The sequence below is a fragment of the Rhinolophus sinicus genome, chromosome 15 (assembly GCF_057876585.1).
Source record: "Rhinolophus sinicus isolate RSI-liver-muscle chromosome 15, RSI-T2T, whole genome shotgun sequence".
Taxonomy (NCBI): Eukaryota; Metazoa; Chordata; class Mammalia; order Chiroptera; family Rhinolophidae; genus Rhinolophus; species Rhinolophus sinicus.
This window is the reverse complement of record NC_142515.1, coordinates 18,273,612-18,417,790: the sequence shown is the minus strand read 5'-3', so window position 1 is coordinate 18,417,790 and position 144,179 is coordinate 18,273,612. Positions and strand designations below refer to the sequence as shown.

Below are 144,179 nucleotides of genomic sequence, written 5' to 3'. Positions count from 1 at the left end.
TTGTTGAGTTAGGAACGTGGTGTACCCTGCGCCTTAAGGTCCAGGGACTGAAACTCAGGAGCGATCAGTAGGAGCATCACATCATCCCAGGCTATGTTTTTGTTTTTCTGGGGTAGATACAATCCAGGCTTATGACAATGGTATGGGATCCAATTCCAAGCTTTTTGGAGGAATTGCTGGGAAAGAAGACACATCTTTCTGATGAACTTGAAACTATTTGCTCTATGGCTGTAGCTGCAAGGGGCAACCGTGCGCTGGGAACCCACTTCAAAACGAACCTACCACAGAAAAGAAGCAGACCAAAAAGATGCAGCAGGGCCAATTACTAATAAAATGATCAGAGTCCCTGGATCCCGACCTGCCTAGATTTAACAGCTAATTTGGCTAATGAGTCACACTGTGTTTACACCAGTTTCAGTTCAATTTCTGTCACTTGCAAGCAAGAGTTCCGATTTGCACAAAATATTAAGGCATCGGTTTTAGGCTAGATTCACCCCTACACCCTGTAAATCATAGCCTGAAACAAGGCTTGTGTGCAGATAGTTTATTCTGGGTGAAACAGGGAAGGATGGAAGGGAGGCAAATCCAATAGTATGTCATCAAGCTTATCATCACTAGGGGCAAATGGGGCTGGATTTCGTAAATGATTTTGTGAGAATCCATGTAGAATAAGCCTCAGTATTTTAGGTGCAAGAAATGGGAAAGGGGAATTGGCTCCTGTCCCCATGGGTCACAGTTGTCCCTTGGGGCTTTAACTTCTTTCCACTTCCAGACTTGCACAGGTATTAGAAACGGCTACATAGGGTCCTTCCTGCGGGTGTCCTGTTAAGCAGGGCACAGGATAAAGTCATGATATAGTCTTTTCAAATCCACTAGTGTTCACATTAAGTCCGATGCATAAAAGGGCTCTTAGGCTATGACAAACCATTCATCTCTTCAAAGATCAAATGCCAGGGTTAGTGTCACAAGCTATAGTAAGAATTGCCTCTTGAAGGCACCAGATTCAGTTGACATTCTCTGAGTGTTGGGCAATATTTTTAAACCAACAGTCATTACATGGTATTGTGGTTCCAATAGGTAGACCATATGGGTAGAGCATTTGAGGGGTGAAGACAGGAGTGGGTCTTCTTTCCAACCCTCCGAGTGAACCACTTGGGGCATTTGTGTATTGTGTTCTCATGGATATAGACATGCTTCTTCCTAATCGGGGAACACCTTGACCAAAGATGGGGTGACCACCTTGTCCTGGTTGGTCTAGAACTATCCAGGTTTTAAAACGGAAAGTCTTGCCTTCCAGGATCCTCCTTAAAAATCAGACAAACTGAGATATTGGTCACCATAACCAAGCAATATAATATGAGTTCCACTGACCTTAAAAACTGCAGCTGCACTTGGTCATGTTTGCCTTTCCAGCAGACAAATAAAGAAGTTTCAATATAGGCTTTGATAATTGACCCTGATCCTCAAGGTAGGATGCCGCTTCATTAAGGGGACATGGAAGGCTCTGTGTTGGCACTCGAATAATCCTGGGACATTGCTACTCCCACTCCCAGGATTAACTGTAAATCAACAATTTCAGTAACCAAGTGCATGTCACCATGGGCTCAGATCGCTCAGAAATAAGAGCCCAAGTTGCTTAGAGGTGACAGAAATGTAACCCAAACTGACTTGAGCACATTGGCCAAATTCACTATTAAATCTAAGCAACTCTGGGTCCATGGTCAAATAGTTTCATTTGTAATTTTTCCCCATGTTTCTGTTCTGCTTTTATGCTGTGAAGGCTTTATTTCAGAGCAGGTTCCCATGCATGGTTGTCCTTTTCAGGTACAGATGTAGAGAAAATATTGCCAAGTGTAGCAACAAGTGGTGTTCTCTTTCCCCATAGTTCCAACAGAAGATCTAGAAATGAGTTCTGACTTATACAGTGTCTGAGGAATTGATCTTAGACTAGATTTCTCTCAAACGTCATAACCCGAAATAGGGCTTGTGTGTGGGTAGTTTTGGTTGGGGAGTGATCTCATGCAGCAGGAGCAGGGGACTGTGTCTTACTCCACAGGTGAAGAAACCAATGACAGGGTTTTGACAATTGCTACCTCCCAATGATGTACTCAGCTTCTAGGGTGTGTCATTAACTCCACTGAACCTACCATGAGACTAACTTGGACCAGTACTCTGTTTACGACCTGTTGTCCACAAGCCCACACTCTATCCGGAATTCTCCTATGGCTGTACTGGAGCACTAGAATTAATATTAATTCAGACCCTTTACAACAACCATTTGTAATGATGGGCATGATTCTTTCTCTAGAATAGAGTTTTTCTGGTAAATAACTGCAAGTCCCTATGGGGAAAGAATGGACTATCATATATCCTATGTACAAGCAGTGCTGTTACAAAGTCCTTCCTAAAGGGGGCCCCACCTTCCTTTCAATGAATGAGAGCTAGCTTACCGTTGAAAACTCAGCCAGAGGTCATCATTGTTCATTGTGGACCTGCAGTCAGCCTTCTGTTCACCAACTCTGTGTCTATCTCCTACCCAGCATTTTGTTCAGCCTAAATGGTCCAACACCCTCGAAGTCCATTCTGTCACATGCTCCTCTAGTGTCTTCCAGTAAACAATAGCCAGACATTGCAATATGGGGGTGGAGGGCACACACTATTTTCTCCTACAATACGCACTGTAATTTTCTATTCAGATTGTGCTGAAATATGACTACAGTTATTAGTGTGGATGCAATTAGGGAAGGTAGGGCCAATACTGACAAGAGCAGGCTTTTTTCTTTCTTTGTTTCTTTCTTTTTTTTTTTAATGCATCTGACTCAGGAACTATTGGCCATATCTCAAGGCCACTTGTTATATGGAGAAGATTTCTGCTCCTGGTCATATGTATTTAGGGGAATATGGGCATTTACTTATGTTGATTTGTTTAACTGTCTTTTTCTCAGATCTCAGGGTCCCACTGCTTCCTCCCATAATCCTGATTATATCATATCAAACTTATTGTTACTGAGACTTTGCACTCACTCTACTTGGTAGCTCTACTAATGTTACAGTTGAATCCTGAGCTTAATATTCAGCGCACTCACCCTGATGCTGTCCTGGAGTTGAGAGCCTATTTAAACACTGCCGTGGAGCCGCTCTGACTCACATAGTATGCCTTAAGTTGATAGTTGACTAAATTTGAGCATGTTATACTTCAAGGCTTCAAAAGTTGCCAATCAACTTTAAAACATTTATAATTTAATTGCCCATATATTGTTTAAATATCGCCATTCAATATAAGTTAGTACTTCACCTTCATAGCTCGTCTAATTCCCGTTCACCACCAGTGAGAATCCTGGTTACCACAATGCTTTCATACGCCAGGAGCTGTCACCATTACACTCACTGTCAGCACTGGGAGCTTCATTACTGTGAGTGGGGTAGTTTAAGAATTCTGTCCTAAGGTCTGCTTTCCAGGGTACTTCTCATTCACACTATCTGAAATTGGGTCCAACTTAAAAAAGAGCCTAAGATAAAGACATACGTACAATTAGTTTGTTTTTGGAAGTGACCCCAGGAATTGGAGATTGGGTCTTCCAAGAGTGAAAGGTGAAGGAAAGAAAACCAATTAAAGGATGACTTGTTGAGTTTATCACAACTGTGACTGAACTTGCTATGCATCTTCTGAGGTATCTTCTGAAGTAGAATAAGCATAGGAATTTTCCACCAAAGGGACAGAAAGGACTATTATCTACTGGCCCTTTTCCCTATTTATCATAAAATTTTCACTGGGCTGTTAAATACCTTCTGTGTCTGGGTTTGCACATGCATCAAAATGGCCGAGTGGGTTTCTAAGGTATCAAACTCAGAGTCAGCAGAGATGTATTGGGGTAGAAACAGGCAGCACAGGGGAAGTGCTGCCAGGTTACACCTGCATGCAACTGATTGCCACAGCAGTGATTAGAATGTGGACCGAGAAGTGGTGAGTTTGGGTGAAAGTGATAGCCCACAGAACTTACCAACCCACCCATATGTAGGGCAATGGGACGAGTGCTTTTCCCTTCCTGTTCTTTGTAAATGAAATTCCCAGGACCCACTGCAGGAGTTCATAGTTGCCTATATAACTTAAGGTCAGGGAGCCACTTTCTTCTCTGTTGCCTGAAATTCTTCATTTCACTTGGTCAGGATGTCCATATCCTTCGTGATTATTGACTTTTCTCCAGTCAATATTGATTTACTCATTAATAATTTCTTTCGACAGTTACTTATGGTAAATCTTTAATGTGCACTGATGTTGAGGATATAACAATTAGCCAGAGATACACTTCACCTCCACATTGCTTTGAAATAACTATGGAAAAAACCGGTATCAGAACTTCCACTGTCATAGTCTTCTCATTCTTAGTTCTGGAAACAAGTTTTGCATCCTTGAGTCATAGGACACTGTTCCAGGGTCTCAGAGATGAGATAAGAAAACAAATTGGAATCAAGATATGAAGACATGGTTTAGCATCTCAGAGGTCTAGTTTGGTAAAACAGGGACTGAAAATTTTGGGATATTAAGTTAGTAAGTTGTAGAAAAATAATCTGGTATGAAAAACAAATAAAATACTAGAACTCAAAAATGCAGGTTCCTTGGGAGAACTTAAGAGCAAAGGTCAGGGAACAAATATTTCTGGGTAATGTTTTTAAATTGTAGAAACATGCTCTTTTCAGAATTTACATTAAAGTTTTAACTATTATCAAGGGCTCTGAAAATCCAATGGTATTGATCACTTATGAGACAGAAAATTGAATCCAAAATGTCACCGGCTGACATGTAAGAAAGAAAACTGAGCTAAGGAGTTCTCTAGCCCATTGCCCAGCATTCACAGTGAAACGTGAAAGGACAGCATGGTGAGTGACAGGCCTTCTATGCACTTATCCAGAAAGAGAGATGGGTGCCGTGCAGATGCTGGATCCCCTCTGGAGCAGAGGTAGAGATCCTAAGGCAAGGAAAGTTAGTGTATGCGAAATTAAGCAAATGAACAGTCTAACTGAGCCTTCTGCTGAAAGGGTTTGTGAGGCCATTCCCTGGCTGAGTACAGAAAAGTTCCATGATCCATTAGTGGTGGGTAAGAGAATTGAGAACATCAGCATAAGTGACATAATTAACAACTGTGAAGAAAGATAAAAGATATGTTGTCTTTGTATGGGTTCCTCTTAAAGCTAAGCATGAGAAAAAGCTTCTGAGGAGATAGTTTATTTTTTAATGCAATCAATCTTATACAGCAGGTATGAGGGACAGAGGACATAAAATAAAGCCAAAAGAAGGTTATGGATTTGGCCACTGTTAAGGGTGACCAATCCCAGGGAACCTTCTGGGGAGATTTTGAAACAGCTCTATACGTTTCTTGGCCAGGAAATGCAAGGTGAAAGTGTGTATTCCTCAGCCCCTGGCCCTTGACCCATTGATCATGGGCAGCTCCATGGTCATGAATTGACTGAACTTCCACATTGTGCATGTATAAGGGCCAAATAAGTTCCTATCAGTTTCTGAGGTCGTGACTTTATTAAGCAAGGGGTAGGTGGCCCAGGGCCTGAGGTTGAATTTGAACAGAGCTGGTCAAGGTCTGTGTTGAAATGGGGACCACAACTGTTTTTGAACTCAGATAAAGGACTGAGGAGAAAAAGTGTTGCACGGGGGATACTTGGTACATATATTCTGGCATCACCCTTGATATTTCTAGTTTCCTCAAGCTTATACTGACTCTATAAACAAAACTCAACCAAATCTGAGGGGCTATGCACACAAGCTGTGGCCTTCTCAGGAATGTTATTGCTTGGATTTTGCCCAAGTTGAGATTTAATCTTTGAGTAGTAAATCAGGCTTTTCAAGCTTAGGACAAAGCTGCTACAAGGGTAATAGTGTCAATGAAATAAAATTAACAGTGTGGCATGCTAATAAATGGGGAAAATCCCAGTATTCCCTCTTTTTATAAAAGATATTAGCCTGGACCATATTTATTATTCTATTTTTGCAAAAATTAGTTTTCTCAGAATCTTTTGGGAAGCACACCGACAGCAATGAAGCAGAAAAATGATGTATGTTAAGAAATTAAGGTGCTCCAAAAAGGGTTATAAACTTTTACCTCTTTGTTGCCCATGCACTTTTGATGAGCTTGCAAAGTTTTAGACCTTTTTAATTTAAGATGGAGCAGTTTTATTTCTTTCAGCTACGGTGGAAATGATTTTCTTATCTATCATTAGCATGGTTTAATACTTTCATTAATCCACACATCATAAAGCAGGAAGTGATTTCTATACATCCTCCAATCAGTTATCATTCCTGCTTCAGAATGGAAAAAAATGGTAGTGTTCGGCTCAATCCAAAGATAGACTTAAGGCCAGTATCTTCACGAGCCATCACAATTATCGGGGCAAGACCAAGCCATAGAAATTCTGTTAACACCACCTGGCCCTTGGCATAATTTGGATTATTGCTATGAGCAGCAGAAGGCTTACAAATATATCAGAGACCCTTGACTTTATGGCTGTATGTAGAGGTAGGACAGCACGAGGTACCAAAGCTGCTTCTGGGTGCAGGGAATTTGTTTCCTTATCACATCTATAGGAAGCCTGTGGGGCTGTGTATCACATCCTCCTGCTCCATCTCTCAATGGTCAAGAAGGTGGATCCACTTTGAAAATAGATGAACGCATCATAGCACAGGAAGTTATAGCCACTGTCACCACATCAGCCCAACCTACATTCTCATTTCACTCATCTACTGAACATATTCAGGAAACTCTCCCTCTCCCTACACAGAACATTTGGTTTTCCATTTAAAATGTGCTAAAAAGAGGGAAGAAGTACTTGCAATGTCATCATAGTGAATTTGTCAGTCCCCAGTGATATGGGTCCCAAGGGAATTTTATTACACTTGCGGACGATTTAGTCTAATGTAGTTTCAAGACAGTGTGCTATGGAGAAAAGACACTGAGTAACTGCCAGACTGGTCAGAAGTCACAACAGCGAGGCTCTGACTACGGAGACACAGTTTGTGCTAATGGAATCCTGAGTGTGGGATTCCCAGCCTCACGGGGTACTTGTGAATTATGTGACTTCTGTGTACGGAGGGACATGATGGGTCCCAATACTGAGGAGTAAGAATGGAGAACTTGGAAAAGAGGAGAGGGGAGAAAGAAGAAAAGCTAGGGCAGGGTTGACAAATACACAGCACATCCCTTTACTGCACCTGACAAAAAGCATGCACTCTTATCCCCAGAGGCTGGAGGTGCTAAATCCTAATCCTTGGGAAAGAAAGAATGTCCAGAAAAAGGTCATTACATAAACTACCAAGGATACTTCGTGCTTTCTATTTCTACAATTCTCCTGGTTTATAACCAAATTGATTACTTTAAAAATGTGCCAACTTGTGTGCTTTCATTGTCATGCCCTAATAATACCTTAGCTACATATGACATTTTAAGGTATTTTCACATAAATTACCTGTTTCGTTCTTACAACCACCCTATGAAGTAAGGCAGGTATTATTATTTCCATTCAAAGAGTAAAAATAAGTGAAGCACAGAGAAGTTAGATGACTTTTCAGTTTCACATTTTTAGGCACTGGAGGAGATAAGATGAAAATTTGGATCTCTAATTAGAGCGCTTGGCTTCTCTGTATTATTTGTGTTGAATTAACTGTCCAAGATTAATATAGAAAGAAAAAAACGTCAGCAGCTAAAAGAAGGTTGAAAACCATACAAATAAACAATTTTGAGTTCCTTTCCAGAGAGAGATTGGAGAGACTATAGAAGTGCTTCCCAGGTTTCCTGAAGTCTTAGGTGTAACCTACTTGGATTTGAAAGAAGCTTTATATGATGTAGCACTCCTGTCCCCTAGACTGAACAATGTCTCAGAAAATTATATAATAATGCACCATGGGAGAAGAGAATACTTTCTGATCATCCAAGGCAATATTTTTATTCACTGAAATGGATTACACTTTTAGGTGATTTAAATGGGATAGCTACAAGTGATATTAGGTACCAGCATAATACCAGACTTTGTCAAAATTATGGAAGCAGTTCCACATACCCATATGTACGTATGCCCTTTGTATCACTCGAATGCACCATGCGTTGGAGGGCACACGGTTGGGTTTTAGTCTCAGGAAGTAACATATCAAAATTCATGACTTACTCTCTGTCTTCAGAATCACGCTTGACTCTTAAAATTGATGTTCCATTTTTATTTTTATTTTTGGTAGAATGAACTGACACTATATGTTTTCCTTACAGGAGGAAACAAACAAAAAAAAATCAGAGGAAAACAAATCCTTAAATGTAACGGGAGTGCATTGCTCAATGAAGTCTTCCTCTGATGAAGAACTTGAATCCTCTTAGTTTGTCACAATGGGAACAGAGTTAAAGTGAGACACACCGTTGCCTGGCATAGTCTTCTGAGACAGTCATTCCCATCTATGTACAGAGCGCCTGTAAATAGATGCTCTGGGTACTCTTGTGTACCTCGTCTCCTGAGATGGGCAACATATCGTGATACTGTGGCCTTAGATTGCTCAGGTGATTCCTTCCACAAGACAAATGTTTTGAGACATTGCAATTATTTTGGCTGTTTTTGACTTAATGAGGGAAAGACTACTTTGTCTCCACATTATACAAAGTAAAGTTGGAATCTATCGTATTATGAAAAGTGTCCTGGCCTTAGAATAGGAAGACTGGGCTAACGAGGTAGAATTAGGAAGGAAGACCTAGGAATACCTAAAATTAATAACGAAGTTGAAAAAAATGAAAGCCAATAAATTTATGGCATAAAGTTTTAAGATCGGTTGTTAGGGCATGTCCTGGCTATATCTATCTCTAAAGTTATAGACTACCTAAAACCAGTCAGATCATTCACCTGGCATTTAAGAACTAGTGCTAGATTGAGAGGAGTTTGGGTTCTGTACACACACACACACACACACACACACACACACACAGAGTTTTTTTCCCCCCTCTCTGAACTGAAACTTGATATACAAGGCCTCTCACCATAAGCCTTGTCCTCTGTGACTTCTTTCATTTTCCTCCCTATGTTTCAGCCCAAAAGGGCCTCCTGGGAAACTGGTTGCCTGGGACACTAATCTATAAAGAGCACTAAAATATGCTCAAATAGTTATAATACATATATATATATATATTTCACTGACCATATTTAATTTTGAAGTAATTTTACAATAGTTGTAAGTAGTGTTTTTGCTGGACTGCTTTGAGTCTAAAGAGAGACGTCTAAAATGCAAGCCTGAATTTCATCATCAGGTCTCTGTAATTCCATGTAAGACAAGTGTCACCATGGAATATAAGTTGGACTAGAGGGGTAGGGTAGAGGTGAACTTCTTACTATTATAGAAGTCAGGCAGTTTCCCAATAGATCTTTTTCTTGGGCTTTGTTCTAACTGACAATAAGCCACACCTTTTAAAATAAATGAATATTTGTGTGTGTGTGTGTGTGTGTGTGTGAGTGAGTGTGTGTAAGTATGTATTTGTATTGTGTGTGTATTTATATTGATATCTATTTCCTTATAATGGTCTAAATGGACAACTAGATATGAGCCTGCTCACATCCCTACCTGTGTTTTTCTGGCCCTATTCCAGTTACACTGAATACTCACCTGTTCCCTCAATATACTGGGAACTTTATGCTCTTGATGGTTCTCTTCTCTGAGACTGGACCACATTTAAATGCCCCTCTGCTTCTCCCGACCCATCATTTTCATCCTCAGTTACTTAGCTTAAAGCACACCAGGTTTTCCTTTTGTCTCTATGTTATTTGCTGTAATAACTTAGGTAATAACTGTTATTTGCTGTACTAATCACATTGTACTTGGTTCACGTCTTGGTTTCATCACTTACCATACTGACTGCAAAGTCTCTTTTCTGTAGCAAGCATTCAGTCCTCATGAATAAGGAGAATAGCTTATTAGTCTTTCTAACCCCAGCGCCTAATGCAGAACCTGGCACTGGACAGGGCCTCAATACGTGTTTGTTAAATTCTATGCTGTGGGTTCTAATCCTGAATGAGTTACTAACCAGCTATTTAATCTTGAAACAGCTCCTATTTCTGATGCTCAGTGCTTCAGGAAAATAAGAAAAATGCCACTATCAAACTTACCTTGAGGCAATTCATTCTAAATTGAAAGGAAAACATGTTTGGGGTGGGAGGAGGGGAGGGGTAAAAAGCACTCTGCAACCTATACACTGACATGGAGTAAAATGGAATTCAGTGAACCAGTAGTTGATTAAGGTCCAGGCTGTTGCAGAAAACATTACTGCAAAAATTCTAGGTTTAATTACAGGCCCTGTTTCCTGACTGAAGAACATAAGAGATCCATAAGCACCACAATATGGAAGATTAATTCTTCCAAGGACATCTCCAAATCATGGCATCCATAGTGGGTGAGTGTGTAAATCCTTAAAAGGCCGAGCAATGGTTTTGTGGCTAAGTATTCTTTGAGACATTCTGGAAAGTGGAACAAAATCTTGGGTACTAGATTTTAAAATTAAGGCTCAATATGGAAAAATCTGCTAAGAGGAACAGAAAGAGAAAGAGTATTAAGAGAGTATCTTTGCATATCCTTTTTCAAAATAGTACATGAAATGAAATTCTGCTCAAAGGACATCTCCTTTTGAACCAACATTTCTAGGTTTATTTATTACTTAAATTTTCTATCTATCTCTACCACCCCTGAAAACAACTTAGGAAACAACAACAAAAAAACACATCTGTTTCACTCAAATTGTTTGTATGCCTTGTCCACTGGCAGTAGACATACATTATTATATTTGTTCCAAATTGCAAATCACAAATTTGTTTTCTAATTCAAATTGCTGTGTAACAAATGATCCCCTGACTCATTTGCTTAAAATGATCTTTTTTTTTTTTAATTCTTGTGGATTCTGTAAATTGAGAATTTGGTTATTGTTCAATGGGGTACCTTGTTTTTTTTGTTTATGATGTCTGGTGCCTCTGGAAGTGACTCTAGCTGGAGGCTAGCCTCGTCAAAGGGATGATTTACATGCATTCACAAGGCTGAAATGACTCCAGGATTAGTACTGCCAACCCTAAAGTTTACATGTGATGATTCTGTGCTTCTTCAAAGCATGGATGCTTCAGGGTAGTTAAACTTCTTATGTGGCAGCTCAAGGCTCCAGGTAAGATGTTCCAGAAAATGAGGCGGAAGCTGCCATTGACCTAAGAGTCCTGCAGTGTCCCTTCAGCTGCACTTCACTGATTATACACAAGTTATATGCCCATCTAGATTCAAAGGAGAGTGGGCTTCTCAGTGTAAACAGTGTCAGCACAATTTCTTGGGGGAAATCAATGAGTTTGTCCTTAAGAGGATATAGGTCCAGAAATCTGACACTGCGTTTTTATCTTTCATATACCAAAACTAACCCCTTTCCTCATCCATGGCCAACTTCTTCAAAATGAAGGCATTGAAAGTGAGAATTTGCCTTGCATATGAAAATTAGGAAAATGGCATTTTTTTTTAATCAGCAGGTCACATATCCTCCAATGTTCTGTATGTAAATTACAATTTCTTTTATTTCCCATCTCACAATCCCACTTTCTTGTCTTTGATTAAATTTGCCTTAACCTGCAGAAGTTTTCGGTCTCCCAGCTGTTCATGAGGTAGCTTCCTGAATGCCTCTGTTATTGATAAACTCTCTTATTCTTCTGATAATGTGCCTGGAAATGGGAGCTAGAAAGTTCTCATCACATCACTACTGAAAAACCTCTGTATAATTACAATGTAATTGAATACATTTAAAAAGAAAAATACAAGTAGAATATTTAAAGACCTCAATTAATGATATATTGAATGAATTTTTTAAATATGCCATTACTTTAGGAATTAATGTACTTAGGTTAGTTTGTGAGATGAGTTTCATAAGCTATGTTTAAGAATACATTTAAATTAAAATACACTTATAAAACCTAAAGAGTCTTACCCAACTGAAAACACCTAATGGAAATAATTTCTTCTGCCTACTTAGACATGGTTTATGGCATCTATATTGTGCTAGAGGGACAATGACAAAGTTTGCAACTCAATGAGAACATTAAAATTGATTTATGTTCCTTTTCATTGGTGTATGCATTTATTTCAACCACCATAAAAAAATGTAAGGACTTAAACTTTCTAAATTAAAAAAATTTTTGAAGCATTCAAAGAACTTTTTGTCTTCTCCTCCAAGAAAACTTCCTAGTAATTTGCAACTGTGTAACATTTTTCCTTGGGAAATTTAAAAGTAACTAGTATGGTTTATCTGGGAGACAAGATGATGGAGGAAGATTTTAAGTGAAAGTAATTGAAAACAATATTAAATTCTCTACAAAACTAAAGTTCTAATCTATTATGATTATTATCAACATTAACATTATTAGTCTTTGTGCTGTTTAAATCACTTGAAGTCTTTTGACAAGAAAGGGAGAGAGAGAGAGAGAGAGAGAGAGAGAGAGAGAGAGAGAGAGAGAGAGAGAGAGAGAGAGAGAGAGAGAGAACCAAAGGTACTTAAGTAGAAGAGATTAAGAAAAGCTAATCACTTTGCTGTCCCTCATGACTATGGTCATGAAAGTAATTTGGTGCTAAGGTGTTCAAGTGTGAGGCATTGACAACAGGATTCAGTAGACCATGAAGACATGAACACTAGAATTCTCAGAGGCCTTTCTATGGCACATGGGACACGGCCCAGTCTCCTGACTAACAGAATTTGAATGAGTAGAGAGAGAAGGGAGAGGGCTTGAAAACAGCACAGTTTGATTTCAGTGTGGTATGGAAGTGAGGCATGAGTTTAGAAATCATCATGACTATGCCAAACAATGTCTCCAGAGGCACAAATAAGCAAAAAGCATGTGAATAAATGTGAATTAGTTCCCAGTGAACATAATGGGAATCAATACTTTTACCACATTTTCCACATTTCTGAACACTAAGTGACACGAATTTCTAGACTGAAATAGTTTGCTGTTAGCTCAGCACAATAAATGAAATTAGATCCAATGCTAGAAATATATTTTGGAATTTCAGAATGTGAGGGATAAAGAGAAGACCCCAAAAAGTCCCATAGTGGCTAAAAAGTATGGAGATGAGAATGTCATCAGACTTCATAAGAGCAGCCCTCAATGTCAAAGACATTGGATTTATAATTTCAATAATATTATGAGGGAAAATAAATTTAAACTAAAATTATACATTCAGCCAAATGTCAAGCAAGTAGGAGGATAGAATAAATCATTTTGAGATATGCAATGAGTCATTTATTTTTTCTTCCAGAATCCTTTCTGAGAAAGCCACCGAGGATGTTCCCCAACAAAACATGGGCAATAAATCCAATAAAAGAAAGGGACAAGGTTCAAGAAACAAGAGCTCTGCAGCAGGACAAACGAGCTGCCCAATACAATGGAGGATGTAAACTCCAGGAGGGAAGGCTCTGAAAAAACAAGGAAAAGACATGGATGGATTCTCTGAATGGTAAAACCATGTCAAGGGGAACAAAACAGAACAAACAGCAACAAAGATCCTCATTGAAACTAAGATTTGGGTTTATTCACTGATCTCTACTGCATTTAAAGAGCTTGCCCAGGTCACGCCCATATGTTTGTGCTGTCTGCTGGAGACCTGCCCAGCCCAAGCCTGCTTGGAAATTCTTGTTCCCCAGACTCCCCTGAGACAAAATGAGTCTTTCTGAGGTTTACTTTCCTGGGTTGTCTGCTCACTTTTGTGCCACTGTTCCTACTGGATGACCCTTTGGTGTACTTATAGGACCTGAGGTATTCTAAGGAGGTAATATCATTTAAATCATTCTTCATTGAGAAGCACACATTTTATTAGTATCTAATATTCTCAGCTTCACTGAGGTATAATTGACAAAATCGCATGTATTTATAAAGTGTACAATACAATAATTTGATATGCGTGTGACTTGTGACATGTTTACCACAATCAGGTTAATTAACAAATCCCATCACCTCACCGACTGGTGAGAACGCTTAAGGCTGGCTCTCAGCGTATTTTAAATATACAACATAGTATTATTAACTATGGTCAACTTGCTCTACATTAGATCCTCAGAGCTTCTTCATTTTATAACTGAAGGTCGGTATACTTTGACCATGGTAGTTCTAGTTCTAATTTTTTGAGGAAGTTCCATATGGTTTTTTTATATATATATATATAATGGCTGTACCAATTTACATTCAGTGTAAGGGGTTCCCTTTTCTCTATCTGCCTGAAATTATCTTTTATACTTCTTTCTACACATGGATGCCTATCTTGTACTTGAGATACAGATAACTGGCATACAATGTTTCTTTTTCTTTTCTTCTTCTTTTTTTTTTTTTAAATGGGGCCACTACATACAATTGTTTAAGTTATAACCCCAATAACCTAAACAATTCTATGCTTACTATGAGTTACCCAGAAAAAAGCCTGAAAATTTGAGAATACTACAAAATGAAGCAAAAGTTAAGAAACTTTTGTTACATATTTCATACCAAACTTTATTCTTAACAGTGAGAAATAAATATTTTATTTGAACCATAATAAGCCTAATGCAAATATAATTTAATATTAAGTAAAAGTCATTTCATTCTTTGCCCAGGCTGCTGGCTAGAGAACTTAGAGGTTGACAGCCCCTTCCCTTTTCTGCCACAAACATAAATGATTTTGTAAAAGGGAACTAGATTAATAATTTAACAAAGATGAGCTGAATACTTTCTTCTGCTAGTTTGCCAAACAGGCAACCATGCTGTTTTACTTTAAAATGAATCTTAACTATATTTTTTATTATGTACTTTCTGTTGTTCCAAATAAGACTAATTTATTTTATGCAAGTCACTGAGCAGTCACCACAAAAATGAGATTGATTCTGAATCTCTCTCAAGCAACCCTTCCTTCTTTTTATATTTTTTAAAATCAGTTAAGAAAACCACAGAGACTTGGAAAATTCAATTTAAGATTATTTTTCACCTAGAGATCTTTAGACTCCTTAAAAAATTGTTCATTTGTAGAACATAAAAGTCAAAGTGAGGATTTTTTTTCTAAAATAATTTTATAAAATGAAAAATCTAAAAGTCATTTTGAAAAACAAGAAGCATTTCTCTGTAGGCATGTATATCCTCCTTGAGGAATAGATAATACTCATTATTTTTTAAGAATTTCACAGTGATTATGTGTTCAGCCTTACTCTAAAATGAAACAAACCACTGGAAATATTTTTACATTATTTCTGAAAATTAGTATTTCAGTATATGATTCAATTGCAGGATTGTTTTTTCTTTGTTTTCCTCAGAATGACACATCTTTTCAGATACTACTTCTTAAATAAAATCTCAAGATTATGACATTTTGCCAAGGCCTGATGAAATTTTGTACCATAGTAAATATGAGGTCAGACAATTAAGTTGGCGAACTCATCCTAGAAAAAATATTGCATACCTCATTGCTGAATATCACTACAGTCACCTTCAAAGTGCTCCCCTTGGGAAACTATACACTAACACCAGCACCTAGTCCACCCTTCAAAGCAATTTGGAACTCTTTTTCTGGAATGGCCATCAGAGCTGTTGTTGTATTACCCTTGATGTCCTGAATGTCATCAAAACGTCTTCCTTTCAATATTTTCTTTATCTTTATATAAAGGAAGAAGTTATTGGGGGCCAGATCAGGTGAGTAGGGAGGGTGTTCCAATACAGTTATTTGTTTACTGGCTAAAAACTCCCTCACAGGCAGTGCTGTGTGAACTGGTGCATTGTTGTGATGCAAGAGCCATGAATTGTTGATGAAAAGTTCAGGTTGTCTAACTTTTTCACGCAGCCTTTTCATCACTTCCAAATAATAAACTTGGTTAACTGTTTGTCCAGTTGGTACAAATTCATAATGAATAATCCTTCTGACATCAAAAATGTTAGCAACATCATTGCAACAAGTTTGTGAACTTAATTGTCAGAACTTATATTTACATAGTATAAAAACAATAGTTTAATTCATTGCCACTGTCATATAATATAAACATTCATCAAATGTTTACTTAGCATCTACTATGTGCTAGATACTCTTCTAAGTCCTATTTATTTTTACTGTCATGTTTACTTTTACAATTCTCCATTTCAAACCTAATGTAATTTACTCAACTTCTAAAACAGCTTTATAGTATTTTTATATAATACTTGAAAAAATAAAAATAAGATTATATTGTTCTGGATGTTTGCATTTCAAAAATCCTTCAGTTAAGCATGATACATTTCCTGCTAACCATATACATCCCAAAACTCAAATGGGAAATGAGGCCACTGTATATTATAAAGTGTATATCTAAAATAGTTTCTTACACTTATGAAGTAAAGTATAAAGCAAAGTAAGTATTTTAAAGCAAATATTAGTAGGTTTCTGCTCTGGTCCTGGTGGATTTCTTTGATTAGTTTCTAGTGCATCTCAATTTGAGCACAGGACGTACATCATAACTTTGCTTTCAATTTGGAACCTACAGACATATCTCATAATTGTTCTTTGTCACCAAAACTTTCCAGAAGTGGGTGGGAGAAGGTTAATGGACTCACTAGCCTTGACCCTCATGAATTTATTCCATTCAAATGCACTTCTTTCTGTGTTCCTTCCCCACGATTAGCGTCAGTGCTACAGCGATCTTCCTTGCGCTGCCAGTGTGCATGAGAGTATGTGCATGAGTGTGTGTGTGCCTGCACACACACATTTCGTTGAATAGAGCTTAGCTGCGGAAGAATAAAATAAACCTCTATCTGAATCCTGGTTCAATAACTTCCAGAGCATGACTTGTAAACTTTTTGCTACTCATTTTCCATGGCTGTAAAATGGGCATTTTTATAACTTCTTAGGGATTGCTTTGAGTATTATAGGCTTTACACATTGGACTTCAGTGTCCTCAGTAAATGGCAAGTGTTTGTATTTGTGAATAGGTAACTATGTGTAAATTCAATTTTGTAACTAAATGGCTGGATGAGGGTGGGCACAGGAGGGATGGTTGCCATAAACACAGTAAAGACCTAATAAATATTTATTGAATTGAATTCCTTGATTCAATATTCTACATAAAGATTCTCAGCATTCCCAATATCAGAAATATCTCCAGTGATCACCCAATTACTGATAAATATATAAAATATGTTCCCATTCAACCCTGACATTTCATCTTTCATAATTCTTCCTGGGGAAAGACACCCCAACTGTATGAATAGTTGCCAAATGATTTCAGCATCTAGACCTTATTTTCCATAGTTCATTAATGATCATATAAGGATTATGTCCATATAAAAAGTTAATATTTATAACAGCCAGTTCAGCAAAATTGTAAAAATCATTTGAATATCTCATGAAAAAAAAAAAAAAAAGATTGTTCAAGGACACATACTTTTATTCCAGGCTTTTATAAAGTTGTTCTTCTTAACATTTTAAGAAAAATATTTTTGAGTTCTGACTTGGCTTAAGATGGAAGCAAATTACTCTGTCATAATTAATTTAAGAGAAGACATTTTGAAACACACTGTTTGTTTTTCAACCTTAGTCTGACATGCTGATGAAAGCAATTAAGCAATGAAGTCTGTCACCGAGAACAGCAGCCGAGCCCAGGGGACACGGTGCACTTGCGGAGAACAATTCACTAACTATATTCCCCTCATTGTCATTGAACCAGGCCATGTTCTCAGAAATAAATACAATTTTTAATCTTATTTCAATAATAAAACTATCTCCATTTTTTTTTAATATTAATAATCTAGAGCAGTATATTCAACATGATCAGCCACAGCTGATGGAGAAATCACAGTAAGATTCCCAGAGATCAGTGAGTATGAGGCAAAAGTCAACTTCAAAAAGAATCAAACAAATGAAAAATGTTCTCCAGTGAACAAAACATTAACACGTGGTAACAAGTGGTCCATTTTTTAGTTCCCCCAAATTCTCAGATAGTATTGGAGCTAGACGTGATGTTATTCTGAGGAAGGTACCTGTTTATTACAGGATTCTGGGGAAAGTAACTACCATCTTTCAGTGAATTCCAATGCTATTGGCAAAGGATGATTTGGAGGCACACAGATAACCAAATCAAGACAAAGGCCACAGTTTAGATATGTGGTTATTATTGCTTTAATAAAGTTCCCTAGACCTTTGGAGTGCCGCTGACAAGAGGCAGGAGATGATGAATACTGCCATTCGATTTCGCCACATCTACATGACCCTCAGCCTACCCATGACCGACTTCAGGAGTCATAATCTGCCTGACTCAAATATCAGAGCTGAATGAGCCTTGGATGTCACTAGCTTTGGTTCTAAACTGTTATTTTGTAATAAAGTATGTTTATATCCCTTAGTCCTGGGGCATGGACTTTCCTTTTGAACCTCTCCTAGTGCTCAAATTTCCCTTGATAGTATATGCACCTTAATCAAAAATGTGTTTTTATATAATCGCATAATAAATAATTCTGACTTATGTTTCAAAAATGTAGCCATTCCATGTAGTTTTCCCAGTTCATTTCTGTCTATTACATCTAAAATTTCCTCCACCTGTTAGAAATTAAGGAGAATGTATCACCTCCCCTCTAGCATGGCTGTGAATTAAAACATGATACAAAGGCAGTGGGATAAAGAAACCCAGAGAGTATCTATTGGACTTGAATCAAAACTGTTTCATCTATAATTAATGGAATACCCCAATTTAAAATGGCTTAGAACAAGTGCATTTGTTTTGTTAGTAAGCAAGATATGGAAGGTCCTAGGGTTTATTCATCAAGCATCACAATGGCATGAGCAATAACCCAAGGGCTTCCATCTATCTTCTTAGCTATCTTCAACTTGCTGGCCTCAGTCCTCAGATCTATGCCCTGCAGGTTACAAGCTGGTTGTCACTGCTACAGGCATGCTCCCACATGACCATTCTCAAGGGGAAGAAAGGAAATATGTGCTCATGTATCTCTTCCACAAATTCTCTGCCTACCTCTCCCATCTAACCTCCAACCACCCTTGATTTCTCTTGGCGTATACTCTCTTACCTCTTCTAGGTCCCATTTGACCTACTTCAGGTGTCAACTAACCTTAAAGTAGGCTAGTAAATCAAACATATTATCTGCATTTTCAATCTTTATAAGCATTAAAGGGAGCACAGAGGGAATCGAAAGCCATGAAACCACTTCAGTTCAAGTGGTTCCATCTCTGAGCCTTAACCATTCAAATTCCAGCAGTCTACATATGTAGAAGATCCTGTACAAATATGCTGAAGTTGGAAGAGTGAGGGGAAGGGACTGAAATATAGAATGGGGGAGACATGGTGAGATCTTTAGGATGGGCTTTCTCTATAATGCAATTTTACCAATGGGCATCCATGAACTTCTTGTCATGTTCTGCTGAATCAGCTCAGACGCCTGGTGACCTATGAAAGAGTCATGTCCACCATGTCCTGTCCTCAACAGCCCTGCTCAGTCCTGTAGACTCCTGCCTATGGCTTCTTTTATGGTGTCAGTCCATCTCATATTTGGTCTTCCTCTTTTCCTGCTGCCTTCTATTTTTCCCAGAATTATTGTCATTTTCCAAAGAACCCTGAATTCTCATGATGTGCCAAAAGTAGGACAGCTTTAGTTTTGTCTTTTCTGACTCCAGCCATGAACTAGCCAGGGGCCAAATGACAAAGTATCTCATTTGCTTGGGAAATCATCTGGGAAACTGCATTGAAGGATGCTCAAAAATGCAGTTCAGAAGCTTCATGACTGCTTGGCAGGCAAGTGTTTTAAAAACCTGTATGATTGCACTGTGGGTGTCACATATAGGACAGCCAAAAAACGTCTCCTTGCTCTGGTGCTTAGATGGACAGATTTCAGAATGGAAAGCTGTAGCCTTTAGAAACAGATATATTTTTTATGGAAGATTACCATAGTTCATTTCTTTCAAAGTCAAAAGTTTTGTTTCCAAAATTTTATAGTTTCATTCTTATTACTTCAAATTAAAAACTTTCTTTGCTGAGAGGCATCTTGGAGTCTGAGAGCTATTCTTTTCAGATTATTCATAAGTGTTTCTCCGCAAGAACTCACAGAATCATAGCATATAATCTAAGAAAGAAAAACAGTATGGAAATTGAACCCTTCTATTTCCCAGAGGAGGAAACTTAGGCCCAGAGAAATGCAGTCATTTGCCAAATGTTGCCTGGAGTAGAACGTTGGGGTCTTCAACCTTGTGGGTTCAGATATCTTCGTGCCATGAGAAAACAAACACTAGATTGGAAGATGCAGCACTAATTCTCAGGATGCATATAGTCTACTTGGAGACATTAGAATCACACAGGAAACAGTTTAGTGACAACCATACAAAACTCTTTGTGCAATAGCCCAAAGAAGGATCACTGATATAAAGGGAAAGGTGTCCACCTCTGGGAGGTCTCCATGGGAAAGGAGAACATAAGTAATACAAAAGGCAATGGCATCCTGTATGAGAATCATAGACAATGAGAGAGCTAATTTTTTATGTGTAAATTTTTTATTCTTTTTTCCCATAGGCTGAGTGTATAACAAATAACATAATGGATATCTGTATACCTACTTCCCAGCTAAAGAAATAGAACATTGTCAATAGAGTTTAAGCCATCTATAAATTCTCAATATCTCATGTGGTTATTTCCAGTACACACGTAGTTGTGACCATCCAATATACTGGTAACAAACTATAGAAATGAGCCCTGAAAGTATACTCATAGTCTTCCAATATACTCCAGGTGTCAATGTCATTAAAGACAGGATTTCCCAATTGCTTAGAGGATATGAATAGCTAATCACACGTGAACATGTATTGTATTGCAGCAAAGTAGCCACACATGAGCAAAAATTATGTCCTTCTGCCTCACTTCAGGTACAACTCTAAAGTTCAAGTTAAGTAATGTTTCCCTACCAGGTAATATACTATGCACTTTTCACAAAGGTTTTTTCCCCTCTTCCAGGATAAGGAAACTATACCTTAGAGGGTTTTACCTCTGAGTAACTGGGAGGGTTGAGTAAGAGGGACACATGGAAAGTGGGGTGATTGGGACTTAAATTCAGTCTTCCAAGCCTCCAAATCCAGGCTTGTTTCTCTGTTACCATCTTTTTCATAGATATTTCTCACTTTATGCTCTGTGGTCACCCTGAAATGGCTTCTAATGCTGATTTTATTGCACATATGTGTGTTTGGGCAGGCTGAGTAACCTATGTAAGCCTCAATTTGCTTCCACGAAAAGTATAGATAATATTATAATATGTACCTTTGTTATACAGTTGCTCTAGATAGGAAATGAAATTATTGTAAAGTGCTTAGCCCAGTGTCTGACACCAGTAACTACTCAATACATGATAGCTATGGTTGCCCTTTCTCTTGAAGAAATGCATTTGAAAATTCAAAAGCAAAGAATACTCACATTTGAAATGTTGTTGTTGTTTTTTTTGTGAGAAAGTCTGCCCATGGTGTGATGATGTGCACGTCAGGTGGGAGTGACCATTTATGAATTCCAGGTTCCTGGAATTCTCCTGGAATTCTTTCCAGAATTCCCCTTTCCTTTCTTCCCTCCCCACATGGGTTGATGTAATTATAACTATGTTTAGACTATAGTTTTTATATCTGTAAAGACTCTATGTAATTTATATATGATTTTATTTATATAGAAATTACATACACACACATGCATGTGAGCGCACATATGCATATTTTGTTAATAAAGGATGAATCTTGGTTCTTGCTTATTCTTACATTAGCTCAGAATTAATCCAGGCTCATTCAGTGTCATGGCAGAAGACAAGTTTGTTTCCTCAAAGAAAAAATGCTCCCAGTGGTGAACCTGCAAACTCTATTTAAAAATGAGATTTTAAAGTCCATTCTAAAGGGTGTTTTGGATGCAAAACCTTTCACTCCCAGGCAGGCTGAGAAGATTGTCCTGTCCCCAGATAATGAGTTGCTTGCCAAGAAGTCTGGGAAGAACAACCTCAAGCTACAGATACTAATAGTTGTATTTAGTTTTCTCTGGAGGGGACTCTAAAGAATTAGCATATGTAAAGTCCCTTGTTCATTCACAGTTCAGGTGACCAGCAAAAGTAAATTCCAATCAACACTGAGTGGCAAAAATGCCACTGCGCATTTTTACATGGAGTTTTAGAAATTGGATGTTGTGAATGTCAGCTTCCCCAAACCCCACTGGCCTTTCTTTCAGCCAAACCCAATTATTAAAGTGAACAACAGCATCTGAAGAGAAATAGTCTGGAATATTATTTCATATGAGAAGCAAAAGATTTATAAGCAAACAGCTGGCCTTTTCCGAGATAGTTTTGAATTTAATCCGTTTCGCATTTTGCTTTACCAAGGGACTGGAAAATTTCTTCAGTATGGATGACAATAACTGATGAAATTTATTGGAACTGTGGAGGTCAAAAAGATAACTTTCCTCCCACCTTTCTAAGTTCTCTAGACTGGGCTAATAATCAGGTTAATGTGAGGCAGATTGACAGGAGAAAATGTCCAAAATTTGTTACAGATGTTCATGTGGGGGTACCGTAAAAATATGAGACCCAAGGAAGCACTGGGTAGTTGAGGCTTACATGCCATTCTGGACGTGGAGAGAGAAGCAGTGGTCTGGGGATTTAAAGGAAAAACAGGCAATTTACAGGTAGACAAGAAAGAGCAAATATGGGGTAAACGAATTCTTGTTGAGCCACCCAGAAACAATAGGATCCAGAGGGAAGTCTAACAGTCTTTCCTAGATTTCTCCCCTTATTACACATTTAGTTTATATAATGATGCTAAGGTGATTCTCCGTTCCTTTAAGCAGGTTTTTCTGTCTGAATTTCTTTAGACAGGTAGGAGGGAGGGTCAAAGGTTCTTTCTGAGTCCTTTATTTCTTAATAACCAGCTTAACGGCAATAAACCCAAAGGTATGTTTTGGAGTGCCAAACTTTGGTCCCATTCAGGACCACAAACCATGGCTGGGCTTTATGTTGCCTCAAAAAGAAAACATGCATAAGAGAAGCTCAAGCTTGCTCACCCTGTCACAGGAAGATGCTTCTATAGAAACATCAAGACTCAAGCTCCATTCTACATAAAAACCCTGCCTGCCTCCCCTACTTAACTTTAACCACACTTACTTTTTCTTGGCACATACTCTAATCACATCTGTCTTTCTTTCTTTCTTTCTTTCTTTCTTTCTTTCTTTCTTTCTTTCTTTCTTTCTTTCTTTCTTTCTTTCTTTCTTCTTTCTTTCTTTCTTTCTTCTTTCTTTCTTTTCTCTCTCTCTCTCTCTCTCTCTCTCTCTCTCTCTCTCTCTCTCTCTCTCTCTCTCTCTCTCTCTCTCTCTCTCTCTCTCATGAACCTGTATCCTAACATTGTAATTTTTTTATTTTAAGATTTTTATTAAAATATAGCTAACATACTACATTAGTTTCAGTTGTAGACCATAGTTATCCAACATTTATATACCTAAAGAAGTGGTCACCATGATAAATCCAGCAACCATCTGACACTGTACCACGCTATCACAATATTATTGACTATATTCCCCGTGCTGTATATTACATCCTCATGGCTTATTTGTTTTATACCTGAAAATGTGGACCTCTTATTCCCCTTCACTTTTCCCTCCTTGTTTAAATTTTCAATTACAGTTGACATGCAATATTATTTTTATATTAATTTCAGGTGTACAGCATAGTGGTTAGACATTTATATAATTTAAGAAATGATCCCTCTGACTAGTCTAGTACTCAGATGGCACTTATACATAGTTATTACTGTATAATTGACTATATTCCCTTTACATCTCTATGACTATTTTGTATCTACCAGTTTGTACTTCTTAACCCCTTCACCTTTTTCACCCTGCCCCCAACCTCTCCCCTCTATCACCTCAACAAATCCAGTACCCATCTGACATCATATATAGTTATTAAAATATCATTGACTATATTCCAGATATTATACCCTACATCCCCATGACTACTTTGTAATAACCAATTTGTATTTCTTAATCTTTTCCCCCTTCTCCCCTTTGCCAACCTTCCTCCCATCTGGCAACCATCAATATATTCGCTCTCTATATGAGTTTGTTTCTGTTTCATGTGTTTATTTTGTTCGTTAGGTTCCACATATAGGTGAAATCACATTGCTCTGTCTTTCTCTGTCTTACACTCCATTCAGCACAGTACGCTCCATACCCCTGCAGATGGCAAGAACCCATTCCCTCCATGGCCAAACAATATTCCATTGTATATGTGTACCACCTCCTCTTTATCCATTCATCTATTGATGGACACCCAGGTTACCTCCACATCTTGGCCGTTGTAAACAATGCTGCAATGAACATATGGATGCACACATCCCCTTGAAGCAGCATTTGGCTTTCTTCAGGTAAATACCCTGAAGTGGGATTAGTGGGAGCACTTCTTTGTCTCTTGTTATAGCCTTTGTTTTAAAGTCTACTTTGTCTGGTATAAGTATTGCTACCCCAGATTTTTTTGCTTCCATTTTCATGAAATATCGTTTTTCATCCCTTCACTTTCCATCTGTGTGTTTTCATCCCTTTGTTTTCAATCTGAAGTGATTCTCTTGTAGGCAGCATATGCAAGCATTTTGTTTTCTTAGCCACGCAGTCCTCCTATTATCTATGAGTGGAGCATTTTGTCAATTTACATTGAAAGTAATTGTTGACAGATATAGCTATTGCCATCTTATTATTCATAATTTTGATTTCTTTTTTTTTCATCTCAAAGAAGCCCCTTTAACATTCCTGGTAATACTGGTTTGGTGATAATGAACTCCTTTAGCTTTTTCTTTGTCTGGGAAGTTCTTCATTTGTCCTTCAATTTTAAATGAATGCTTCGCAGGGTACAATAATCTTGGTCATATATCCTTGTTTTTCGTCACATTAAAGATTTTGTGCCAATCTCTTATGGCTTGCAAAGTTTTTGTTGAGAAATCAGCTGACGATCTTATGAGAGTTCCCTTATAAGTTACTAGTGACCTTCCTGTTGCTGCTTTTAGGATTCTCTCCTTGCCTTGAACCTTTGCCATTCTAATTATAATGTGTCTTAGTGTGGTCCTGCTTGGGTTCATCTTGTTTGGAACTCTCGGCACTTCCTGGACTTGTATGTCTATTTTCTTTGCCAGGTTAGGAAAGTTTTCAGTCATTATTCCTTCAAATATGTTCTCAGTCCCTTGTTTTCTCTCTTATCCTTCTGGTAACCCTATGATGTGAATGTTGTTATGTTGATGTTGTCTCTGGTTTGGTGCCAATGGTGAGCCTGGAGCTACTCAGCAGAAGTCTCACAGCACACCAAGACCAGCTGCCGACCACCTGGGCCCTGTGAAGTCTGATAGTTTTTCAAAAAGAGTGTAATGTGGGCAGGGCTGGCTGCTTGCAGAGAAAGTGCATCAGGTGTTGGGTGAGTTGGGTGGAGTGGGATTGTCAGTGACTCAGCAGGGTGGAGCAGCAGAGCTTACCAGGCCAATCAGATTCAGATTTGGCCATTGTGGGGGTGGGCTCAACACAGGACAGATGGTGCCCACCTGCTGGCTGCACAGGAGAAGGACTCTTCACTGGAGAAATGCCAACTGTCCTCCAGTCCTCCCCCTAAAGTCACACACCTCAGTCTGACCCCGCATATCTCCAAGTCCCCCCGAGTCACCGTCCCTCCGCTGGAGCCCAAGGTGAGTGCCTACAAGTGAGTGAGTCTGTGCACGGGCTGTTTAAGAGGATGCCTAAGTTTCCCAAAGCCTTTCATCCCACCTGGATTGTTGGAATCCCGACTGTTTTTTCACAGCCAGATGTTGTGGGGCTCCTGTTTCTGACACCAGTACTCTGAGCTGGGAAGGCCAGTGTGAGCCTGAGGTCTCTTGCTCCTCTGGAGGGGAACCTCTGGGGCCAAGATAGCCCTCCAGGTTCTCAAATACCAAACAGAGGTTTGGGTCTAGCCCGTTTCACGTCTCCCCCCCTCCTACCAAGCTTCTTTATACCCTTAGTTATAAAACTTCTGTTCAGCCCAACTTCCGATGGTTCTCCAGGTTGATCTGTAAATTAGTTGTAATTTTAATGTGTTCATGGAAGAAAGCAGACATAGTGTTTATCTACTCTGCCATCTTGGATCTCCCTCCTTCCTGTTTCTTAAATGTACCAAGGTCATTTCTCCCTTTGGTTCAAGTTCTATCTCCTTTACTGAATTCTCCTTTCCTTTCTCCCCTCCCAACTTTATTTACTCCCGTTGTTCAGAATAAAATTCACATCTCCAGTGAGGGTGTTTTGGGCGTTCAATATAAATTAAGTTCCCATGTTTTTCTCCTTTATCGTAGTCTTGACTAGTCCGTCATTAAGATTTTGATACTGCATTATTTCTTTGATTGCTTATTTAATGTTTGTGCTGCATTACATTGGCAGTTTAAGGAAAGCAAGAGTCTTGTGAGTTTTACTCATTAATGTAGCCAAAGGACCTAGTACAGCAGCCAGGTTAGAGTCATCATTAATGGTGGTTGAATCAATACATGGCTAGGTACTGTTACTCTTACTTCTTAGTTCTCCATTTGGTAGAGCCAGGTTCTTATGATTGTCCTATTGCCCTCTGTATTCTGCAAGCTCCATGATAGCAGAGATGCTATTTTAAAGCCTTCTGGAGACTAATCTTATGTCTTTCTCATACAAGAGACCATCAGACTTTGTTGATTGACACATGAAGGGTTGTTCTGGATATAAACCTTAAAAATCTTATAGAGTAAGCTTATAAACATTACAAAGTGTTCTGGTTCCACTTAGGTTGTTAAAAGCTGATGGAAATGCAATACAGTATAGCCACATTCAGACACAGTGAATGGAAGCTCGCTGACTTTATATGTGGAACTCTAGGACTCAGTGAATGGAAGCTTGATGACTTTATATGTGAAACTCTAGGATATAGTAATAAAACCTGAATTTACAGCAACTGGTATAGCTAGCTGCTTGTCTGATCTATGTGTATGATGGTGATTGTAGGGATGCTACAGGTATGAAACAACAAGAATTTGTTTCTTCAATGAACTATAATTCATTGTTATTATAAGAAATTGAAATAGAGAAACATTTGGGTAAGCTGTAGAGGTCACTAGAGGTTGAGGGGCAGATCTGAAAAAGTGGAGACCAAAAACAGAGCCAAGGTTTGCCACTGAGCCAACTTCCACACCAATGGCAAAGAATCCCAGCCTCCCGCCATTCCCTGCACCTGATCTTTGCTATTGAGGCAGCTTCTAACTCTGGATTACATGGGTTTAACAAAGTGCAGGTCAGTGATTCTGCTGTCTCCCTTAGCAGTCCTCTGTTGTGAATAGTAATGCATCTGCTGAACAATGTATCCAGGCATTTGCATGCCAATTGCAAGTCAAAAATGCTCTGATGGAACTGTCAGTGTTGAAGTGAGATTTTTTTCCCCCTCATAAATATATTAAAAATACAATAGGGGAAATGCTGTGTCTATTCATATGAAGCTGAGATTTTTATTCAGTGATTTTAAATGAACGTGTGTACTTCCTTTAACTCCCCCTTTGACATTGACTGCCAAATAAGATCACTTCCAAGTCTCTCCAGTATCCAGTTCTCCAATTACACACACTAAAAAGGATTCCATTTTCACTTCTATTTTATTGGTATGACATTCCAATGCTTCATTAAGAAAACACAAAAGTTGTATACTTACAAACACATCCTGACATCCTCAGGGTTATCTTTTCACAAAATAATTTTCTGTTGAAGAGACACTGTGCTTGGCAGTCTTCCAAATGAATAAATATGAACTTTAAAATAGTAGAAGGTCCAGAAGAAAAGCGTAAAATTAAGTACCATCTAAGAACACTTCTGACCTGATCATATATCAGAGGCTTCTGTATTTCTCTTCTTGCTTCATTTCAATGAAATTGACATAAAACAGGCTTTGTTTCTCAAACATCTATGGACACTGGGAAAACATGTTTGGAAATAAAATTATGCCAATTAAAGGCAAGACCAAGCAAGGGGTCCACCCCCTTTCTCTGGGATGTAATTGGTTTATTCTCTGCAGTCGTCTGCAGAGAATAAAGTTTCAGCTAGTGCTAGAGCCTTGTTCATGTCAAAGAATTAGCATAATTACAGATCCCTAGTTGTCCAAAGCAACAGAATATATGTGCTTCCCAAAAGACTCCTCTGTCTACTTTGTTTCTTAGCATCAAACCACTTTTGGCCTTAGGCATGTCTGTGGACATGTTACCTATTTTAAATCAGTTCTTCAAGAAGATTGATAAGTTGGTCATCTGTATTTAAAAAATACCTGTAACCTAACAATCTTACAAATTAGGCCATGAGGTGCCTCTTCCCATAGTGAGTCAAAGGACAAACTCCTGTGATTTTTAAAATCGGTAAAACACATTAAAATCTGCCTTCAGTTCATTTTATTATGCAGGAAGAGCCACTTCCTTTTATTATGCAATAAGAACTCTGTCATACATCCTATTTCATATTTTCACCTTGGTTCTCAGGAAGATTATTACTGAGTTTTATATCTCATGATCTTACAGTTCTTAAATTTAGATTTTCTGATTTTATCATTAATACTCATTATTACTTAATTCTTTATTTCCCTTTAGCTTTGGTTGAGTTTTGTTGTTGATTTGGAATTTTTGGTTAGTGAGTTTTACCCTGTTTTGATATTTGTATATTTTATTAAATACTGCTTCAACTCTTTTTTGAAAAGCCCTTGAGATAAGAAGAATAACATATTTATAATTACATGAGACATTCACAGAAAGCAAAGTACTTTTACATGCAAATCAAAGTTCCATTAAAGAGAGAATGATGTATAGAGCATTTTTTGTACTCATAGTGCTTCTAACCCAGGAGGTATCTCATTATTGTTTGAATCAGATCCCTTAGATGTGACGTGAAGGGAGAGAAAGGCCAAATTGCCCTAGTGTGACTCTCTGTGGAACTGACACATTTTCTTCACAGACACTGTGTGAACGTTAAAATACACAGTGTAATCTATATTACACTCTTGGACGTTTTGTAAATCACAAGGTTGAAGTGAGAAAGGTATGAAGCAGGTGGGTTTTAAAGTCAGATGTCCTGGGTTAGGAACTTCAGCTCTTTCACTCACTGCTGTGAGACTCTTAACAAGGTCCACCACCTCTCTGACCTGCATTGTCCTTAGCCGTGACATGGAGATAGTGGTAGACTCTGCATTCAATCTTGTGTTCAATAAACACTGATTTATTATTTACTGATGCAAGGTGTCTTATTTATTATTGGCTCATTTGATCTATATATTAGTCCTATGACTTTGGTGAAAACAGGAAAGGGAAACTGAGGCTCAGAAAGATTAAGCAGTTTGGCCAAGATCACATAGTAAGTGGCACATCTGCTCTGAAATATTCCATCTTTTGATTGACACAATATTCAAGGCCAGCCTTCTAAAATTTAAGATGTGTTTCTTTAGAGAGTACCTCATCTAGGAAGTCTTCACTTCCCTCTTTCCTGGGGGCCCAGCTGCCCTTCCTTTGTGTTCCCTTAGCTGCACCATAGCTCTCCTCTCACAGCAGGTACCACATTGCAGGGAACTCATGTACGTGTCTCCTTTCACTGGACCATGATATGCTTGAGGAAAGGGATTGCATGTAACCTTTATACCTTTCAGCACCACTAGCGTAATAACTCAATCAACATTTGCTTAACGAATAAATGAGTGTATAAATGACTTAATAGCATTTGTCCCATGGCTTAGATTCCTCCATGGCAGAAGCTCATCTTCTGTGGAAGGATACTGGGCAGGATACTGGTTGTCTTCCCAGTATCCTTCTACTTTTCTATAACCTTTATTTTCTTTTGGTCAGTGATATGTGCAACTCAAATATTAAATTTCCCTGTATTCCTTGAAGCCAAGAGAGGCCAAATGACAAAGGACTCACCAAGAAAATCTAAGCAAATACTAATTGGGAATTTCTGAAAATATTTTGCTTCTCTCACGCAAGCATTACCACTTCTTGCTTCTTTTTTTTCTTCTGCCTGGAATGTTGACATGAGACAAGAGAGAGAGAAACCTTCTTACAAGTTGAGAAGGAAAACCATGGCTTAAGGTATGGGGGAATAGAAGGTGGTTGGTTCTTAGAGCAGCAGCAGGAGCCTGGGATCACCCAGCCCTGGATTCTTGATACATGATGAGCAGCAATCTCCATTTGGTTAAGCCATTGTCATAGAGGTTCTGTTATATACGGTCTAATAAAACTCGTAACTGACATCATCTCAAAGATTGTGTAAACGAATTGCTTTGTAGAGAACAAATGAAGAGATGTAGTGAACAGGGACTTTTCTATTTTGCTTCCAAAACTGAATTAGGACTCAGGATCTAGTTCTAGGAAGAGATGATAAACGTTGTCATGCAGTGTGTTGTGATTAAGTCCTCATTTGTGTGAAACTGGATAATGCAGGAATGCCCGTGGATGGCTGGCTATACCATGTACTTCTAATACTCTAAGATTTTAAAATTTTAAACATGCACAAATTCATGTCTGATCCTTGCTCTAGCTTTAGATAGAGATGGCTTGTGTGGAAGAAGGTAACATTGGTCTAAAAACTAGAAGTCATCTGTTCCAGCCTTAGTTTTTTGCCCCTTGATGGCCAAGTTATGTAATTTTTAAATGAGTTTAAAATCACTGTAGGGAAGCAGCCACCACCTGTCACCCATTTTCTACTGCAATTGTGACCTAAGCCTGCAATTAAAACTCCTGTGTTTCCCCATTTATCCTTCTAACTGCTGCCTACGGAGACCCATGGAGCTGCATCTTAAAGGAACCCACACATCCCTTCACACTCCTGAAATCCACTGCCTACCACCCCTGCTTTCTCACAATGATTCCCCAGGACTCCTTGTCTTTAGCTGTCACCATTATTCACACAACACCCCCACACAGCAGGGATCAAGAGAGTGATTGTCTGAGCTTGGTCATGAGTAAGTTGAGCTATAAACTCAGGAAGACTGAGCTTCATGAGGAGAGAGCCCACAATTTTACAGACTGTACTTCTGAGAAGTCTTGGCGTGCAGCGCATTCTCTTTGCTCACCATTTGGTGAAGATAAAAACATCCTCTGTGAAGGTGACTCCACAGGGGCAGTAGCTATGGTAGCCATCCTCCAGATCATCGTCTGTAGAGTCCGTGCTTTAAAAACATGGCATGTCTAAGCAACAAGCTCTCAGTGGTAAATGTCTTGAAAATTGTAACATTATAACTGAAAACCAGATGGTTGCCAACGATTCTGACCCTAAAGATGTCGGCAAATGTGCCTTATGCAGGACAAACACAATTTCATGGCCATGGGGGTCCACAACTCCTCAAAAGATTCCTGTGAATTTTGTGAGGGGCTCAGTTACATTGCCCTCTCCTGCTTCTTAGGGTGGATGTCCTTATTGGCTCTTTGGACCCAGATCCAGACTTAAAACTCATCCCTGCAGTGCTTTCCCCATCAGTGGCACAATTGCAGACTTAATTCACTCACTTTTACTTTACCAAAGATGTAGGGGTTATGAAGAAGGCATCAATCACATGACAAACCATATAGTTATCGAAATGTCAGTTTTCATTAGACGTTTTTCCTCCTGAAGGCCTGTTTTAGTACTCTACAGCTTTGGATCTAGACCCAACCCTCTTGTTTCTGTTAACTTCTCCTCTCTTTTCTCTAGTCAGCCTTTCTCTTTGTTCTAGACTCACCATCAGATACTCACCTGGGAGTATTCTGGGATGAGAACACTGCAATCACATATCACCAGATCTTCGAAAATGCACAGATCCCGAAATTCTAGGTGTGTGTGTTTGTGTGTATTAGGTGTGTGTCAGTAAGTATCTCTCCATTCAGAAATTATGATTGAAAAGGTGCCTGATATTCTAATATGCTGGATCCAAACAACATTTTTTCTGGATTGACTTTTACTTCTTAAATTAGCATCAAATCTATCATCAGACCAAAGTCTTAACACTAGTCCAAACACTGGCAATACTATGAAGACCGAGTGTTTGTATAGTGCCCCACCCCAGCATAAAGTAGAGATGAAAAAGATTTAAAGTAATGTCTTATTGGGTAAGCATGCATTATTGGAATGAGTCATTTTTTCATATCCTAAACTGCTGTACAAGTAGTCTGCTTTAAGAAAATTTCCAACCAAATCCCCAAGCTTACATCTTGAGGAAGAAGATACATAACACATGTAATACTTCTCCTCTTTACAGGAGTACTTGATGTATTTTTACCGTATAGCTAAGATTATAACAATATGCAATAGGAACAAATAATAATGTAGCTATATATTTTCTAATATAAAACAATAGTTTTAGCACCTACTCTGTGCCAGGCATTTCACTAAGCTTTTATGGTAATTGTCTTATTATTGAATGTCACAATCCAATGAAATAGATCACTCCTATGTTTCAATTGAGAAAACTGATACCCAATGATATTAGGTCAGTGATCTCAGGTCTAAGGTCATAAAACTAAAATGTGTAAAAGTGAGATTCGAATGTAGATCAATATGAATCTCTAGGCCTGAATTTGATTTCCAAGGACTTTTCATGGATACAGCTATTAAATAAAGTTGGACCACGTGGTCGGATAACAAAGGATATAATAGTCATGAGAATTAATGAATGGGACCAATAGATGGGTTATAGGTTCAAACAAAGTCAAGGAGAATGTCCCAGTAGCTTGTGCATTTCTGTAATGCTTGCCAACACTGAATACTCATGGACCACATGAACTCCGAACCCAAAGTGAAGAAATAGTAGGAGATCAATACTTACACACTTCTTGATTATTAGACCCAATCTTTAGCAACCACCCCACCCACAACCCTCCCACCAACTGCACGACTCTAATGGGGAAGCTGTTAGAATGTGACAGTACATCTGTTCTCTTGAGAATAAAGGACCTCTCCGCCTCCTAATTCATCCCGTGTTGCTTTTATAACTTTAAATGAAGCCCAGAGGCAGGTTCTGATATTTCCCCAGTCTTTCTGGTATTTCTAGTTGAAGAGGAGATCCTAAATGGAGTACAATAATCTCTATTATCCATCTGCATCTTATATTCAGTGCACATTAACTAGGAAATGCACAGGGATTTCCAAGTGTGACTCCATCTGATGGTGTGGCTACATGAGAAGGAAATTGCCCAATGACCTATAGATCATATCTAAAAGGTAAAAGGTTACACTCTGCCTTGATCACATCTTATTTTCAAAAGCCTTTACTTCACACAGGTCTTACAACTCTGCTGTATTCAGAAACCCTTTTTGTGTTCTCTTTGAAGCATAAGCATTGTGTGTGGATGTGTGTGTTTTTTTTTGGCATAGAGATTATTCAGTGTTCCATTAATGAGATAATGTATTTATTTGTTATGACAGTAAACACAGCTGCAAAATGGACCATAAAGAAATAGATGACTTGCAGATTTCTGTGCCTGATGTGTCAACTATAATTGAGAAATAAATTAAATGATCCATCTGCTTCCCATCATCTACTCCTTAGTTTTTTGTCAGTATCCATGGTTTTTTGAAGCAGCCAAAATTATTTACACTAATTACTCACTGGGAAAAAAAAAAATCCATATAGAAATTAAATGACTTTGTAATGCAATTCTGCCAACCCCCAACATACTATGCTTCTTTCCAACACTCAAATGTAATGACTGTGATGAACTTTTTTTCCTTATTAATAGTTTTCACTTTATCATGCCAATACTATTGAATTTTCTCTTTATTACTGTCTTATAGGCACTGCTAAAATAATATATCACATAATAGTCTTAATCTAATCTATTACCCTGGTAGTGTTTGCCAAGGGAAAGGAAAACAAACAAGGGGTAAAAACAAAATAAGCAAGTGAACAAAAAACTGCTTTATGCAGGTTACAACACAAGACACAATCTGCCTGCTAATAATATTCATAGGTGAAGGTTAAAATAGCCAACAGCCACTGGAACTAATTAAATATAATTGTACCATTTTTCTCCCTACTTCATTTTTGTAATTATCCCACTGAGAAATCACAAGTCAGTGCTGGGGGAAGCAGTAAAAACTTCTTTATATTCTCAGTTTCACATTCATGCTTCTTTGTTCTGGAAAGTTCCTCTGTTTTCTTGAGCCCCCAGGGCCATCCCTGAGATAATCCTATAAAACCTTTGCAGCCTTTGTGGTGGGTGGAGGGGATGCAGGAATTTAAGGCACTTTCCATTCACTGTGCCCTGCCCTTACAGTCCTGTTACCCCAACCTGGCATGCCCTGAAGCAGAGCTTTTCCACCCATGAGTGGAAAACTGTGTGATTTGGGGCAAACAGCTTAACCTGTCTCTATTGCCTTTAGTCATTTGTTATAATGGACAAATAGTTGTTCCTATCTTATGAGACATTTATGACAAATAAAGGAATTCATGAGGCACTTACCAAAATGCCCTGACTCTTAGAAAGTACTCAAAACGTGTCAGTTCTCATCACTCCAGCCCCAAATATTCCCACCCTTCAAATTCCAGCTCAACCAACTCCTGGAAAACTTTTCTGTGCCCTCAGCTGGATATGAGCATTTTCTCTTGGGACCTCACATTTCCCTGGCATTTCTCTCTTGGCATTTATTTTTATAAAGCATTGTAATTAAATATATTAATTTCCCTTCCCAGACTGTATCATCCTTAAGAAGCAAGCTAGCTCCTTCTTTCCGTTTGTGGCCAGCTGAATAGTCCCCCCCCCCACACACACACACACCATATCCACTTTCTAATCCCCAAAAGCTATCAACATTACTTCATATGGAAAAATGGATTCAGTGGATGTGATTAAGATGAGGAACTTGAGATGGGAGAGTTTACTGGATTATCCAGGTGGGTCTGATAGAATCACAAGCATCCTTACAAGGGAGGCAGGAGATGAGTGAGTAACAGGAGACTGATGGCAGAGCAAGAGATCACAGCAATGCAGTAATGAACCACGGCATGCCAGCAGACACTAAAAGTAGAAGAGGCAAGACATACATTCTCCCTTGGGGTCTCCAGGAGGACTCAACGTTGTTGACAACTTGGTTATAGCTCCATCAAAGTCATGTCAGACTTTTGATCTCCAGAATTGTAAGAAAATACATGTGTGTTGTTTTATGCTACTGAGTTTGTGGTAGTTTGTTACAGCAGTGATAGGAAATGAATGCACCACTCAATAGGATGCTTAGTGTATTGTAGGAGTTCAATAAATAGTTAATGAATCAATCAAGTACAAATGCAACACAAATGATAAAAAGATAGGATCCATTCAGTCATGTCAATTGAAAAGGTCTTAATCAGCTCACGAGAAAAGACAATACCAATTTCAGAGCTACATTTTTCTCCCAGGAAATAAAACACATTTTAAAACGGTGAAAGTTAAATTACAATTCGGCTTCATCTGCCCATCATTTAGAGGTCAGATTGGATTCTACTGTGATGCTTCATTTATAAAACATGAAAAGTAAATCATGACAAATGAGAAGACGCTAACTAGTTTTTTTTTGTTTTATGGTACCTCAAATCCCTAGGAAAATGTGACAATTGAGGCTCTGCTGTTTATGAAACATACCTCAGCTCTACGGAGCCAAAACGTGCTCAAAGAAACATTATTGTAATCCAACCACACGTCTCTCCTCCCTCCCTTTTCTGCTTCCCAACTTAAATATGTGTTCAGGGAACACACACAGAATGATCACCATGTTAAGATGGCAATTTGGAAAGAGTTGCATAGAACATCTTCTCCTTTATAATGTATAAAAGATGTTCTTCACTCACCCACGTAGAAACTCAGAGCTCTGAGTGCAAATCATTGCCAATTTCTGAGACTAGGCCTGACAGTATTTCAAAGTAAAAATTAGAATGATATTTACACCAAAGAAATGGAATTGGCCAAATTTTTCTTCTCGTCTCGCATTTCCCCTCCTCCCTCTCTGCTTCTTGGTATTTATTCTCGCTGGAGTCACACAATCAGCCAATCAACTTGTACATATCAAGTGACTATGGCACATACCTATTACTTACCTCCTATCTGGCAGTACTGTGATAAGAAACAGAAAAATCTATGATGTACGCAAAAGGAGTCCGGGTGGGTCCATTCTCAGGTGTATGGTAAGAATGAAAGATACGTAAGGACAGAAACCATGTTTTGAATGCTGTTCTGTTGTTCCCAGAATATGTAAAACTCTAGTGTGTCCTAAACATTAAATCTACAAAGTGGCTGTCCCGGTGAACAGTGTTCTCCGTCAGCTTAGGCCACACCCACAGTGTGCTGCTCCCATGTTCCAGGTGGAGTTCTTCTTTCTCACTAAATGTAAAGATCCCTTGGAAAAATCCTTGGGCTGGGAATCAATAAACTCATATTCTGTTCCTGATTCTGGTCATCAATAAAGATGCTCTTGGCTATGAATAATGGAAAACCTGACACTGACTGGCTTAAACAATGAACACATTTATCATGTGAAGCGTCTGGCAGTTCAAGGATTATTAAGACAGAAGTTTAACAGCATCATCATAGCTTGTGCTCTTGCCATCTTTGCTGGTCCAGCCTCATTGTGTTTGCCTCATCCATTAAGCCAGCTCCTCTAATGGGCCACAGATTAGCTTCTACAGTTCCATTTGTCCTACAGATATGAAAACATCACCCCAACAGCTTATTGGAACTGAATTTGTTACGTGGAAGTGGGGTGCTGCTGTAACAAAGCTTATAAAACATGGCATTGAAATTGGACTGGGCATCAGACAAGCTGGAAAAACCCCGGCACACTGATGATGAAGACTGGAAGAGCAGGGAGGAGAAGCTTTAGATGCTTATTGAGAGAGGAATAACAAGACCTATCTTGTGGAATTGTCAGTACTAAATAAGATACTGCCCATGTATGTGCCTACGTAGCATGTCACTTGGTACATACATAGTAGGTATTCAACAAATATTATCTTGAATCAGGAATGGAAATAGTGATTCCCCAAGTCAGACTCTACTAAATCTTGACCAACATAGATATCTATTTGGATTTCCATCACTCTTTCTCTTCTTTATGGGATTTAAGAACCAATGCAAATGCTTTTGTGGTTAATAAACCATGATAGTGAATCTTAGTGACTCACTCTTCCCTTTACTTAGATTAGAATGATTGAAGAAATCTTGCCTGTTGCTGAGAATCTTAGTTTTAACAAACTACTAAATCTATAGGAGAGGAAAGACTATGAGAGGATAGGCAGGTCTTGCCATTACCATAAACACAACTTTCCTTGGATGGGCAACTTTCATTGGCACAAGAAGATATGTGGCCTTCCAAGGATTGTTGCTGGAATTTATGTGTTGCTCACTGGTACTTTTTTTTTTTTAAAAAAGATTTTATTGGTGAAGGGGAACAGGACTTTATTGGGGGAACAGTCTGTACTTCCAGGACTTTTTTTTTTTTCCAAGTCAAGTTTTTGTCCTTTCAATCTTAGTTGTGGAGGGTGCCGTTCAGCTTCAAGTTGTTGTCCTTTGAGTCTTAGTTGTGGAGGGCGCAGCTCAGCTCCAGGTCCAGTTGCTAGTTGCAGGGGGCACAGCCCACATTTCCTTGCGGGAGTCGAACGGGCAACCTTGTGGTTGAGAACCCACTGGCCCATATGGGAATTGAACTGGAAGCCTTTGGAGTTAGGAGCACAGAGCTCTAACCGCCTGAGCCACCGGGCCTGCCTCACTGGTACTTTTTGATAAAACAAGCTGAATGCTGTCCATAGAACTATGGCTATGAATAAGAATGGTCCAGTGAAAGACTTTAAAAATAGGCTTTCTTGGGTTAAATAACTTTAGGAATCTGTGCATATATTAGACTCCTTGAAGAACCACAATGAGCACAAACACTAAATGCAACGAGAAGCCTTCTTATATATGCATGTTTCGTTATCTTAGAGAGAATCTGAAAACTACTGAGCTAGAAATCTTTTTCTCAAGTAATATCTATTAATACTCTGAGGAATTAGTACATATAATACATATTAGCAAAACACTGATAGCACACAGTAAACCTCAGATATAAGAGCAATGTTCTGTAATTGATTATGACAAATGTTTTCCTTTCAACTGGGTTGTCACTGGAAAAAAAAACACAGTTTAAAAAAAGATAGGAGGATATCATGTGCTTTGCCATCCTACTACCTTAGTTTTCATAGGAGCAGTGCCTTTTAGCTGTAGGAAGGGACTAAGCATCATCTATTTAATTCAATGTGAGAAAACAAAAGCCAAGGAAGGGTCAGGGATTGGCCTGAAGTTCACAGCCTGTCCTGAAAGAGCCAGAACTAGAAGTCAGACCTGACTCCAAACAAGGGGAATGTGACGTAGTGATTAGGCTGTTCAAATTTAGATCCCAAGGTCTATGATCTTACACATGTAATTCGTTCTGTACAAGCCTCAGTTAACTCATTTGTAGGTTGAGGATGATAATACCAGTACCTTGATCATACGGCCATTACATGGAATAAATGACCCCATAACTTGTGACAGCACTTCCCCTCAATGTCTGTCTTATAATAGGTACATTTATAAATAGTTATTATTTTATTAGCAAGCCTCATGTTTTCTACCACATAATATTTCATAAAACATTTTAGCGATCTATTTTCCTATTTTTTAAACAATTCATTTCTCATGTATCAGTCTGATGTCCTTTCTCTTTGCCACCTAGAGGGATAAGTTGAATTTGTTAATGATGTGGTTTGGCAGACTGGTGGAAACCAGAAGTCCTGGGTTCCCCTTTCAACTCCACCCTTTCTAAGCTCTACAACTTGGGCAAACACTTAATTGTGTGAGACATAAATGTCTCATAAAGGAGAATTAAAATGTTTCCCTTGTTTAATATGACACTGCTTATGATTGTGCCTAGCATGGGGGGCCAAATTTTGGGGCATGCAATCTATGCCATCACACAGGACCCCATGCTTAGAAGGTTCTCACACTAGGTTTGAGCTCTGCTGTTGCTGTCTCCAAATTCCTGATAATTTTGAATAAAAGAGCTCACATTTTATTCTTTACCACTTAAATTATGTAGCAAGTGCTACTAGCACATTGCCTGTCACAGAGTCGGTGTTCAATACATATAAGCCTAAATCAGATAGAAGATGAGCATGTCCTAATTATCCTTTGGTGACGCAGATAATTCTTTGAATGTTTATCATTGCCATCGCCTTTAAGAGATTTAAGACCCTTTTAGAAGTGTTTGTAATTTATTACACAGTTAGTGATTTTTAGGGATTTACGTGTCGTTCTAATTAGTTGGGGAGATTAGAGAAAGCTTTCCTATCACTGTGAGATTTGATTTTTAACCAACTACTAAAGCCATAGGAGGCGGATTGAGAAGGCCATTGGACCTTTTGTTAAGACAAACCCATCCCCTAGGGAAATGTCGGGACCCTTGAAGTTGGCATGTAGAAATCCAGGGTATGTTGAGAGGGGAGCTAAAATTTTTGTGTGGTTATTTAGTAACTCGTGGCTCACTTAACTATAAGTGCCTAGTGAAAGTAGCCAACTCTGCCTATCCCAGCATGTCCCCTAGCATTACATATTCTGTAAAGAATTCATCCCAGAAACAAACAAGCAAACCTTCCAAATAAAAAGTACATGTAGTCGAGTAATTGGGGGACGATTTCCTTATACCAGGCTCTACGTGGAAAATCTCATTGTATGTGAATATATGAAAGACAATAGTATGAGCCATATCTACTTAACTTTGATGACATACATGTTAACTATATTTATTTAGTTCTAGATTTTATTCAGTTAAAAACTGTTAGTATGAGAAACATGCAACATAATGGAGTAAAGATTGCCGAAAATCTGCCTGCATGCCCCAGTTTCTTCACACAGGGTGAAGGAATCCAAAAGTAGCAACAACTGAAGCTACAAGGCATCATAAAGCCTAGGTCACCCACGCACAAGGTCACCTCTGCCACAGGCAGGTCAAAATACCACAGCACAGCAGAAAGCACTGGGGACTCAAACCCCATCTTTTAATCAGAGCTGCTGCAAAGGAATGTGACCATTTTTACAATCAACCACAGTCTCCTTTGCCGGTTTTTCATCACTCTGCCACCTTTATTTATTCCTAATTGTTATATCTATTTGCTCTGAAAAGATGATAATATGTTTAAATGAAGAAAAAATGAAAACAGTAAATTATGTTTCTGTTGAGAAATATGCACACGAGAGATGAAATAAACAGGCAAATACCCAAATGGCATGCAATCATTTCCAGGCAGATTAAGAAATCCTCAGCAGGTGCTATTTTTAAAACGCAGATTCTCTTCTGTGGCAACAGACAATGCTGCTCTGGGGATGTCTGCCAATAACAGAATATTTCCAGTGGTGTGATTTTTTCCCCAGAAAAAGGTGCTCCAGGAGCTACAAGGCCCTAAGACACTGCTGTTATCGCCCTCTGTTTACTCTGTTAATGCGTCCACAGGAAGGAAGTGCACACACAGCACAACATGTAACATTTGTATGGTACTTCGGAGCAACACTCTAAGAATATTTAACAACATAAGTTTTACTGATGAGGATGGACTGGATCCCGTGGTGTATTAATCCCTGACAGAAACCCCATAGGCAGCCACCATTTAGGAAGGAAATTGTGTTCAGTTAGGATCTCGTAAGGGGGGCTCTACTACAGGTCTGAGAAACAAAAAAAATCTGAAATGTATGTAATAGGGAGAGATTATCTGGAAGGAGAATAAAGGCAGTGGCTTTTCAGTGTCGTCTCATGGCTCCAGGATAAACGATCCAGCTCTCTTATCTCACATGATCCAAGGAGTTTCGTTCTCATAGGATGCATTACGGATGGTGGGACAGGTTTTCCTGGCAAGTGTATAGATAAATTAGGTGCATACATTTAATAGAATTCTAAAGTATCATGGTCAGAGTAGGCAAATTGTTTTACATAGCATAGAGTTCAATCTCTAACTGATGCCTGCATCCTTGTGTGCTCATTGGGGAAGTGCCAAAATAACTCCAATAGTGTGGAACTCACTGCTTTTATATTTGAAAAGTTCTAAACTTTTTCACTTATGAATGGATGTAATTTTTTTTTAATGCCTACTATTTAGCAGTTACTCTGCCAGCAAGGGAAACACAACAGTGATCAAGGGATATGTGATTCCTACTCTAGAGAAGCAAGAATATATTGAGAGATAAAATTGAATCAGGAAAGATAACAGCATTTTTCCTTATTGGGAACTGTTCTCTCCTGTCTCAAATTACACTCGCTCTTCTGGGATAACACCCCTCACATCAAACACAATAAGTCTAATTTTCGCTCACTGAAAACATTCATGAGGAATTTGAAGACAACTCTCAAGTCCCATTTGCAAGCTGAAGATTTTCATTAATGTCCATCTGTTTACTCTTTCATCCGTAAGTCAATTTCTGATCTTGACTATGTGCTAAGCCCTGGGGACACAATATATAAAAGCTGTAGACGAGGAAGCAGCCTTCTTTGACCCTCTTATGGTCTCTGCCTGGGTCTGAAAATTAAACAGAAAAACACAAAGTAGCAGAAAAGCACACACATTTATGTACTATAAGTTTCATGTGACATGGGAGCCTTCATAAGGAAATGAAGACCTGAATAAATAGTTAAACTTGAGTGTTTTCGTGTTAGGTTTGATGAAGAGTGTCTCGTCGTGGAGAAATATAATAGGACAAAGAGTAGGAGCTAAGTGTAGTAAAGTAGGGAGGCTTCACAAGGCCTGTTCTGCAGATTCTTCTCGGTGATCCTCTGTCCTGGAGATGACGATGTTCCTTTCCTCGGGGTTGGGGGGGTACCACTCACATGAGGTCTTATGACCTGCTTCAGGGGAGAAAGGCAGAGAGGGGATGGTCAGAGGGATCTACCTGCCGTTTTCTCAAATGCCTTTGGCTTAAAATATTCAGTATGATAAGGTGTCATATTTTGGGGTAGCATGCCCTGAGCCCCATCAGTCCCTAAGCACAGCTTCCACCTTCCAAAGCTGTCCTGCCGACCATTCCTGCATACACCATTCCTCTAAGTGGAAGAACGCTCATTCAAATACTTCTCCATTTTCTGTTTGAAATACTGACCATACCACTATGCAAAATATTTATTTACATCAGTGTTTCTTAACTGAGGGATAATTTTATTTTTTTCCTCAGGGGATATTTGGTAATGTCTGAAGACATTCTTGGTTGTCACACCTGTGGAGGGAAGATGCTGCTGGCATCTATTGCTTAGAAACCAAGGATGCTGCCAAAGTGGACAAGACAGCCCCCCATAACCAAGAATTATAGGTCCCCAAATGACAATAATGCCATAATTAAGAAACCCTGATTTGCATAAAAAACACATAACATGAATTTCTCTACTTTGAGAAATCTCTATTCTGGGTATGGAATCAAATATCTATGCTATTTGTAATTAACTTACCAAGATAATGTGTTATATAAAATATATCAAGTTTATATATTTTCATTTACCAAAACTACAGATAATATCTGAAAATATGGGCAAAAAATTTTTTATGATGAGATTTAATTGACATAAAAATCAGTGCAACACATTTGTCTAATATTCAACATTTACTGTACACTGTGTCAAAAGGAAGTTTCCTTGAAAAAACTCAGTTTGTATAGCCTATCACTACTAAAAATAGGTGTAGCTTTATTCTTTTTCCTGTTTCTTTTTAAGATAAAGTCTTAGAGTGCAATTTATTCTGTAAGAGTCCACCTCATTTTCCTGAGATTCTGTTGCAGACATTAAGCTTGTGATCACCAGGAAAACCCTCTCAACAATTTCCTGACCAAGTCACTTGCCAACCTCTCCAATGTTGGCTGGAACTCAGGTTGGTTATTCCAACCTAGATTTAGATGTCTTCATGTTGAACCTTTAGGAAACCAAAAATCGTAATTCATATTTTGCTGCCTCTTTTCCATCCCGGGTACCATATACCGTAGAAGTCTTTGAAAATACACCCAGGGGGCAGGTAGAATAGTCTATCTTGTTTTCCTTCTTTCCCTCTCTGTCACCTTGATGTTGGCATCAATGACTGACTGCTTTCATTCAGTTTAAGATCTTCCTGATTCTTGGCACGATGAGTGATTTTCAATCGAAATCTAGACATTTGGTTATTATGAGAATCTAGACCTTATTTCATCCTGAGTTTGAGTTGGCTTCCTCTGACCATGTTTCAGCAAGGGGCAGGGGGTGTAGTGCTTATTACTGCAAGGTGGAGGTAGCTGCGATTGGCATCTGAGTGTGGTGGGCTCTCATTACTGGCTGCTAGTGGGGGTGGGAGGTCTAGCTTCTACTAGCCTCTGCTGGTACTACCCTCCCTGAAAGAGGTAAGAATGCCTTGGTACTGCTCCACACGTGGCCACCACTGACATCACGTCTGGCTTACTACTGAGCAGTAGTAAAGGTCATAGTAAAGGTTAAAGTCCTGACCCTCCACTAAGCCTCCTCTATGCCATCTCAGCTTGGAGGAGAGGGGTGCCTTATTATTTCCAAGTGGGTATAGAAGTCAGGCTTCCCATGTGTTTTCACCCACAGCATAAAAGCGAAGGCATTTGTTATCACCCAGTAGGCATGGAGTCCTCGATCCCTGTTCATCTTTCTCTCACACCACACTGACATTTGGATTGTGAGCCTGGGGAGAGTGGAAGTCTCAGATGTCCTCTCAGCCTTTCCTGGCCTGGAAATGAGGCCACACATTTACTGTAGTGTTTTTGGCAGCAGTGAAGTGGTTAGCAACTAAAAGCTTTCTGTCTTACTAGGCTTTCTCTTTCATGGTTCTTTAGCTAGAGAGAGCAAGGTTTTCTTAAGCCTTATATAGTCTGCATCCGTTAACATCTGCGGGTTGCCAGGTTTTCTTGGCTCCAAGTATGTGATACATGAAGGAAAAAGACAATCCAGGGAATTCACCACTGTCATTTCCTGGATCCCACGGTGCCTAACCAGTCTGCCTTCTTACCACCTTTTAGACACTTCTTATGTTTTACGTATAATTGATTTATGTATAATTGTTTTATATATAATATATAATTTGCTTATATGTAATTGCCAGGCTTTTAGCTGTATTCAGTGGGGAGAATAGGGGAAGTGTATCTACTCCATCTTCCCAGAAATAAGAGTCTAAAATATTTCAGTGATGACCATTTTCATATAAAGATATATGGATATGATCTAATAATAAACAATTACAATTTCAATTGTTTTTAAAAATGTAATGATCTTTTTAAAAGGTACTCATTATTCCTTCTCTGAATGAATATCCTGCACTGCCATTCCTGGACCAAAGGTTAGAGATAGTTGAGTGGGAGATCAGGGATCTTCTGGCTGGTAATGAAAACCACACAGGGTATTCTAACAGAGAAAATTTATTTGTTAACCGGTTTCTTATTCCATAAGAAATACAAAATTTAACCAAGTAACCTTAACAAATTAAGTGCCTATTCTTTGACATGCCAAATGGATTGAGTTCTTGTGTTTCATTATTATTTAAAATGTCAGCAATATTTTGCCTCCTGGGAGCATACATTTTCTTCCTTCTTTTCATTCTTTTTTCAAAACATCTTATTGCATATTTTATGAATCATAGTGGCCAGGGCTCATAGGTGATGTTTTTAAAATTTATAAATTCTGGATCCCATGGTGGCATTTTGTTAAGTGATTGTTGCACACGTAGGGTTGTCAAGCATTTCTAGAAAAAAAAAAATGCAAGGATAGAAACATTGTTGTCATAATAATTCTGTTGTGTGTGACCTTCAGAAGCAAAAATGATAGGAATTCATTGAGGGAGTAAACTGAATTTCCCAGCAGCGTAGCAGTTATCCATTTAGTCTGAAAACATAGATAATAATATAGTTATTAATTTTTACATTGAAGGTGGACTTGATAACATGATTTATATGTGCCTACGTTTCTATACATAAGGGTAGATATGATACCTTGTACACTCAGTTCATGGGCTCTCTCTTTTTGTGTGGCATAGTAGATAATCTATTACCATTCTTCCTCTCTCTGTCTTTCTCACTCCCTCTCCTCCCCCAAATCGCCCCTTTGAGAAATTCTTTAGTTAGCATTATGCAGATATACATAAGAAGGTAGGTATATACATATCTATGTGCATATCATATATATATGTATATATATATATATATATATATATATATATATATGAAGATAAAGTGGGAGTCCTGAACTCCTATTTTCTGCTTTTTCACTGGGGTACTGTGAATTTCCTTAATTTGTACTATGTAGCTCCAGTCAGGCTGCTAGAAGAATAATTCCCATTGAAGTAGGTAAAATTTAAGGGGCATATATGGGAAATAAAAATAGAACAAAAGAGCTGATGGAAGTCATAGAACTTTAGGAATGTATTTTTATATAATTGTATTATACACACGTATGTGTACTTGTATATGCACACATACACATCAACATGTATATGTGCACATATATGAATATGCATATATATGCATGTGTATATAGGTATTCATGTGTACAGATGTATATTTTTATTTTTATTTTTAAGGTTTCAGAGGTTGTGATGAGAATCCAAGATGATATTATATGTGATGTGCTAAACACAGGTTCTTGCGTATTTTAAGTGCTCAATACTTGTTAGGTGCTAAGATTCAGCACATTCCTCTTTATGTCAATCCATGTAAATCCACCAAGAGTTTGGGGCAAAACTTCTTCGAAAGGGTCCCTAACTTCAGCAGGAAGCATGTAAGAAAATCATCCTATATGTTCTAAGATCTAGGGACAATAGCAATGCCGAAAGCCACCAATAATGGTGACTCATGGTGCTGTTAATAACATATGCAAAAAAAAAAAAAAAAAGAAAGAAAGAAAATATTGAGAGTTTGACAAACTGTTCCTTGCTCAAAACTGTACTTCAGAGCATATGTGTTCAATGACCTCATGGTGTTTCTAAAGCACCTTTATCTTTGGCTTACTCAAATATTAATAGGTAATCTTACAGAAAGTGATGCAGCTCACTAGAGGTCACAATTTTTTACCTGAAGTGTCAAGAGTAGTGACGATACCATGCTAAGGTCTGGCTGCCTGCTGCTTGCAAAAGTTAAAAATCGAGAGACATGGTTGGTGGGAAGAAAAGCAGGTTTATTCAAATGCCGGCTTCTGGAGGATGACAGCCTCCTGTCCAAAGGCCACTTCCCCATTCCTAGACCGGTTAGGTTTTATAGGTACACAAGGAGAACAAAGGAAAGGGGGAGTCTGTCAGGCAGGTCCGAGGGCTGACAGTCTCTTTGGGGTCTGGTCTGTTTTAAGATAATGTTATCTCTGGACTCGGGACTCGGACTGGACCACCGAGGCCTGGGGCATTATGTGTATTCCGGTGTCTGGGCTCCTGAGGATTAAGAAATTGCCCTTTCCAGGTTAGGATTTTGTTAATTAACGAGGTCTGGATAGCCTTAAGAAAGGGTATAAAACACAGTTCTTCAGTTAATCAGTTAGGGGAGAAACAAAGAAATAGCTGAACATCAGAATGGATCAAACTGCAAACTAGCTAAGTCTAATTACATTATTGATTTACTGAATTTCACTCTTACAGTGAGAGCTTCAGCATAGGCCCAATCATAACTACATTCTCTTTACTTTTCTTGCTTCTTAGAACCACTTCCCAGCCATAGGCACACTCTGAAAACAGGGGGTCATGCTCTCAAATCCCTCCAGACTATGTTGTATTTATGTAGAAGACATACCCACCTTTAGCATGGCTTATTCTAGATTCAGCGCTACCAAAATGGAAGTGAATGAAGTTTAGTTTCATTCCCACCCTCACTCCTATTGTTTTCTCCCCTCCTCTTAATACCATTAATTATTCTTCCTAAACCTGAGAACGTTGTGGCCAATACGAGAGTCAGAGTCGTATAGTGGGGCCCACCACTAAGGAAGGACACTTAGACTTTGCAATTAGAACCGTCTCTCTTCTCCCCATCAAAGCTAACTTCTGGATATATTTTTCCTTTGGATTTTAGTTCTCACACTTAGATCTATAATGTATGTTGAATTAAATTTTGCATGTGGTATAATGAAGGGGTTCAACTTCATTATTTTGCACGGGTTGATCCTAGAATCAATACTCTGCTCTATTTTAAAATAAAACAATGACAGTAACTTTTACCAATTTTTATTCAATGACAGATAATTCAGTTCATCCATATTTTGACATCACAAAAATATTGAAGCTTAAAATAAAACTCTGTCCAGTACTTATGGCGAAGAACATTTAGTAAGTAAATGAACTAGTGGGAAAAGGAGCATTCAGCAAATATACATCTAATGGAAAGCAGTTTGCATGTCTTTTATACCTTTATTAAGTAAATGCTCAACTAGCACTTTTAGCACTCCAGGAAACTTATATTCTCAAACACAATTGGCTGCCATTTTCATACATCTACATAATAAAGAGTTCAACAGTTTTGTTGGCTGGTTTGTCTGGAAACTTAATCAGCGTATTCATTATTTTTTATATAGTCACTATTTTCTAGTCTTGCTTTCTAGAAATACATTTTAAGGAAAAAGAGAAAAGCAGACCTCTTTAGTTGAGTGTTACTGGTAGCAGTAGGAAAAACACAGAGGGTCACTGAGATACTGATAAGCAAAGGGTCTCATTCCTGAGGCCCCTGTAGACTGGTCCTTCACTGATCTTTCCTCCTGCATTGTTGGCACATCTTGTGTCAGTGAAGTGTCACATCTGCCTTCATTCCATTGGGGAAACATTGTCTAAGTGTGGTGATGATAACTGAATCCTGGCTCCCATGCATGCACAAGGAATCCATTGTCCTCAGACAGTGAGGCGGAACCCCCTCCCTCCCTGAGTCCATCACCAGCAGGACTCCCACTGATTTTTCACCAAATTATATCTAAATAGTCCCAAAACACAGAAATCTCAGAAAGTCTTAGTCTATCTTCTCTCTGCTCACAGAAAGTTTCAATGTCTTGTAGAAAGCACGTGTGCTTATAGTTCAATTTTTTTGACATTCTCCATTTATAAGTCAATGCTACAGAAAGCAAAAGGAAAAAAACTGAAGATGGACTTTTGCCTTTGTTCATGCCCAGCTTTTCTTCTCCCTTTATCCTGGCAGCATAGCCTTCATCACACTAGAGCTCAGGTTGTAACTCAGCTTCCTTGCTTCCATCCTCTTCATGCATATTTCAGTATTTGCACTTGTGCTTCATGTACTAGGATGGATGATGCTATCCCTTGAGCCTCTCCCTAGGTTCCTTTGCTATTAACATGTTTACGCTCCCCTCTAATTTTCTGTTATATCTAATGTTCACCTCACTGCTCATAGCCTTACAGTATGCTCATTTTTCAAAAATCCATCTTCTAAGATAATATTTTCAGGGTAACAACATTTACCCAAAGAGATGATTTGATTAGTGAAAACAGTGTGGTGTTTCAAATGCTGCATCCTGCTCAGGTTAGTCTGGTTCTACTTTGCTTTCTCTTATATAGGACCTCTCTGTGAGTTAACTCTGACTTGAGAAAGAAGTCAGACAAGGTGGATCCAAGTTTAGACCTATAAAGAAAGAAGAAAGAATGAGAGAAAAAGACAGAGGGAGATGGAGGGAGGGAGGGGGAGAGGGGGAAGAGAGAGAGACAGACAGAATAACAGAGGCCCATTGATTAAAAGGACTGTCTGTAGGACACTCTTAAAACCCTCATTTTGGGATGGCCGGTTAGCTCAGTTTGTTAAGAGTGTGGTGCTAATAACACCAAGGTTGCCAGTTCAATTCCTGCATGGGCCACTGTGAGCTGCGTCCTCCTTAACAACAGCAGCAACAACAATAACAACAACAACAACAACAAAACAACAACAAAAAACCCCTCATTTTGCCAAGTTGCTATTTCATTTTAATCATAACTCTCAAGTTAAGAAAGCAAGATGCATACCTAAAAATAAATCCAAGCACAAATCACACTTGATATACCTGAAGTCTAATTCTGTGAATTGTGGAGCAAAAGACAATGAAATGTACCAGTGAAAAATCTAGAGATAAATGCAGGATGACAATAACAACAACATCTTCTTGGAGGACCTAAAGAGTCACTGAATGGAACAGTTTTAGGAGCTGCAGGACAGGAAGAAATGCCCGTAGGGAAGACCTTATGGGAGCACTAGTGCCATCATCCATAGGCAAAACCAGTGAGCTATGAAAGTGTTTATATTTGCATGACGGTCATATTTTATGTCTTTTGTTATTCTTTACCAAGGGTGAGATGATGGAGAGGTAAACAAAGGCAGAAGCTAAGGAAACAGAAAAGCACAATAGGCAAGTAGGAAGAGGCAAGAAGCTGGGTCCAGGGGCCTTTCTATTGACCGAGAGGACCTTAGAATCCCCTCGGCTTGACTGCATTTTGAACAGAACTCTCCTGCCTCTAGCCTTCTGATTTCTCTTTTCTTAGAGCATTTCCTTTTGAAAACTTGTAATTATAAATCTCTTTTCTGCCTCTTTGAGATGTAAATCTGTTTAAAAGTCTCTTGCCAGTTGTATGATCCAGGAATGTCTTTCTCAAGGACCTGGGGGCCATACCTTTGAAATGTCATCATCAAGGAAGATTGTGCTTCTATCTTCTAGTTTCTATGGGGAGGTAGGAGTCTAACTTTGGTGGAAGAGGGGACAAGGGTGATGCTTGTTCAAAGTAGTAAAACTACCTCGTATTGCGAAGATATGAGAACGTTTACTTTTCTTCTGGGTAAAGCCAACTAGCAAACACAGATTGCCTATAACTTCCTCACTCTCCAGCTCTTAAAACCACACATTTTATTTGTTTCAGTGGATTTGAGTTCAGACTCAGTTCTGGCCTCTCTTCCCTATTGCAATAGCCTTGAATAAAATCTTCCTTGCTTGTTTAATATTGCCCAGTGCAATTTTTGCTTTGACATATATAATAAAGATAACCCCAAGTACCTTCCTTTTTTTCTATTTTTACCTTGGTGCAATGGAGAATTTTAAATAAATATAGAACTCATGGGGATCCCTGCTGTGTAAATACAGCAGCTGTGTATCCTTAGGCAATTTATTTAATGTCTTTGAGCCTTCCTTTCTTAATTTATGAAATGAACTGTTGTGCAGTGTTATTATGAGAAAGTGTAAAATTCCTGCCACAAAATAATAAATAAACAGATCCTGGCTCCCTTTCCATTCAGCAACTGAGCCTTGTGCCCTACGGCACATGGTTAAAATGTAATTCTTCATATGTACCTTTTGGTGTGGGTGATGTCAGAAAGGCATATGTTGACAATGGAGATTTATTGCAAGAAAATATATGTATTCCTCAGGGAAAGTTAGAATAGATGTAGTTGTTAAGATGGACTGTCTGGAGTGGGTTTGCTTTATTATTGGAATATCATGTAGAAGTCACACACTGGTGATCAAAACGCACCTGTTCCTAATGAAATTGGCCTTCTGTCTGGTGTTCTGTTTATGCTGTAATTTACTTTGCTCACAGATATTTACATATGTGCATATGCATATATGCATACGCACGTATGTGCGTACATATACCCTCATATGCATATATACATATATACACATATATGCATATATATAGGAGTGATATGAAAACCAAAGTAAATTACTTATGAAAATGGTGCCCAAAGCTAGCATGCCAATTATATATAAGTAACTAGATCCAAATCTGACAAGTGTAATGCAACAGCCTGATTTTACTTAGTAGAAAATAGAGAGAAACAGTTAAACAATATCATTTCTACATGGCTTTATATATTTTTACTTATAGCAAGTTGTTTTCCTAAGTAAATTTTCTTCCAGCTATTTTGAAAGAAACCACTATTTCTAGAACACCAAACTGGCTTGGTGTTGGACCAAGAATATTTTGGAAGGTTGATGGAGTGAATCTTATTGTTACATTTTTCACAGGGAATTGAGATCAGTTCATTCATGTGTTGAAAATCTTCTGTTGCATTAAGAGCTAAACCTTTCTGTGAGCTGCTAGCAATTGCTATGCCTACAGTTATTCTGTAGTTGTTCACCAGTATAAAGCCTTGATTCTATTACCAGGTCTGCACTCAGGAGCTACAATGTCTTTGGGAACAGGAGAGGTTCTGTGCTTGACATTTGAAGCGTAACCTGGAAGTTTCCTGGGAGCCCCAGAAACAATGTAGGTGCATAACCATCCTGGTTGTGATTTACCTGTGAGCTAGGTTGTGGGTTGCAGCCATCGTGTTCACAGAGCATCTGGGCTCTGAGAGCAGGTGACTATGTATTACAATTTATAGCCTTAACAGCACCCTGAAATAAAGAAGAGGCGCCTGAAGATAGAGGAGGAAAATCTCTAATGCATCTGAAGTTAATGATATTTATCTACTCTAATGATTAGTCTGGTTTGGAAGTTTCCTATGAACTCCCTAAACAAGACATGATATGATATGATATGATATGATATGATATGATATGATATGATATTTTATTATATTATACCTGGTCTTATATTATAGTAAAGTATGACTGGGTCTTCTGTTAATTTTTGCTCCAAAAGACGCGTTAGACCTGATTGTCTGGCTAGGTCTTATTTTCAGGGAAACTAGGTACAAATGAAAAGTTCTGCAACTTGCAAACGGCTAAAAAGTTTGCAAATGCTAGAGACTGAGTTGTCTTTCTAAATGTGGGTCTTTAGCCATTATGCTCTACTACCTCTCATCTGAAAGCATGTCTGAACTCCGATGCAGAGGTCTTGGTACATGCTGAAGTGATAAATGAGCTTCAAGTTTTGTCCTTGAATATAGCAACATTGATATAGAGGAATAAGACTGGCTTATTAATGTGCAGAGGAAATTTTCCTAACCAAAAGTAACAAATCAGTGTCAACATTGGAAGGAAAATCCAGGCAACTAATGGCTAATCTGTTTTAAGGAATAGATAAAAAAGAGAAAAGTAATTATGTTTGGAAGGCTTGATGGGAAATGGGGGAGGGTAAGCAAGAGACTGATGATGCCTTTTCTATTATTATTGCTAATAAATCTTTTAGTGCATTTTTAAATTTCTAATTACATAAAGTACTTTGGGGGAAAAAACACAAAAATGCCAAGGAATACACATCAGCTACGAGGTACTGTGACTTCTGATTCAAACCTTGATTCTGTATCTAGAACTGGATTTGCCCTCCAAATAATGAGAAAGCAGAACAAAATATGTAAAATAACTGTTTTCAGATACTGACCAACAGGCAGTGCACAGCTATGATATCTGCTAGAAGGGAAGCAAATAATGTCAGTCCTACAATTGTCCAGGCTAGAAATATTTTGCAGATCACAGTTTGAAAGTTCAGAAGGGTAACTCACTAGAAATTGGCAGGTTTGTTGAGTTAAATCTGAGATAGAGTTTAGAGTTCAGGTAGTTAAGGTAAGTGGAATTTGACTTGCTGAGTGCTAGAGAGATTTCTTCCTAGAGAAAGAATATCAGAAATCTACATTCAGGTCCCTTTGAGCTTTGGATAAAATACTAAGAAACTTATGTGAACGCCATAAAACAGGGCAAAGAATTATCAAACAGCTGCAAGCTGAACAATTCCTAAAGTTCACACAGGGGTAGAAGGCTTTCAAGTTCCAAACATCCAGAGTGAGGAATCATTGTTAAACATCTAGCACACTCAATAGAAGCCCAAGAATTATCCATAGTGTCAAACTAGCACAAAAATAAAGACTGCTCTAAACTTATCCAAACAAAACTTAAAAATTAATCTTGAAAGTATTAAGTTGTTCCATAAGTAACTTAATTGCCTTCTGGATCAAAGTCTACTAATCTATAAACAGATAGAAAACAATATCAAGCACAAAACTTCAGAAAATTCACAGTAATGAGAATGGCAGAGTAAGGACCTCTGACAATTCTTTTCTCCCCAAAGTAATGGCAACAGTGGCAAACATGTGAAAATCAATTTTTATTTTTTTTTAGAACTCTGGAAATTAAGCAAAAGTTTATAACAATCTGAGGAGCATCTATTAGAGAGAAATGGTTAACCTGTGGTAATAATAGTGAACTTTATTGCATTTTGCTTGACCTATTCCCATCTCTCTCTCCCCAACTTTGTAGTAGCCTTGGAAATCAGCAAACCTATAGTCATGGTGCAAGAGCTCAGCAGCCCTGGAAGAGACAGAACAGGGTTGGAGGTCCTCCAAGGCCCCATTACTAAACAACTGTTATTTGATTTGTCTGGAATTTTCTTATTAAATCCCACTCTCTTATCCTTGTTTGACCTGACTGAGAATTCACACTATGTGAACACACTTTTTATAAACAACCCCAGGGGGTGTTAAAAAAAAAAGTCAGTTTCAGTTGTTTAATATCACATCTGCCTGTGGTGAAGGTAAGAATTGGGGCACAAAATAACCTCTCACCAAAAAATAAAGTAATTATGATAAAGCAAAATGCTGATAAATAGATGGACAGATGCTTACAGGGGGCTTTAGAAATTTCTGATATATTCTTGGGACTCTAGAAGGCCACCCACATAAACAGGGCTATTCTCATGCCCAAGGCTATGCGCATGTACAGAGAAAGACCTGAGAAGACACTATGCTCTCACCTCTGACTGACCTTGAGACTGTGCAATCAAGAAGTTAAGGCTAAGGCAGAGCTGAAAATTTCCTGCCTAACCACTAAAGACATGCACCACACACATAAAGAACCCCTTGGCAAAGCCTAGTAGGATTATTATGGTCTTTAATACTACACTTTCAATAATGTCTGGAACAAATAGACAGAAAGTCAATACAAAAAAAAAAAAAAAAAAAGGGAGAGAGACTGGGACCAATTGGAACTAGCAGACATCTGCAGGAAATGCTACACAACAACAGTAGGATTCTTAAGGCTAAACCCATCTGTCAGGCCATAAAACAGATCTCAATAAATTTAGAATTACTGAAATCATACAAAATATATTCTCCAAACACGATGGAATGAAATTAGGAATTAGTAACAAAAAGAAATTTGGGAAATTCATAAATATGTGGAAGTTAAACAGCATGTTCCTAAGTAACCAATGACAAAAAAAAATTAAAGAGGAAATCAGAAAATGCTCTGAGATAAATGGAAACAAAGTTACAATATACCAAAATGTATTGTATGAAGCAAAAGCAGTGCATAGAGGGAAATTCATAGCTGTACATGCAATTATTAAAAAAATAAGAAAGTACTCCTTAAGAAACTATAAAAAGAAGAGCATATTAAACACTAAGCAAGTGAAAAAAAGGCTAACCATACAATGGAATATCACTGAGCCATAAAAAGCAATGATGTACTAATTCATCCTTCAACATGGATGAAACTTGAAAACATCATTCTTACTGAAAGAAACCATACACAAAAGGCAATATAGTGTATGATTCCATTTATATGACATTCTGGAATATGTAAATCTATAGAGACAGAAAGTGGAGTTGTAGTTACCAGTGGCTGGCAGGAGGGGGAATAAAAAGTGACTGATAATGGGTATTGAGTGTTTTTTTTTTTTTGAAAATTTTTGTTGTAATGGACATTTTCTATGTCTTGGTTTGTTTGGAGCTACAATAAGTTCTCATTCATTTGACTTTTACCTAAGGAAGTAGTACTTCTATAGTATATGAGCTATGGTGCATTTAGGGAAATATTTGTTACAGCAAACGGCCTATCATAGTCAATACAGCCCTGATCTGTGCAGGAAATCTTAGACTGCCCAGAGACTGTGCATAAAGTCTGCAGAGATTTATCAGTAATAAATAAATGTGTCAAATATTGTGCCCTATTTTAATTAAGTGCAATTAACCTTATTTTTACCTCTTTACCTGTAGCTTGTTTTCACCCCTTTTATCCTGACCATGGTGAATTTAGTCATAATTTCCAGAGCAGCATATCTCAAAATTAACTGAGAGTGGACTGAATTTGTATAATATGAATTACTTAAATGAATCACTCCATCTCTGTAACAGTATCCCCTCCACCCACCCAAACTTGACTCATTTGATTAGCCAAACTCAAGTTATACTTTCTCTAAAAAACAAACAACACAAAACAACTCCCTGTGTTCTCTGACATACAGGGTTCTTTGTGTCCTCTAAAACCTACAGTACTGAGAGGCTGTGGGTTATCTTTTGCACACTTGACATTTATTGCCATCACATTTAGGCACGTCACCTACTATTTCCAAAGAGCTGTAGATATGACTAAGGCAAGGTACCCTGCATTCAAGCAGATCACTGTCCAAGTCAGAAACAGACCTTAATCGTGATGTCACTATTCAAGTAAATGCCATGAATAGTGCTATAGAATTGTCATGGCTAAATTTATGTGTCAACATGGCTAAGCTATGGTGCTCAGTTGTTCGATCCAACACAAGACCATATGTCACTGGAAAGTATTTGTTATATGTGAGTAACATTGAAATTAGTAGACTCTGAGTAAAACACATTACCCTCCATAATATAGGTGGGTCTCATCTAATCAGTTGGGGGTCACAAAAGACTGAGGTTCCCCCAAGGAAGAATTCTCCTCCAGACTGACCTTGAGCTCAAGATTGCAACATCAACATCAACAGGAATTCCTACGTTGCTGGTCTGTCCCAAGGATTTCAGGCCAGCCAACCCTCACAATTTAGCAAGTGAACGAATTCCTCAACACACACACACACATAGACACACACACACACACACACCCTATTAGTTCCATTCTGTCCTGAGACATTAGTGAAGGCTTCACAAAGAAGATAAAAATTGGGTTGGGGCTCAATTACAATTATAGGTACTTAGATTCTTATGTACTAGTCACTTCTAAATGCTGTGAGTATGATATTTAATTTAATCCTCATAACTACCCTGTGAGCTATAAAACACAGTTTGCATGTGATTAAACTAAGGAAACTGGGACATAAAGATTAACATAATTTACCCAACATAGCTTGATGGATGAGCAGAAATTCAAATTCAGGCCATTTGATTTCAAGACTCTTGAGCACTGGGTTCTCATGACCTCATTTTGAAGGACAAACAATTACTTACCAAGTGCAGCAGAAAATGAGCAGTTTGGTGAACAGAAAGAATAGTGGGCATGAAAAAACTAGGCCATTTTGACAAAAGATTGGGAGGTGTTCGGTGGGCCCAGAATGAATGACGAGGGAAAGATCGGAAGCAGGCCATACTGGTAGTGGCTGAGGGTGATATAAAAAGTGGAACCAGAATTTGAATGATATTCAATGTTATGGAGAAGAATTTAGACCAGCTTTGATAGGCAATGGGAAACCTTTGGTTTCTGTTTGAGCTGGAGTTATAACATCACCTATTGATAACTAATATTCATTGAGCCAGGAGCCACACTTTAAGTGACTTTAATATACACCCATCGTAGCTTCATAACAACCCTGCATGGTAGGTCCCACCTGAACCTTCGCTTCATGAATGGATAAAGCGAGATACTGAAGAGAGGCAACAACTAATGCAGCTTGACAGACCCAGGATTTAAAGTAAGGCAGTCTTACTTTAGAGCTAGGCAATGCCTCCTATGACTGAGCAAAGCAACTCCAGCCACAGAGCTCAGGGGGACAGTATTATGACAAGATATTAAAAGCTATTGTCATAATCTGGATAAACAAAAATGAAGATTTAAACAACTATTCTGAAGATGGAAAGAAATGAAACTCCATAGAAGTCAGGAATTATGTATTCAACTATACTTCCCACCTGCCCATCCCATAATCGATTGGCTTCATGAACCATAAGCTGCAGCCTCCCAATGAGACTGCCTTCTTGATCTTTACACCTGTTGCTGAAGAATTTCTGTTCTTAGGAAGGTCATTCCCTCTTAGTTTCATCTTCAGTTACCCTGCCAGGGATCTCCTCTATAAATAAAATGGAGTCTTCTAGTCCTGAGCTGACAAGATAAATTATATTCTTATTTATAAAAATATTCACAAACTGTGCAATAATTTATGCTGAAGAATTTATGCCAAGAAGGTCCTCCCCACTACACACAAAACATAATCTCCTGGCTTTTTCCCAAGCCTTGGGGAGGGAGGGATTCCTCTGTTTATAGAGGGCTTAGGGCATGACCAGACCTGCCCAGAAATGACTATTCTTGCTGTGAGTGTTCTACATGTATTATGACTTAATTTGCGACTGCAATGTAATATGTACATACCAATTTTCAATTTCTCTAGGAACATTATTTGATGCCCACACCTAGTGTAATTGTCAAAAGTATTCATGACTCAGGAACCAAGTTACAGTTTCCTGCTCAGAGTATTCAAACCATAAGATTAGAGACAAATAGGACTGGTTCTTCTTTGCACGTATTTTTCACTTATATCCATTGCTATTCCTCACTCTCACTGAAAAAAAAAAAGTTCTTCTGTTTATGTTATTGCAGAGGTTATCAGAAAAAAAAAAAATCACTAACCCATTTCCTGATGATTGGAAAGCTCCATACAATATTCTATGTTCTTGGTCAGCGACTCAGGAAGTTTTGGATGGAAGCAAAAAAATTGATAGGTTGCTTAGGAAGTAGAGGGACATCCGTACACCAAAATAGTCCTTAGAGCCAAAGCTAAAGATCTAGAACCTTTGGAAGTTTGCTGTGAATGCTCATAGAGGTTTTTTTTAAAATTGTAATAATATATACCAATAATAAAAGATGAATACAAGTCACGTTTGACTTCTGCAGTTATAAGAGGTGCTCAAAGTGGTTACCATCAGCATAATTCTAATACAATTTTTTTTTCCTTTCTTAAAATGTGTATACATTTTTTTGGTATCCTATGTATATGTGTATATACATATTGAAATATATGTGTATATACATTTGGTACCCTCTGTATATATGTATATACATATATATGTTGGATTCTAGAGGAAAGAATTTTCTGTAGAGAATATGCAGCTTGAGCTAAGCCTGAGTATTCCAAGAAGTGGCTTGCTAGTCCTATAAGAAGGATTAAAGATCAAACAAAACAATTAAGTGCCATTGAGAGCATATGCATTAGAAAAAGCCCAAGTCACTGACAATTATGGCTTTATCTTCATTTAAAAGAAAGGATTAAAAAAAAAAAAAAAAAAAAAAAAAGCTTGATTTACCCAACGGCAGCAGTAGCTAGGCCCTTAAATCCAGTTTGAAAACTCAATCTGAAATCCCCGTCTCCCATTTTGTTTAATTTATATTCTAGTCACCCCCATCCCCAGGTTCAATGCCTGTCTCACCTCCTCTGAGAAGATTTCTTTAAGTATCATTATATTGTATGCGTATCTCGTCTTCATTCCTGTAACACTGACAACTAGATTCACAAATTGGCTTCTTTAATCATTCAGTCTTGTATTGTTCATTAACTGTTTTGAGCTTATGGTTTATCTCCCCTGCAGGACTGTAAATTTCATAAATCTTTTATAACGGCAAGTATCAGTGCACTAATGACTAAAATTACCTTTATTCTGTCTCCTGCAGCTTATAGCACAATGCTGAGTGTAATCTTGGTAAACCTGTGAAGAGGAAGAAATTTGAGGAAGGTAAGATTAACACTAATTAATTGTACAAAGCACATTAATGATCCTCAATGGAAGCAGAACAAATGAGTTGCCCGGGTAAGGTCTCTTTCTTGAGACATAAATGGGTTAATAAATACGGCATATTATGTTAAAGGATAAACTCAAACACACAGAATTTGTAAAATGTTCCACTAGCAGTAAGTTTGGAGTGAGGAACCCGTATTCTATTTCTGCTCTTCCTTATTTAAGAAACATCTCAGAAGCAGAGGTAGTTGATACAATGTACAGAGAGAAATTATTTATTTTTTAGAAGAAAAATGGAGTTTGAGCTTTAACGCAAAATTCCAAGTCTGAGACCAGTTATCTCAGACCATGGACGTGGCTGACATACAAGCTCACTAATTTGTATTAACCGAAATGTCCAGCAATGTGCATTGGAAAAAGCTCCAATTATGAGGTGTATTTAAAAGCTACAATACCTATAATCTGAACTAACAAATTATTACCAGAAAACATTCACAGGAGAGACATTTCTTAGTGAGCTTACTATGAATATTTGCCATTTGCAAATTCATTGTTAGGGCCTAATTTATGTCCTAAGAGTGACTAAAAACAATTTGTTTTTGGAAGATACCTTTTCTCTTTTATACTTGTTTACATTATTATTTGTTGAATTCCTTTGTTTAGTATTTTCCCACATCTGTATTTCATATTTTAAATGTCTATTCCCATTCATTCATGACTCCGTTATTAGAAGAAAATCATGACTAAGACTCCCTTTCAGAAGTAAACAATGTAAGGATGAAAATGCTCCCAGACTTGTCCCAGGTCACAGTATAAATAAGCAGTGCTTTGGGACCAGGAACCCAAACCACAAGACGTCTTTCTAATACCTCTGATGAGGTAACTACTGATCTAAAAGGCAACTTCTAAGTCAGTAAGATCTGAAAAAAAGAACGTTTTACTATAGTTTCAGTTTCTAAAGAGAAAAATGCCTGCTGATGTGCTCAGAGGGGAAGCAGTTACCCAAACAAAAGACACCTTATCTCCTCCAGAATAATACCTATAGATGTTAGGTGCAGTGTTTACTAGGTGTCTGGGTAGGAAAGAGGGGAAGAACCTGTCTGATTTTGGCTGAGCTTGGCTGCAATGTAAACAATATTTCTTTTTATTTATTGTTTACCTGTTTCACTTGGAAAGATACATACATTGATATTCTTTCTTTCTCTGTCTCTCTGTATCTTTCTTCTTCCTGAATTGTCAGAATCACATACTCAGAGCCAGATGGATAAATGGATAAACTTTGGGGCTCACACTGCAGAATCCTCACTCTTTCCCCTTTTATACCACTTTTGTAGGGGGATGTTTGTGGAGGAAATTGGATTCACTGTTTGCATACAGCAATATATTTAGCTGGTGGCTGTATGTGCAGGTCCAATTAACTCTTAACAATATGGGTGAAATGAGGTTATTGGATTATGTTTGTAGCCAATTATAATTGTTTTGGTTGAATACTTTCTCTTGTAACCTTATTTACAGCTAAGAAAACAGCATTGCAAAATATTTCTTAGTGTGGGAAAGAAAAAAAAAGCCTGGGGAAAAATTGGAAGAACAATTTCTTTTCTCTAGATATAAAACATGACCTTTTGTTGATGTTTGGGCATAAAAAAGGCTATTTTTGCAGAAATAAAAATGAAAATGTCAGATGTGGGACACTTTGAATACATCTCATTGTCATCATTATCATCATTATCTCTATCTTATCATAAAAAGTAATGTCATTAATGGGAGACAACCTAATATGAAGGAAGGAACGCAGGCTGGGACCAAGTAGATCTGAGTTCTTATTCTACCTTTGCTATTAGTGAGTCACAACCTCTCTGAACTTATTATCCTTTATTAGAAAGTGGAAATAATAAGCCACAATGATCAAAATGTACAGGATGTTCTTTAACAAATAAAAACCATAAGGCATCGATTATGCAGCAGTGTCGAGTAATAGGCATTCCTTCTGCAGTTATTTTCAACTACAGTGCGAGACAATTTTGTTCCATGTATTAAAATTGTTCCTAGGGTAATGTTAAGATAATTTTTGTTAACTGACTATCCCTTTCTTACTTGTTACAAATATAGTGTCAACGTGCTTGGGGTTTTCCATAGGCATGAGAAAGTCCATGACACTTGAGTGGAAAAGCAAACAGTCACTGGGATTTAATATATCACCAGGATAGCAAGTGGCCAAGTAAGAAACCAAAGTCAAATGTCAAACAAAGACCAGGCAAATGAGTGACTCTGAGGTCCAGGGCCTGTTTTAAAATGCAGGTTTTATTATTATTTAGGAACGGCGAGGTCAACAAATAAGGAGACGACTGCTATTAAAAAAAACACACCAATAATACTGTGTTACTCACAGTACTCATGTGTTACTCATGCCCAAGAGGAGGGTCATGCCACACCACACAGGGCCATAGAGGGAACCAACAAGATCAGTCAAGAGACAAAGGGATTAGTCTCGAAAATAAACAGTCTAGTCTGTACAGATAGTGTCTAACCCAGCTCTCCTACGGAGACCTAGGTTAGAAAATGCAGATTATTCAGAGCAAACCCATCCCCACTAATAGGAGAAATCTTCAAAGGAAAGTTCTACTGGCAGCAGGACAATAGAATTCCACTTTTTTTTTTTTTTTTAATATACTGTGTTTCCCGGAAAATAACACCTAGCCAGACCATCAGCTCTAATGTATCTTTTAGAGCAAAAATTAACGTAAGACCCAGTCTCATTTTACTATAATATAAGACCGGGTCATATAATATAATAATATAATATAATATAATATAATATAATATAATATAATATAATACTCGGTCTTATATTAATTTTTGCTCCAAAAGATGCATTAGAGCTGATGGCCCAGCTAGGTCTTATTTTCGGGGAAACGCAGTACAAAACATTGATATGCCTTTTCCCTAAAGCTACGTAAGCCCATGCATGTATATATGTGCATGTGTATTATGTGTTGTCTTGGACAAGAGAAAAATTATGAGATGTTCTAAATTAAATTACAATGGGACTGAGAGTGAAAGAGACAAGAGTATGTAGTCAGTTAATAGCTGTGGGCCAGCTAGCAATAAGTTGCTCACATTCCTGAACGTATGTTGGAGCTTTGAATCAACGTCAGTAGTGACTACCAGATGCCACCACGTCCTGTGTATGCATGAATTTTCAGGCCTGTTACCTGTCACCAAACAAAAATAGCATTTGTTCCTTACAGACAGTACACCTGTCCCAGGACTGCCCCCACTTCACATTTTCCCACCCCCAGTACCTGTAGCCAATGTAAATTCTTTCAAAACATCTTACATTTTTTTTCTCCAAAACATAATATATAAAAGAGCCTGTCACCTCCAGGACAAAGGACATGTTGGCTTCTCCATCTAACTCTGCTGCTAGTGGTTTAGATTTCATGCCCTGGGACCTGGTCTTTTTCTGGCCAGCACTTGGCTCAAGTAAAGCCTTTCAGAAAAGCTTTTGGCTGTGAAAGTTGGATAACTGGTTATTTTTATTAATAATTTTAAGTTTAGTGTATAATTTTGGTGATTCCAGGAAATATTTTTCAGGAGCTGAATATGAGAACTAATATGTATTGTTTTTTGGTTTTATTTTTGGTCTTAAGAAACAGGAGGAAATTGCTTGGATGTGTAGAGGAAATTTCATTCTCTTTTGCCATTCTATAAACCCTAGTTGTTCGTACATGAACATAACTAAGACATGGAAATTTGGGGAGAGCAATGTTTCTCTGTCTCTCTCTCTCTCTCCCCCTCCCAAACACACACACAAACACACACACTCAATTTTTTTTCTTTGAAATATTTTACAGGACTTTGGAGGCAAATCCTTTTACCTTTAAGTGCATCAGAGTATATTTCTTTTTGTTAATTTTTATTAAATTTATTGGGGTGACATTTGTTAGTAAAATTATATAACTTTCAAGTGTACAATTCTATAATATATCATCTATATATTGCAGTGTGTGTGTATTCACCACCCAGAGTCAGTTCTCCTTTTATCACAGAGTGTATTTCTTAAAACAAGGACATTCTATCACATAACCAAAGTATAATTAACACAATAATAAAATGCCGTATTATATAGGCACAGTCTGTATTCAAATGTCTCAGATGTTTACTATAATAGTTTTATAACTTTGTCTATTTTTTTGTTTCCTGGTCCAGTGTACAGGCCAGGATTCTAAGTAGTTTTTAGCATGGCTCTTTATTCTCTCTTATTCTGCAAATTCTTCACTCTACCCTTATCTTTCATGAATCGACATTGTTTTAAAAGAACACTCTATTTCTCAGAATGTCTTAATATGTGTTTGTCTGATGTTTCACTCATAAATAGATTGTATTATGCATTTTTGGCAACAAAACCATGTTGTTAATGATAGTTCTTTTCAGTTGCCATATCAGGAAGCATCTGGTATTGATTTGTTCCATTGCTGGTGATAATCATTTTGATAAATAGGTTCAGGTGGTTTTCACAACTTTTTTCCATTTGAAAGTTCTTACTTTCCTGCATTTTACTTCATAAACAATTTGTGGGAAGACATTTTTGATTCTATGTAGATACCGTGTTTCCCTGAAAATAAGACCTGCAAGACAATCAGCTCTAATGCGTCCTTTGGAGCAAAAATTAATATAAGACCTGGTCTTATTTTGCTATAATATAAGGCCGGGTATAATGTATAATATAATATAATATAATATAATATAATATAATATAATATAATATAATATAATATAATAATATAATACCGGGTCTTATATTAATTTTTGCTCCAAAAGACACATTGGAACTGATTGTCTGGCTAGGTCTTATTTTTGGGGAAACACAGTATTCTGATCCTGATCAAATTTTCACATACGATGTTTAGACAGAAAAGAGATTTTCAGGAAGGCTTGGAGCTATTTAGATATTATCATAGGGCTTCTTTTCTCAGAGAGAAATTAATTTAAGGAAACTTAAAAAAAATGAAAGTCTTCCCAAAACAGAAAAAATAGCAATTACAACAAGGAAAAAAAAAGAGACATCATTAAATATGTCCCAGAATCGGTTACAAAATAGGGTAAAGCTAGATAACCTTTTATATTTCTTCAAATCCTAACATACCTATAAGATTTTCCAAGCATAGGAAACATCCAGTATTCAAAATGGTTTTCTTTGCACTGCAATGTGATTTATCCCCTACCTAAAAATGACTGTATTCAATAAAGAATTCATTATATTCATAATTCAAGTCACTAAATTTACATTATAAAAGTTTAGTCAATCCTCATCATCATTTTAGCAATTCTACTTATCCTCCCTTTATATATTAGGACATTAAAAATGCAAACCACTCTTATTCCCCTTTGTATCCCTTGTATTTACCTTAGTACTGAACCCTAATGTGCTCTCAATAGTACTTTCTTAATGAATGAATAAACAATCTTTATAACTTCATAGGGTTACCTACTTTCATGTCTCTCTCTGGACAGAGACAGACCTATCAGAATTTTAAACCCATAAACCAATTCTGAATGTACCATAAAAATGCAGTAAAACATGATAGAGATCGCTGACATTCAAGAGGGAGCCATAAAGACATCTGAAAGACACACTAGCTGGGGGAATACCATCAGATATATGATATAGAAAGAAAATGAGGAGAAAGGAAAAAAAAAAGAGAGAAGCATTTGGAAGCCTGATTGTGTCATAGCAGATACTTCCCAACCATCAAGAGTGCATTCATCTTTTCAGAATTTGAAGATGACCTTGATATTATTTGTAATCTTGAACAGTGTACCCTAACTTGAGGTAGCAGATCCTTAGGGAAGAACATTTGATTCTTTCCCAAATTAGGAGGATCCCGAGGGATAATTGGAGCACTCAAACCAAGACCATATCGCCCCATACCCAAGATCACTTTTCATATCTAACTCGCATTTTGTGATTTTATGAATGAATATGTTTACATATGGGCCTCAGAAACACACAGCTTTTAAAAACAAGGTTATCCTTTCAAAACAGATATAAAAAACCAGAAACATTTTTCTAATCTAAATTCTATCTAGACACATTTCATGAGATTATTTCTTTCTTTCTTTGTTTCTTTCTTTTTTTTTTTTTTTGATTTCCATGACTATTAGAGATTCAATACTTTTGATAAATACAAACTGTGTTTCTGCAGATCATACCAAGATGGGTTAAAAATGAGATATACAGAGCAATGAACAGGATTTATCTGGATCGTGTCCTTACCCACATACTCTTGAAAGAATTCTGCCACAACATGTCTTCCATCTGCCCAGGAAATTGCTTGAGAGCCTGATACCCCTTCTGCCCACGAGGACAATATAGTGTGCTAAGGTTACAGTATTACAAGCCACAGCTGGACCCTCAAGGAATATGATACTCTCCTCTTGTCAGCTCAAGACAGACCACATGGCCTTTCCCGGCAGCCCCTACAACCAATCTGTGATATGTTGCAATCCTAGAGCTCCTGGAACTCTGGAAGTCATAAAGCAGGCTGGGTCCTAGGCACAGGGGTTTTATTTGTGCTAAACTTTGCCATGTGGTTATCAAATGGTATCTTGCCTTACACGCCAATGTCTGACAAAACATTTAATGTAAGCATTTTTCTTTTTTTTCCCTTAAAGCATCTCTCTCTCTAGGACCTACATATGAGTGCATCAGGGCTAGACTAGGAGCAAACACCATCTCTTGTAACTGCATAAGTCAAATGTGACTTGTATTTATCTTTTGCTATCGGTATATATTATTGCAATTTTAGAACAGTTTCTTCCTTTCTTAAAATGTGTGTACATTTCTTTTGGCACTCTCTGTATAAATAAATAATTGTTAATAAATATAATAGAGTTCTGGAGGTGCAGATGTAGCATCTCTTAGCTGCTTCATATCATGTGGGCGGGTGATCATGGAGCCAGTGGAGAGACTATGTTGTGGCAGAGTGTAGGAAATGATGTCTTAGTTTCGTGATTTATTTAACAACTTCATGTAGACCTTTGTGTGGAACATGAGGCAGCTAGAATATGAAGTCGAACGGGGACTAGAGATCGTGCTGGGTGCTTACGACTGAGCACAGAGCTGGGCACTCTATTGGTATTTAATAATTATAAATTGAATTAATTAACGTCTTTTATTGGTCTTGACTCTATAAGGGAGAGGTATTGGCCTTGCAAAATCGTTTACATATAGATAACTATTTACTCTATTTACCTACCTACATCTTCTTCACCATGTTAAATACCAGCTTCGTCTAAAATATTGGTTGATGTCACCGCATTACCAATGTGGCCATTTTATTGTCAATGATAATGCTGACTATCTCTCAGCAAATCACATTATTTTGGAGTTGACAATCGTATTATACAAAAATTCTCTAGAAGAATTGGTGGGCTAATCAATGCTGAGCAAACCAAAATTAGAGTCGAGAATAGGCTGTGGGCACTCAGGAAAGTGACAGGCTGATCAAAAGACAGTTATTGCAGACAAAGAAAAAAAAATCAAGGCAAAAGCTAAAGCTGCCATTTCATTTGTGCAAAATGATTTTATTTTATTGCTCTGAATATAGAAGGTGATTCTAATGGTTGTCTTTTTTAAAAATGTTGTAATTTAAGCTCTACAGAGACAATAGGATTTATCCATAAGTTGAAGGTATACCAACTTTAAACCATGTTAAGAAGTCATGAAAGAAAATGAGAATGGACATAACTCTATGTGAGTCCTGAGTTGCAGTTTTTTCTCCACTGGTCCAGGCCAACTCCCAGGACAAAGTCTCAATTCAGTTCTGACCCCTCATAGAGGTAACCCAGTGTCAGAGTGAATGTCTACCTGAAAATGTGACATTTAATATTTAAAGGATGGATGAAAGACAGCCTAGATAAAGGGGACAGGAAGAGACATGGGAAGGGAAATGGAGGATATGCCCAGGCTGAGGGAGCAGAATGCTATTTGAACTGTATTGAGTACTATCAGAGCAAGAGTTTAATTATGGGAACTCCATGTTCAGGTAAACTGGACATAGGTAAAACTGACCTCTCTCAATAGCATTTTCCACATAAGGAAAGCTCTTACGAATTCCCTGTGGCTTCTAGTGTTTGCACCTACTATCTACAGGGATGTATTCATGTCTCTAAATGTCCTTTGTGCTGGCTGGCTCTTCCATTCACTGTCTTTCCATTGGCCACTATCACTCCCTTACTTACTCTTGTGAGTCACCCTATCATTTCCTCTTTCTCTCTTGGCCAGCTCCTCCACAATTGCCCATCAATGTCTGCTTCTTCCCCAGGTCCATGCCATAGTTTGTCACAGATTTATTATTTAATATTTAGGGTGAGCATATTAATTTTTCAGCTAAACTAGGAACTTGAGAGTGCATGGAGTGCTATTAATAATTATTCCAAGGAAACAGGTGTAAGCCATTATTGTCTCCAGGCAAACATAAATGTACAGTTACCCCTTTCATAGAGAAAGGCATATACAGATGGACATTTTTATGTGGCAATTAATTGCTATTATCTGTTGATTTTAACTGTTTCATAGGTTTGACCTGGGCCTCAATCAAAATGTCACCCCCTAGAGAACAGAGACTACGTATTTTCCCTTTTGTTGTTCTGATCACTGCTTGACACTCTACTTACAGGTGCACAGAAGCTACACAGAGAACATCCAAAGTGTGAATTTAAAACGAAATAAGTGATTCATGGCTGATGGCCACATAGAGGTCATTCTTAACCTTAACTGCCCATTAGAATAATCAGATACATAACATATAAATAAACATATATTATACATAAATATTGATGCCTATCTATTTTGATACACACACACACACACACACACACACACTCTCACACACCTTGGTACCATCTCCAGGTATCAAATATCTGATTTAATATGTCATGGGTTTGGCTTTGGTGTCAGGGCTTTGATTGATTGATTGATTGATGATTATTTATTTTTAAGTTTTAATTTTTTTAATTTATGTTTTAATTATAGTTGACATAGACTATTATGCTAGTTTCAGGTGTACAGATAGTGGTTAGACATTTATATACCTTGTGAAGCGATCAGCCCAATAAATCTAGTACCCATCTGACACCACACGTAGTTATTACAATATTATCGACTATATTCCCTGTGCTGTACTTTTTTTTGTAACTGGCAATCTGTACTTCTTAATCAGGTATCAGGACTCTTAAACACCACCAGATGAATCTGATGTCCAGCCAACATTGCAGGCATGCCCGAGGGAGGTCATTTGTCAACACTGTGGTGGTGAAAACACATACTTTGTGAATGGGGTTGCCAGAGAAAAACAACCCTACAGAATCGTGTAATATTAAGCCTAGAGACCATGTCAGAATTGCAGCACTACTATTAAGCACCCAGACTTTAAAGCCAGATAGATACATATTTAAATTACCAGAATAGGACAGAACCTGCAGAACAGAATGATAAGAAAACAGTAATCTTATCCACTGTCCCTAGAAACAATTAAAAGGTAGTAAATTATTCTAGATTCCCTCTAACCATTTTAATCTAAAATATGCTCACTTGCAGTCAGACATATATCCAAAATTGCTCTGAAAACATGATCATCAGATCCCTATACCTTTAGTAAATCACTTTCTTGCCCCCTGTGATAGTATGACTTTGCACCAGGTGCCAGAACAGGACAGTGGAGAAAAAGGGCTACTTTCATTGACTGCCAATTACAGAGACTATGAACTAAACAACAGAGCTTAAAGTTCTTGCTTATTGTTTAAAGCCTCATCCTTGCTCCTCCCTCCAGTTGTAGAACCCGGCACCCCTCCTCCATACATATTCTAGCCATTTAGAAATGCTGTCCCACACTTCTTCCCACTTCCGCCAAGGAGACACTCCTTCATTGTGTCCTAAGTATCCTTGACTTAAGCAGGCAGAAGTATCAATTATAACTCTTGTCTCCTTGTATTGTCATTTGGGTCTCCATATCTGTTTACTCCATAGAATGTGAGATTTGCAAGGGCAAAGGGCATGTTTAATCCTCTTCTATATCCCCAAGGACTAGCCAGGAGCTGGCCTATAGTAAATTCTCCAAAGAATTGAACAAGTGAAACAAAGAATAAATATTGATTATGCAATGCTAATGATAAAAGCAAAATACAAAATTAGATCACTTACATCTATGAGCAAAACATGTCTGCTTATTGAAGATGAGAAGTAAAAGATCCTATCTAGAAATTGAGCAGCATGAACTATTGTTGATACTTTTATTTTGTTAGAGGCTACTTTTTCCTCTTTGGAAAGAACGAAAAAACTTTCAGCAAAATGGCTCCCTCACCATGCGAAAGGCAATGTATTTGCTGGCCTACCTGAATAAAGCAAAGTTTGGTTTGTGTAGCAGCTTGAAGCTTTTCTGCTTTTACAACAGAAGTAGCAGCATTTATTTTCCCTTCAGAACAGACAAGGAGGAGTCCATGACTTGGAAGCTAATGGTCTCTACCATCTGCTGGCTACAAGCCACTGAAAAATCTTAAATATCTATAAATTACTATTTCCTCATCATTAAAACAGTTATAACAACACGTGACTTTGTCTTAATCATAAGCGAAGTGAACAGAGGAGTTCAACACATGAGGTAGAGAAATCTTTTGTTTTCCCTACTCTTCTAACTCTGAAGAGAGCAAAGCCAATTTGGAAGAAAACAAAACAAAACACAGCACAACATATCGGTTCCTTCATGTCCTGTGATTATGTGACTTAATTGAAATTCTACTGAAACATTTAAACTATAGTTAAATAAGTAATATCAAGTGAATAACAAAAGAAAACATTTTTAAGCCAGAATTTTCCGCTGAAAAATATCAATTTGATGTTTGTAAACATGAACATCTACATAAATATACCAAGAGATCAACAGATTTGCCATTCACTAAGGAAACATTTTTTTCCTCCTTATTTCCTTGGTTAGTCCAATATTTAACTCTGATCATCCAGGCAAAAAATCTTCATTGTGCCGCAAAAAGTGTAATCCTTATTATGAGTCTGGTTTAATTCCTTCAAGAATGCCTAACAGAAATCAAATGAGTCTAGTGCCCCTCACAAGATAAAAAGGAAAATAAAAATGGCCCTTACCAGAAAATTAGGAATGTCTATCTAATTGTCTAGAGCTGCTCTGACAAAGTAGCACAGACAGGGTGACTGATAAAACAGAAGTGTGGCTCACAGTTCTGGAGGCTAGATGTCCGTGAACAAGGTGTTGGTTCTGAGGGCCATGAGGGAAAGGTCTGTTCCAGTCTTCTCTCCTTGGCCTGTAGACAGTGTATTCTCCTTGAGTCTTACATCATCTTCCCTTTGTGTGTATCTGTATCCAAATTTTCTCTTCTTCTGAGTACAAAAATCATACTGGATTAGGAACCACTCTACTGACCCTTTTTTAATTTAATATCCTCTATAAATACCCTCTAAATAAAGTCATATTCTGAGGTACTGGGAGTTAGGACTTCAAAATGTTTGGGTCTTTTTTGGGGGGGAGGGTGGCAACACAATTCAGCCCACAGTTTTCTTCTTTTCACATTTTTTACAAAGTGTGAGGACATCAACAGATGCAGCTTTTAGTCATCTTCGTTTTAGTGTGAGTTTTAGTCATATAAATCTAAGTATTTAAATATAATGTGAATTAACTATTTCACTTTTTGAAAGGCAATTTGTATGTCAACCTAAGCCTCAAACTGTAAAAAGAGAGATTTTACCCCTGTTCAATCAAACATCCAAACTATAAATCATATGGAGTGTTCACTGTATGTTGAACACCGTACAAAATCACTTTTCAGGAATTACCTAATTCAATTGTGTGCTCACAGTGACAAGATAAGGTAAGTGGGATTTTTGGTGGCCTCTAGATCTCTAGAAATAGAGTTGCAGAGATGGAAAGCACAAATTCCCCAATGGGTCATTGGGACTAATGGCTAATGGGGCTACCCCTACACACTCTACAATCAGATTCTCAGGGTGTCACAGTCAGGGCTCTGTCCCAGCGGAGGAGGCTTGATATTTTTGAGGATTCAACCTTTTCTAAACTTCTGCTCCCCTTGTAATTGAGTAGCAGACTTGATCCTCAGAGATCGTCTGTTTTCTGATTGCAAAACCCGTTGCCCTTATCTTTAAACCAGTGGTCAACCACCCTCAGTATTTCTTTGTCTTTCTACAGCACAGCGAGGAACCCGAGCTACATCCTGTCCCATTGTTCCTGTAAGAACTGCTTTCTCTGTCCTTCTCAGACACCAGAGATAGTTAACCTGCCAGTACATTCTCTTCATCACAATTATCCCATTCCATTTCACTGCTGTGAAACTGAAACACATGCACACAAAGGCGTCAAGGAGCCTATCCATAGCCCACCTTTTATCAGGGATGGAGTTCTCCCTGCCAGCGGGTGGGTAATCCTATTCCAAAACGCCAGTTTAGAATGTTCTCTAGGACCATTTCTGACTCCTACTTCAAGTGGCAAAGTCAGAATAGACTCTGAGAGGCACATTGGCGCGCGGGTGCTTTTACTTGGGAGTGTGTTTCATAAGAACACTTATATGGGAATGAGGGATGCAGCGACAGAAAGAGGAAGAAGTTGGACTGTGATTCAGTTACAATAGACTCCTCAGCTAATCACACCGGGAGCTCTAAATTTGGGACAGACAGGAATATCCCTAACTGAGGCAAGGGCCAGAACTTGATTTCCCTATATCAGTCTTGCCATTAGATGGAGAGTGCAGTGGATGGGGTTATGAATGTGGGTAAAGCAGCTCCTTTTGGCCAACGGCATTTTCTGTGGAGAAACTCAACTGAGATCCATCAGCAGCAGCATTTCCTGAAGCTGGTTTAGTGGATGCCTTAATCCTGAAGGGCGGTCGTTCAGGTGACATGCCACAGCACAAACACAGACTGCCTTACATTTTCTCTCTGCGCCTCTCAGGAAATCTCTTGCTTCATAAAAGATAGCAAGAATGTGAAATAGAAAGAAAGAAAAAAAATAAAGTAAAATCTAGTTAATTTTCGGACAGGTTAAGTGGTTCCTGGAATATTGACTGTTCTGCTATGGTAATGCGAAAGGGGAAAAGAAAGCGTGTGGTATTATATTGAGCCGTAGAATCCTGGAAACCTAGGTTTGAATTCTATGCCAGCTATCTTGGGCAAGTAACTTTATCTCTAGGCCTCAGTTCTCTCGCTATATAAAATGGTATTTGTAGTAGTACCTTTCTTGAAGTGCTGGGGGCCATGCATCTAAAAATTTCTATCTCATCCTGCCCTGCTACTTCAGCAGGATGAAGTTAATAAATTGGATTTCTCCCTTCTACCAACAAGCAGTCAATCTGCTAACAGGGTGGGTGAGTTTGAATTGAACCATCTACTTCCTCTCAAACAAGTATACTTAGAAAGATATATAGAATGCTGGCCTTAACTAGGGGTGCATGTATTCTGTGCTGCTGAAACATGGGGTTTTCTCTATGTGAAGCTCCTTGCCTGAAAAACCTCACTCTAGATTTATTATGTGTATGCTCAACCGATCATCCCTGAACAACCAAAGAATAAGTCTAGCCGGGACTCAGGAAAAAAAAAAAAAAGAATGCCTGTATGTGTGTACTTTTCCATGTGCCAAATGCTTCTGTAAAGGCCTCCAAAACTTTAATACTCCAGAACATGCAGGCGTGTGTTACAATTTCAGAATCATTAATGACGTGAGTCAATTATGAGGAACAATGAAAGCTAAAGAGAACTGCCTCGATTTTGGATCCCTACCAGATGTTCAAGGAAAGCCAACTGTTTTCTGAGCAGGTCACACCTGTTTAATTAGCAATAATAAGAGCCTTTAGATGCTCACAGAGAAATTAAACAGCTAAAGATAAATGACCTAAGAGGGTTAACAATTTAATCCTAACCAAAGAGCAAACAGAATGCAATCTAGAAACATGATTGCAAGCAGAATTGTAGGTTAATGACCTTGTACTTTATAATTTAATGGAGCACACATAGTACCAGGCTGGAAGTAATGGATTATAGGAAATAAGTACATATACTGGCATTTTATGAATAAATTATTCTAACACTAATTGCAATTAAATTGCCTTGTTTTAATATGATCTAGTAATTAAGCCACAAGTGGCTTGCTGCCTGGTTATTGCCTGAACAGGCATCAAACAAAAGTATTTGACTCAGCTAAAATGTTTGTGAATATATCCCTAAACTTTTTCTTTCATTAGGGTGGAAGTTGATGGGAATATTAATTATATGTAAAAGGATTACTTTGTTCTTTTCTGTTTTCCTTTAAGGATATACATTTGCATAGGGAAATTATTATTATTATAACAAGTGGGTAAACCTGGGCCCTCTTTCATGTAAGAAACACTGTCTATGAAAATTTGGTTCTCTTTCCAAGAGGGGTTGTTTCCAAGTCATTTAATTTCACCTACGGTATCACCTATTTCTTAATAGTGTACAAGTATCACGCTAGTCAGGAATGACATAACAACAGGCCTCTTGGTTCCAGCTATGTGTATACTTCTACTGGTTTCATCCAGGTCAGGTGTCCTCCTTCTATGTACTCAGAACCTGGAATGTCTTAATATTATTTGTGATCATGCAAGTAATACATACAACTATATAAAAGTATAGAAATATAAAAATAAGAAAATATCTTTAGTGCAATCTATAGTCAAATTAGAAGTGATAAAATGTTTATAAGTAAATCCATTGGAATATTATTCAAATATTACTTATTTTTTAGTTCTTATAACATTGGGAGGTGTTCATATCATGGTAAGTTTTACTTAACTACAAAATTATATTTATCCAACTTTTAAATTGTTAAAATACAACAACAAATATGGTATATTATTTTTTTCTTATTTTTATATTTCTATACTTTTATATAGTTGTATGTATTACTTGCATGATCACAAATAATATTAAGACATTCCAGGAATTTCACATGAAATATACATTTGTCACACAACAACTCTTTCCCTGGCATTATGCTAGCTTCTCCAAAGATTAAAGAAAATAACATAATACATTTCTTGGCTTTAAGAAACTCACAATTTAGTGATTACAACAAAATATTAACATTTTCCAAGAAAGTTGCATGTAGCATGTCTTGGGGAGGTGCGTGGAAGGAGCTGATTGGTCAAGGAAAGAGTAAAACTCCACGGAAGGGAATTTATTTGCTAGGGGCCTTAAAGGAAGAGATTTTCCTGGCTCTGGTGTCCCCTGTAATGGGGTCAGCTGGGGCACTCAGGCGGTCTCCTACTTTGACATAAATAAATGAAAGGATTTCTGATTTAAAATAAGATCTAATGAAAAGAAAAATCATCTTTCTGCTTGAAGAACAAATTCTGTACTAGAATACAGAATAAAAAGAAAAGAATTGTGAGGAAACTAGGCTGGGGGAGGGAGAGTTGGCAGAGAAAAGAGAGTTCATAATTTATGGGAAACGATTCTGGTTTACACTCTTTCTGGGGAAAAAATGAGGTTGTCAGTATACAGTAGGTGCTTCTCCAACCTGAGGGAATGGGTGGAAGTAAAAAGATCTGAGAAAACATGTTGTTTTTGGAGGAGTGTTCTTTTATGATGAGCAAACTTAGCAGAGAACAGAAGAAGAGCTAATAAAAGGTGTTAGGAATTTTGAGAACCCATTAAACAACCGTCTTCTGCCCCACCAGGGTTTTGAAAAAAACTGAGCAATAAAGTAAAACACTAAGGCCTCTAGGACCTCAAAATATCTTTATTATAAAACAGGCTAAATTGGAGGATATAGCTTATAAAGGAACCTAATGATTATGACAAATAACCCCCAAAATATAAGAATGAGGCCGATTTGTAATCCGGTCACTTGAGACCCAGGCAGCCCCCATGCTTATGTGGGGCTGGAAGAAAGAGTCTGCCGCAGGGGTACAGCAGAGACCTCCTCCCCTCAGGCAGGTCCCGCAAGGAAAAGAAAATGAGGTAAACCAAGCAGACCTAGCTTATTCTTTGCAACTTTACAACTTTACCAAAAGATGTACCATTCTATATCCCTGATGGAGAGGGAGTGAAGGGGGAAGGGAAGCGTTCAGAAATGATGAGGTTTTATCACAAGGAAAGAAAGAGCAGCCATTTTTAATGCAACCAAATCACTCTTGAAACTTGTTTAAAATGCAGGTCCGTAAGCCACACCCACAGAAATTCTCATCCAATCAATTCTGAGATATGGCTCATAAATTTGTATTTTTAACATTTACCTCCTTCCTCACTAACCCTGAAGCATTGACTTTAAAACAACATAAACCACCACATCACCTTTTTCAGATTTTTTCTTGTTTGAAAGAAGACTTAATAAGATAATGGAAGTGAAATATGTAATTACAGAGTTATTATACCTAATATTGTTATTAGTTCACTGAATTGTGATGCTTACATTCTGGTCCACAAAGCGATTTTTTTTTTGTTTTGAAGGAAATTCTCTTGCCTTTATTTGTTGCAAAAGATGTCTAAGTCAAGCATTCCATCTACAAAGTGTTGCATGACCACTCAAATGACCTGAATAGCATTTCTGTAATGTCTGAAATAGTAAATTACTGGAAACATTCACCGAAATCCTACAGCTGATAAGTCAGCAAGAGTTCTCCCCAGCTGAATGACACAAGAGGCCTCCCAATCCTCGCATTCATATAACCCTATCCCTGATGTGGCAGGCAGAATTCAAAAATTCCTGGCACTTGGTGTCCACACATTTTTCTCCCAGATATCCAAACACTAACGTAGGTAAAGGCATAAAGGGTTTTGTGGATGTAATTATGGTCCTCAATCAGTTGGCCTTAAGAAAGAAAGATTATCTAGGTGAGCCTCACAAAAATTGCATGATCCTCTTAAATCAGAGGCAAAAAAAAAAAAAAAAAAAAAAAAAAAAAAAAATCAGAAATGAGAAGTCTGAGAGGGATTTAACACATGAGAAATTTTCCCACTGGTTTTGAAGACGGAGAGTGTCATCTGCGAAGGAATATGCCTGGCCTCTAGGAGCTAAGAGTGGCTTCCTGCTGACAGCCAGCAAGGAAATGGGACGCCAGCCCTACAGCTAGCAAAGAACTGAATTCTGCCAAAATCCTGCATAAATGGGAAGTTCCACCAGATCAGAATGCAGCCTGACACCTTAATTTCCACCTTGTAAAACCCTGACCTGAGAACCCTGTTACACTTGTCTGAATTTCTGACCTTCAGAGCTGTGAACTAGCAAATGAGCAGTGTTTTAAGTTGCTCAATGAGTGGTAATTTGTTACGCAGCGACAGACCAATACACTGGATTTCTGGACTAAGTACCCATTTAAGCTGTAACATTTTGCTTCTACCCAGATCTGTCTAGTGGATTTTCTAATGATAATTGAACAGCAATTAGCTAAACTCTGCCCCTCTCTTCCCTTGCTCAGCCAGTGATTGGGTGTTGATTCCACTTAGAAGCCACAGGACTTGGTATCTGCCCACTTTCCCCTTTGTAGAAGTTTCATAAGGAATATTTTCTTGACTTCTTGGTGTTTAAATTGGCACCGTTTGGTTTTTTTAAGCAATCGTGACACCATGCTTCAGATAAACCAGAAGAATTGCTTGGCTGTTTACCTCATTTTGTCAGTGAAATTCCAGTTCAGAGGAAGTTAGTTTGTCCTCAGATGAAGCACCACTGTTTCAGTTAAGGATATATTTCATTAAATTAGGGTGGTGGATGATGGACATGTCCTTGGATCTCATTAATTAGGAATAGCTGTTGTTTGAAGAAATCAAGATGGGTCCCATCTTGGCAGAGATCAGCCAGGCTATGCCTCTGGAGGGACAGCTTTCTGAGTTAGTTGATGATCAGATTTGGCTTTGCTGATCCAGGCACCAGTCTAATGCAATCACAATCTCCTGTGCCCAGCCTGACTCACTGAGGAGGACAGCTCCCTCCAAGGCAGGCCCTGCCCTTCAGGAAGCCCCTGGGGAAACTGGGTGAGAGAAACTAAATAGGACAAAGCTCATATGGAGCTAAATGAAAGATGGGAGATAGCCGGGTGTCTTGGACAAAGATCTTTAACTATTACATAGAAACATTATTATTCCTCATTATAGCTACTAAGGACAGTGATGTTATTGTATTAGCTATGATTTGGAGAGTACTTGCTTAGTGCCAGGCACTGCACTAAATGATATATTTCATGTTATCCTACAACAACTCTTAGACATGTAACCACTGGAGAAACAAGTAAGTTGCCTCATGTACAGGACATTCAGTGTTTGGTGCTCTCATGTGGTATTTTGCCACTGACCAATGTTGTGTGGTGCATCAGAGTATAGGCTCCAGAGTTTGGGTTTACGTTTCATCTATGCCTCCTACTTTCTGGGTCATCTTGTATGTTATATTTGTCTCTCCAAAACTTTAATTTATTCTCTGTAAATACAGATAATGATATTAGCTACCACAGAGGGTCATTTTGAGGATTAAATGAGCTAGTGCAGGAGAAGAACTAAACGTAGTGCCTGACTTAAATAAATGCTCCATACATATTAGATGAAGGGGAAAAAAGAAAGAAAGGTGAGCCTGGACGTGAATAGATGAACTCAAGAGTGTTCCAGGCCAGAGCAAAAAAGGCCATCTGAAGTTCGATTGCCCATCAGTAGGCTACCTAATAACTACAATCCAAAGGGGCTACTTCAGTGAGGCTGCAGACCAGCTGCCAAAGGAGGTTGTAAGCAGAGGGTGACAATTAGCACCTAGCTTCATATCAGATCTGACATGCAGGTGTCTGAAGGCACTGTTATTCCATTGGCCAATGATTTTAGTCAGGCTAGAATTTTTAAAGGGGTGGTATTAGTATGGGCACCAAAAAATAAAAAGAGACAGCCAGATTTTTCCCCCTTGAAATCTAACAGCCATTCCGTTCTCTTCATCCTTGCAATAACACTTGTTTATTATTTTATCTTGTCAAACTTCATCCTTGCAATAAGACTCTGGCTATTGTAGCCTTTGCCATGGATGGGATCTGTTAATGACACTTCTTAAGTGTCACATCAGCTAGAGAATCTGGAAAGTATATGCAGTCTATTTTAGGAAACTGCCAATCAATGCCCACTAATGTAGGCTCCCAATTCTTGGCACCTTGGAATGTGTGTTATGCCATGTGCCCCAATCCTAAATTCCTGCAGAAACTAGATCTCTGCAGAAACCAGATCGACATAAACATAACAGGAGGTACCTGAGTAGGATATCTAGCATGGAAAGAAGTGTAAGTCACTGGGATCCCCAATGGTGGGAATTTGAATCAGGAGACACAAAATTAAATTCCAAATGGTGGATGTGATAGGCGCTACAGAGTCAAGATTGGGACTCCCAGTATCAAAACATGTACACACAGAATTATGAAGGATTAGAGTCCCAGAGAAAGCAGATAGGGAAAATAAAATGGAATATATGAGAAAGAGACCCAGAGAAGCCAGGAGAAAAAGTGATTAAGAGACGTTCACATCTTAATCTGCCTGAGGCTTGGCATTCAGCTTTCTTTGTGTCCCAGTGAAAACTTACTGTGGTCCCTCCATCCACCCTCTGCATCTGAGCTTGTTTGTCTTTCCTGGTACAAAATGGGTCCTGACTGGAAAAGTGGCCCTTTGTTCATTCTGAAAACAGAGTTTGAGCAGTAAACTAACATTCATTCATTCATTCATTCATTCATTTATTTAACTTGAGGAGCCAGTGTACAGTGGTTGATGCTGTGAGAGTGATTTGGGGAAATCAACAAGAAAAGAAAGAAAGAAAAGAAGAGAAGAGAAGAGAAGAAAAGAAAAGAAAAGAAAAGAAAAGAAAATTCAATGGCTGGCTGGGAAATTCACAGAGTAGCTACCTTTTTCCCACTTCATCTAAGCTATGACACAGCAGCTTTCCCTAGGCAACCATTTCAGAGGTGCTGTATTGGCTTCAGAATCCAGGGGTGTAAACACAGAGCTCTCTAGTGGCAGAGACCAGGGTTTGGAATCCAACATGTCCATCTACTAGCTATGTGGCTCTGGCTTCGTTATTTCACTTCTCTAAGCCTCTGTTCCCATCTCTCTAGCATGGTTAAATGAGTAAATATTTTCTACGGGTTTTGTACACATTATATCGTAATTCAGTCTATAGAACATCTAGTTTGTTCCTGGCACATGATAGCTGACTTCTGTTTGTTCATATGGTGTTTTTGTGTAAATTAGAAAAAGAAATCCCTTCCTTTGGGTCGCCAAGTTGGCAAGTGGTAGGACAATATTCCGGACACCATTTTTCTCTTTGGCTGGGCGCACCTGTGAGATGTACAACCTGCATCACTGCGTGTGGAGGCTCCGCGGGGCCGGCAATCATTATCTGACCACTATTCTGATGCCTTTGCAGATGACAAATATCCAAGTGCATTTCCTTCAGGAAAATAGCACAGATACATGCATGGAACATTTAAAAAAAAAAATAAACTGGGCCTGTTTTTTTTTTTTTTCCTTTTTATTGGGGAACAGTGTTTTTCTAGGACCCATCAGCTCCAAGTCAAGTTGTTGTTTTCAATCTAGTTGTGGAGGGCACAGCTCACTGGCCCATGTGGGAATCAAACCGGCGACCTTGGTGTTATGAGCACTGCACTCTAACCAGCTGAGCCAACCGGCCGCCCAGCATGAAACTTTTAACTGATATTTTTTCCTAATGTTCTTTTCACTACACAAACTGTTTCATAAAAAAAGAGGCACAGTGTAGGTGAAATAAGTGTCATCAATGTTTTCAGCTGAATAGACAAATCAATGAAAGTCAAGGAGTTGTCAGTATCACCAATTATAGCTCACTGGGGGTAATCAAACGTGGTTTGCACTCAACAATTACAGATTTATTTATTTTTTAACCTGATACTTGGTCAATTGTCACCCTGACAAAGGACTCAAAAACAAGTTGAAATGAAAAAACATCCACAAGTGTGTACCACAAGTGTGGTAACCAGCGGGGAATTAGTTCATTTATCTATAATACAGAGTACATAATTCAAATTCAAATTACAGAAAAAATGATTTGCTTAATTTCATGTACATAGAGAGTTCATCTTGCTGACAGATTTATGGGATTAAACATGCTGACGCTTTTTACTCACTGACAGTTTTTACTCACTTCCTATTGAGGAGTGGAAGACCGGTTAATCTTCAGGCCCTTTAGATGATCTTTCCATGGGTCTCAAGAGACTTTAAATCTGTCAAAGACGAACTCATTCAGTCTGACTTGATGTTACAAACGGTAGCAGTCTGAGGCTCTGAGTTCCAGCAGCTCTAAAAGTGACACAGACTTTCCCAAGTGGCATTTACAGGAATGACACTGTAAAACAGGCTTGTGACACACAACTGCAGACCACTGAGTACATTGCTCAGCCACATGGTATTCTGTTTTGACTTTGGGGGGGAAAGTAGGAATAATAGTAAAAAGAACTCAAAGCAATGTGATCCTCCCACTTTCAGATCGAAGGGGATAGTAATAAAGGAAAACGTTTCAAGCCCATGCTGAGAATTTAGGAATATCACTTAGGAGAAAAGACAGCAGCAATAGCTTTACTCCAGAGCAGCTGTGTGTGTTGCAGCATTCTAGAGTGGAAAGATTCAAGAAGGCTTCCATCTAAAACATTTAGTTGGACAATGAAGACCATGAGAAAGAAAAGAATGGTGATGCTTCTGCAAACTGAGCTCTCTAGGGTTTGTTTCTATCTGTTTGCCTCACAAAGCAGTGTTTTGGCACCCGATTCTAAACAAGGGGGGGAAAAAAGCAATGGGCTTTCCATGCGATAAGTCTCAAAGGACCTAGCACACAGTAAGTGCTCAAAAAGAGGTCCTCTCTCCTTCCTCACAAAGAACACCCTAGTCTTCACTGGTATTGAAGAAGAGAAGAGTTAATTTTGCAGATTCTCTGAATCTACAAAACAAACAAACAAAACAAAAAAATCCTGCTCCCTTGGTAACAGCTGGGCTTTAGAGACCCCCCTCACCCTCTGTCACCTCACCTCCAGAAGCCAGATAAATGCCTACCTCAATGGGTAGAGAAGTATTTCATTAAGTTACCACCCCAAGTATGACTCTACATCTCATGTCACTGTCCTATATACAGAAGTGAATCAGGGAACTAGAGTAGCCAGAGATAAGTGGGTAGAAGAGGAAGGGGCAAATAAACAAGAGGTTGCAATTTCCCAAATCTCAATGAAGTTCACATTCTTTATAGAAAAATATAAACATCACTTGCTAGATATTATCTCATTACCCAAATATGTCATTAAATAGCAACACTCCCAAGATATTTAAATCCTGCTAAAATATGTGGCAGAAAGAGCTGAAGTATAAACTCTGAATTCTACCTGTACAGGAAAAGCCCAATGCTGAGAAAGTGGGAGATTGTTCTTAAAATGTAAAAAAAAAAAAAGAAAAGAAAAGAAAAACGGGACAAAAATAAATGGGAAGACAGAGAGGAATGTATTGCTAGGGGTAATTCCTTGACTTTTAAACTGTAAACATCCGAACAATTTGAATGTACAAGCAGATGATAGATGACATAGTCTGTTTTCAATAACCAGCATGAAATTCTCTCTCAGTGAGACGCAATGATTTGAAGTGAAATGTAAGGTTTCATGGTTGTTTTGGAGTCCATTTTTCCTGGGTCTGATTACTACTATTAATAGTATAGGGCTTCCTAGATATGGGACCATAGGCAAAACACTTTCCTCCTCTGTAAATGGGAATAATATTACTAATGAACTCAAAAGGCTTTCTGAGGACTAAACAAGACTTTATATATACAGCACTTACCCAACTGCTTGGGTAATGTTTATTCTATTATTCTTATTGTTGTTGATATTATATCGTCATCATCATCATCACTTAATACACAAAAACTTGACGAGTCATAAATGGCTTTCAATGGAAAGGTATGAAAAAGCGCCATAGTCTACTCTGCGTTTTCCTAGATCACTGTCAGCTTGGAGTCGGCCAATTAGAACTCAGGGCACCTCAACAAGAAAAGTCTAAGACTATTTAATGGGCTTGAAGGCCATAGAATTTGTAGCTAGAAACAGACTTCTCAATGGAGAAGCTGCTCTTCACAGAGCCGCTCAGTGAACCAAATAACCCCAGGACATTATTCCAGGCTCCACCAACAGAGGATGACTGATCCAGACCCTGGTTCCAAATAGCTCTTCCCCTCCCGCCACCCCACCCAGCCAGCTGGGAGACTTGGGTTTAGGATTCTCAGCAGAGGAGGCAAAGGCTCTATGAACAAATGCAGCACCAAACCACACAGGGCAGGCAGCTGCAGGCTTTCATGAGCATTAGTTTTACTTGATATTACAAATTATAAATGCTGCAAATACATACAAGCATAACAAATAGAAAAGCACAAAGTGATGATTAGGATTATAATATGTGTGTGAATATGCAATCAGAATAGGCACACTGCAAATAAAGAACTATATATATGCTAAATACCTCACCCTTTGCTGCTATAATAATGTGTCATATGGCTAGAGTTCTTAAGTGCTTTATGTTCTCAGCTGGTATGAAGTCATTAATCTCATTTATACAATTAGCGAGAAAACCCTGGGCCCAAATTAGGGACCAGAAGAAAAAAACTGAAATTAAAGACAAATGATGGATCTTTTTTTTTTTTCCTAAAGCTTTAATAATGGTTTGCTAAATAACACATATTTTCCTGAACCCTATTTTTAAACACTGCACAATCCACCCTGGAAAGGACTGATTGTTACCACAACATGAGTTATTGTGAGTTGGGTAATCCGCACATCATCATGACCCACACATCTCCACCACCCAGAAAGAACGTGGGTGGTTCAAAGGCCTCTTCTAGAGCATTCACATTTAGATCAACTCTTGTAAGATGAGTCAGTTGTTTTCTGTGTCAATGAAACAGGAGAGGTAGGGAGAGTTTCCACTCTGTGAGGTTGCCTATTTTAAAATGTGACTTTTCTTTTCTTTTTTTTTTAATTGGGAACTTTTTTTTTTTAATTGGGGAACAGTGTATACTTCCAGGCCTTTTTTCCAAGTCAAGTTGTTGTCCTTTCAGGCTTAGTTGTGGAGGGCGCAGCTCAGCTCCAGATCCAGTTGCCATTTCTAGTTGCAGGGGGCACAGCCCATGGTTGAGAGGACGCGCTCCAACCAACTGAGCCATCCGGGAACTCAGCGGGAGCTCAGGTCAAGGTGCGGTGTTCAATCTTAGTTGCAGAGGGCGCTGCCCACCATCCCTTGCGGGACTTGAGGAATTGAACTGGCAACCTTGCGGTTGAGAGCCCACTGGCCCATGTGGGAATCGAACCGGCAGCCTTCGGAGTTAGGAGCATGGAGCTCCAACCGCCTGAGCCACGAGGCCGGCCCCAAAATTGTGACTTTTTAGCAGGGAAGGCAATTGTATCTTAACGGTGAACAGAATGAGCTCTGGAGCCAGACAGACTTGATGTGAACCCCAGCTCCTTTCCAGCTTGAATAACCTTTGGGCAATTACTTAATATCATTGCATCTAGGAATCTTCATATTTAAAATGGGTGTAATAATATTACCAATTTTTAGGGTTATTGATGAGAGTATCTATTTTTATTAGCAACATAATAAATTCAGAATGAGAAGGGGAAAAAGTAGAATGTAAAGAAACAAAGAAAAATCCAGATACATCTTTTAATAAAAGACTTGAGATAGAATAGCTTGGAAGAACCCTCCCTATAATCTGAGGTCTACTTCTAGAAATTAATTGAAAATGTCTCAGTCAAGAAAAATGTGAATTTGAAGGAGACAGAAAACTCCTTCTAGGGTCTGACCCCCTAAGGCCATCAGGGTAACAACAATTTTTATATTGATGTTGGTATGTTGGTGCTGGTGGTATTGACGTAGTGTGTGCACATGCACACACGTGTGTTTAAAAAACATTACCCCCCCCACCCCCGAGAAGGAAATGGGAAATAGAAACCTTGGCTGTTCTCTCCAGCAGGGAAAGTCTTCAGCTGGAAGGACTTTAGAGAAAACTGTCATTGTTCTTTTTGTGCAATTACAAGGCATAATTACGGGGGAAGATACAACAAAGGAGCCTAACGCCACTTAAGTGAATTTTATTAACCTCTATGACCACACATATCCTCAAAACCAGTAGTGCAAGTCTTTCACTCCAAACTGCTTCCCCTCCTACGTCATACCTCTATCAGTGATTGACCAGTGCATGTCAGTCCTCCCCGGGGGACCAGTCAAAGCTGTTGCTGGGCCTGCACCCCAGCTCATTTTCTACCTAATACTGTTTTTTTCCTCTCTTTTCCACAAGTGATGATTACAAGGGCACTTCTATATAAATATCCTGCACACTGAATTCTCTGTCAGAGTCTGTGTCTCCTGAAGGACCCAACCTGCTACAATGTCCTTATATTTATCTCACAAACAAGGACACTTTAATGAGAAAAGAGATGCTGTTAATAACTTTACTGGGACAACAGACTTAAACTAATACTGTTCTTGGCAAAGAGAAACTTACGGTGACCCTAAGTTGCAGGGAATGAATTTGGTGGGGGTTTCATAATGTGGACAACCCACGCAAGAAGCAGGGTACAGATCTTTCATTAACCGTTTGACTTTGAAAACAACCTTAATTCTTTTTCTTTTTTAAATATTCCATCTTTAAAAAAGTTAACATGGTTATTATGAAATTTTAACCTATGTAGAAAAGTGCAAAATAAAATAGAACAAAGCAGAAATTACCCAAAATAGTTTTTTCCAACCAGGAGGAAATGTTAGTATTTTTTGTTTGATCGAAGTTATTCTAGTTATTACTTTGTTTATGAAGAATAAATGGTTAGCTGAATGAATGGTTGTATACTGAGACTGAATAATTTTATGGCAATAAGAACACATAAATACAGTTATTTTAAATTATATATGTAATTAATGATAGACACATATATGAATGCACTATATATATGTATGTATATATATATACATATATACTTATGTATATATATGTATATATATATATATATATATATATAGCTTTACTTATTAGACAAAAATAAACTAATGTGAAATTAAAGGAAATTTTGAATTTCAAGTACATATTTCTTCACCACAGGAAAATGAGTTCCTCTTCCCCAAATCTCCGGGGCTCTACAATCTTGCAAACCAAATCCCCTGGTGATGTGACTCCAGTCATTCAGTATGATGTGGATTAAAGAGGTCTGCCTTTAGCTAGAGGAAGCAGGTAGCCTCGATGCTGCGACTGAGGAACACCAGAGACGCGTCCCTGCACCATGTGTGTCCTCTACACACTTACTGCGAGGTCTGTAACTTCCACCTTTGGTCACTGTTTGTGAAAACGTCCCTCTAAGCATATTGCTTGGGAGAGGTGGTGTGATGCTGCCATCAGAGCACTTGACTCTGAGTACATGACAGCCTGAATGTCTCTTAAACCTTTTGAGCCTAGTGTTCTGTCTTCCTCAGAGGGTTGGTGTGAAGATCAAAGGAGACATTACATAAGAAAAGTTTCAGATCTTATCAAGTCTGACATTAATGCAGAGTATGGTTAAAAGAGTAGCCTCTAAGGAAAATGACAACATGTCTTGTTTTGCCCGAGACAATCCCAGTTTATTCCTCTTGTCCAAGCATAATTATTAAAGTTCCCAAATTTATCTTTCAAAAGTAGTAAATTACAGTAACTCTACCATTAAGTCTTTGTCTGTTTTGAGGAATTTTACCCCCATACAGCAACAGGAAAAAAGAGCAAATGTATGGACATAATTGTATGTGTCATGTCTCTGTGACATGGACTAAGTAATTTGTATTTCAGGAGCTTCAGTTTCCGTATCTTTAAAATAGGGATATTAGTATAACCTGTCTCAGAGGATTATTATGAATATTAAGTGAGACTCCCTATAAAAGATTGTAGCACAGAGTCTGACATATCATAAGATCTTTCTCTCTTTCTCAGAGGAAGCCATGGGAAGTACTAGATAGGGCACTTCTTGGGACGGGCAGGAGTGAATGGATAGGGCAGCCCTAAGATAACATGATGTCAATCTCGGACAGAAACGGGGTTTCCAATCCTCACAGCTCTGACTGCCCAGTGTGTCTAGTGACTGTAGGAGTTGTGATGCGGTGTGCTCTTGCAAATCTCAACCTTTTCACTGCCTCAGATCACAAAGTTGTAAGTGCGGGACCCACTCTCCAGAAACATCCATATCTCCAAGAGTCAGAAAGATTGCTTTTCCAGGGACTGCCTGTCTGTGTGCCATCCTCCTCCAGGGGAATATAACCCACAGAATTTGCAGGAAATTTGTAGCCCTGGGACTTGATTTGTCTCCATGAATATGCAGCAAACTGTTCCTAGAGCATGAATTCTGCTGTGTGAAGGGTATGAGTGTTATACGTATGGCTGTGCTGTTGTACCTTCTTGTACTAAATTCTCAGTTCAGATGATTCAGACCTCAGGGATGAAGAGAGGGAGAAATCTGCTCTGCCACCTTCTATTTTATTTATTTCCATATTTTTACATTGTACTGACTTCTCCAATGCCTGAGCTATTTTCACTTTAGCTTAGAGTCAGAAGGAAATATGATGTGAGTTTCCCCAGCCCTAACCATTGATTAATGGTGAGGAAAATATTAGGGTCTTTACTAATAATGAGGTCTTTATTCAGAATCAAAAGACAGCAAACATTGTAATATGTGCTATTATTAACAGTACAAATAAAAAATGAAATGTGAAATGATTAGAATGGATTCAAAACATAAGGCATATGACTACAATATGAAGTAAAATTAGCAATATGTAGAAAAAGCATTAAATGATTACCATGTTTCTCCGAAAATAAGATCTAGCCAGACCATCAGCTCTAATGCATCTTTTGGAGCAAAAATTAATATAAGACCCGGTATTATATTATACTATATTATATTGACCCGGTTTTATATTATAGTAAAATAAGACCAGGTCTTATATTAATTTTTGTTCCAAAAATTAGAGCTGATGGTCTGGTTAGGTCTTATTTTCGGGGAAACAGGGTGAATGTAAATTATTTTTATAATTTAGGTGTGTTTGCATTGATAGTCTCTCTCTCTCTTTCTCTCTCTCTCTCACTCTCTCTCTCTCTCTTTCTCCCCCCCCCCCCCACACTCTCTCTAATCCGAAGGACAGAGTCCATTTTTTTTGGCAACTTTATCTGCATTTGCCAGTGTTTTTCAACATGTGGCCTTGGAATGCTGGAGTAAATGTCATCTGGGATACTCATTTTTATAAAGAAGATTCTGAGACTCTAACTTAAAACAATGTTGGGTATGACAAGAAGAGCAGTGACATTGAAAGTAATTCTCCAAGTGATTTTTGTGCAGGTAATCCACAGGTCAGACTTTGAGCAACATGGAGAAACACTGCTATTCTTCTGTGATTTCTTTGGGATCAGCAAGATTAAAGCGTGTCTAGGAAGGATGGGTAAATAGATATTAGGTGGAGCGTTGCTGGTGTTTCTGGATAATGGTGTCCCTTTGAAAAACTGAGACCTGCCATATCAGGGATAGAGGATATTGTCCTCATCACAGCATACTCAGCACACATTGTGTATTCTATTTATTCACACTGGCTAAGCTTAACTGAATAGGTGATGTGGGCATGTGAGGGAAAGAAAATGCTGCCTCATTGTATGTTAGGGGCCAGTTATATTAAATAAGTATTTCAGGGAACAGCAACACTTGCCTCAGGAAAAGCATTTTTCAGTTCTCTGTCTTCAGAACCAGTGGTTTCCCAAGAGGTGAGAAATGACCACTACAGTGTTTCTAGGCCTTGAGCCTAGACATAGGCAAAACAACAGCCTGTCAAAGTGTCCATGTCACAGTCTCTTGAACTTGTGAATGTGTTGAGTTACACAGCAAAGAGAAATTAAGGTTGCAAATGGAATTAAGTTTGCTAATCAGCTAAACTTGAGATGGAGAGATTATCTCCCATGCGCACTCCGTGTAATCACAAGGTGTAATTGTTTTGTTGTCATCTAACTTTAAGATGGTTAAAAACTGACATAAGCCTAAGATCCTTTACATTCACATGTCAGGTGTAAGATGTAAAGACTCTTGAACCATTAAAGTCCCATATTCTTGCTCCAACATTCACCTAGAGATCTCCTAGAGGGTTTTGTTTCATCTGTAAAGTAGAAATAATAAAGTCTGTTCTGACAAGGATCCTATTAGACTCCACCTTTCCAAGCACCTTTTACACTTATAAACACTTGCTTAGTATCTGGCTTCCATTAGACTGTAAACCCAATAAGAGGAGAGATTACACTGCTTTACTCATTGCTGAATCCTAGTCCCCGGCAACGCACTTGGCATTCAAAAGATGATTGGACAAAGTGAATAAAATTAGGTAATGCGTAATATGAATAGAACAGGAGGAAATGCAAATAAAACTAACATTTTATTGACCTTGAACCTGGGCTCAAAATAAGGAAGAGTCCAAATGTTCACTTCAGAGAATGTCAGGAAATCTGGATTTTAATCCTAGCTTTGGCATTGATTAGAGTTACAACCTTAGTTAATTATTAAATTTCCCTGATCCTCAAATTTCTTACTGTAAATATCAGCAATGGCGTAGCTGATTACTGAAATCCCTTCTAGAACTAACCTCATAGAACCAAAAATGATATGTTTCCCCCACCAAGATATGACCATATCATAGATCAAAATTCTGACACACAATGATGGCACTAGAGTTACAGAACATGCTTATAATTCCTAATGTTTCTGTGGGCAGAAAGAATGAAAATAATAGGGAGAGAGGGATGAGGAGAGGAGGGAGGATGTGAGGGGAGACAAAAGGAGGAGGAGATGAGATCATTCTTAAGAAAAGGTATAGCTACCAGACTGATCAGACTGGATTTTGGCATCCGAGGACAGATCCAGGACACCATCTTGCCCCTCAAGGTGAGGTTTAGCTGATTGTAATGGATTATAATACTATTAGTATTGCTGGCAGGGAAAAATTTCCACTCGCCTCTGTTACCATGACAGTCACGACAAGAGCCAAATATAAACAAGGGAATTCCACCTCCTTGATGGGAAGGAGTAGTCAGTGAGGACCCATCTAGGACCACCTATAACACCATCCCTAAAATGTGAATATTTTATGCCCAGATTTTAGAAGTAATACATTCCTAAGCCTCTTTGTTCTTCAGAACAGTCGCTTTTCTCCTGGCCTGCCCACTCCCACTATTTTTGGAGTGTACTCTCTTCCTTTCTTTTAATATAGTAAATCCTCTGCTTGGTTGGCTTATTCAGTGTGTCTTGAATTCTTTCCTGCACCTGTCACCAAGAACCCCTTTTTCCGGCCATAATAACACTTCGGACTATTCATTTCCCCCTCTCCTTCCCTTCCTTTCCTTCCATTCCTCCTTGTAGTCACATAGTTATTAAATGCTTGCTCTGGATGTACTTGCCCTGGGGAAGTTCAAAAATATTTTATATACCTGCCTTGAATCAGGCACCCATATTCTGGCTGAATTCTCTGTCTTTGATAAGATTCAAATTCTAGCCATGTGTTTGTTTCCTTAAGTGGTTTAAAAAGTTATTTTCTAATGCAATATGAAAATGACAGAGGCTAATTTTCCTTGAAACATAATTTCTGGGAATTAGAACTCTGATCTCAATAAGGTAGGCTGACACACATTGGGGAGGAACTTGCCTCACTTAATTCTTTCTCCAAGTCTTTTGCCTTTTGAGAAGGGTTCCTGTGCTTGCGTTTACTTTCCTGACAGATTTCTTTACCTTCAACTATCCATCAATAGTTTTTATATCAGATTGACTTCCGTGATGTAAAAACAGTATCCAACCATGTAGTCCCTCCACCCTCCACCTCCATTTTAAACCTGTAGGTATTGTAGCTTATTCTTATTCATTGGTTCACCATCATTAACACAACAATGATCAAATAGAAAGACCCCAGGCAGAGACCTGACTAGAGTAAGAAAAGAGATGATGGTTGGAACTCATTTGTAATATAGTGTTCCAACACACTGTAACTTTTTGACCTTAAGCAAGGGAAAGTTGATGACTTTAATAGAGTTTTTGTTTATAAATCTTTTTTTTTCTGCTTCAAAACTGCTCACTTTTTTTTGAGCCCTGCCTCTTCTACCACTGCTTTCGAAAGCGTATTTCTAAGTTTCAAAGGCAGAGTTCACTTCCATAATGTTCTGTTAATTGTATGGGCGCTCACACTCTGTGGCAAGCTGCCCAAAAGGCCCTCCTTGACAGGATACAACATAGCCCTGGAACGCTTGTCCCCTCTCTCTTCCACAGAAAGCATTTACCCTAAAGATGAGAAAGGAATTCTTTGGTTCCAATTGTCTCAAAAGTAGCCTAATAGCAACAATATCTTTGTTATATAGTCCGTGAAGTAAGATATTTCTGACAATGTGGATCTAGATTCAAACACCACCACTGACAGACATTAGTGGTGAAATTTTAGGCAAATTATTTCTGAAGGTCAGTTTCTCTAAGGCTCAGTTTCCCCTTCTCTCAACATGATTGATAATAGCACTGCCTCACAGAATCATGGTGAGAATTCAATAATGTGCTTATACAGAACTGTATAGAGATCCTAGAACATACCATGAACTTAGTAAATGATGGCGGTGGCTATGTGTGTGCTTGTACAGCAACCTGCTTTTGCTGACTAAGGAAGGAAATGTCTTCGGTCTTTGGCTGAGGACAGTAACCAGACTGATGACAAAGAAAATTCTGCAGTTTGAGATATAGTAAGGACTGCTGATTATCTTGGGCCTCCTTGCTCCTTCCTTTTCAACCCGGTTTATAACCAGACCTCTTATATTCCTCACATGCTTTCTTTTCACGACTCCAGCCTGTGGAGTCCTGCATTCAATTTCTAACTCCCTTTCTTCCAGATCTGTTATTACTTAGTGGTCTTCTTCTACCTCTTTCTTCCAAGTTCATGGTTCCTTCAAAACAGCCGTTCTGCATCAACTTCCACATTTTCTAGAGCTGCTGCCAATAGGAGACTTAAAAACTAACATTACAGAAACTATAAACATGGCCTCATACAAATAAATTCTTGGAGGTGTGCAATTAGAACTATCAATTCGTCACCCAATGAATAGGAACCTGATACTCTTTGCCCCAAGACATTTTTTTCTAGAAGTGGCATTATGGAATTCTCAGCAATCAAAGCTGGCCTCAGGATCCAGAGTGGGGGAAGGAGTCAAAGACCCCAGAGCTAGAACTTAGTTATTTGGCCGCATTGAGAGCTCAGTTCACATAGACCCCTCTCTCCACCTGTGACAGCTTCCAAGCTATTCCATTAATAACCTCTCTTAAGAATATACCCCAGAGGCTTAGTGTGAGTAATCATTACCTGTGAAAAGCTCTTCTAGAGACAACTTATCCTGGACTTCAGTCGACTACATCACCAGGTTCAACAATGACCAATTTCCCTGCTTCTGTGACTTGATTCTCATTTCAATTCCTTTTTTCTTTATCCATAGAGAACTCAGTCTATACAGAAATTTACACTCTTGTGATTAGGGACGAACATGGTTTCATTGTCATAGCACTTCTAAATCTTACATTCCCTCTCACATTTCTCTATCCTATGCGTGTAAACCTCTCTCTCTCCTCTTTCTGTTCTTCTTCCCCTTCCCCCTTCTCCTCTTCCTTCTTTCTGTATCTATCTCTATCTCTATCTCTATCTCTATCTCTATCTCTATCTCTATCTCTATCTCTATCTCTATCTCTATCTCTATCTCTATCTCTATCTCTATCATCTCTATCTCTATCTCTATCTCTATCTCTATCTCTATCTCTATCTCTATCTCTATCTCTATCTCTATCTCTATCTCTATCTCTATCTATAGCTATGTCATCTCCTTCATTTATTTGTCTATTGTAATCTCCAAAATATTAAAATGTGAAATGCAGCTTTCTCCATCATGGGCTAGGGATAGAGATGGGAGCTCCAATGACATCATTCTAAATGAACCCTAGATGTCATAAGTCACCTTAAGGGCTTTGCTATTAGAAATCTGCCCTTCCCAGGAAGGCCATTCTGGTGATATCAAATGAAAAGAAATGAATATGGATGTCCAGGTGCTAAATTAAATTGTGGACCCTGGCCTCTGGAGGTCAGAGCTTTCAAAGGGAGACATGATCAATTGTGTCTCAGCCCTCATTGGTAAAAGAAACTCTTTTTTAAATTGAAGCCTCAAAGGAATGGATGAAGGTGGGTGGGCGGGTGCAGGGCAGGATGTCAAAGGTATTCAGGTCCAACTCTCCAACTCGTCCTCCAGGGTAGCCTCATATAATTGTGCCACCTTAAAATACTGATTAGAAAGTGGTTTTGGTTATTTATTCCTAAGCTTTTTAGCAAATTAAATTTACATGACAGATTTTTTTTTTTTTTAATGTATTAGTGGCTAGACGTCTTCCAGGAAGTTTTAGAAACAAGCTAGGCAAATATATGAGGTATCCCAGTATACTCTTCTTGTCCCCACCTGCAAGTTCAAGGGGAGAGACTTTGAAAGAGACTTTCACCTCCAGCACTTTCTCTTGCCAAAACTTCCCTATAGGATAATAGAAACATCAATGAATGCAGACATGATCAAATGTTTCTTTTCTTTTCTTTTTTATCTATTGATACAATGAATGAAATGTTTTGATTTTTAAATGTTGAATCAAGGTTTTATTCCCTGGTCAAGGTAAATAATTACTTTTTATTTGGCTGGATTGAATTGCTGATATCTTAAGAATTTTTTTCATTTAGGTTCATGAAGAATATTAATATGTCGTTTTCTTTACATGTAATACCTCTGTGGTTTTGTTACAATAAGGCTGGTGTCAGAAATATTTTTCTTTTTTTATTTTCTGGAATAGTTTGTGTAGAATTAGTAGTCTTTCTTTATTCAGTGATTGGTAGTATTATTCAATGGCACTATCTCTTCCTGGAATTTTCTCTGTGGGCGTGTATTTATGAAATAATTTCCTTTAATAGATATATGGCTAGTAAAAAAAATTGGCCTTTTTAAATTTTAATTGGACTTATAGTTATGATGTTATATTTTTCAAGAAACTTAACCCATTTCGTATAAGTTGTCAAATGTTTGGCAAACAATTAATTGTCTATCATATTAACTCACATCATCTATAGTGATGGCTGCTCATTCATTCTTGATATTGGAAATCTCTCTCTCTCTCTCTCTCCTCTCTCTCTCTCTCTCTCTCTCTCTCTCTCTCTCTCTCTCTCTCTCTCCCCATTTTTCTTTCTCTCTCGTCTCTGACCCTGATTTTTTTGTTATGGGCAAAAACAGAACAAACAATTATTTTTAATTAAAAACAAACTTTTTCTTATATATCAGTAAAGATGTTATTTTAAAAAATAAAACAAAACAAAACAAACAACCCCCCCCCAAAAATGAACCCTTCTCTTTTAATCAAATTGAAGAAACATATTTAAATGACTTGAGTGATCTATAATGATGTCTCAAGTGTGATAGTCAAAGTATACATATCTCAAATCATCATGTTGTACACCTTAAATTTATACAATTTTTATTTTTAAATTATATCTCAACAAAGCTAGGGGAGAAAATGTAGGTCCTGCTGAGAATATTTCCAGTCAGGCCAGGAGGGTTAGGAGAGAAGCCTAACTTATACCTGGAAATTTCCCTATTATAATAGGAAGATATCAAGAAATGACTCATCAGAAATGTTTATCAAGGACAGCCATCTGACATTTGTTCTGACTTTAATCCTTGCCCATCTTCATCCCTGCCTCATTTTCAAAACATCAGGGTTAGGTGTTTTATCAAGAGATTTGATTCTTTGTAGGATGAATTGATATATTAAATGGTTGGTGGAGTTTAAGGTCTATGAGAATCTAAAAGTGAAGTAAATATGTCTTGACAATTGTCTTGGTGTCTTCCAAAGACTCTTTCAAAAACTCCGTCTTCAAACAGCTTTTCTTTCTATCCAGGCAGCTTCTGCCATCCAAGAGACCAGACTGCTTATTTCTGTGAATTTCTGTGGCTTGATGTGAAAATATTTATACAAGAAAGAATATATATAATGCAATATATATAATATATATTACATACTGTATATTATATATAATATGCAATATATATTACATATTATATATGTATATATAATATATATTATAATATAATATGTATATTAATATATAATATATTATATGTACAGATGGTGCCAAAAAATGTATACACATTTTAAGAAAGGAAAAAAACTACTAAAATTACACTGATGGTGACCATTTTGAGCACCATTTGTAATTGCAGAAGTCAAACATGACTTGTATTCATTTTTTGTTATCGGTTTATACTGAGTATTACAATTTTAATACAGTTTTTCCTTTCTTAAAATGTGAAATGTGTATACATTTTTGGCACCCTGTGTGTGTGTGTGTGTGTGTGTGTGTGTGTGTATTTATGCAAGTAAGTCTGCAAGAGGAAACAAATAAACAAAACCTTTGTAAACTGTCAGGATTAACCAACTTCCAACTTCTGCTTATGGTCTTTATGGTATATTTCTAATAAGAAAGAATTAGTCTAATGGTGGTTTTAAAACCTAGTTTAAAAGATTGAAGATAGAAATTGTATACAATAAAATATTTTGGAATTTACATTTCTAATTGTCATAAGTAACATTAAAGGGCATTCAATTAAAACAAACAAACAAACAAACACACAAACAAATAAATAAATAACACTCAGGAAAAACACCCAAGCCCAAGTGAAGAGAGTGACAAATATTCAAAAGACAGGTGAAAAATCATGTTCCAATGCTAGGTGGGTGTGGGGACAGAGCCAGGAGTGCAGTTTCCAGGCTCTTGGCCTCACGTGGAAAGATGCTGGCTCAGGTAGTAAATGGCCATCAACTGTGATTGGATGACCATCAGCTGTGGCTTGTTGGCCATCAGCTGTAACCAGTGAGCCATTGGCCACTAATATAACTGCTGTGGCTATGCTAGCAGAAAATGGGGGCTAGCAAGAAGATGGTGGCTGAGCTAGCAAGAGCGGATTGCCGTTAGCACGGTGGATTGCAGCTAACAAGTGGGGTTGGTTGGTTGGCAGAGAAGCTGACGGCAGGTTGCAGATTGTGTGGCTCCTGCTTCCTATGCCTCCAACCCAGACGCGAGTGAGACTATAGTGGTATGACTCCCCTATCTATGGCTCCATGGGTGTTCCTGTTTGGCCTCACCATGTCCTGTGTTCTTATGTGGGGAGTGGGAGCTGAGACCCCGCATGACTCTCTGCATGACAGTGGGCTACATTTTGGTTTTAGAGGTGCCTAAAAACCGAAGCCAAGAGAAAATATGATTAGTGCATGAATTACAGCGTTCACAAGATACAAAGTTAAACAACATTTAAGAGATGTAGAAACAAGTCTCATAACGAAGCTGAGAGAAAGTTTCCCAGTGAATTTTTACAGAGAGGATGTACTTACATCATTCTCTAAATGAATGTAACAAGTTTGTTAAAAGGAAAGCTTTGCTATCATGGCCTCAGTGACAAGCATTACAATACTTTTTGGAAAGGATTAAAATTTTTTCTTTAATTTTCAGGAGGACTAAGGAATTTTAATTCCAAGATTGGTTAGAGGGAGATAGATATCTAGTAGTTTTTTTACAGAAATATATAGTAAAGTATTACTTAATGTAGCATGCTAGTGGTATGTAAAAAGTGGTTCCTTTGTACCTGGAGTTTAATTAGGAACTCAAGAGACAAACACAGATTTTTGTCTTTATTAAAGAAGATTATTCTTATTTTTTTCTTCATCAGCAGGAGAGAGGCCTGGGAAGGGGTTGTGGATATGATTAGAAAATATTCACTATTCTGAAATCATGAGTGTTAACAAAATGTAACCACTGAATATTATGTCTATTTTGAAATATGTCAGTGCATATTTGACTATGGAATTCAACATAATGGTATTTATAGTATGGAAGTCAGGTGTAATTATATTTCTTCAGAAGTACTATTACAAGACAGAAGAACTTTGTTTAATTTGATTTTGTTCCTTTTGTATTATATTTCTTGCAAATCAGGGTTTGATGACATATTTAGTAAAAACTGGCAAACCAATCCAGCAATCTGTGTATATGATAAAATAATTCTGCTTCCAATGAATATGTTTTTAACAAATGACTTTTGCTTATGTGATTTATCAACTTAATGTGGAATGGACCTAAGCAGTAGAATAGGTGGCCCCTTTTGCATTTGGTCTTGTCTTTGTAGACCAAAGGGAGAAAAGCAGAAAAAACTTATCTAAGAGCAGATTAGAAAAATATGTTTGTGTTTAGTTGACAGCATATGGACCAAGCAACAGAAAATAAAGCAAAAAAGGTAAAGACACACAAAGTTTACTTTTATCTTCAATCATGGAAATTCCTTAGGTTTGCTGCAGAAAGGAATAAAGGACCATTAGAGTCAACTGAGCATACTAAACTGTAAACTACAAAGTGACTTCTTGTGTCATAAATTTAGTTCCAAGGGGTTGCAGTCAGTTTAGATTTAGAGGCCACAACAACCACTAGCATAGATTCATCAGACATGAGGAGCAGTTTGGATGAAAAATGCTACAGCTGAAAAGTGTATGGAGTTACTTTCTTGACCACCACTCTCAGATTTAGGGAGATCTAATTGCAAAGGTTTATGTGCCTTGAGATCCTTTATCACCTGATCGTTCCCTACAGTCCCTGAAGTGACATGGTTAATTGAAAGCATCTGCTCCAAACTTCATTGATACATTACTGTTCTTATAAAAGAGACAGTGGAGAGCACTTCCACTGGTGAGGAGGACATAGCAAGAACAGCAAGTGGGCTCTCACCAGACACTGAATATGCTGACAACTTGGTCTTGTACTTCCAGCCTCCAGAGCTGCGAGAATAAGTTTCTGTTGTTTATAAGCCACTAGGTCTATAGCATTCTGTGATAGCAGCCTAAACAGACAAGACAAGCTGAAGAAAAAAGTGGAGAAGAGCAAGCTTAGAAACCGGAAGGACTATGTAGCTGCTGCAAAGGTTACAGTGATGGCGGCAAGGACTAGGAGGAAGGTAGTACTCATACAGAGGATTAGATGGAGTCAAGACATATTTAAGTGGTAAAATAATGAAGATGTGGTGGTGCCCTAGATTGGGGGTGTCAGGGAGAGAAAAGTTAAAAACTTGCAGGCTTCTGGGAAGTGCATGGAAATACTGCACGTGGATGATGTTACTATTCTCCAGAAATATACAACAGGCCCAGTTAAAGGTAAATAAGTAAAAAAAAAAGACTTGTAGAATTTGAGGTGCTTTGTAACATCACCATAGGCAAGCTATAAGGGCCATTTTCTTTAACAGGGTGGAGCTCAGAAGATGGGCCTTATCTGGCAAAATAAATGTGAAAGTACTGGAAAGATGAGCTCACCTGAAAAATATATAGATGCAAAAGAGCACCTACACTTAAGTCCCAAGAAACCCCGAACTTGTGTGTACTAGGAGATGTCTTCTTCTTCCATGTAGGGTACAGTAGGTTACAGCAGCCATCCAGTTCACCCCCTGCAACACCTCAGAGAAGCTGTATAAATTACACAAATTCATTTTAAATAAATCAGAGTGTCATGTAATCTACAAGGAGCAAATGAATTGACATTCTGGAAACAAGAGAGCTCATCTGGGTCAGTTGGCCATTACTAGGGCCTTTGCAGAGTTTTGGGCTGAGTATTATTTGGTTCACACAGATTTAATAAAATGGGAGAAAAAAATTAGTAAGACATTGGTAGACCAGTGGGCATGAGGTTACAGACAGCAAACTTGTAGACCCTTGAGAAAGCAGCCAGTTTCCCCCCATGGGACATTTTCTGGGCTCTGAGGCTATACTCAGTTGGCTTAAGGACTGGAAAAACATCATCTAAAAGGCAGAAAAAAGTTCTTATAATCTTTCAGTGCTTCTTAGGCAAAGCCGTGCCAGAGGTAGAGGCCGGCTGCCTCAAGCACATGCTTTGTCTCTCCGTCAGACCCTTGTCCTATTGAAGCTTCAAAGAACGGGGCTAAAGAACAAAGTTCAAATAGTTGAAGGGCAGAACTGAATATTCTTCATTCATTTTTGGGATAAGGACATAGAGACATATTAGCTTTGAGTAAAGAGTCAAGGAAGTCCTTGCATGAGGAAGAGGGACAAATCAGAAGTGAACTGACTCTTAATAAAACATCAAACATAGCCTGATCCAACTTGATAGCGTCCCTCTATTTACCACATTTTTTAAAATATCATCTGATATAGAAAAATTATTTGACAGAGTCCAACATGAATTCATAAAAAAACCTCTCAGAAAACTAGGAATAGAGAGGGATTTCCTCAATTTGCTAAATAATGTCAATAAAAACATCCAGCTAATATAATGCCTAATAACTATGTAGGGCTTTTAAGAAAAGAAACCAAAAAAATATAAGAAAACATAAATTGAATAGTTTTTTTCCCAATAAAATTCTCCTTCCTTCCACTCATTAAAGCCAGTCTCTGCCCCACCCTATTCCCAACTTCTTGTAGCCACACCCACACCGTAGGTGATAAATTTCTGCAAGTTGCCATTGTAAACTCCTTGCTGAGTTTACTCAGCAGTCCCTTCACCCTCCCTCCCCCAGTCTGAAAGCCAAGCTGTGGAGCAGATCCTGGACCAATGTAATAAATATTTTCTCCACCATTTTCTATACTTGTTAATTTTATAGGTCAGCAGTGTCCGATTCTCACAACTCAGATTGAAGACTTGATATTCGAATGATGAAATCCTGGTCTCTGAATATATATGGCTAGTTTTAGTCACCTTCTCTCCCCCTGCGAAATGAGTAGCTCCATACAGACGTAGTAGGGCCTAGTGTTCTGTCATGATGACATCCTTAAACCTAAACAGGAAACATTTCCATTGCCTTTTCCCTGGGAGACATCATAAAGCTACTACTGCCAAGAATAAGGAAGTTCAGCAGGGCTGATACCTGTTAGGTGGTGGTTCTCCATCTTGGCTGCACATAGACATTATCTGTGAAACTGAAAATACCTATGCTAGGTCACACAGCAAGACAAATCAGAATCTCTAGGGCTGAGGACGTGTCATTTTCTTTCTTAGAAGGACGATTCAAGAACCACAGCTTATACATTCCCACACACTTTGTGTGGAATGTTATTTTTGTACTGATAACGTGTTTTCTTTTTTCTTTTTTTGGTAATTATTTATGTATAAATATCTTCAATCCACCTCTCCATCAGTACCTGGAATGCAGACTCTATCATCAGTATAGACATTAGGCACCAAGGGCATATGCATATTTAAAAGTAAATGAAATATTTTAGAAAAGGCTTGTAGTTGTACATGCTTTAAAATAATCTGTGGAATATCAAAGTTTACTTTATGCCCCCTGGAAGGAAATTTCTGAACATTTTTGGAAGTCTGTCTCTGTATTTTCTAAAGCTAAAGCATTACTCTAGTATGTTTTAATTACAACTCAGAAGTAGTGTTTCGACTGAGCATTAATAAAATTCTAAGTCATAAACAAACTAAGATTTATCACTTGTCCTAAGGTTGACACTGCCATTATTCTTAATTATTCCTGAACTCTTGCACATTATTCACAATATCCCCAGCAAAAGGAAATGAGCGGAGGGTTCTGCTTTAAAAAAGAATGAATTCTTCCTAAGATTACTCTTGTATATTCAAAATATCTCCCCTAGATGGTTTTTTATATCTGCGGCATTCTGTGGTAAAGGTCATGGCGTGTCCTCATCAGCAGAGCATTTAAAAGAAAAGGTGAACCTTTGGGATTTTGTTGGGGAGCCATCACACCCTTGAAATTGCAAATCAAAAAGAGAATTCTTTCACATTTAGCTCTGATCCTTAGTTACAGAGGGGTGAGGAGAATGGGGAACAAGAAGCAGAGTCTCTCTCTACCAGGGTACCTGTTGGCGTCACCTGGTGGACTGCAAGACAGACTAGCCATTCTACCTCAGCACAGCAGTCGCCACCCTGGAAATAGCCCTTTGGTAACAATGGAGGCAGCTATAGCCTGTCTTATAATTATAGAGCATCTTGCTAATATTTTTATTCAACTAAGAAGCCTTAATTTAGATGTCCATTTAAAATAATTGCATTATCATTAGCTTCTATGTATTGGATGACTTACATATACTACGCAGTGTTCTAAGTACCTTAGCATATTGACTCATATATTTCTTTCAAATAATCCTGAGAGTTAGCTGTTATTATCTCAGTTTTACAAGTGAAGAGACTGAGGTTTAGGGACGTAAAGTTGTGAGTGCCTTATAGACTGGACCACCAATGGTTTATCACACACATTTTATGTATGAATAAGGTGGTATAACTAATTTTCCGGGGTATATGGTGGAAGGCACCAGAAATACTTTACTAGGGGTTTTGTCAGTGGATAAAATCAGGTCTTCAACGACCAAGACCTGATGACTGACTTGTGAGGCAGGCCACAGTCACCAAAACAGAGTTCCGGTGTTCAGTGAGATAGCAGACCTCCCCACCACTCACCCTACTGTAGAAGCCTTTCAGTTTTCAACCACTGACTCCATGGCACCTAGTGTAGACTAGACCTATCAGAGAAGCACCCCAGTGCCTCACAAAGATTGGCTAGAAAACCCGGCCGAAGACTCTCCAAGTGAAAGAGAGATCTCTCTTCTGTGTGATAGAGTGACCACTGGAGCACCAGACAAAGCACCTGGGTGAAGAGCCCACAGATGTCCTCTGCTCACCACAGAGCGGGGGCTCAGCTACCATTTCCACTGTTGAGCCAGGAGTGGGTTCACTTACATGGTCAGGTGAGGAAGCATAAGGCAGATATCTAGGATAAGATAATCTCTATAGTTACATCAGGATGGTGGTGGTTGTGAGCCGCACATAAAGAGCTTGAGCTGCGTGAGGAACTTGGACTCTGAATGACCCACAGGATGAGACATTAGTAAAACGCTGTGAATGAGAGAGTTTAATTGCCGATAGTATCTATGAAGCTACTGGCTGCCTTTCATGATGTTTTGTCTTCCTTGTATTGTGCACTTATTCTTCCTTTATCCCAACATCCTTACAACTGACAGTGTCATTTCTTTTCTTTTTATAGAGTTTTTATGTGAATTGGTCTGTTAGGGCTGGCATAACAAAATGCCATAGGCTGGGTGGCTTAAACAACAGAAATTTATTTTCTCATAGTTCTGAAGGTTGAAAGTCTAAGATCAAGGTGTCAACAGGGTTGGTTTTTCCAGTGGCCTTCCTCCTTGGCTTGCATATGGCTATTTTCTCAATGTGTGTCCTCACATGACCTTTCTTTCTATGTGTCTGCATCACTGGTGTGTCTTCTTAAAATCCCATTGGGTTAGGGCCCACTCTTGTGATATCATTTAACCTTACCCCTTTAAAGACCCAATCTCCAAATTGGAATGCAGTGACATTGAAAATTAGGGTTTCAACATATTAATTGTGGGGGAGCATAACTCAGTTTATAACACTATGTTTGGATTCTCAGTTTGGGGCCTTGTGTACTTTACTTTATCTTGCAGTATTATATACACAAAAAATTCCCACATATGCAATCTAAGTTGAATATATAGACTTAATTTAATTTCCCATTTTATGCTTTCTGTGTTTTTTTTTTTTTTTTTTTTTTTTCAATGAGAAAGACAAAACTAGAGAGTAACTGGAGGCACCACAAGTATAATTTTGGTCTCAGGATGAGAAATGGATGAAAGCTGCCCTATTCCACAAGGATAAATGGGAGGGGGCTAAAAGAGGCAGAAGCGAAAGAGACAGTGGTGTGGTGGATGGGGGTGGTGGTGCAGGTTGTTGAATCACACAGTGCTGAACTTGAGTCCTGGGTCCACCACTTGCCATCTGTTTGACCAGGATCGAGTTGTCACTCAGTCTCAATTCCCTCATTTGTAAATAGGTCATACGAATCTGCCTTTAGGAGACACTTCAGAGGCTCAAAGGGTCCAGGCAAAAGCACATGCACACTTGTGTGTGCACACTCACACATTAAAGTGCCTGATACAGACACAGTAGGATTTAAAGTTAAAGTCTGTGGGTCACTTTGTGAGAAAACTTAAAAAAAAAAAGTTTAGATACAAATGCCTCACAGATACAAGCTTGACACCAAGCCCACAGGCAATACACATGCAAATCTAAAGCCACAGAGGAAATATCAGACTTTCACCTTCAAAATAAATATTCTTAAATGCAGAATCTGGAATCTTCCCTAAATCTCATCAGGAGCTCAGCGGAGTGAGGGATCTTAGATGAATGGACTTTGGCTCTCACTAGACTGAGGCTCCTAATGAGCAAGAACCCATCAGTTTTGTTGACTATTGTTTGCCTAGAATTTAACATAGTTCCTGGTCCATAGATGATGTTCAGTATTATTAATGATTAGATGAAGTCATGCTCACAGATTACGGCACTTGGCCTGGCAGTTTGACACATCAGAAGCCTATTAAAGTAAGAATATGGAAAAGGCCTTTCTCCATTCTAAAACCGAATGGTTCTTAGAAGTTGTTCAAAGTTGCTTTAGACTTTACTTCACAAATAAAATATAACCCAAAGACTTATTATAAAAAATAACCAAGAACTCCAGAAAAAAAAAAAAAGTTAAAACTTAGTTCTTTCACATCCTATGATGAATGGAACAGCAAAGATGCTTCTTAAAATAATATAAAAAGCCCTACAGCAGGTTTGGAGGAAAAATTGTGTTAGAAAATAATTTTTGATGGATGAGAGTTACCAATTTTCTAGCAATCAGAAAGGATGTACAGAATTAGTTCTATATTTGATATTAAACTATTTCAGCCTAATATTCCTAACAGAAGACGCATATTAAGCACAGGAGACGATTCTTCCTACATTTTATATCTCTGAGACATTGACCTCAGCAACAATTCTTACACATAATATAGGAGAACAGATTACAGTTTGCCGGAATGGTTGCCTAGAGCTCAAGAGAAAGGAAATTTCTGCAGCTGAAAATCGTATATAGTGATCCCCGGGAAACAAAAAAATCCATTTCTAATTTCAACTTTTCACATGATTTACATGACCTAAAACACATTTATAAGACCCAGGCAGCATTTTTATTCCTTTGATTTTGAATATATATATATATATATATATATATATATATATATATATATATATATATATAACAATGTTTCAGCTAAATATATATACATATATATTTAGCTGAAACATTGTTAATGTCTTTCATATTACGTTTGACCATAAACACCAAAATCTTTGATATTCAGATTCCTCTCTGCTTAAGAAAAAAGAAAAAAAAAAGAGGTGTTGTCCTAAAAATCATTTTCACAGGGAAAACAATTGCCCCAAGGTAATTAGGAGAGGAGCTGCTTAGTTAACACAACTTGAGGAGGCAACCCCATATCGGACATAGCCATGGGGTCAGAGTCACTTAGATCCATTCGGTCCACCCACAATAATCTTGTAGTGCTTGGTACATTCACCGCACAAGCGCGGCTGCTGCTATGTGACTGGTCTCCCTGCTTCCATTATGTCACTACCTCTGTGACTGGGAGCCTGGGTTTCCTCACCTCTTGCCTTTTTTTGAAAAATATTTTTCTTTCTAAATTTTTTTCTGAATAGACAATTTAAAATTTGAAGTTGTAAGCTTTTAACTTACTAAAAGCATCATGAGCCTGTTTTCTTTTTTCAAGTGTTTCTGAGAAGAAGTTAGCTGTAACTCTCACTGTGGCTCCTTCACAGGTGCTATAGAAGTTTATGTGCTGTTTATAAGATTTTCTCTTTGTTTTTTGGCTTTGACCAACTTTGCCATGATGTTCTTATGTGGATTTTCTTGGCATTATTCCTGATATGGTATTTTGTTCTTATTGAATATGTGCCTTGATGACATTCATCAGTTTGGGAAAAATTCACTGTCACTATCTTTGCCCCTTCTGTCTCCCCACTCACCTTATTGGATTTCAATTACAGGCATGCTAGACCTTTGCAACATTCCATATGGACTGTATGCTTTTTCTTTACAATACCCATCACTTTGTTTCTACTTGCTTTAATCTGGATATTCTCTTCTTTTCTAAATTCTAGTTCAATAGTTCTCTCTTGGTCTGTGTCTAATGTTGATAAATCTCTCTGTTGATTTTGGTTTCAATAGTTGTATTTTTATTTATAAAAATTCAATTTGTTTTTATTTTTATATATAGTTTTTACTTTTCTGTTGAAATTTTCAAAGCTTTGATTTATTCCATAATCACGTTGTAACTATAATCCCTGTTGATTTGCCTCTTTAATCTGTGTTTTTTTTTTGAAAAACAAAACAAAATGTGTGATCTTCTTATGTGCCTGAGTAGTTTTTTAATGATATCCAGATGCTAAATATGAAACTTATACAGATAATACATAGCTTTAAATGAACTATTTTCCTCAGGAAAGAATTTACTTCTCCTTCAGATATACAGTTAGGCTAGCAGCGCTAGAAATCTCAGATAATCTTAATCCAATTTGGGATTAAGGTTATTTAAAGCTGGGTTTTATTTAATGTAGGGACTGAATAATTTCATCTGTACCATTCTGTTATTTTGGTTACAACCAAACATCTGAGGTGTTTATCTTGCTTACCTTTCTGTGTCCCACAAACCCCATAGATATGTGAGAAGTTTTATTGAGCTTCTCAGCCACTGAGATAGGAACTGGAACTCAGCAGCCCAAATCCCTGGCTAAAATCACTGGATTTTTCTCCTCCTATATATCTTGGCCCCATTACTCCTCACTGCTTTAGCAACTCTTCAATTCATTCAAATATTGTGTGTGTGTGTGTGTGTGTGTGTGTGCACCCCTATATCTGTATCTATCTATCTATCTATCTATCTATCTATCTGTCTATCTATCTATCTATCTATCTATCTATCCATCCATCTATCTATCATCTATCGATCTAATCTATGACTTTCCTCCAATATGTTTAGTTGTTATTGGAGAGCACATTGTTCAAGAATAATGAATTAAGCCATTATTAGGAGAGGAAACCCTAACACTAATCGAAGTAAATATGATACTGTGCTCATTTGACTACTATATTTTCAGCCTCCTTTAAATGAGGGTTTTGACCATTTACATGTACATAGAAGTTATTCTGTACAACTCCCAGGAAAGTCTTTTAAAAGAATTGAGCTGGCTCCTTTGTACTACTCCTTTATGTTGTCTGGCACATCGTTTCAAAAATTATTTTGAAATATAAGGTACATTTTAGGATGCATGATATATGATATCAGGAAAGAAAAATTTAAAAAGTAAAAGTTACATATGAATACAATTTCACAGAACTGTTAATACTTAACTAAATATTTTATTCTTATTCTGAGATAAACAGACTTTTCTATATCAGCCTAGCAACTGATAACACTAGACTCAGGACATATTTTTCCACCAAAATATCTACGTGTAAATCAACTTCTAGACATCAACGTATTAGTTGGTTGGAAGAATAGTTATGCAAAATCTGGTTGGATGATATTTCATCTTCTGCATTACTCACTGTTTCTCCTGCTAATATTTATGTCCATGCCTTTGATGTCTTCCTTTCATTCTTTTTCTGTAATAGTACATTTGCTTAGGCTTCTATAAATATCCCTTCTACTAATGATACGAGTTGTGTGATAGCTAACAGCTTACATTATTTACAGTCTTTGTTTTTTAAAGTAAAACAGGAACCCATGAAGTACGGTGATTTACTCAGCTGCAGTACACAAGGTACGCTAGTCCTATTGAAGAAGAGTAATTGTTATGATTATTTAATGATATATACAATACCTGTTATTAGCTATTTAGTGATATATGAGTACTTGAGATCTGCTACTTCTAGCGCCAGTGAGAACAGCTCATTTTTCAATCAAACCTAATTGCCAGTGCTGGTACATGGAGAGAAATTTTACACTTCTCATCAGATTTATGGGGTAGCACCATTCTTGCCAGATCTCATATTGACATGTAATCTCTATTAATGTCAAGGTGTTACATTTATAGTTGTGAGATAAAGCCTAAACTTGAACATGCCAATCTACAGGAGCAAGAAAATAGCAGGAAAGGAGATATGTTGAAAAAAGTAATTTGCATATGTTCTTTTGGAATCACACTTTGGAGGAATCAGTAATCTAAGGAGTGCTGCTTCTTGGTAGCTTGTCTCCTGTGGTCTTAGGGGAACAGCAAGCACATATAAGGTATAACACTTATAACTTAACTGAATGCCTGCATACAGTCTTTACTACAGAATCATCAAATAAGTAAGTGAAAAAATGGAATGAGGTAGTTGGGCAGAGTGTCCAAGCCATTTATCCCCATTTACTGGGATTTAGATATACATCTAATCCGATTGAAGGAGAACAGAATCCTTTAACTCCTTGCATCCTTAATTTTATAATTAGTGCAAGTTACATTTTACACTGAATGGTGAATAACACCAAGAAAAGAGCCAGAATCAGGTTCTGGCATCATAGCTTTAGGCACTGGGATTCCTGAGAACTCCATCCATCTTTTAGACACGGGTTTGAAATGTTCTGTCTGCTAAAAAAGATTCACTAGGAAAATCTGTGCTACTTGAGGTTGGGGGGGGGGTGGTGGTGGTGTGGGGAATCTACAGAAATTTACCAGGTTTGTTGGTGCTATTTTCTTTTGAAATTGCTGTTGCAATTTAGAGCTTTGTTTGTTTGTTTGTTCTATTACTACTATATTTTCTTTGATATCTACCAACACTGTAAATTAAGACAAATTATTTAACCTGCTTTGGCTTAGTTTTCTTTCTGTAAAATATGGGGCAATAACAGTATTTATTTCAAAGTGTTATTATGAAGATTACATAAGTTACATGACGTTTATTGAAAACAGAGCCTGAGTGAGAGAAAATGAGTGTTAATGATTACTCCCCTTCTCACTCGCACACTGCTGACGTGAGTCAGCAGCTGCAGCAGTGTTAGTTATCTGTTGCTCACGTGGTCAATTGATTATTATCCTCATCCCTGATCCTCATCCCTGAGTTCGGAGTTTTGTATAGTTGATTTACAAAATCGGAGAACTCGTTGCCTCAAGAACGTATCCTTGCGTGTTTCTTCATGACTAGGTGGTGAAGGCTTACTATTTATGAATGTATGAAATGAATAATGTGAATCCTGCTATTATTCACAAATGGTTGGACCCAGAAATGGTTGTGAGCAGAAGGCTAAAGAAAACCATACCTGATGGAACTCCAGAGAGAAAGAGAGAGAGCGAAGCAAGTGAGCAAGAAAGAGAGAAAGAGAAGCCCAGCTTCAGAAAAGTCCTACCTCATGTCCTTTTTTCTCTGAAAAGTCTTCATTCTAATCCTGCTCTTTTCCTGCCTTTCTTCTTGTCACTGCCTGAGTTATCCATTAGCTTAATTCTACAGCCCTGAATCCTGATGTAAAGAAGACAAAAAGTACAATGATATATCCTGGCTCCCACAAGAGTGCCTGCATGAACAAGCTTCTCATTAGTCCCACCTATTTAGGTTGGTAGCCAAATCTTGTTTCCTTGGGACAACAAAGCTGCCTCATTTAGCCAATTTGTTATCCCCTCCTTAGAACTCTGTTTTTGCCAGCATTAGTGAAAATAAATACAGCCTCAGTCTACATCACAATTTTTTAACACCAGACCCCCAAATTCAATTCAGATGTGTTTAGTCAGACCTCACTGATTTAGCAGAGGAAATAGAGATTTTTATTTTTTTTATTATTATTATTTAAAAACCAAAATATTCAGTTCTTTGAAGAGTAGAATACTGTGAACTAACCTATTCTGAACCTCTGAGAAAACGTATTTCAAATTAAGAGTGAAGCTTAGTTAATGTAAATTATTTCCTCACATAGAGGGAGCAGTCCATTCATCTCCATAGCCACTTATTTTAATATACAATTTTAACATGGATTAGAATTTATTTTTAAAAGATGCTTCTTGGAGATACCTCAGTTGGACCTGAGTTGGGTTTTGAATGACATATCATTTCTATTTTTTGCCTTATTTAATGTCTTTACTTGGCAGATGCATTCCCAGGAAGCTATTACGTTTCCCACAAATGCCTTAGAACTTGAAAAAGAGAAGGCAATAGAATTCAAAGCCAAGCTTGACTACCCACGCAAGCCAACATAGCACCCCACCTTCAAATATGGCAGAAGAGTGAAAGAATAACATATCAGAGACCAACATTTTCAACAGAGTGGGGGTTACTGATGGTCATAAGAACAGAGCAAAGTAGAAAATATTATTTACTGATGGTCAGCTGAGCCCCAAATCTCACAAGAGGATTGCAGGAACCAAGACATGTCCATGACTTGAAATGTCACAACTTAACTTTTTGTTTCTTCACTATCTAATGGAAAATATGAAACAATATATAGCTAGGTTTAGGGGATTGTGTTGTTGCTTATGTTTAGAAGGCTGTTTACAGAGTGAAAAAAAAACTGTAGTACCACACATCTACAAAAATATCTAGTGAATCAAGAGATAGAGAAGTGTTATTTAAACCACTGTTGTGCTAACTCTACTGTGATTAGGACTATGGAATGATTCAAGTCTCTATTGTAAAGTGTTGTATAGACTAAGTGAGGAGGAAAGACTAAACTGTGAAAACAATCAGGGTTCAGAATTGTTGCAGCAAGTTGAAATTGTCAGGAAACGTTGCCAAAAACATCACCCTAAACCAGACCAGTAGACCATCTTATGTCAAATATGGTAATTAAAAAAAACCACACACACTTATATGTGGACTCTAAAGAATAAAATAAATGAATAGAACAGAAACAGACCCATAGATAGAGAGAACAAACTGGTGGTTACTAGATGGGAGGGGATTTGGGGGCTGGGTGAACAAGGTGAAGGGATTAAGAAATACAAATTGGAAGTTACAAAAGTCATGGGGCTGTAAAGTACAGTATGGTAAATATAGTCAATAATATTGTAAAATCTATGTATAGTGTCGGATGGGTACTAAACTCACTTGCGGATCACTTCATAAGTTATGTAAATGTCTAACCATTATGCTGTACACATGAAACTAATACAAAATAATATTGAATAATATTGAATGTCAACTATAATTTAAAAATAGTGACAGGGATATATAGTGCAGCATAGGGAATATAGTCAATAATATTCTAATAATTATGTACAGTGTCAGATGAGTAATAGACTTGGGGTTATTACTTTGTGAGGTGTATAAATGTCTAATCACTATGTTGTTTTGTATGCCTGAAAGTAATAAAAAAAGAAAAAAAAATTAAAGTGTATTCAGATATAAAGAGTCTGTTTATCTGACAATCAGGTGCAGTGGAGTCAATGTCAACCTGCAACCAGCAACCAGTGCTTAGTTCTATGTCAGAAGGGTTCTCTAGAAAGAAAGCTAAAAGCTAAATTTAGGAAGCATTAGGCTAGGTAGTCTAAAAGCTCTAAATTAGTAAATGACTACTGGATGTAAGAAGGAGAAATCCAGCTTAAACTGTACTCAGCAAAAAGGAAGGTTGTACTTATAAAGTCATATGCAAGGCTCACCTGATACAATCAGATCAATGCTTCTCTGTTTTCATTCTTCTGAAGGTTTTTTTTTTTTTTCTCCCATATTGGGTAAACAAAAAAGGGACACTAGTTACTCAAAGCTCATATTTTATGGGACTATTAATCTTTATAGAAAGAGCACTGAGATGAAGACATTTTCACCACCTCAATTCTCCCTTCTAGGCATGCAGAAGACTCATTGTCTAGGCTCATTTTCACATTGTTGGAGCCATGTGACTGATCTCTACCCAGTGAGTTGTGGGAGGCAGTGGTCTAATTCTGTCCAGGCCTGGCTCTTAGAAATATTTTTTTTCTGTCTTCTAGACCATTTTCTCCCTGATGCCGTGACCTTGGAGACCACATGTTTCATATGATGAAGTCACAAGCAAGAGTATGGCCCAACCTAAATTGGATTTTTCTTGACCTGTAAGTATAAATATATCTTTATTTTGTTAAGCTACTGCAATGCCAGGGTTAATAAGCTGCTGCAGCATATCCTAACTCATCTTTATTAATCCAACCACTTAATTAATGTAAGTCTCAGAGATAAATCTTAATAGACTGACTTGTCTTGCATGCCAATCTCTGCATTAAGTACTGTGGCAAGGGTTTAGAATAATCTAAATGGCCAAACTCAACCTGTAACCACCCAAAATCAAACCATATAGAATATCAGAAGAGCCAGAATGCAAAGGAACAGAAATAGAAAAATGAATTAAATGTACACTATATAATCTATACTTTTTTTGTTTGTTTGTTTGTTTTATGGTGAGCAACTCATACTAAAGTCATTGCCAATTTCCTAGACCATTGGTAATCACATTCATATCCACGAGTACCTGAAAGGACAATCCTTCTGAGAATAAATCTGTGATCTATTTCTATCACATAAATCCATTCAACATTTTAGTTCAATAACCAAACTTTTTTTTTTTCTGCCTGGAAATTTTCATCTCACCTAAATCTTATTTCATTGCCAGGTTAATGCTGCTCAATTCAGTCATCTTTATCAAATACAGAAAGGCTTTATGTGCATTTCTTATTTTTTGGCTAACACTGTCTTCTGACTTTGTTTTTATTAAATATTAATACATTTGTCTTCAGGAAAAATTAAATTTTTTTCTTGCAAATCCCATGAAAGTAGAAAGTTAAATTGAAGGAATCATAGTTAATATTGTGTTTGAGGGAATCTCATTTACATTAATCTTATTCTAAGGCCAATTTTTATTACAGAAAATATCTGTGTACTTAGGAAGTAAGCAGGGAATATTAGAATTCAAAGTGCACAGAGAAATCCAGTCCTTCTTTGTACTGTGGGTTGTATAGTGCAATCAGAAGGATATTTAAAGGCATATGATTTTCCTCACTTTAAATTTCAGACTTTTTAGGAAAACTTTACTTTCACAATTGGGCACAATTTTAAAGGGCAACTCCTGCCACAGTATATATTATTCCTCTTAAGCAACATTTTTCTTTATGCTTTAAAATGGTATTTGGCTTCATTCTAGAAATGGGTTCCATAGTGAATGCTGTTAAGTATTTTAGAGTAGTCAGAGGTAGGGGAAAAAATAGGTGCACATACAAATTCCCAGAAGTAATAGAAGCAATGAGTTAGTTTGTACATATTCAGAAGAAAAAGCTAATCTCTGTTGACAAGAATGCTCTGGATAAACCTCATGGAAGAATATGGATTTAAAATGGCATGGGGAATGGGTTTATGCAAGGATAACAATTAAAAAATAATAAGATTCTCTTTTTTGAAGCATTCAAACATAAGTGGAGAAAGATATGCAGGATTGCTCTAGAAAGACATTGGTATTACATGGAGGATTAGACTAAATTTTTCATCACCATCATCATCATAGCCTATTAGAAAATTACTCTCAGTATTTCTTACAAAGGTGACTTAATATTAATTAACATGTATTTAATAGGAATAATTTATCAAGCATAAAGTTACAAGAGTAAAGTATTTATATGAATGAACAAATTCAGTGCTCATAATAAGCCTATGAGGTAGGAACTGCTAGTATCCTATGTATAAATGCATATATGCATGTATGTATTCAGAAACTTTCAGACTAATAAGAAAGTTGGAAAATAATCACAATGAATACCCCCATATTCACTAATTGCTCCATTTCTCTCCCTACACACATGCTCCATATACCAAACCATTTAAAGATAGGGTGCATCATAGTAACACTCCAAATGTGCATTTCAAGAACAAGACTACTGAAGAATCTGTCTCTCAATATCACGATATTACCAAAACCACAACTCTACTACTGTACATGAAAGATGAACACTGATTCAATGATATCTTATAATATTCCATCCATTTTTCAACTCCAGTTATATGAAAAAGCATATATATACATATATATATATATATATATATATATATATATATATATATATATATATATATACACACATATATATGTTTTCTCAGCATATATATATAAGCTTTCCTGTAAAAATTTATACATTTATTTTGGCTGTTATTGTCCTTTTAGTCTTCACAATCTACAGTCGACCCTCCACCAGCCTATATTTCTCATAATATCGAATTCTTTGATGACTACAGGTCAGTTGTTCTATAAGAACATTCCACATTCTTGATTCACTGACAATTTCATAATGATGAAATTCAGATCATATATGGTGCATGTTTGGGGACTGCTCTCAACATTCTACAAGAGCAGCTCAAAGGCCACTTCTGCAAAATTTCAGTTTTTCCCTCATCAGCTCAAATACTGTTCTCTCTTTCTTTCCCTCTGCTATGCTTATTCTTCAGCTCACTCTATGGAAAGTTGTCTTCTTTATCTTGTATTACTGAAATGTGCATAGTCACTAAGCTAGTGCACGTTTTAAAAGATGGAAATGTACACCCTCTAACAAATAGGAAAAACACAACTAATATTTTTGGATCAATGAAAGGATGGGCACAAGATGCACTGACCAACTTCATTACTGATTAAATTCTGCCTCATTATCTCTTACATTTTGAACTTAATAATGATAATGAAAAAGTAGATTCCTTTACAGAAAAGCTTAGGATACCAAAATAAATTCCAGATGGATTGAATTTTATGCATTAAAAAATAAAAAAAACTGCAAAACACCAACAATAAACAGTTTTATTATGAAGAGGTTTTCTAAAAATATGTGGAATTAAATAAACCAAAAATAAACTGAACTTTTAAAATGCAAATAAATTTCTTTCCATGTCAAAACACTTTAAATTAAAAGGCAAACAAAATCAAAAGGAATACTTGCCAAAATATTACAAAAAAATTGATGTTATTCTTTAAAGACCTTATATATTAACAAGAATTATACTAAAATGCCAACAAATGAGTAGAAAAAGGAAATGGTGTAATTTATAGGAAAAGTATATATGAATAAGAATATACTAAAATGTTTAATTTTATTGTTTAAAGAAATTAAAATTAACAAAACAATGAAATATTTATTTAGCAAATGTTTGAATATTTTTAGAAATCAATTCTAAATTATAAACACATACTTTTATTAAGTAAACATGCTGAAAGTAGGCTTTTGAGGGTTTATTTGTTTGTTGCCTTTTTTGCGTCCTCCAAAATATTTCCAGAAATCATGTCTGTATTACATTTGATATTTTTAAAAAGTGTCAGTAAACTTAAAATATAGTATTTAGGTGATCCTGTCAGATGAGCTTAGTACCTGGAGAATGAGTTCATGTTTAAAAACGAGGTGAATGGTCACAAGTAGGGTACGGTGATTTCATCGTGTTTTGGTTGTTGAAACAGCATCAGGTGCAGCAGAGTTTTCCTTCCACTGCTCTGTTTAACTGACAGGGTCTCAAACATATTCATGCGCATAGTAGGCTGCTGTGTATTTGTCAGACTGGCCACTTGGATGCTTCATGACATTCATATCAAGGTCAGTTTACAGCAGGCAGCCCATCTGATTGATTACCTGTGGGAATCCTGGGGAGTTTTATATTTTATATACAGGCATACCTCAGAGATATTTCGGGTTCAGTTGCAGACCACTGCAATAAAGCAAGTGTCACAATGAAGTGAGTTGTACTATTTGCAACATTTTTAAGCGCAATAACATGAAGCACAATAAAACAAGTTACGCCTGTGTTCCCTCTCCCGTTGGGAACTTTGCATCATCTGCATTTACCTCTATTTGGCATAATAAAGGCTCTCTAGATAAACACATCTTAAAATTATTTTCATTTGCAAAATGTCCAAATTTTATTCATCTTAAAATTTAGTTGTGCTTTGATAAATGTAAAGTTTTAGGACACCTGGTTAAACTCTCTAAGCCTTAATTTCAAAACTGACACACAAAATACACGATCTAAACAGCTTATTCCTTATTAAACAAACTGAGTTTATATTCAAAAAGCTTCCCACAATTACAATTCCCAGCCCAGATGGCTTCACCAGAATTTTGTATTAAATATTTAAATAAGAAATAATGCCAATTCTACAAAAACTATTTCAGAAAATAGGAGAGGAGAAAACATTTCTAACTCATTTCATGAGGACAGCATAATTGAATAATTCTGATACCAAAACCAGACAAGAACATTACAAGAAAATAAATTTACAAACCAGTATTCATCATGAATTTAAATGCACAATCCATAATAAAACAATAGCAAATCAAATGAGCATTATGTACAAATTTTTTTAAAAAGAATAAAAAAAGCAAGAAAAGTATATATCAAGAATGCAAAGTTGAGTTAATATTTGTAATTAGATAAATATAGTTTATCACTCTAACAGAATAAAGGCTATATAAAAATATTACCAGCTCTATAGCTGAAAAAAAAATTGACAATGTCAACACACATTCATGATTAAAAAATAAAAACATCCTCAGCAAACTTGGAATAAAAAGAAACTTACTCAATCTTGTAAAGCACCTACAACCAACATAATTTTTAGTGGTAATATATTGAATGCTTTCCCCTATGACTGGGGACACAGCAAAAATGTTCATTTTCATAATTTTTTAAATGCTTTTATTAGTTTCAGATGTATAAAACAGCATAATAGTTAGACATTTACACCCCTCACAAAGTGATAGCCCCCCAATCTACTAACCCTGTGGCATCGTATATAGCTGTTACAATACCATTGACTATAATTCATCATTTTTTAAAAACATACAAAGTTTTTATCTATAACAAGATAAATAAATATAAAGGAATTTGATTGAAAAAAAAGTAAAATATATATTTTTAGATACAGCTATGTATGTGTAAAACCATAAGAAATGTACAAAAGTTGCAAAATGTACAATGTTTCAAAACTTAATAAGTGAATTTAGGAAAACCACAAGACACAAAGTCATTCATTAATATAAATTTATCTCTATAAACTAGTAATAAGAATTTGGATATTAAATGGAAATGCATGATTTTTCATTATATAGAAAACATAAAATATTTAGGATTGATTATAATAAAAGATGTTCAGGAATTACGCATTGGAGAAAAGAGAAAACATTGCTGAAAGAAACTAAAGTAGATAGGAATTAATTGAAAGATAATCCATGTTAATGCAATGGAAGACTCCATATTGTTTAGATGTCAGTTCTCTCCTATTTGATCTCAAGATTTAACTCATTCTTGTTCAAAATCCGAGTGGACATTTTTTTTTTTTTTTCAGAAAGTGACAAGTTCATTTTAAAATCTATAAGGAAATGAAAATGACCTAGAATTCCCAAATTACCTTGAAGCGTAAGCACAAAGTTGAAGGACTTACATTATCTAATTTCAAGATTTCTGCAATGCTTCAGAAATCAAAATAATTTGTTAGTAATATAAGGATAGAAAAATAGATCAATGGAACACTGGGGAAAAACCCACTGTTGTTTTATTTTAAAAAGATGCCAAACCATTGCTAATTCGCAAACTGGCCCTTGTACACACAAAGGGCAAGAAGAGAGTGAAGAAGGAGGCAGGCCACTCTAGATTGGTAGGTGGCAGGTTTAATAAGCAAGGTGACATATATGGGCTTTGCCTTGGGCTGCTTCAAGATAAATAGATCACCTCACTAGCCCACCAGAATCTTAAAGTTTATATAGAAGTTTTAATGGGTTCAGTCACATATACTATCCAGATGATCTCAACACCTTACTCTTTCAAGGCTACATCCTTGGAACGGCTCCCACTGTGGGAATAGTGGGTAGAACATACATTCCAAGGACAGGGAAGGAGGTAAGGAGTCTTTAATTGCTTGGGTCCAACGTTTGGGCCAACCAGCGGTCACATACCTGTCGATGACATCCTCTAATGACAGTTCAAAAGGGAAAGTATTTTTTAACATATGGTGCCAGAATAATTCAATTTTCATATGGATGAAAAGTAAACTTCAAACACTACCTCAGATTATATACAAAAATCAATATGTGATGCATCATAGACAAATATAAATGTGAACACTTTCCAACTTCCAGCAAATAATATAGGAAACTGACTTTATACCATTGAGATAGGATATGTTTATTTAATATGATACTGACACAACTGTCATAAATTTAAATAAAATAAATTAGACTTCATGAAAATTAAAACATCAGCTTTTCAAAAGACCCCCAAAAAGTGAATATGCAAGACAGTGGAAAGGAAGATATACCTCTGTCACACTGTCATCCAGAACACTCCTACACATCAATGAAGAACAAATCACGAAATGAAAGGTGGGCAAAAGACTTGAAAAAACAATTCAAAGGGGGAATACTTATATATTCCTACGTAAAATTGCAAAGAAGTGCATGAAAATGTCCTCAACATCACTTATCACCAGTGGAAACACAATGCGATTCCATTGCACACCCACTGGATTGTCTAAAGTTAACTGTCTAACACTAAATATTCAGAAGGATGTAGAGCATCTACTTTAGCTGGAAGTGTAGAGAAGAAGGAATTGCCATAAAAAGGAGCCAAAGGAAGAAATGTTTATGGAGTCGGTATTGGGAAAGAAGCCATGGAATGAGACCGAAAAGCAGTCAAAGAAATAAGAGGATGGGACAATGGCAGCATAGAACACATTTTGAGAAGACCAGGTTCAGAGGCCAATCATTACGCGCTCCGATAATAATCTCGGGGGTTCCTCTTTAGCCATACAGTGTGACCTTCAAGAAATAATTATACAGACAAGTGGGGATTAAAGCTAGACTGAAAGCAGCTAAGGGATTCATGTTAAAGGAAGAAAGAGTGGGAAATAGTTTAGAAAAAAAATCCCTGAAATGTATGCATTGAAGGAAAGAAGAAAGCTGGAAGTATAGCTTGAGGATATGGCCAATTGGGGAAAATCTCTCATAGAAAGAAAAAAAATCAAGTTTGTTTAGAGGCGTGAGGATATAACTAATAAACATGGAGTTATGAAATGTAAGCGTACTAACAAATGCTGGAACAAGGCTTCAGAGGAGCCAGAAATAAACAAGACTGAGAGCACCCATGGAAACGTTTAGCAGGTAAAGACACAGAAGCAGCATTTGGAGGCATCAGAAAAGAGGAGAGTCATATGGTTGGAACTGGATCCCAAGAGAGAAGGAAGTGAGGTGATTTTGTGAGAAAAAAATGGCTTAAAAGTGAAACTGGTGACTGCAGAATAGTGGAAAACATTTGTCGCAGCAATTATTAAAAAACAGGAAGTATAAAAAAACAGGATGAATAGAAGGATGACAGAGCAGCAAGGAGAGACCAAATAAAGTGAACTGATATGAATTCATAAGTAGATATCAAAAAAGTTTAATAATTTCAAGAAGCAATATAGTAATTTAGGCATGCTTGAAATTGTTTTGCCCCTTGGGCATCTCCATTTCTATCTCTCTATCTCTATCTCTACCTCTATCTGTCCATCTCTATCTCTATACCTATCTATCAATACATCTTTCTATCTATGTGCTTGTTTCCTAGTTCAGCTGAGGAGTACATATTTATCTATATTGAATGAGTGAACTTATCATGTATTTATAAAAAAGCTATGAGTGGAGTGGGGATAAAAGGACGTCAAGGCACGTATCAAGGAGTTAGGAGTTTAGAAGACAAGGGGAAACAAATAAAATGTCAACTGCCATATGCCAACTCTCTCCAATACCCCTGGATGGCTAACCACTTACAGCCAAAAGAGTGCTAGAGGTGGCTTACACAGGCTTTCCAACTCCAAATTCAGTAATGTGATTCTGGTATCTTGTTATCTTCCAGGGTGGGATTATTCAAAACCTAGATATTGATAAACACTGCATATTATTTTTTTCTCTAAGATCTGGTTTACTAGGATTGCACTGTGTCTGCCCTTTGGAGACCCCATTACTCAATTTATATGCTGCACTACAATAATGGATTTCTATGTTGATCTCCACCTATTATAATACATTGCCAAATGCAAAGAATATAAAATTCTCTTTATCAAATCCCCAGTTTCTGGCACATACTTTCCTTTCAGAAGGGAGGGACGAAAAAAGAAAGGAAAGAAGGCTGTAGAGAGAGAGGGAGACTGAGAGGGAAGAAAGTTGCATATTGGTGAGTCTGAGTTTGAGATCGTGACTTAAAGTTCCAAGTAAGTTGTTCCTGAGGTAGAAGTGTGAGTTCAGTTTATCAAACTAACATGTTTGCTAGATAATCCTCATGTAACATCACTCTCTCTGCTACTGAGCAGTTTTCAGTTTATTTGGGAGGACAAATTGTTACCCATGCGATTCTAAGCAAAACCTGCAGATAGCACAAAATCAAGGACTGAATTTATTAGAACAAAGTCTACCACAGGAATTCACTGGGAGTGAGAATAGCCATGGAAAAATTCAAAGAGGGTAAGCAATAAAGCCTAATCTTGAAATATTAATAGAAATCGGTTAGCAGGAGAGGTGGTCATTCCAAGTGAGGAAATGACCTCCACATTATAAATAATATTCATTGATTCAGATTCTATTGGTGGATTCTCATCACCAGTGATGAATTTGATGTAATGTAAAGAACAGCATTAAATGGAAATATAATGACAATTAAGACAATTGTTCCTAGGTAAGTGATGCGGAAACTACCTGCCATTTAGAAGCCAGGGCTATAAAAAAGGAAACACATCTCTTCCTATGCCATTTTGGCAACAGATGATTTCCCCACATTTCCCATCTTTTCACCTCAATTTAAGGCAAAATATTCTTATCAAAATGGGACTTTTTCACATAAACTGCATTATTTTGCTAAGAATTCCAAGGGTGACACTGAAGCTTTGTTAATTGTAAATCAAACTAGCTTTACTTTAATAAGAAATTCAAGCTTAAGATCTTTTATTTAACATTCTATGCCTTGTGTACTTTCCTCCATAACCCTGATGCTTTGGCAAAACTAAGGGAAAACACAGTTTATTTTAATAAATTATTGATTTAGCAATCCAATAAACTCACTAATAACTTGCAAGAATAAGTCATGGTTGGACTGAAACCAACGGTTTAATTAGCTTCTTTATTGTGGAATAGTCACTTCCTAAGTATTGAGAGAATGAAACACTTCAACAACTAGGAGACATTTTCTATAAAGGAACAGTTTTTTTTTTTTTTTTTTTTTACTTTATCTTCACTTTTATATAATTTTGTAAACAATATAAACTATGCTTTCTTATGAATAAGTGCAATATTATATCATCCTGAGCTTAATACAATCGTGGTACAATTTTTCTCTCTTGTTACCCATTCCATTTTGTGCTCTCACTGTTTTATCACATAGATGAAAATGGGGAATTTATTAGGTTGGTGCAAAAGCAATTGCGGTTTCTGAAATTATTTTTAATCTTTTAAACCGCAATTACTTTTGCACCAACCTAATAATAGCCTCCCATCATGCAGTTGCTTCTATCGATTTATTTTTATTTCTATAATTTCATTACTGTTTATTTTATTTGTTTTAAGATGGCACTGTGGATGACAGAAATAGTTAAAATCATTGAAAAGCAGTAAGTTCTTACCTTTAGAACGTGTTTTTATTCAGAATAAAACTGGAAAGGGAGGAGAGAAAGAGACCAGACTGGGGCTGTAAAAGCCTGCTTCTCCTTACGTAGAGGCTTCAAGAAACCTTTAAAATAGGGAGCCGTGAAACAAGTCTGGACACCTAACGAGAATCATCCTACAAGCTCCTGGATATTATGTTGTATAATTTTAACCTTCCCTTTGGGAAGGGGAAAAAACACACTTACAAGTCCCTAACCTATTCTCCTTGGTAGTTCTAACTGCTTTCACTTATTGAGAGCCTATTGTAAGCTAAGTACTCTACTGCCTACTAGATGTGGTACATCGCCCCATAATAATTTAGGTAGAGGGGCTGTGATCATTACTGCACTGACAAGGAAGTCGAGGTGAAGAGCAGTAAATTGCCTATTTCAAACAGTTTGTAAATGGCAGATCAAGGGTCTAAGAAAACAGATGGATCTTGTAACCATACCTCTTCACACTGATTCACAGTTGAGTCATGAGGACACAGAATAATTGCATACTAGAGGGAAAGAATCCTCCAACTGGCCAATGGAGCTGCTGTGGAAGTGGCAGAACTCTTCCTTCATTTAATAGATAAAGCTCTCCACAAAGACAGAATCTGAAGGCCTGTAGCTAACCGGAAGGATCTCTCCACTCAAGATGCCCAGTATTGGTCTCACCAATGAGGCCCTTTAGGACTTAGAAGCTCCTCACCAGAGAAAGGTCCTACAGGTGAAACCCAGCAGGAAGAAACTCATTCTACAGAGAAGTATTTGATTCTGCCTTCTACCCGAGTAAGCATACAAAGACCAGAATGCAAGTGTTTTTACAATCCAGCACTCAGTGTACTGCCAGACACAGACCTAACACTTGTTAAAACAATAATGCAAATATTTGACAATATATAAACATTAATCACACTTTCCTAAGTGCACTATGTTCATTATTTACTCTTTACTGTACTCTGCTAATGTACATACCATTCCTCCATTTTTAAATAAGAAAAATGAGGCACAGAAAATATATTAGTTTGTTCATAGTCACCCTAGTTAGTGACTGAGATATTTTAAGAGGTTTGTCTAACTCCAAAGCTTTTAAACAGTAAACTGATTTGTTTTTCTCCTATAATCCCAAGATCTAGCTAGCACAAGTCCTGACACATAATTAGGTCTCTCTGTCTCTCTCTGTCTCTCTCTGTCTCTCTCTATGTGTGTGTGTGTGTGTGTGTGTGTGTGTGTGTGTGTGTGTGTATGTATGTTCCAAGCAAGATGCTTAATTTTTGCTGCCATGAATTTGAGTTGTCATAAAATGTTGTGAAATAAGAAATGACAAAGAATTAGGTCTTTAGAACAACACCTCCATCCATCAGGCACAGTGGGCTTGGACTCAAAAGAACTTTGATTTTCATATTGTTCACATGATTGTAGATCACTCTGTAGGACACATTGATTGTAGGACACACATATATATATATATATATATATATCCTCTGATATATATATATATATATATATATATATATATATATATATATATATATATAGAGAGAGAGAGAGAGAGAGAGAGAGAGAGAGAGAGAGAGAGAATTTTTTTTTTTCTTTTTTTGGAGAATGACCAAATAAGTATAGAGTGGGAATCAGAGAAAGCATTTACATCCAGGCATATACCACAGAAACTAGCTGCTACTACCATGGGTAGTTTGGGTTCTGTCTTCATGGCTATTTGAGAGGTGGTGATGGCAGACATGGAAATATTTTCTTTTCCTGTGACACAATTCCAATAGCTGTTCTCTTATCCCACCCCTTTCCTTAGCTACTTATGAGGATTGAAATCCAGATAAGAAGTTTTGGTGTGCCTTAGCAGGAAAGCCCTGGAATGATGTGCTTAAGGCAAAAGTTAAGAATAATGGCAAGAGGAGAGGTGCCCCATCCATTCCGTGTATCCTAGAACTAGACCTATGTATTCTATTAGTAATTCATGGGGCATTTCACGTTCTGTATGTTCTCTGTACTAATTGCCTCCCTCACGGTTAGCATAGACAGTTAAAAAGAACCACAAAAGTAGCAGAACTCTCTCCTCTTATCATCTTGTGCATCATCAGGGAAAGTTAATTCCATCCTTAGGAAGAGACTCTAAGATGGGCACTACAGTGTTAGAGAAGCAAAAAGCTATGTCTTATTTTCCTTAATTTTGTTTTCATCTTACTGACAGACATGCATTCCCAGGTCACCATTTCCAAGAACTCCAATAAGATGCTTAATTCTTGCTGCCACGAATTTCAGTTGTCATAAAAAATATTGTGAAATAAGAAATGACAAAGAATCAGATCTTTAGAACATCACCCCCATCCATCATGCACAGTGGGCTTGGCCTCAAAAGAACTTTGATTTTAATATTGTTAGAATGATTGTATATCATGCTGTAGGACACACCATTTCCTCTGTTTAAAAAAAATAATAAAAAAGCAGCATCACTTTTGGATGCAATGAAAAATCTCCCCTTTTTGCTACCAACAAACATCTGACAATTTATTCCATAAACATCATTTATTATGCTTACCATCGATTTCGGTACATCTGGCATCCAGAAAACGTGAGGTTAAAAATATATATATAAAGATACTTAATTTTGAAATGTATTATTTACTGCACTACAAAGTAAATGGCCCCACATGCCCTTTTATGCTTATCTAGAAATCCATATCTATTTAAGAGTGGATATCCAGTAAGTCCTCATGTTTAATTTCTATGTAACCCTTTAAGCAATCTTGAACATTCTCTCTTCTTGCAACATCTTTTGTCTCAGCCTACTTATCCCAACCCATTTTAACTGCCCATTCCCCTGAACTTCCTGTTAGAAAGGAGCTGGTTTTGAGTTCATACCAGGTTTTAGACATTCAAAGAAATTCAAAATAGTGAGATATCCCAGAAACCACCGTCAAGCATACTAGCTGGTTGTACAACAAGGCACATGAATATTAACTAACAGAAGGACAATAATAAAGCTACTGTAAACAATTTAATACAAGGCACTGCAATTGAAATATACCAGTGTGCTGTTAATTACTTCTTTATGCAGTCTTTATAATGTTGTTCCATCCCTTGCTATCCAGCTAGCTCATTCAAAATTTACAGATAACTTCAAGGACAGAGGCTAAATATAACTTGTATAAAAAACACATGCAACTCGTATCAATAGTGAGAGCTTCATTGCTTCTCTTATTTTATTTGTGCAGCAGGTGACCATTAAAATTAAGCTCTTGATAAAATGAAACTCAAAGCAATTCATCTTGGGGTACATCTCATGGAGAGGGGAAATGACTCATGAATAGTTATAGATCTCAACATCTTGGAATAAGAAAATGTAGTATTAATGGGAAGATCATAATAATTAAGTCGAAGCCAACCCTTGGATATCAATAGCCACTCACAGACACACTGGCAAAGGTAATGAAGGGATTATAACTATCATGAATATTCCATAGTAGGCTTTAATTACCGGGACAAGAGCTGGAGTCTTGATGATTTTTTAATGAAAGGTAGGATGATTTCCCAATTTAGCCTTTTTCATTTTAAAAGTTCATTACCCCTCCCCCACACACAAAAGTATGAGATGTATATGTTAATTAGCTTGATAGCAGTAATTATTTTACTATGTGTGTGTATATAAAAACACCATGTTGTACACCTTAATTATGTACAGCTTTTATCTAAAATTGTTTTAAGTAAATAAGTAATAAAAACCTGGGAAATATTTTTTAAATACACAAAAGCTCATTATTCCATTATAGAAACAATATTCCACAATGCAGCAAGAACTGACAAAATGAAAAGCAGGGGTGAAAGTATTCAAGTTATATTTTCAAGAGTAGACCTCGTCAAGGTTTACTTTTATGTTTTTTGCTATCCAATAAATGATTTTTTGCCAATTTTCCCTGTCTTTATTGTGCTATAAAATATTAACCCCTTACTCCCTCTCAAAGAGAGAGAAGCAACTAAATAACTCTGTTATTTATTACTAGGGGTATTTTGGATGCTGAAAACTCTGGAAGAGCATGTTTAGGTCAGAAAGAGGCAGAGCTAGGTCAATTGCCTTGAGGGTCTCAGACAATCTAATACTTAGCCTAACATGTCACTAGGCCACAGGATCCTTGAAATAGTCACTCACAGCGACAAAGAGCCAAGTTTGTCTTCAAAATTGAGCCCCATAAACCCATCAGTGGTCTCGGCTGGTTGATAACTAGCACATACTGGTTTTCTAGTAACAACTTATACTGAATTCAGCAAAGGAGAAGATGCATGGGTTATTGTCAAGCAAGGAAAATGACCTAACCAGTGTATTTGGAGAAAGCGCTGCCTGGGGTCTCTGCTACTAAGCTCTTACTCTTTTTAATGCTTCCTCTGAAATTTTCAGGCCACACTAGATATTTAAATTATATTAGAGTGGACTTTTATTCTTCATGGTGAATACATTAAAGGTAGCCACTATTAAAGTTTCTTTTCATGTATGTTGAAAAGGAAATGAATTGCCACCCTATTAGACCTGTTTTAATGTTCTTAAGCATATTATTTGTGCGTTTGATTTTAAGTGATCAGTAAGTAACTTCCGGATTGATTTTTTTTTTCAGTATGAATAAGACAATTTGGGGTATATTTTTAATTATGATGACATGCACCCTCTATCTTGAACACCCAAGAGAAGCATCATTTCATAAATACATGTGCTAAGGGGAATGTAGGAATAACTGCCCTTTTCTTATTAATATTTTCTATTTCTATAAGGGAGATAGATTGAGAATCTTATCTGGAGGTTATACTTTTAAATAGCCAGACTAAAAGCAGTTATGAAATAGCTTTTGAAGTTTGAATGCAATTTGAGTTCATTTACAGCCCATTTCCATCATAATAGGATCTTAGATGTGAGCCCAGGGAGAAAAGGGTTGCTTCAGCCCTTGATACAAAGTGGAATTGTTCTCTACAGTAATATCTGTAAGGTTTTGTCCAGACTGGTAAGACATCCAGATCTCAAGGCCTTTTTTACTTGAAAACTTGTTTCTTAATAGTAGTAATGACTATTTTACCAAACCCATTCTCTCTCATGAAAAAGTGAAAAAAAAACAAAAACAAAAAAAAACACACAAAAAAACCCCCACAGTATTTTAGGAAACTAAGCATGAGGGGAAATTGGCACAGAGTTCTTAGTCACAGTAAAGCAATAGCTAAGTTAGCTCAAATGCTTTTGTTATCCCAAGTTAGCGCTGTCTGGAGGACTACACATTATTTAAAAGTGGACATGAGACAATTAGAGGGAACCTGGGGAACCTGAGAAGGGGCTTGTATGGTCTGTGTGAAGTGTCCTGAAGATACATGACAATTATAACGACGTATACCTGACCATGAGGCTTTTCTGTGAAAAAGGCCCTTTCTCTAAGAGGAGAAATGGAATTGCTGTAGTTCTCTACCATGGTTCCTGCATATCGTGAAGACAGAATTCAAATTAACTGTCATAAATTGATCATAATTACCCTGCATTAGAAATTAAATCACTGGGAAAATAAAAACCCAGAAAGCACTATGGAAAAACATCAAGGTTTACTACAGTGCCTTCCAGCAGGACTTTTTAAATATCAGTCATGATCAAGGCACCTTGTGGATATTTTCTTAGCTTATTTAGTACATGGTGGTACTACTTCCAGAGAAGAATAAACATAGTTCAGATGCTTCCCTAAACTTCAACTGATTTTAAAATCCTATTTTCTCACCACACCAGTGAACACTACTGTACAATCTGAGAGATCTCCAGCCTCCACTGTGCTGTAAGGGACACAAGAAGAAGGGAGAAATGAAAGGGATGAGAGAGATTTGGGCAGAGGCATCAGGAATCATTCACTTCTCACAAGCATGATAGGGGACATCAACCATGAATAGAAATCACCATTTACAATCATTGCATTCTGAAAATCTGAGATTAAAATATTGTGACTACATCCTCTAAAATTGCTTGAATTGTGCCCAAATTGAGTGAAAAGTGTATATAGAAATATGGAAATGTCTTGATGGCATATGTGATGAACTCCTAAACTCCTATACTGGCTTCTAAAATTAATCAGGCTGATTTTTAAGTCAAGACAGTCTCTGGTATGTCTATAATGTTGGTGGGTGCTGTCATTGTGTTTTCAAGATTAAACATTAATATGATGCTGTTTGTCTTCAAAGTCTGGCCTACTGCTAACATAACAGATAAACTTCTCTGTTACTAGATAATGAGCTCTTTGACAGCAAATACTCTGCCATCTTCCCTAGCATCCCCACACTAAGCAGAGTAATTAGTGCAAGGTCAGAATTCTATGTTAGGTGTGTTAATGAATGAATAAAAGATAAATGTACGTCAAATGTGAATACGTTTCTACAATAAAATTCAACCACAGAAACTAAATAGAGTAATAATTTCCATTTATAACAGTATGTTCCTTCCATTCTATTAATAACTATTTGGGTAAAAATCACCAACTCAATATTTATAAAATTCAGGCTAAAAATACGTATCTGAAAAAACAAAAGAGGTGAAACTGTTTAAATCAAAGGGGAGAACAGTAAGTGAATAATTCAATAAATCTGATTTGTCATCAATAAAAATATCTTGGGCTTGAAGTCAGTTCTAAAAGGAAAGCCAGGCAGTTTTCCAAAGTATTTGCATATGAGAGCCTTTATAATATTACCTGAGCATTAAAAATGGAATGAAAAGTTAACAAGAATAAAACTGAGTTTCTTAGAAATTAACTCAAGGCAAGAACTGGGAATAGTTTAAAAGAGTACATGTACAGACCTTTGGTATTTTTTGATATTTTCAGGCGAGGCCTGACACTCCCAGGAGGCATGCTCATGTAGCAACAGAGGGTCATTCAACTGCTATCTGTAGAGGGTATGTCGGTAGGACTTTCTTTTTTTACTGAGAAGGGAATGCACATTTGGGACAGAGCTGAACTGTTCTACATAATGGAGGGATAGCCAACCCTTCAGTTAGGTCCTCCTTCCACACGCTTGCCCACACAGCACTCAATCTCTCTCCATAAAATAAGTTGAACAAATGTACAAAAAGTGTTATATCACAAATTGCTGATCCATATATTTCAGTTCTACTCTGCCTAGAGGAGCGTGAGTGATAGATAGATGAATGAGGCTAAATAAATTGATGACACTCAGCCAAAAATTATAATAGACTTTCACCCTTAACAGAATAATCCAAGGCAACTTATGCTGTGTGGTTCTAATTTGAAGCATACTAAGTAAAAATAAAGTTGCCGTTCCTCAGCTCAGAACTGTTTCATTATCTCATTCTCGTCCTTTCAACAGTTCCTGAATTGAATTAAGTGTTGGTATTTCCTGCCTTCGTTCCCAAGACAATCAAGAAAAGAATAATAATAAATATAGAAATATATTTATTAGTAATAATCTTTCATTATTGTATTCGTTGTAGGAATCAGCTTAAGTTCATAGGCTGGTAGAAGCTGTTGTTTCATAACCCAGAGTGACAGATGTAGTTTTTCAGCAGAATAGTTTGTGTGTGTATTCAAGGTAGAGGTGGTAGTAGGTATAATGAAAAATAGCTTTAGAAGTTGAAAGGTTGAAGTGCTGAAGGGTTTCAGTTACATTTAAAGCATGGCCCAGGAAAACGAATCATTCTGATGATGGAGTAGCAGCAGCATCTTTAAAAATGATAATAATAAGTTAATTAAAGCTAAGAAAATGTACCAAATGGTAATTAGTATTTCTAATTTATTTTCAGGATCTTGCAAACTTTATGTTTCCAATTCCAGAGAATATAACCAGGACAAAAAGTCGCAAGATATTTAACAGCCAAAGGGTTTGGACTTTAATGGCTCACAATGGTCTTCAGTGGAATCACAGGGGATCTTCAGGTAACCTGCTGACAGTGCTACCCCCCAAACTAGTAAGCGGCCTAGTCAACGACAAATATTTATTATATGACTCCTATGTGCTAAGAATTATTCTAACAGAACAACAACAACAAAAAGAAATCAACCCTCATAGAGCTGAAATTGTGATAGGAGAGAAAGATAATCAGTAAAATAAGAAAAATGCATAATGCAGGTCTCCCCACTATTTGAAAGTAGTGTTCCTATGAAAACTTTTGTAAGCCAAGATGGCGTGAAGCAAAAAAAGCAATTGCATTAGGACCTATCTTGCTAACAGATGTATAAAAGATATTGATATAAAGCACAGTTGCTCACAGACACAGTTCAAAGCTATGGTGACTAGATGCTGAGATGCTAAGTGTAGTTCCTTGGGAAGGAGCTTGGTGGTATCACTGCCTGTGGTACACGCCTCTAAAAGGCTCATTGCAAAACCAACACTGAATGCTAGTTTCACTTCACCATTTTTCCTAAAAACAAAAATCTTTTTCAGATTTCTTTTGGTTAGCAAAAAGAAGTGCTAATGTAGATCTTTTGCAAAAGTGAAGTGATGTCACTGAACTTTTGAAAAGTGGGGGAATACCTGTGTACAGGGCTGAATAATGAATGCTGAGTGCAGATATAGGAGACTTCCACTTCTACACATGTAAGAATAACTGAACCTGAGCTTGTCTTCTTGTAATAAATAACAAGAAAACAGGACAAAATATACGAAATGGCTTTCAGACATTGCACAACTGGAACCTCAGGACCGTTATCCCTGAGAATAATAAATGAGAAACAACTGAGTTGACCCCTGAATTATCCCTACTATTTTGCCAGGAGTTATTTTTGTTATTGCACACAGGACAATTTCTGGAGAAATCACAAGAAGGGAACGGTGCACTCAACCCCCCCCCACCCCCCCCCAAAAAAAGAAAAAAAAACCCAGGAAACATAAAACACAAACCAACAACATGGATCTGTGAAAGGTTCAAGGTCCTAGCTGCCAGGGTATAAACAACCCATAAAACACCCAGAATTTTTAGAAAATCCACAATGATCAAGCCTTATTAACATAGATAAATTACCTTAGAATAAAGGCTATTTAAGACTTTTATTAACAAGTTTTTAAAAACTTCAAAAGAATCATGCTGATTAGCATAAAACTTAACTCTCGGCCAAAAGATGACCTAACACTCTTAAAAGAAAGATAATAAAATCCATTTAGAAACAGTATTCACAATATTCAGCCTCTAATAAAAAAGTTACTAAGCAAAGAAGCAAAACCAAAAAACAAATGCCCTATAACTCATAGATAAAAATTTAAAAACAACACACACACACATATACACATGCACATGCAAAACAAGAGCCACAGAGAACATGAATGATGGCATTAGCAAAGACTTTAAAAGAGCTATTATAAATATGTGCAAGAAGTTAAAGGAAAACATTCTTAAAATAAAGACATGGACGATAGGAAAATGAAACTTCCATGGCTAAAAAATACAACCATACACAGAATTGTGGTTTAAAGCAGATTAAGCACTTTGATAAGTAAAGATTAGTGAACTTGAAGACAACAAAAGAAAATATTCAAATTAAATTACAGCGAGATTAAAGCACAAAATGAACAAATTCTCAGTAACCTGTGAAATAGTTTCAAGTGTTCTAGCATATACTTGAAATCCTAGAAAAGGAGTGAGGTAGAAAAATATTTCCACAAATATTGGTTCATTTTAATATCTGGAAAGTTAAGCAAATCTGCACAGAGCAATATTCTAACAGCACGATGGTAAAATAACAGCAAGCTTCTTTTTTGAAAAGATTTCAAAAATTGACAAACCTCTAGGGAGACTAAAGGAAAAAAGGGAGAAGACAAAATCAACAACATCAGGAATGAAATGAGCAACGAAAATGAAATCAATATCAGATACACACATGAAAAGATGCCCAGCATCACTAACTGTCAGGGAAATGCAACTCAAAACCATAATGAAATATCACCTCACACCTGTTAGAATGCTATCATCAAAAAGACAAGAAATAATAAGTGTTAGTGAGGATGTGGAGAAAAGGGAACCCTCATGTACTTTGGTGGGAATGTACATTGGAAAACACTTTGGAGGTTCCTCAAAAAATTAAAAAGAGAACTACCATATGATCCAACAATTCCATTTCTGGGTATACATGCAGAAGTATTGAAATCAGTATCTCAAAGAAATATTAATATCTGCATCCCCATGTTCATTGCACCATTATTCACAATAGCCAAGATACGGAAACAGCCTGTGTCCATCAATGAATAAATGGATAAAGAAATTGTTAAACACACACACACACACACACACACACGCACACACACACACAAACTATTATTCAGCCATAGAAGAAAGAAATCCTGCCATTTGTGACAACACGGATGGACCTTGAGAGCATTTAGCTAAGTGAAATAAGTCAGACATTGTAAATGATACATTGTACAAAATCTGGGTTCTATTATAATCCTCTGGAGAATATTTGTTTTTGTCTTAAAAGACAACCAAGTTAGTTAAGTTCAGACTGGGCGGAGTGGTACAGCTCTCAATTTAGTTCTCAAAGCCTTTGATATACTGATTTGGGTCTGTTTTGTACATGCGAGTTTCAGAATTCAGACTGAAAATGTATGGACACGTACATGGAATTAGGGTCATCTTCTCTGGCTCTTGTGCCTCAACAGTTTCCCCCCACCCTCTGGATTACATCATCTCCTGTCTTTGGTTCCTTTGGCCATGCAGATGGCTTGGTTCCTACTGGATTGTAGGCATGCTGCTTGCTTCATTATTGGGGTTTCTCCCTGTCATGAAGCCACAACGGACGGGAAAGGAACAGATTTGACTTAACATGCTAATTACTTCTCCACATTTTACCTTCCCTCTACCAATTTGCCTACTTTTAGTTGCTGTACTTAGTTTTCAGGTCATTTTTTTTCTTTTGAATTTTGGCCAGATTTAGATTTGTAATTAGCTGGAGGGCTGGTCTTTAAGGGGATTGCACTGAAATAGTACAATTGAAACTACATGAGCATATTTTGATACTAAAGGTAAAGGGACTATATTTTAAAGAGAAAGAAGTCAAAAATGAGTTCATGGATTTTGCCGTGACAGCAGGGCAAATGTTATTGCCATTAGCTTATACGTGGAATATCTCAGAAAGAATAGGTTTGGGGTGGAGGTCAAGAAGTTCATTTTAAATAAATTGAGGTACCTATTGCTCATCCACTTGAAAATTTTAAATAAGAAATTCATTATACAATTCTTATTTCAATGGAAATGTCAAAACGAGATAATTTTGTGACTCATTCAGCATATAGATAATACGAAAAAGCATGGAACTGAATGAGATCACCAAGGGAGTAGGTGTAGATGACACCGCACACTCAAATGACTGTTTGCCGATGTGTACTCGAGCCAAATGAGATACGAACAGGAGATTGCAGCAAAAAATGTAAAGGTCTATTTAAGGAGTTGGTGCCAAGACCCGAGACAAAGATGAGATAGTGCTCGCAAACACCTGGCTCCCAGTGGCCTCTGGTGACTAGGTTACATAAGGGAAAAGTCATGAATCGTGGTTGCTATGGGAGCTGGGGTCGTGGGCTCTGCTGACTGGTCAGGGCTAAGGCAGGAGGCCATTGATCACGGCATCAGGTCCTGGTGTCTATCACGGCCTTGTTCTGTTGGTTCCCAGGGGATGCAGTCTGTGGGGCCGTTCTGCTTTCATGAGTCCAGAGCTCAAACATAACCAAGGCCAAGGCGGTCTTACTTTAGTTTAACTAAAGCCTTGTTCTAGTTTGAGGTTTGGTTGTTTGTTGTGTCTCGGTCATGGCAGATGGACCTGAAGCTTTATTCTTAAGTGAGTTTGAACCTAATGTCCTAAGGGCTTAATGATTAAAAGAAGCAGACATACAGTATATGTACAGGCAGCAGGACTGGGGGTGAGTCATAGATCTATCAGGGAAAATAAAGCGAGCTTGGATGAAAGCAGAATGCGTGCTAAAGCAATGAAGTGCTTGCACAGTTATATCGATAGGCAAGAGAAGAGACCAAAAGAGACCCAAAGGCTAAAACCTGACTCGCTTAAAAAGCAACACAATAAACTGTACTCAGAGCAAATGTAAAAGGGAATGATGAGAAGCAATGACTAACCCCGTTTGGGGTGTCAGGGAAGTTATATACAGATGGGTACCTCCTAAAATAAGTCTAAATGTATGAGTAGAGGTTAATAAGGGAAGGAAAAGATGGAAGGCATTGCCAGGTGGCAGGGCTACAATGAGCAAAGACAGGCTGTAACCGTGTGACTGTAGCTCAGTAGTGCTAGAGGAAGAGCAAGACAGGGAGTGACCGACGTTGTGCTGGAGAGGAGAGAGTAGGAAAAACCACCAGACTTATGCGTCATGTTAAGAACACCTCTCTCATCAGGAGAGTGTGGGCTTTTAAATTATTTCTAAAGGTAGAATATTTTATTTGAGTATCATATGGGAGAATTTAAATTCACAAAACAAATAAAAGGGGAGTTTGGCTGTTGAACTTGGTGCATTAAGGAAAGAGAAGGGCCACTGTTCTCATAATGTTTCCCCTAGGTGGCAGTCCCTAAGACACCGTCAGAAAAATCTTTAGAATTCAAACTTTGGGATATAGTCATGCACTGCTTAGAGCCAGGGATACATTCTGAGAAACGCATCATTAGGCAATTTTGTCATCATCGAGTGCATTTACCCAAACCTAGATGGTGTAGCCTACTGCACACCTAGGCTGTATGGCATAGCCTATGGCTTCTAGGCCACAAGCATGTACAGTATGTTACTGTACAGAACAACACAAGATTAGATCAAGCACAAGAGAAAATTATGCAATCAAGAGATGTGGTATACATGAGATGTATGAGGCTGCCACTGGCATAACACAGCGTACTGTCTTACAGCACTTTTTTTTTTAAAATAAGTAGAAAGAGTACATTTTAAAATAATAATAAAATGTATAGCATGGTAAACACATAAACCAGTAGCACAGTAATTTATTATCATTATCAAATACGACATATTGTACCCAATCCCATGTGCTATACTTTTATACACTGGCAGTGCAGTAGGTTTGTTTATACCAGTGTCACCACAAACATGTGAGCGCTGCAACATTATGGCAGTTACAACGTAACTAGGCATAAGAATTTTTCAACTCCATTATAATCTTCTAAGACACTGTCTGTCGTCTGTATACATGCGCTGTCGTTGGCTAAAGCATCATTCCGCAGCCCATAACTACACAGGGAGACCATGAGGCATTTTCAATGACCTGACCAAGTTTTCACTTTAAGTATTATACTATCCAAATGGCCAAAAAGATGTATAAAAAATAACACAGAGTAAGTAGTCTTCAGGGAAATAAAGTAAAATCATGAGACACTACTAATTCCCACTTATGTGGAAACAGTTAAAAAAGACTAACAATATCAAATATTGACAGGGATGTGAAACAACTTTAATTCTCATTCAAGTATGGTAAAATATAATTTAATTTCTTTGGAAAACTCTTTTGCAATGTCTATTAAAGGTAATTTTCTATACATAATAGTCTAGTATCCAGTAATTCAACTTCTAGTTATATACTAATGGAAACGAATGCATTTGCTCATCAGAAGATACGTACCAGAATGCTCAGACAACTATATTTAAAAATAGCAAATCTGAATGTTTATCAATAGTAGATGGAATGGATAACATATGGTATATTCCTACAACCACATAATGCACGGCAATGAAAAAAAAAGATTACATACAACATTGATAAATATCAGACATATTGTTGCCAACAATGACATAAAAGAGTACATATTTTATGGGGACATTCATAGAAACTTCAAAAAAATACAAAACTATCCTATAATAGCAGACAGAATACTGGTTACCTTAGGGGTAGGGTCTGACTAGAGAAGGCATGAGGCAGGGTTCTGTGGTATAAGAAATATTTTTTTGTCTTTTTCCTTCAGTGGTTCCATGGGTTTACGCGGGTGTAAAAATTCATCAGTCTGGACTTTTACTATTTGCGTGCTCTATCGCATGTGAAAAACACAACAATGAAAATCTTTTTTTCTAAATTACATGAAGTGGAGATCTGATTGGCATAGGAAGCTGGCATGCCACCACTTAGCCTGGGCAGATAGCAGCATTTTGAGTATGAGTTTCACAAAAGCACATTAAGGAGAAGGGCTTTCCCAAGAAAATTAAAAGAATTATTATCAAGGACAGAGGAGAGATGTTGTGCAGGCAAATCAACAGGTGGCTATGAAATATGGTAATGGCAGGATGTTAATAATCACCAACGCTTATGTTTAAGTGAGCTTTTAATATAATTTCTTTAAGTCTCCTTTAACCCTAACGGCAATTCTACAAGCATGTACTGTCTTTATTCATACTTTACATTTAAGGTCAATAAGACGCAGAGAGTACTTAGAGGCAGATTGAGGATTTGAACATAGATCACCTGCCTCGAGAGTCTGCATTATGAAGCTCTATGCTAGGCTGTCTCTCAAATGTGCACTCTGTGTTCAAGGGTGTTGAAGTAAACCAGGCAAAATGAGGCAAAGGGAAGCAGGAAAAACAAAAGACACAATGCATTAAGCTTTCATTGTTCCATTTCATTCTCCTTATGAAAAATTTTCTAAAATCTTCATTTTATAAATCAGAAGCATATTTATGGCTACAAATTCACAAAAGCCTCAGAGATTATAAACACGCACACACATATATAATAAATGGTTTCATTTTTAATGATTTATCACTTAGATTTGAAATTTGGGATCCTTTGTCCTTTCTAAAGCTCAGTATCTTCTCTTTCAAAATTGGGGACTTCAGTGTTTGTGTAACCAAAAGATTCATTATGCTATTCATTCAAAGGTTAGAACTTCTACTTGGAAGTGGATGAGATAACAGGAAATGTTATTCGGGTCCCTCATCATACTTTGAATAGGGTCATATAATTGGAAAGTTACTTAAGCATAACAGGTGTTATTGGGTGATGGTACAGACAGATACCACAGTTATCTTCCTGCTTGCCAACACAGGATTTCATAGTAGAAAGGATACCAGTCTCAGAAGGGATAAAACAAGAAGAAGTCTTGTGAATGAAATCATTCTACGATGGAAAGTGGACCAATGCCCTCAGGAAATTGTAGCAATGATCAGGGTTTAATCCAACTAAAGAAAATACTGCAGGACACAGGAAGGAAATGTTAAATAAGAGGCTTTATTGGATTGGCCTCTGAAACAGATAAATGTGCAAATGCAAAGCTAATAAAAAGAAATAAGTTTGTGACTACCCATTAAATGAATCAATATCAATTTGCTAAATCTAATCTTTTATGGCAGTTTTCATTATAAATCATGACCTGTATTTTTTAATAACCCACCATCAAAAGTCTAGCTGAGTGAAATTAAGGGTTATCTTTACATATTATTAATGCACTTGCCCTGAATATTAACTCAAAACAAATTTCTCATTTTCCTCAAAGGCTGCTCACCTTCAGGGTCTTCTAAGATCCTTATATCTGTATCATTTTGTTCAGCTTAAAATATTCTGATTTTTTTAAAAATGGGCAGAAACCATAGCAGACATTCATGAGCTTTAGTAAATCTTTGCAATTCACCTGAATTTTTATGTATTCCTTTATGGCACAACAGCTTTTCAAAGTCACTGCCATATTGGTGTCAATATTCTCATTCATACCCACCCAAGGGCAACTTGGAGAACAAGGTCAACAGCTGTCCACATAAGAAGCTTCTTCTAAGAAACTACAATGAATAATAGAAATGAGATGGAAAGAGGAGAAAGAATTTCATGATTTTTTTTAAAAATCTAATTTTAATAGAATATTTTTAAAGCTATTTAGTGCAATAAAAATAATAGAATTTTTGCAAAGGGAATTTGTCCCATCTTTCTATTCGCAAATATAATTTCTCCATGTGATATCATTCTCCAAAATAGGGAGCAATAGCAGACCTTATTTATTAAGAAGAGATTTTTTGATGTGTAGGGGAAATATACCATCAGTGTGGCAGAAGCCAGGATAACCAGCCACCTTGTACATTTCAACCTGTTGTTCTGAAGCCAACATTGTTTTCCAACTTTTTTGAATAAAGTTCCCAAGATGACACAGGCCTACATAGCTTAAGCCTCCAGAAAGATGACAGTACATTAACCTCCAGTCTTGGAAAAGCAGAAGAAAAGAAATCCTATAATAGAGCAAAGTATTATAAAACAGATGTAAAGAAAAAGAAAATCATCTAGAACCAAAGAAAGCAATAAAGTTGTAGAACAAAGGTGAGTTGAGGCCAGATATAAGGAAGACAGAGAAACATATGGAGTAAAAAGATACTGAAATGATTCTCTAAGGGGATTTTATAAAGCCTCCAAGCTAGTTAAAATGTATTAATATTAGAGGAAAGAAGTAGTGGACCTTCTTTAACATCCACCAACATATTAGTGGCCTTTTTAGAAATTAAAGAAGGAAAAAGACAGAGAGAGGGAAGAAGGGATGGAGAAGGGGAGAGATGGAGAGAGTAAGGGGGAGAGAGAGAGCGAGAGCGAGAGCGAGAGTGCGCGTGAGCGCAAGAGAGAGAGAGAGAGAGAATCATCTTGATTGTAAAAATGAAAGATAAAGATAAAAACTTCTTGTGGACTGCAGAAATATTCATATATACAGGTATATATGTATTTAGCACACAACTGGAATCTTCTATATGCCAGACATTGTGCAAAATCATGAAATCCAAAATGGAAAATCACTATATATGTTGTCAAAGAATTACAGTGCAGACTCTGGTCCCTGGATTAGAAGAAAAAAGGCCCAACTCTGGACATAGACAGTCCTAAGGAATGAACAGGACAACTGATCCCGGAGATTTAGATGGGCATTTATCTAAAGGCAAAAACTGAACCAAAAAATCCTGAGGATCTCTCTGATTTCAATATTCATGTTAAGATAAAGAGCGACTGCAAAAGAGTTGAACATTGGCTGTTTTACCAATCAAATCTTTTAGACAGTGTATACATCCTGAATTTAGTATTCTACATGTGGCATTTGAAGATAGTCATATTTAAATCACCCAGTCCTTATCTGTGCCTTATTCTTCCTGTTTTTATTCACATTTCCAATGTAAATGAGTGTTCTAATTTGGAAGCAGGCAAATTTGAGTAACTATATGTATAATATAGATATATTTATTTTAAATTGCATTCAGAATAACATATGAGTGGAGTAGGGGACAGAATGAATACATGCTAGGATAAGACAGACCTGAAATTTATTCTAAGTTCTTCTCTTTATTCAATATTGACGAAGTTGTTTAATTCTTTGTGTATTTAGTTTTCTTATCTGTAATATGGGTGTAATAAAACTCTGACGTGTGGATCAAGTGTATTATTGTATGAACAGAGCGAGCCTGGTATCGACGATAGACTATGTCCTCAAAGTACTGATATTAGCTAAATGCAGTTAAGCAATTTCTATATTTCAAATATTATGCCAAGTATTTTACATGCAGTATCTCCTTTATTCCTCAATGCAGGCCTATAAGAAAAAAATTATTATTTTCCCCAATTTTACACAACTCTGAAGAAATAAAGAGTTCTCAGAGTTAAGTAAGCTGACAAAACACAACAGATTAAGAAGGAAACAGCAATACCAAGATGTGAACTCAAGTTTCTATTGTTTCAGAGTTAGGATTTATAACCACAATTGTCTACTGTGCTATCTATATACACCATGTTTGTTGTCTTTCTCATTCTCCATCTATCTGTTCCTTCTCTTTCTTCTCCTTCTGATATTCCCGTTGGACATATATTTTCCCTATTGTAATTATATCAGAATATCCTGTTCCATCTTTTTCATTCTTTTTTTCTGTTTGCGTTTTAGATTTGAAAGTTTATATTGACATATCTGTAAGCTCATTGGTTCTTTCCTTAGCTGTGTTCAGTCTAGTGATGAGTGCATCAGAGGCCTTCTTAATTTCTATTAGAGTATTTTTATTTATAACATTTTTTATTCTTCCTTAAAGTCCCCATGTCTTTGATTACATTATTCGTTGTTCTTATGTTTGTCTACTTTTCCCACTAAGACTCTTTAGTTTATTAATTATAGTTTTGTCTTATAATTCCAATATCTCTGTCATAACTATGTCTGGTTATGATGCTTGTTCTGTATCTTCAAACTGCATTATTTGTCTATTAGTATGCCTTGTAATTTTGGGATGAGAGCTGGACATGATATACTAGATAAAAGAAACTGAAGTGAACATGCTTTCAGAGTGAAGTCTTATGTTTATCTGGCTGTGTTTACTGTTTGCTGTAGCTGTAGGTTTCAGAGGTTAAAGTTTCCTCTGTTGCCCTATACTTTGTCTCTCCCAGTCTCTTTGTGTTTGTCGAGAGACATACATAATTTCTGAGATGTGAGGTCCTTTCAGTTGTAATCCTCTTATACTGGAGCCATGTTGATATGGTGGTAAGATGTGGGAGAAAGGGAATCCATTTGATAGTCCTATAAATAAATCTCAGTCATTTTGTGAGCCTGTGCCCCTGGGTTGTATGTATCCTTCACAAGTGCTTATCAGACCACCACCCTCCCATCACACACACACACACACACACACACACACACACACACACACACACACTTAAATGAGACAGGAAGGCTAGAAGGGGCCAGGTCAGTTAGTCTCTGGTAAAACACAAGCTGGTCAGGCTGTAGTGACATACTTCTTCTCAAGGGCATGCTTTTGTTAAGGCAAATAGGATGCATTGGATGTATTTCAAAATAGCTGCTTTTCTCCTCCCCATGCCTGAAGCAGAGAACAATTGTTTTTCTGATTTTCACTCTGAGAACCTGGAGTCTTGGTGGTAAATCTCAGGAAAGTGTAAATCCACTTAAGAGTAGGAGTTTTTTAACTCTCAAGGTTTCTATACTGAGTCTCCATTTGTTCATTAATTAGAGTTAAATTTTGTACACTGTTCTTGGCTCAAGGGGTGAGCTTTTGGTCCTGGAATTCTGCTCCAGTAAACTGTGATTCTCCGTATCTGCCTATGTGTCTCTCCATTTTGAAGACAGTAGTTTACCTTGCAACCTCAATTATTTTGATGACTGTAAGAAAAATTGTTGATTTTCAGTTTGTTCAGCTTTTTTTCTTGTAACAACAAGAGTGACAACTTCCAAGTTCCTTATATACCAGACTGGAAACCAGAAATACCCCTTCACTTTTTAACACCTTCAGGTATTCATAGTCTTCTCTGTCCCTTTTCCCAAGCTATCATTTATTCCTCACAAGCCATCCCTGATTCATTATTTTGTTGTTTCTTCATCATATCTTCAAACACCTCCCTCTCATCCATTGTGATTCATGAAGACACGTTTCTGTTCTAATGAAAGAATGATGGACAACTCCATTTCCAACCAAAGTGAGGTGAGGGAGCTTCTGGTTTCTGAATTCAGCATAGAATGAAATGAGGAAACAAAGCCTTCAGGAAACACTATTTAGTACTGCTGTGGTTATAACAAAGATAAGATATGTAGGTTTGCATGAAATCCAAGCAAAGGAAAGCTAAACAGAGGGTCTGAAGCATTTTCTTGGAACAGAAACATAAAAATAGACCAACTAGAGAACTGGGGAAATAGAAAAACACTATCCTGTAGTAATTTCTAGGGGACAAAAAGTTAAAAACACTGCCAGAGTAAAGTGCCCACCGTAGTTGAGTTGTCAAAGGAAGCATCCAATGAACAGGAATGCAGAGGTACTGTCCTGGTGTAGAGTGTAAACCCACGCTCCTTTCAAAAGTAATATGAACACTTTGGCATTATACACAAGAGAGAAATGATTAACTTTTTCAGTTTGGCTGGACTCAGTGCCAGTCTGAAGAGGAACCTTCTGTTTACCAGCTTTCATTAGGTATCAGGCAATAATATTTGGTACTTTGTGCAGAATTTCTACTAGTTAATCCTCACAACAACCCTATCAGAGAAAAACCATTATCTTTATTATAAAGATGAAGAAATTGAACTACACATTATTAAGCAACAAGGTTATGGTCACCCTGCTACTACATCTAAAACCAGGATTTGTATGAGATCTACATTATCTCAAAGCCTGTGCTTTTAAAGCACTTTGCTCTCCTCTACAGAAAGCCACTTTTTGTTATCACTTCTCCCTTGTCAAATGAGTAACTGAATTCTCTAGTTGGGATCCCACTCTGAGGATGCAATTGAGGGTTCTGATGCTCTGGATGAATGCTCTTACTTCCCAAACTAAAAAGCAGAGGTTTAGTATGTTGTTAATAGTTTTTTTTTGTGTTTTTTTTTAATCTGCTTTGTTCTTTATGGACACATACTTTTTAGTCATGGCCTCTTAAAAACATATTGCATCTTTCTGGGTCATGAGGATCCATTTAAACATGCAATGAGCTTTATTGTAATTATATTTTTGGTGGTCAGCTCCACCTACACTCACTCTATAGCATTAAGGCAAAATTTATATTAAGTTGAAAGTATATGAACATATCTTGTTGAGCAGATTAGTCTAATTATAGTGAACAGCAACGGAGACATTTTCTCTTATGACTCAGTCTCCTTTATTTGCTAAATCTCTTCCTGGAATGTATTGGAGCACCATGCTTTCTTTGAGTGCTTCAGAATTATGGAGGACTACAGAAAAGGTTGGTCATGGGTAATTGCAAAACAGTAAAATTTATTTCCAAGCAAGGACACTATTGAGAGGGAAGAGATCCCAATCAGTTAGTATGTTGGGGCGACTGACATAAGTAGTATTCTAAATGAATGAAGGCTTTTGGTGAATCTTTTTATTTGTAACTTTACCTTTGCATTAGTCAGTGTTCTCCAGAGAAACAGAACCATTAGGATATAGATGATAGATAGATAGATAGATAGATAGATAGATAGATAGATAGATAGATAGATAAGATAGGTATTATATTAGGTTGGTGCAAAAGTTTCAAAGGTTAAACATATTGCAAAAACCACAATTACTTTTGCACCAACCTAATAACAATGGCTCATGTGATTATGGAGGCCAAGAAGTCCCACTATCTGCTATCTACAAGCTAGAGAACCAGAAACGCTGGTGGAATAAATCAGTCCGAGTCCAAAGGCTGGAGAATGGGAGTGCAGAGTGGGGATGGACAACAGTGTAAATCCCAGTTTGTGACCAAAAGCCAGAGAACCAGGAGCACTGATGTCCCAGAGCAGAAGATAGATATCTCAGCTCTAGCTCTAGCTGAGTGCATTGACCCTTCCTTCACATTTTTGTTCTGTTCAGGCCCTCAAGGGATTAGATGATGCCCACCAGCATTGGGTAAGGGAGATCTTTACTCTGTCTAGTTAAAATGCTCATCTTTTCCTGAGATACCCTTATAGACATAACCAGAAATAATGTTTTACCAGTTATTTGGGCATACACTTAGCCCAGTCAAGTTGATAAATAAAATTAACCGTCACGATCCCCAAGGAAGTCTGAAGACATTTGAACAATTTCAAGTTCTTGGAGATTTCTTGGACAAGGAAAGGACTCATCTTGCCTGAGCTAGTTACTTATTTTATTATTCAAGGAGACAGTGGTTCACTAAAAAAAAAAAAAAAAAAAAAAAAAGAAAGAAAGTGTGTTCCAATGAGGGCAAAATTGACACTGGAAGTCTGTCCTATTTGAGTAAGAAAATAAATACATTTATCGCAGATGTTACAAGACATGACTATGCTTCACAGTGGACAGATTATCTGTATAATGATCTTCCCTTATAAATTATTCTGAAACAATAGAGGTTAACAAGATCTATTAAGCACAGAGTCAGCAATACTCTCTCTCTCTCTCTCCTATCTCCACACATATATGTGAACATTATTCAGTTTTCTAACCACCAAATTAGTCACTTTTATGTTGTTAAAGAAAACAAAACAAAACAAAACAAAAACTGTAGTCCAAAATAGAGTCACTCATGCTAAAAGCCCATGATACCAAAGATAGATTCAATAATTGATTTAACTGCAGTTTCAACCTCTCCCAGAAATGTAATCAACCTTTACGGAATTTTCTGGTCAAGCACCAGCATGAGCCCTCTAGATCTCCCATAGGAAGAAGAGGAAATCTGCATGACAAAAACCCTTCCAGTCTCTTCCTCCAAAGAAAAGATGGCCCCTGGTCCAAAAATACTTCTTTCTTTACTTTTGTTAGTAGCTCCCTTGCCCCACCTTTCTTCCTGTAAAAACCTTCCGTTTTCTACAACCCCTCGGAGTGCCCTTCTAGTTGCTACATGGAATGCTGCCAGATTCATGAATTATTTAATTAAAGGCAATTAGATCTTCAAATTTACTCTGTTGATTTTTGTGTCTTCACAATACATAGTTCAAAATGTATTGATTTATAATAAATATATATTTGGTGTTCATCCTGTTCTGGCATAGAGCTCCTAAAATCCTTGGAAATTCCTTAGTGCTAAGAGTGGTAAAGGTGTACTGTTTATGTTAATGAGGTGAATTTTGGACCACCTCTAAGTCACCTAAGGATAGGTGCTGGTTGCCAGGGGAATCAATCACTGTATTCAATGGTTGGGACTTTCACTCTCACTCCTGACCTCCAGGGAGGGGAGAGGGGCTGGAGGTTGAATCGATCACCAATGGACTAAATTTGTCATAAAAAATAGCATAATTATAAAAACCCCAAAGGGCAGGGTTAGGAGAGCTTCCCAGTTGGTGAACACATGGAAATACAGGGAAAATGGCATGCCTGGAAAGAGCATGGGCAGTTTGTGCCCCTTCGTACACACTGTGGTGAGGGGTGGGAAGGGGGGTTCTATGGAAAGTAACCTCACAAGGTGATCTAATCATAAATTCCTAACTGAGCAGGCCATGGTTCAGGCCTATAACTTCTTTAGTGAAAGGTTTTAAGCCAGCCTTGTCCATTGTTTTTGTGCCTTTAAGTTAACATACCAGATTTAAATATGAGAAGTAATACCCTTTGAAGGGGGTATTAACCCTCAAGAGAGCACATAATCTTAACTCTCCTGTAATCCAATCCTTGCCTTGCTTTCTCCAGTCTTCTTTATGTCCCCTCTTTAACTTCAAATGCATAAAAGAACCTGCAAAACTGATATTTTCCGTAGCATTTGAAATCTCACTTCCCTGCATATGTCATCAGTTTGGCTCAAACAAACTCTTATAAAAACTCTTTACAGGTTTAGATGTTTCTCATGTTGACAATATCTTGATCTGGGTGTTAATGAGTCATATCCTTTTATAGTAATCTGGTAATACTGTAAGTAAAATGTTTCTCTGAGTTCTATGAGCCATGCTAGCAAATTAATGGAACTTAAGGAGGGGCCCATGAGAACCCCTAATCTTTAGCTGGTTGGTCAGAAACACAGGTAACAACCTGGACTTGCAATTGGCATCCAAATTGTGTGTGTGTCGGGGTAGAGTAGGGTGGGAGGGGGAGAGTCTTGTATGACTGGACCCCTAACCTGTGGAATCTGACACAATCTCCATGTAAACAGTGGTGAAATTGAGTTAAATTGTAGGACATCCAGCTGATGTCTGGAGAATTGCTTGGTGGTGTGGGGGAAACCCTTCCCCCCACACACTTTGGAATTGGGTTCAGAACCCAAAATAGTTACCAAAGACATAGTTCAAGGCTATACTTACAATTTTTTCTCTATACGCAGTCTTGAAAATTATAGATTTCCTGGCATTCTGCACATTCATGCCAACAATTATGTTAACTGTATAACACTAAAATCCTATAAATTAGTATGTCTAAAAATCATGTGAACTTTTGGGAGAAAATGGTCTTTTTTTAATCATAGTTTCTATAGTCTCAGAAATCAACAAGGTGCATAATACAGAGTGGGGTATTATGGATATGGATGAATGATGTGACAATAGAGGCATTAGCAAATTTAGAGTGACTTGAGCTACTTGAACTGAAATATTTTTTTTGCAGGAATATTACATAGGAAGATATTTCTATTTTAGTTCTAATACCCTTAAATTCTTTTCAAGAAGATAATCTGTGAAATGTCTAAATTATAGTATATTGCATAAAGACTCAACCACATAGACACACCATTTTTTCTAGGACCCAGATGGGTGGGTCAATTCATTTCATGGTGACTACAAAAGAGCTGTCAGTAATAATTCCTAATGACCACATTTGATTTCCTTAGGTGGTTTCCTGACTCTGTCATCTTTGGCCGATCTGTGAGAATGACAGACAACCCACAAGCAAGGTGGCAGCTCATTAGCAGCCTAACACAGGTAAGGGTGGAAAGGGTAGGTGAATGGAACTCTGCTGGAAGCCTTCAGGGCATGTCATAGCATTAGCAGCTTGGCCTCCTTGTAACTCTCTCAGCAGTCATTAATGGCCATAGTGATTTTTTTTTTTTTTTAAATTCCAAAGGAATACCAAACAGAGCAAAACAAGTTATTAAGGGGAGCATAAATATGGTTTGAGTTAGTGGCAGAAACTAAGAAGAGGCAAAAAATATTTTGGTGCTTAATTGATGTAGATGCTTTAGCTTATAGGATCCTTGGAGTATAACCTTTCATTCTAAAGATGAAGAAACTGAGACTCAGAGAGGAAGGAATTTATCCATTTCTCATTTGAGATCATAAATTCAAGCGATCAAGGCATGTAAAAATACATATCTTTCATCTTTATGTAGACAATGTGCTCTATTAAGTTAGAAATTTTTACCTGCTTTTCTCACTTAAACATATCTATGACTTTGAGTAACGAAAGCTCTCTAAGTCGCCACACGAGGCCAAATGAGATATTGTATGTGGACTATCTTATGCAGCCTGGCACACAGGCAGCATTCAGTGAACATTCAACATGAAGTGTGCATTGTCATTCTATATTTCTCACAGATGCAGACTGCATTGTGATGAGAAGTTTTTATTTGACTCTAACAAAAACTTTAAAAATGAGTCAGAACAATATGATGGATTAC

General features: G+C 37.4%; 1 pseudogene; it reads right to left on the bottom strand.

Moving 5' to 3' along the window:
- Positions 1–20,577: 20,577 nt before the first annotated feature.
- On the bottom strand, positions 20,578–20,742 carry LOC148755164 (small nucleolar RNA U3; annotated as a pseudogene).
- Positions 20,743–144,179: the final 123,437 nt, after the last annotated feature.